Below are 144,179 nucleotides of genomic sequence, written 5' to 3'. Positions count from 1 at the left end.
ACCTCAGCTGAAATCAAGAGTCATATGCTTAACTGACTAAGCCACTCAGGTGCTCCCAAAATAAGTAAATATATATATTTTTAAGTAGGCTCCATGGCCAGTGTGGAGCCCAACACAGGGCTTGAATTCACGACCCTGAGATCAAGACCTGACATCTAGAGCTGACATCTAGAATCAGATGCTGTCTGACTGCGTCACCCAGGTGCTCCCCAAATCAATTTAATTTAACATTGAAAAAAATATAAACAAACCCTGGCATGGGAAAATATCATAAACAAGAAAATTAATATATACACAGACAATAAGGAGAAGTGTGGTACCTATGATAAAGTATAAATACACAAATACCAAAACCCAATCCCCTTCCCAAAGACAGAACCACTAGGTCTCTCTGCCATTTCCAGACCTCTCCCACCTCTCACCCGGCCCTCAGTGATGAAGTTCACCTCTGACGCACAGTCATCACCCTTACTCATGGAGAAATCTATGAACCTCAAAGATGAGCTAGAGGAGAAGGGAGGCAGCAGGACTCCTACCCCTTCAGGGTATTACTAGGCAGAGTTGGGTAGTAAACATTTGGCCAGACTACACAGAGATGTGCCAGGCCCTTGGAAGCCAGATCTCGGATGCTGACATGCAAACCTTGGGTGGGGTCCAGTATTCCCAGTCCATGTATATAGTCTCCCTCCCTCCCTCTCTCCCTCCTTCCTTCCCTCCCTTCCATCCTTCTTTCCTTCCATCTTTTCCTTTCCTCCTTCTGTATAGTAAGTAGAGTATACAGAACATAATTTAATCTAAGTTGATAATAAAAATCCTACTGGAATTTCAGATTCACCATTAGGAATTATTTTCATCATATGACAAATACTGATGTAGAAAGCCTGGAGACTAGTCTAAATTTTCAAAGCCTTGAGAAATGTCCTGAAAGTTGTTTATGAGAAATTCTTAATTTACAGTCACTTTCTGGAGATTTTTCATTCCCCCCTAAAAGTCAAAAGCAGAAGAATTTCTGATTAGCTGGAGTTTCTGGTTGTTTAGTCTCTGGTGGAAGCTTCCCTTGCCACTGTCCTCTTCTTTTCCAGATACATCAGGGTTAAAATATTGGGAAGAACCTAATAAGCGGAAGATCTCTTCTACTTATACAAACCATCCACATAACTGGCTGCAAAATCATCTTCATATACATAATTATCTCTGGTTGAAACATTTAATCTTGATTAATTAAAGCACTTCTGCTGCTCCCAACAGCAGGAAAGAGTTTCTGGAAAGGACTCCAAAGTCACTTTGCCTCCTTAAAAGCTCTGCTGTCCACAAGTCTAGACTGGCAAATGCCTACCACCACTTTAATGACTTCATCTAGTATAACAGAAGTGTGGCAATTACATACTTTAAATTACTTCTGTTATAATTGAACACTACCTACATAATTAAAAACCTTGATTTAAAAAAATGTGCTTTTCTATTTTAAATGTCACATTTTCATTGTAGAAAGTAATACAGAGACAAAGAAGAAAGTAAAAATCACCTAAGTGATAAATACCATTAATATTTTGGTAAATATCCTTTAGTAATTTTTTCTATTCACACAATTTTTAAATATTAAACTGAAAGCTTACATTCTCATAGGGATTTGATTTTTTTTCACTAAAAAATTATATCACACACACACACACACACAAAATTATATCCCACACATTTTGCCCATGCAGTTAAATACTCATAAGCAACAGGACATTTAATTCTGTGTGGTTCTCAGTTGTTAGATGTATCATAATGTATTTAATCTATTGAGAACCTCAGATTGTTGTCATTTTTTCCACTGCTGTATGTAACCTAGACATGGACAGAGTTGTGCATAAATCTTTTCAAGAATCCCTAATCAGGCCTCAGGGGAAAGAGTCAAGATGGCAGAGGAGTAGCAGACTAGATGACATCAGGTTGCAGAAGTTCAGCTAGTTATCAAACCATTCTGAACCCCTACAAACCCAATAGGAGATCGAAGAGAAGAGCAGCAATTCTAGAAACAGAAAATTGGCCACTTTTTGAAAGGTAGGACTTGCAGAGAAGTGAATCTGAAGCGATGGGAAGATAGACTGTAGGGGGAGGGGCCGGCTCCTGGCAAGCGTTGGAGTAATGGAGCACAAAATTTGAACTTTTAAAAGTCTGCTCTACTGAGGGACATTGCTCTAGAGGCTAATCAGGGGTGGAGCTTTCACAGGAACAGTGTGGTGTCAGGTCTCATAGGGTCACAGAAGGATCAGGGGTGTCTGAGTGTAGCAGAGCTCACAGGTGTCAGAGCAGGGAAGCTGGCTATGGAGATGGAGCCGAGGAGTGAGCTCTCAACTCGGGGTTACCTTAAACTGTGGTCTGCAGCACAGTCAGACCACTGCCCTTTGAACAGGGACCCCACAAGTGGCAGATCCAGGGAGCCCACCTTCCTCTGCAGGAAGAGCAGTGTGGTAGGAATCTGCTGGATTTGGAGACTCCAAATGGGCCTGTGAACTAGAGACAGAAACACTCAGTCACAGGCCGGGTGATCTCGGAGCAAGGCCGGGGACCAGGGAGATAGGAGAGATTGATGGCTTTTCTCCTAGAAAACACTGAGGAGTGGGGCCCTGAGCTCTCAGCTCCTCTGGGCTGGAGATTGGGAGGCCGCCATTTTCATTCAAGTCCTCCAGAGCTCTGTGGAAAGCGTTCAGGGAACAAAAGCTCGCAAGAGCGAACCTGAGCAGATTACTTAGCCTGGCCCCTGGCATTGGTGGTACAGGCAAAGACATATGAGAATCACTGCAACAGGCCCCTCACCCAGGAGATCAGCAAGAACAACCAGCCAAAACTGAGCTCACTGACGAAGGAGAACAGTGGAAATCCAGAGAAGGGAAAAAGAAAGCATGGAATTCATGGCTTTCTCCTCATGATTCTTTAGTTTTGCAAAGTTAATTGAAGTTTTTTAATTTTATTTTTTTCTTATTCTGATTTTTTTTAACTTTTCCTCTTTCCTCTTTTAATGTTTTTTTAATAGTTTATCTTAACAATACCTTTTTCTAAAAAATCTTTTTAAACCTTCATTACTATAGTCATATTTTATCATTCATTACATCTAACTTTATTTTTTTGTATACATATAGGGTTTTCTCTTCGAAAAAATTTTGAGATACAATTTCTTCTGATCAAAATATACCCTAAATCTGGCACAGGGCTTTGTTCTAGTCTCCAGCCTGAGCAAATTCTCTCCACTTTCTTTTTCTTTCTTTTTCCAACCAATTTCTCTTATCCATTCCTTTTTTTAGAATTAAAAAAAATTTTTTTTCATCTTTACAGTCATATTCCATCCCTTCATCATTTACCATATATATATATATATATATATTTTTTTTTTTTTTTTTCTTTAAAATTTTGGGAGGTAGTTTCTTCTAAGAGACCAAAATACACCCAAATCAAGTGGGTGGCTCTGTTCTATTCACCAGTGCAAAATATATATAAATATATGTATATATATATGTATACACACACACACACACACACACACACACGGCTTTTTTAAATTAAAAATTAAAAAAAAATTTTTTTTATTTTTACCCACTTTCTTCTCCCCCTGATTTGGGGGTCTCTTCTGATTTGGTTAGTGTACATTTTACTGGGGTCTTTGCCACCCTTTTAGGATTTTATTCTCTTGTTCATATATCCTTACCTGGATAAAATGACAAGGTGGAAAAACTCACCACAAAGAAAAAGAACAAGAGGCAGAACCAAAGGCTAGGGACCTAATCAATACAGACACTGGTAATATGTCAGATCTAGAGTTCAGAATGATGATTCTCAAGGTGCTAGCTGGGCTTGAAAAAGGCACAGAAGATATTAGAGAAAACTTTCTGGAGAAAGAAAAGAATTGAAATCTAACCAAACTGAAATAAAAAAGCTATTAATGAGGTGCAATAAAAAATGGAGGCTTGTATTGCTAGGATAAATGAGGCAGAAGAAAGAATTAGTGATAAAGAAGTCCAAATGATGGAGAATAAAGAAGCTGAGCAGAAGAGAGACATACAACTACTGGACCATGAGGGGAGAACTCAAGAGGTAAGCGATACCATAAGATAAAACAATATTAGAATAATTGGGATTCCAGAAGAAGAAGAAAGAGGAAGGGAGGCAAAAGGTATATTGGAGCAAATTATAGTAGAGAATTTCCCTAATATGGCAAAGAGAACAATCATCAAAATCCAGGACGTACAGAGAACCCCCCTCAAAATTAATAAAAATAAGTCCACACCCCATCATCTAACAATAAAATTTTTAAGTCTTAGTGACAAAGAGAAAATCCTGAAAGCAGCTTGGGACAAAGAAGTCTGTAAAATACAATGGTAAAAATATTAGATTGGCAGCAGGCTTATCCACAGAGACCTGGCAGGTCAGAAAGAACTAGCATAATATATTCAGAGCACTAAATGAGAAAAATATACAGCCAAGAATACTATATCTATCTTCAATTTTTCATTGAAAATAGAGGGAGAGATGAAAATCTTCCAGGACAAATGTAACCTAAAAGAATTTGTAAATACCAAACCAGCCCTACAAGAAGTATTGAAAGGGGTCCTCTAAGCAAAGAGAGAGACTTAAAGTAGTAGAACAGAAAGGAACAAAGACAATATACAGTAACAGTCACCTTATAGGCAATACAATGGCACTAAATTCATAACTTTCAATAGTTACCCTGAATGTAAATGGGCTAAATGCCCCAATAAAAAGACACAGGGTATCAGAATGGATAAAAAAAAAAACCCATCAATATGCTGTTTACAAGAAACTCATTTTAGACCCAAAGACACCTCCAGATTTAAAGTGAGGGGGCGGAAAACAATTTACCATGCGAATGGACACCAAAAGAAAGCTGAGGTGGCAATCCTTATATCAGATCAATTAGATTTTAAGCCAAAGACTATAATAAGAGATGAGTAAGGACACTATATCATACTCAAAGGGTATGAGTAGATCTAACAAGAAGATTTAACAATCTTAAATATCTATGCCCCTAATATGGGAGCAGCCAACTATATAAACCAATTAATAACAAAATGAAAGAAACACATTCACAATAATACAATAATAGTAGGGGACTTTAAGACCCCCTCACTGAAATGGACAGATCATCCAAGCAAAAGATCAACAAGTAAATAAAGGCCTTAAATGACACGCTGGGCCAGATGGACATCAAAGATATATTCAGAACATTCCATCCCAAAGCAACAGAATACACATACTTCTCAAGTGCACATGGAACATTCTCCAGAATAGATCACATTCTGGGTCACAAATCAAGTCTCAACCAGTACCAAAAGATTGGGATCATTCCCTGCATGTTTTCAGACCATGATGCTATGAAGCTAGAACAGAATCACAAGAGGAAAGTTGGAAAGAATTCAAATACATGGAAGCTAAAGAACATTCCACTAAAGAATGAATGGGTTAAACAGGAAATTAAAGAAGAATTTAAAAAATTCATATAAACAAATGATAATGAAAACACAACTGTTCAAAATCTGTGGGACACAGCAAAGGCCATCATGAGAGGAAAGTATATAGCGATACAAACCTTTCTCAAGAAACAAGAAAGGTCTCAAGTACACAACCTAGCCCTACACCTAAAGGAGCTAGAGAAAGAACAGCAACAAAAGCCAGCATGAGAATGAGAAATCCAGTATGAGAAGAGAAATCATAAAGATTAGAGCAGAAATCAATGAAATAGAAACCAAACAAAAACAAAAACACACAGTAGAACAATTCAATGAAACTAGGAGCTAGTTCTTTGAAAGAATTAATAAGATTGATAAACCCCTGGCCAGACTTATCAAAAAGAAAAGAGAAAAGACCCAAATAAAATAAAAACATGAATGAAAGAGGAGAGATCAAAACAAATACTAAGGAAATACAAACAACCCATAAGAATATATTATGAGCAACTATATGCCAGCAAATTTGACAATCTGGAAGAAATGGATGCATTCCTAGAGACATATAAACTGACAAAACTGAACCAGGAAGAAATAGAAAACCTGAACAGACCTATAACCAGTAAAGAAATTGAAACAGTCATCAAAAATCTCCCAACAAACAAGAGTCCAGGGCCAGACAGCTTCCCGGCAGAATTCTACCAAACATTTAAAGAAGAATTGATACCTATTCTCCTGAAACTGTTCCAAAAAATAGAAATGGAAGGAAAACTTCCAAACTCATTTTGTGAGGCCAGCATTACCTTGATCCCAAAACGAGACAAAGACCCATCAGAAAAGAGAATTACAGACCAATATCCTTGATGAACACAGATGTGAAAATTCTCACCAAAATACTAACCAATAGGACCCAACAGTACATTAAAAGGATTATTCACCATGACCAAGTGGGATTTATTCTAGGGCTGGAAGGTTGGTTCAACATCCGCAAATCAATCAATGTGTTACAATACATTAATAAAAGAAAGAACAAGAACAATATGATACTCTCAATAGATGCTGAAAAAGCATTTGACAAAGTACAAAATTCTTTCTTGATTAAAACTCCTCAAAGTGTAGGGATAGAGGGTACATGCCTCAATATCATCAAAGCCTACCAGTGAATATCATTCTCAATGGGGAAAAACTGAGAGCTTTTCTGCTAAGATCAGGAACATGGCAGGGATGTCCACTATCACCACTGCTATTCAACATAGTACTAGAAGTCCTAGCCTCAGTAATCAGACAACAAAAAATAAATTAAAGACATCTGAATCAGCAAAGAAGTCAAACTCTCACTCTTTGCAGATGGTATGATACTTTATGTGGAAAACCCAAAAGACTCCACTCCAAAATTGCTAGAACTTGTACAGGAATTCAGTAAAGTGTCAGGATATAAAATTAATACACAGAAATCAGCTGAATTTCTATATACCAACAACAAGACAGACAAAAGAGAAATTAAGGAGTAGATCCCATTGACTTGCACCCAAAACCATAAGATACCTAGGAATAAACGTAACCAAAGAGGGAAAGAATCTATACTCAGAAAACTATAAAGTACTCATGAAAGAAATTGAGGAAGACACAAAGAAATGAAAAAATGTTCCATGCTCATGGATTGGAAGAACAAATATTGTGAAAATGTCTGTGCTATCTAAAGCAATCTTTTGATGCAGTCCCTATTTGATGCAGTCCCTATCAAAATACGATCCATTTTTTTCAAGGAAATGGAATAATAATCCTAAAATTTATATGGAACCAGAAAAGACCTCCAATAGCCAGAGGAATGTTGAAAAGCAAAGTCAAAGCTGGTGGTATCACAATTCCAGACTTCAAGCTCTATTACAAAGCTGTCATCATCAAGACAGTATGATAGTCGTGCAAAAACAGACACAATGAGAGCCCAGAAATAGACCCTTAACTCTATGGTCAACTAATCTTTGATAAGGCAGGAAAGAATGTCCCATGGAAAAAAGACAGCCTCTTCAACAAATGGTGTTGGGAAAATTGGACAGCTACATGCAGAAAAATGAAACTGGACCATTTCCTTACACTACAAGTGAAAACAGACTCAAAATAGATGAAGGACCTCAATGTGAGAAAGGAATCCATCAAAATCCTTGAGGAGAACACAGGCAGCAACCTCTTTGACCTCAGCCACAGCAACTTCTTCCTAGAAACATCACCAAAGGCAAAGGAAGCAAGGGCAAAAATGAACTATTGGGACTCTATCAAGATCAAAACCTTTTGCACAGCAAAGGAAACAGTTAACAAAACCAAAAGACAATCGACATAATGAGAGAAGATATTTGCAAATGACATATCAGATAAAGGGCTAGTATCCAAAATCTATAAATAATTTATCTAACTCAACACCCAAAGAACAAATAATCCAACCAAGAAATGGCAGAGGACATGAACAGACATTTCTGCAAAGAAGACATTCAGATGGCTAATGGACACATGAAAAAGTGCTCCACATCACTTGGCATCAGAGAAATACAAATCAAAACCTCGATGAGATATCACCTCACACCAGTCAGAATGGCTAAAATTAACAAGTCAGGAAATGACAGATGCTGGCGAGGATGCGGAGAAAGGGGAACCCTCCTACACTGTTGGTAGGAATGCAAGCTGGTGCAGCCACTCTGAAAAACAGCATGGAGTTTCTTCAAAAAGTTGAAAATAGAGCTACCCTACGACTGAGCAATTGCACTACTGGGTATTTACCCTAAAGATACAAATGTAGGGATCCGAAGGGGCACGTGCACCTGAATGTTTCTAACGTTTCTAGCAGCAATGTCCACAATAGCCAAACTATGGAAAGAACCTAGATTTCCATTAACAAATGAATGGATAAAGAAGAGGTGATACACACACACACACACACACACACACACACACTGGAATACTATGCAGCCATCAAAAGAAATGAAATCTTGCCTTTTGCAATGACATGGATGGAACTAGAGAGTATTATGCTGAGCGAAATAATTCAATCAGAGAAAGAAAATTATTATATAATCTCCATGTTATGATGAATTTGAGAGGCAACATGGGGGTTTTGGGTGGTAGGGAAGGGAAAAATGAAACAAGGTGGGATCGAGAGGGAGACAAACCATAAGAGACTCTTAATCTCACAAAACAAATTGAAGGTTGCTGGGGGGAAGGGAGTATGGAGAGGGTGGCGGGGTTATGGACATTGGGGAGGGTATGTGCTATGGTGAATGCTGTGAAGTGTGTAAACCTGATGATTCACAGATCTGTACCCCTGGGACAAATAATACCTTATATGTTAAAAATATATATATATAAATTAAAAAAAAAAAAAAAGAATCCTGAATCACTTCATTATGGCAGATTCCCAGAAACAGAATAGCTGGCTGGCAGGGATTAAACATTTTCAAGTCTTTTGCTAAAAATACTGCCAAACTGGCCTCCAGAATGTATGGATATATACACTTATTCTCTTAAAGACATTTAAGAATGTGCCTCTCCATCTTCAACAACATATGGTCTTCAAAATAAAACTTTCACTAATTTGGTTGTTGAAGATGGGAATCTCACTTTCATTGAAATGACTTTGAATACTACTGAGGTGAACCTTGTTTTATGCATTTAATTGGCCATTTGTATGCAGGCTCTGGGGAATCATCCATTCACGCCGTCTAAACGATATCCTTCTGTGAGGGATATCTTTTACTGATTGGTTTGCAGGTAGCTCATTGGTCTTTTTCACAGACCATTTCCAAAGTTGAATTTTATGGCAATGTTTGTTTTACATGCTTCCTTTGTCGCCTTCTCTAAGAAGGTCATGGAAAGTGAACACATGCTAAAACCGGCCACATTACTTTACTTCCTAATTTACAAGTGATCTTTTTTTTTTTTTCTAAGTGAACTCATGTAATTACTCTGTTTTCAAATTTTGCAGTGACTCCTTTCCACCTTTAGAATAAAAATGAAACTTACCAGAAAAAAGGGTATCTAGCAGCGGACCTCACCTGCCGCTGTGCTGTTCAATACAGTAGCCAGAGCAGCTCTTTCCTTAACTGTTCTTATCATGTGGAGGACAAGAAAAACAAGGCTGTATCCACCTCGAGTCTGGCCCTGACATAAGTACAGCCATCTTGACAAGGCAAAAGCTGGAACCTTGCACCCCCTTCTCCACCTGGTCCCCTCCCCTCGGTAGTATGTGTGAATAAATAGTTAACTTGCAGAAATCACAGTCCTGCAAGACAAGAGTCTCCCTCAGTTTACAAATGTCCCAGTGCTAAGTCTCACTAACAAGGATGCTTGATAGGAGAAATGTGACATTCCATCAGGAAACTCCCAACTGTCTTCATGTTAGTGCCTCATTAAAGGGAAAAACGGCCTTGACTTGATAGTAACCAGGCCTCCAATATCCTGACAGTCCCTTCTTTATCCTGATAGCCCTTCTGAACACCCACTTTGTCCTCACCCACTGCTGAGTCCACTCCTACTCTGCCTTTAAAAACTCTGACTGTAATCTGGTTTGGGGTCCAAGTCCCTACACCACTGTGTTGGGTATATTGGGCCCAAGCTTAAACTTGTTGAATAAACCCTCACATGTTTACATCGGTGTTGGCTTCTTGGTGGTCTCTCAGACACAAAAACTTAAGCATAACAATCACACACATACACACACACACACAAATAATAAATAAAGAGGGCAAGAGCAAATCTTTGGAGGTGATGATTTCCCAGGTGTCTACTTATCTCCAAACTCATCAAGTTGAATACATGGATTCTTCACAGTTTTTTTGTATGTCAGTCATGACATGGAGAATAAAGGCAAAAGGAGATGTAGACAAGATTAAATTTCCTGACAACTTGCAGCCCATTGACAAATACCTGAGACAGACTGCGTATGACATTTCTCCAGGAACTCCCAACTGTCTTAGCGTTAATACTTTGCTAAAGGCAAAAAGCAACCTTGGCTGGATAATAGTCAGACCTCCAGCATCCTCTAAGTCTTCTTTAACATATGGAAATCATTTTTGGAAACTTCTTTGTGTCTTACCACCACCCCCAACTTAAAAGTATAAAACCAAAAGCTCCTTAAAACCCTAGTGCGGGTCTTTCTGCCCATGGCCATGTTCCCATGCTTTAACAAAACCACATTTTTTGCACTGAAAATGCCCCAAGAACCCTTTTTTGACCATCACTCCCAGATCCCACATCAAATCATACTTCAATAAAGTGGTGTTAAAAAAAAAAAAAAGAAAAAAAAAGAAAAACCAGTAGCCCATAGTTGCATGTGGCTATTTAAACTTAAATTTAAAAAAAGAAATAAAATGGAAAATTCAGTTCTTCACTTGCTTGATCACCACACGTAGCTGGTAGCTACCATTTTGGACAGCACAGATATAGAACTTTTTCATCACTGCAGATAGTTCTGGACAGCACTGATCTCCAGATTTCATTTTCTAGTCTCTGGGTCTCCTCCCTTCTACTTCTCCTAGCTTATGCTTGAAATGCCTTTCTCCTTTTCTTTGACTAATTTCCACACATGCTTCAACATACAGCTCAGAAGCCACCTAATCTGGGAAAGTGTCTGCTGACCAGGCATGTCCCTGGTCTGGATGGCAGGCTCTTCTGTGGCGCAGAAAGCTCTGGCCACAGCATGGCTTCTGTGGCCAACCACGGATGTCATTTCACTGGTTCTTGCCCCCTACCAACTCAGTGAGGGAAGAGTACATATCTTCAACTTTGGATTCCACGGGACCAAGCATAGTTCCTGAAAAATGAACAAAACTTGGTGTACATTATGGACTGCCCACCATTTGCCCCACCCTGTGCAAATGCAGTGGCTTATTTTTAAAAAATTCTCAAGAGCTAGGAGCGCCTGGGTGGCACAGTGGTTAAGCCTTCAACTCTTGGTTTCAGCTCTGGGTGTGATCTTAGGATTCTGGATCAAGCCCCATGTTGGGCTCCCTTAGCGAGGAGTCTGCTTGAGTTTCTCTCTGCCCCTCCACGGTGTGCGTTGTGCTCTCTCACTTCTAAATAAAAAAAAACTTTAATAAAATTCTCAAGAAGTAAAATGTATACCAAGCAGTATACCAAATAGTATACCAAATTGGTGTTCAAGGAGCAACACATATTTTAAAGAATAATACAATGATTAACTATAATAAAGTAATAAAATACATGGGTATACTTTACGAGCTGCCTCACAGAATATAGTTACAATGGCACTACTATACCCTTTCTCTTGTGAGAGGTATAGACATAATATCTTCATACTTCAAACATATGTATCATTGGAACAACTACAAACCATATCCTCTTAATAATTTTCACCAAAAATAAAAGACTATGGAAACTTATCTGTTATCATTAGTCTTCTGGAATCTCTCCAGGATCTTCATCTTATTTTTCTTCTAAGTTATAGCATATTACTGGCAGAATATGCATTTTTGAGCAACAGGCCCAAGATACATTTTTCCTTTTAAATTAAAAAAAATCCCAATTAATACATATTTCTTAGAGGAAAAAAATAAAAAATACTGTTACATATAAAGACTAATGGATAACGTACTCTTAATCTTACCACCAAATGACAATTTCTTTTTTTTTTTTTTTTTAAAGATTTTATTTTATTTATTTGAGAGAGAGAGAGACAGTGAGAGAGAGAATGAGCGAGGAGAAGGTCAGAGAGCGAAGCAGACTCCCCATGGAGCTGGGAGCCTGATGTGGGACTCGATCCCGGGACTCCAGGATCACGCCCTGAGCCGGAGGCAGTCGTTTAACCAACTGCGCCACCCAGGCGTCCCCAAATGACAATTTCTGTTTGCATTTGGCAAATAACCCCCCCAACTTAAAAAAATCATAGATATATGTACTTTTATTTCTTGCAAACATGAGATCAGGCTGTACTTTGAATTTTTACAATTGACACATCATGATTAAGTTTTTATGTCAACAAATATGTTTGTAACATAATTTTTGATGTCCATCCAGTGTTTCATTGTAAAAATGTCCCATTTAAAAAAACCACTCTCTGTTTTTTGGAAGTTTAGATTATTTCCATCTCCCTCTTGCCCCCGTTCTTGATACCAGTGCTGGGTTGGATGGCTCTCCTTCTGATTAAATGTTTTCCAGAGATCTGTAGATCTGAACTTTTCTAAGGGAGAAACAAGCAATGCCCTTCTTTTGGGGTTTTAGAGTATGTTGGACAGAGGTGGATATAAACCTGCCCAGGCTGACCCAGGAACAAAGCAACAAATTTACGGGTCCAGAGCATTTTTTTCTGAGATCAGTGGGTTGCTGGTAGTAGATTCCTTAGGAAACAGTCTGGGGGAAAACTTAGCTGCTAATGCTTCTTTGGGAGGTGCAATGGGAGGCTTACAAAAATGAGGAGAAAAGACAATCAAGGCAGAGAAGGGGGAAACTAAATAGTGGTTAATGAGTCGGTCATGGTAAAACACAGCCAGGTTCTTGCTGACTTGGGACAGCTCTAGCAGGGTATACCCAACAGTTGAATTTGGGGATGTTTGGTTGGAGGAGGAAGAGTGTATTTTCCAGCTCCCTGTGGTCTCCTGTCTTTGGTTCAGGTAAATCCCACTGGGCATGATTTGCCCCACTTCCGGGTTGTGTCCTGGTCCCTCTGGACAGCCATGGCCAGAGCAGCTTGACACTCAACTGTGCTGTGCTTCCTTGGTCTCTGAAAATGGTTGGAAGAGGGAGGGGCTCCCTGGGTCTGGGCAGGGAGAACGCAGGTCACAGAGATGCTCCCACTGTGGCAGTGCGAGGTGTGGCAGGTTCCCTGGGGTCCTGCCAGGAACTGAGCCTTACCTTGGGGGAGGCAAGGGAGTGAGAGACACACTGAGAAATGGTACCAGCAGAGGAGGAGGACCATCTGTCGCTTTTCAACTTGTACTTTTCCTTGGAGGCCCATCAAAACCCTTGGTTTTGAGAAAAAAGGGATTCTGTGGAGGCCTCTCCACACGAAACACCAAGTCCCAGCCTCCCCAGGAGGTAGGACAGGAATGCAGCGTTGTAAAGAACGGGAAAAGGAAATGAAGTTCTGTGGGCAGGAAAGCTCCACCTTTCCTCTGGGGACAGAAAAGGAGCAAGAGGTCAAATGGGGACGCTTGGCTGAGTCGAGACACACCTTCCTCCACTTCTCCTGGGCTGGACTATCTAGCCCGCAGGACAAGCAGGCAGCCTGGGCTCACCCAGGAGCAGGCTTCAGAGGGCCTGGGGAGATACAAAGGGTGTACATCCTTGTGTGCCCCGAGATCAACGGCACCTCCACATGATCATCCTGATACCTTGAGGGGCAGGGCAGAGGAAGGAGGAGAGTTAGGTCCTGAGACGTACACTTAGAGTTCAGGTGAATGGAGTGGTTTCCTTTATGACTTTCCAGACTCGAAACAGGGCAAATTTCCCGCAATTAGCTGGGCTATTAAAAATAATAATAATAATAAAAAATGGCAGTAAAGCAAAGGAAGAAACTAGGGTGTGAAAGAAGAGGAAGAGGCAAGGGCAGAGGAGAATGAGTCTGCTGGGTGGTTTCCCTGATGTGTCCTAATGCCAAGGACAAGTTCAAGCAACACTTTGTTTGTGAGTCTCATTATGCACGGCCAAGTTTGCTCTGGGCATTGTCAGTCTGCCGACAACGCTTGGCTTCCCCTCACAGCTTTTGGTTTTCTGCAGGACCAGATGGTGATTTTTTTTCTTTTTGCAAGGCTTTGAAAACAGAGAGGAAGCTCTCAGGCAGACTTTGTAAGATTATCCAGGCTTTGGATGTCACTGAGGATGGGCTTAAATTCTTTCCCATTTCCCACTGCCTGAAGGATGAGCTCAACGGCTCTCTGGCGTGGGTGGCTCCTGCAGGATGCCGGTGAGCCGTGCTTCCACGTCTTCCCCTCCGCACCTTCCATGTCTACATGTAATGGCTCATGATCCTTCCCTGACACCCTGTGGTCTTGCAGGCTTCTGTACCCACACAGAAAGTTCCCCCACAGTGCTCTCACTTCTGCCAGGGAAGGGGGGTCACATGCATCCAGACTCAGCTCAGGTTTGCCTCCAGAAACCCTTCCTGTCTCCAGGGGAATCTGCCACACCCTCCCTTGACCTCCTGTGTCATGTGAGCTCTTATCATTGGTTCTAGCTACTGAATACTTGGCTGTCTTTTCTTATCATATCAAGAACTGCTTAAAAACAGGGATCATATTCATTTTTGATCCTTCAGCGTCTCAAAAACAGTGAAAACGCATTTGGTGGAGAAGGAGCCCGTGTTTCCTGAGTACTGCGGTTCCGTACTGGCTACCCCACTCATCACCCTGCCCACGGGTACTGCCTCCCTGTGACTCTCCTGCCATGCTCCAGCTCCTTGAGGGCACACCTACAAGCTCACTGCCTTTAAGACAATGTCCAGCATATCTAGGCGTTAAATACATGTTGTCTTTAGGAAAATGGACAATACCATAGGCTACTTCCTACATTACCCAGAGCTCTGTTCACAGTCCCCGTGATGCTTGCAAATCTCCTGAGTGCAAGCACTGAGCTAGACACATCATATACATCACACTTGTAACCACCACAACAGCCCTTAAGGCGGGGGTCTCCTTCCTGCTGTCCCTTTTACAGATGAGGAGACCGTGACTCAAGGAGCTAAGGGATTTGTTCCAATACACGCATCTGGACAGTGACAGAGATGAGAGGCCAACTCTGGTTTTAATTCAGAGGTTATGAGGCAGCCAGGCTCTTGACTGTAGCCTTTACCCCTGGAATTCCAACTACCTGTGAACATTTGAACTTCCGGAGAAAAGGGAACAAGTTATCCCTCCCTAACTCCACCCATGTCTCCTCACAGCCCAGTAACAGCTGTGGGACAGAGCAGACCGTATATGTGATTACATTGTCACTTCATTTCACTCTCTTGCTCTCAAACCATGGGTCACACTGTAGAAACCCTGAAAACAGCTATGACTTATGGCTGAGGATACAGGATACAGGTAGAATTTCTAGAGCACAGATTGTCTCTACCTTGATTGGAACCAGGACTGGTGATCCACTATGAAAATAGATCTGTAGTTTAGTTGGGACAGACTTGGAGGTAATCCCAGCATGGGGATACATAACATTTTCGTCCTTCCTGGGAGGGGCAGTATAGGGATGCCTTTCATATAAACAGAGACCAGAGAGTTTACATTAATGGTCTCAAGGTTATATATCAGGTAAATGGATAGTGAGGATCTGAATTAACGTTGGATTCCAGGGCCTGTGTTGGAAATGCAGTTCAGACCTCAATTGTGGTGGGCCTTGAAACACAGGCTAAGATCTACGACTCTATTAAGAACATAGTGAGGGGGCACCTGGGTGGCTTAGTGGGTTAAAGCCTCTGCCTTCGGCTCGGGTCATGATCTCAGGGTCCTGGAATCGAGCCCTGCATCAGGCTCTCTGCTCAGCAGGGAGCCTGCTTCCTCCTCTCTCTCTGCCTGCCTCTCTGCCTACTTGTGATCTCTGTCAAATAAATAAATAAAATTAAAAAAAAAAAAACAGTGAGAAGGTTTTGAGAAAAGGAACAGTAAGTTCAGAATTACACTTTGGAAAACCAGTCAAGCAATAGAGAAGAGGAGAATGCGAGGCTGGAGGGACGAGCAGTTCGTGGGGGAGGCCATCCAGGGGCCTGTTGCCAACAGTCGTGCTTAAATGAGGTTTGCTCTCAGACACGCCAAGCCTGAGACGACAGAACAGGAGGAAATGCTCAGAAGGCAGCAGGAGGGGAGCGGCGGGGCGCTGTGGTGACCAGGGGCGCAGCTCTGGGAGTTGCTATCGAAAGGCAGTCATGAGGTCGCTAAAGGCTCCTGTGAGGACCAAGGGGGACAAAGGGCTGAGGGTGAAACTTGGAGCTTTGGGATATTCAGAGGGAAGGAGAGAGGCAGGGGATTTTGAAGAAGATGGAAGGAGCCATCCAAGGGGCACAGCCTAGAGCAAGGGCTTGTAGCAAACAGGCTGAGAAAATAATCTAATGGCAGACGCCAGCATTCCTCTTACGGAATTGTGCTGAGAGACTCTTTGATAAGTGGCCGGGGTGGAAGAGGTGAGTGAAGAGGTCCATAGCAGAAGGCCATGGAAGACTGGGGAGAGTTAAACTGCCCTCACTGGCCTGAGGCATTGGAGCTGGGGCTGAGTGTGAGAGGATGAGAAAGGGGCTGGGGAAAGGGCGAAGAGGCATGGAGGAGGGGTGGGGAGGGAGGGTGGGGAGGCAGAGGAATAATTCATGGACACGGTGAAGGCTCTAACAAATGGGCTGGAAAGTGGCTTGCATGGCTCTCGTGAATGCTCTGCTCTCTTTCCAAACCTTCACTAGAGTCTCCCTGATGCACCAAATCTTGGTGTGCGTGCGTGCGTGCGTGTGTGTGTGTGTGTGTGTGTGTGTGTGTTGGGGGAAAATCAAGGAACAGGGCAGACTCCTCTTCCAAGTCTCGAAGAGGGATCAAACGTACGGAACCGTGAGGGGATGCATAGAAGACATCCGATAGAAACAGAGGTTCAGAGTCAGTGGCCTGAAACCATACACACACCAAAATTTGTGAAAGTTTGGGGAGCGCTCAGGACTTCCAAAGGGCTTGGGATGGGGGTATAGCCAATGTCATCTAAATCTTTTTTTTTTTAAATTTTTAATTTTTTATAAACATATATTTTTATCCCCAGGGGTACAGGTCTGTGAATCGCCAGGTTTACACAGTTCACAGCACTCACCAAAGCACATACCCTCCCCAATGTCCATAACCCCACCCCCCTTCTCCCAAACCCCCTCCCCGCCAATGTCATCTAAATCTTAAGAGACATTCAGACTCCGGCTGACCTCGGTGGTGCAACCTTATGAGGGAAGACATGCCATTGAATAGTTATTTTTTCCAAATGAACTAAGTATGCTGGTGGATTTTACAAGGGTGAGCATGAGCGAGGGGAGCCCGCAGTGAATGGTTTGAAGATGAGTAGGCCAGAGGGAGGACACCGATCCTGAGGCAGCATGACACAGACTGGGTTCCCATGGGCCCCCACGGGGCACACTGCCCAGCTGCGAGTCATTAGTTTAAACTGTCTGCTGGAGAACCTCTCTGGGACTTCTCTGGTCTCTTTGCTTGTGAGTAATTGTTTCCTAGAAAACTTTTCCTAACCCCAAATCTTCCTTCTGAGCCGAAAGGGCGGGATCTAATAGAGAAGGCTGTAGAGAAGCAGGGGGTGGGCGACTGCCGAGCCCTGCTCCTGTGGGAGGCGGGGGAGGGCAGGGAGCTGGGCACTGGACCACCTCTGGGGCTTGGAGAAGAGCCTGAGCTGAGGGAGCCGGCTGATGGGCCGCTCCAGCTCTCCCCACCTTTCAGTACAGACACTGATGAGACTTTTCCTCCAGTTACTCTAAGTCATAGACCAGGCCTGTGCACGCCCTGTGTCCACATATGTCTCCGAGCCCTGCAGGAAACTCTGGCTGTCCCTGGAGAAACACAAGACAGTTAAATAAAATTTGCGAAAGAACCTCTCACTTAGCCTCTTTGGTTAGGTTTATTCCTAGGTATCTTATGGTTTGGGGTGCAATTGAAAATGGGATTGACTCCTTAATTTCTCTTTCTTCTGTCTTGTTGTTGGTGTAGAGAAATGCAACTGATTTCTGTGCATTTATCTTATATCCTGACACTTTACTGAATTCCTGTATAAGTTCTAGCAGTTTTGGAGTGGAGTCTTTTGGGTTTTCCACATAGAGTATCATATCATCTGCGAAGAGTGATAATTTGACTTCTTCTTTGTCGATTTGGATGCCTTTAATTTCCTTTTGTTGTCTGATTGCTGAGGCTAGGACTTCTAGTACTATGTTGAATAGCAGTGGTGATAATGGACATCCCTGCCGTGTTCCTGACCTAAGGGGAAAAGCTTTCAGTTTTTCTCCATTGAGAATGATATTTGCAGTGAATCTATACTCAGAAAACTATAAAGTACTCATGAAAGAAATTGAGGAAGACACAAAGAAATGGAAAAATGTTCCATGCTCCTGGATTGGAAGAATAAATATTGTGAAAATGTCTATGCTACCTAAAGCAATCTACACATTTAATGCAATTCCTATCAAAGTACCATCCATCTTTTTCAAAGAAATGGAACAAATAATTTTAAAATTTATATGGAACCAGAAAAGACCTCGAATAGCCAAAGGGATATTGAAAAACAAAGCCAAAGTTGGTGGCATCACAATTCCGGACTTCAAGCTTTATTACAAAGCTGTCATCATCAAGACAGCATGGTACTGGCACAAAAACAGACACATAGACCAATGGAACAGAATAGAGAGTCCAGAAATAGACCCTCAACTCTATGGTCAACTAATCTTCGACAAAGCAGGAAAGAATGTCCAATGGAAAAAAGACAGCCTCTTCAATAAATGGTGTTGGGAAAATTGGACAGCCACGTGCAGAAAAATGAAATTGGACCATTTCCTTACACCACACACAAAAATAGATTCAAAATGGATTAAGGACCTCAATGTGAGAAAGGAATCCATCAAAATCCTTGAGGAGAACACAGGCAGCAACCTCTTCGACCTCAGCCGCAGCAACATCTTCCTAGGAACATCGCCAAAGGCAAGGGAAGCAAGGGCAAAAATGAACTTTTGGGATTTCATCAAAATCAAAAGCTTTTGCACAGCAAAGGAAACAGTTAACAAAACCAAAAGACAACTGACAGAATGGGAGAAGATATTTGCAAACGACATATCAGATAAAGGACTAGTGTCCAAAATCTATAAAGAACTTAACAAACTCAACACCCAAAGAACAAATAATCCAATCAAGAAATGGGCAGAGGACATGAACAGACGTTTCTGCAAAGAAGACATCCAGATGGCCAACAGACACATGAAAAAGTGCTCCATATCACTCGGCATCAGGGAAATACAAATCAAAACCACAATGAGATATCACCTCACACCAGTCAGAATGGCTAAAATCAACAAGTCAGGAAATGACAGATGCTGGCGAGGATGCGGAGAAAGGGGAACCCTCCTACACTGTTGGTGGGAATGCAAGCTGGTGCAACCACTCTGGAAAACAGCATGGAGGTTCCTCAAAATGTTGAAAATAGAACTGCCCTATGACCCAGCAATTGCACTACTGGGAATTTACCCTAAAGATACAAACGTAGTGATCCAAAGGGGCACGTGCACCCGAATGTTTATAGCAGCAATGTCCACAATAGCCAAACTATGGAAAGAACCTAGATGTCCATCAACAGATGAATGGATAAAGAAGATGTGGTATATATACACAATGGAATACTATGCAGCCATCAAAAGAAACGAAATCTTGCCATTTGCGACAACATGGATGGAACTAGAGCGTATCATGCTTAGCGAAATAAGTCAAGCGGAGAAAGACAAATATCATATGATCTCCCTGATATGAGGGAGTGGTGATGCAACATGGGGGCTTAAGGGGGTAGGAGAAGAATCCATGAAACAAGATGGGATAGGGAGGGAGACAAACCATAAGTGACTCTTAATCTCACGAAACAAACTGTGGGTTGCTGGGGGGAGGGGGGTTGGGAGAAGGGGGGTAGGGTTATGGACATTGGGGAGGGTATGTGCTTTTGGGTGAATTGGAAGGGGAGATGAACCATGAGAGACTATGGACTCTGAAAAACAATCTGAGGGGTTTGAAGTGGCGGGGGGGTGGGAAGTTGGGGTACCAGGTGGTGGGTATTATAGAGGGCACAGCTTGCATGGAGCACTGGGTGTGGTGAAAAAATAATGAATACTGTTTTTCTGAAAATAAATAAATTGAAAAATGAAAAAAAAAAAAAGAACCTCTCACTTAAACCCTGTCAAAAGGTTAAAGATTTAAAAAAAAATTTTTTTTCAAGCTGTACATTATTTTAGTAAACTCTATCCCCAAACAGGGCTCCAACTCAGGACCCCCAGATCAATAGTTGCATGTTTTGCCGACTGTGCCAGCCAGGTGCCCCCAAAGTTGATGATTTTTTTTTTAAGATTTTATTTATTTATATGACAGAGAGAGATCACAGTAGGCAGAGAGGCAGGCAGAGAGAGGGGAAGGGAAGCAGGCCCCTTGCTGAGCAGAGAGCCCGATGCGGGCCTCGATCCCAGGACCCTGAGATCATGACCTGAGCCGAAGGCAGCGGCTTAACCCACTGAGCCACCCAGGCGCCCCAAAGTTGATGATTTTGAAGACACGATCCAAACACAACAAATTGATCACTCTCTTACAGTTATTCCGTAACAAATTCTGCCAGGCTCTCCTAGCTGGCCCAAAGAAATTAGAAACAAAGGAAAGGGGTGAAGAGAATATTTGTCGGCTCAATTTTCTGGTTTTCTATAATAGTCACTGGATTTGCGGAAGGAGTGTGTCAAATGTCTTAGTGTTAGTGGCCTCCGTGGGTTAGCTACAGTGGCTAGTGGACATTCATCAGGGAGAGGTGCTGCCTCTGACTGAAGACGCTGGTGTGGATGATGGGACACTGTCATTTTCACAGAGGCCACCACAGGATCTCTTGTTCCCCCTATTCTTCCAAGGTGACATTGACACTCTCCCACTGAAAGGTGAGGTCTGTATCCCCTCTCCCCTCCCCTAACTGGGGCCAGATTTACAACTGTTTCAAACGATAGAATATGGCAGAAGTGAGGTCATAAAAGGTGATACAGCATCCTTTGTGCTTTTTAGGATGGTCTCTTAGGAGCCATAATGGTTTACATAAGAACTCTGATTTCCGAGAAGCTGACATGCTGTGTGGAAGCTCAGGCTGAATTGAGAGGCTCAGCTGAGGTTCAGGTCGACAGCCAGAATCAAAGGCCAGAGGTAGGAGTGTTGATGACTGCAGATGATTCTAGCTCCCAGCCATTGAGTCTTCCCAGATGAGGTCCCAGACGCTGTGGAGCAGAAAGAAGCTGTTTTTGCTATGGCCCCCAAAGTCCATATCCACAGAATCTGGGAGTGTGAGAAAGTAAGTCGTTTTTACCTACAAAGTTTTGGGGTGGTTTGTTACATGGCAACAGTAATTGGGATAGATATGAAACCGGGAGCACTATCTGGTCTCTGAGTCCTCCTGAGATACTTTGTTGGAGCATTAGAACTTCTTGGAGCACTATTTGAAAACTCTGAATGAACCAATCTTTAAGGGCCCCAAATCCTATGTTTCTAATAAATCTGGAATGTAATAGTTTTATTAAGAGAAGTTTCTTGCCTAGTGTTACGGATTGAATTGTGTCTCCTGTAGTGGCCAAGGACAGACTGTCCCAAGATGGGCCACGTTGGCATGAAGATTATTTTGAGCTGAAAGACAATTGAGACCTGCAGGCTCAAGAGAAAATTTTTGTCTCTCCCTTAACTGCATAGAAAAATCTAAACTGGGGTCTCTCCCAGAATGAGTGTTTTTAGCAGAGGTAAATTTTATCTGACCTATCTCTATGGCTGGGCCAACATCTAATTACCAAATATCTGATCTTCTTCTTCTTATTTTTTTTTAAGATTTTATTTATTTATTTGACAGACAGAGAACACAAGTAGGCAGAGAGGCAGGCAGAGAGAGAGGAGGAAGCAGGCTCCCTGCTGAGCAAAGAGCCTGATGCTGGGCTCAATCCCAAGACCCTGAGATAGGACCCCAGCAGAAGGCAGAGGCTTAACCCACTGAGCTCCTGTGATCTTTCTCTTATTACTTTGTAATTGCATTCCTTCCCTTCAAAGTCCCAGACCTCAACCCCCCTCTCTTTAGTTCAGGATGATATATAGACCTCCTTTTTCATGTTTTTAGAATTTCCCGTCTGTGTGGATTTCCCCTAGGTATGCTCTTAAAATTTTCTCCTCTTAATCTGTCTCATATCAATTTGATTCTTAGTCCACCTAGAGGGATCTTGAAGAGGACACAAATTCTTGCTCTCCAACACTCTCAAAATGATGAAGTCCTAACCCCCAGTACCTGTGAATGTGGCCTTATTTGAAAAAAGGGTCTCTGCAGATTATCAAATTAAGAGGAAATTATTAGGGTGAGCCCTAATCCAACATGACGGAGTTTTTATAAAAAGGGGGAACTTTCGAGGTGTCTGGGCGGCTCATTTTTGGTTAAGTGTCTGCCTTTGGCTCAGGACATGATTTTGGGGTCCTGGGATCAAGCATGGGGCTCCCTGCTCAGTGGGGAGTGTTTCTCCCTGTCCATCAGCCCCTCCCCCTCTGCTCGTGCTCTCTCTCACAAAGAAATAAATACAATTGGGGTGGGGGCGGTAGTTTGAACACAGAGGACACACAGTGAGGATGCCAAATGAAGATGAAGGCAGAGATTGTGTGACGACGCATCTTTCAGTCAAGGATTCCCAGAGATTGCCGACAAACCACCAAAAGACGGGAGGGGTGTGGAGCAGATTTTTCTCTTACAGCCCTTGGATGCCACCAGCCCTGTGGACACCTTGAGCTAGCACTGTGAGACGATACATTTGTTTGTGGAAGCCACCAGGCGTGTGGTAGTTATGGCAGCCCTAGGACAACAATGCTTCCCAGAAGCAGTTTGGACAGGGATGATGGCCCTCGTAGCCCTAGGGTTATGAGTTAATAGAGTTAGGCTGTCCAAATGTTAGAGTATGATTTTTAACAAAATTACTCCACAAAGACTATATGAAATCATAAAGGAATCCCAAGAACCTTTGCAATTAATATAGAAGAAATACAACTTTTTATATTAAAATCACTGCTGGAAGTTTATTATTTTTTTTTTCGACTATAAAGGAGATATAAAACACAAGGGTTACATGTTGCCTTTTTTGTGTCACTGTTCCCAAGAACTATATTAGTTGAAACTATTACTAAAAAGTGAATAAACACTTTTTAAAATGGTGATGTCTAAATGTAACTTGAATTGAAATAAATTCCTCGAAAGGTAAAAAAAAAAAGCCCATTTTCTACTTGTTTGCAAACTTTCTAACAGGATTCCCTAAATCAAAATAATCAGAATGGCCAGTTCTATTTGGTAATAACATCTTTGCCTAACACTATGTCTTTTATGTAAAATCTTTAAACTAGGAAAATAATCTCCCATCTATGGTATCATATGTTTGTACCTTGCTTTGCTCAAATGTGAAATCTTAAGTATATAGCTTGTATTCAAAGATTTACATACAAAAATAGTACAGCCTCTCACTTTTTTCCTACTTGGGTACTGAGGATAACATTCAAACTTACATTCTGAAATATGCAGGCCTGGGGCCTTGTGAGTACCCCCACTGAGTCTAAAATTGTCTTTAATGACTTCCCTCCTGTGTACTTCTGGACCCAAACAGAAATGCTGCTAGCTCACTAGCCTGAGCAATGGACTTGATTCATTCAAAATCAGTGTTTATCTCAATATTGCATATAAATGAAAGGACTGGAAGATGGGACATTGGAAGGTACCAGGAGACAGTCTTCTCCATATCGCAATTGCAACAAATCATCAGCTGTCTCCATTCTATTGCATTTCTCAGCTAACGTCTCCAAAATTTCTCCAGCTGCCACACAATCCTGCGCTTCTTTTTTCAAAAAAACTTAAAAAAAAAAAAAGATTTTATTTGTCAGAGAGAGAGAGAGAGAGCACTCACAGCAGGGGAAGCAGCAGGCAGAGGGAGAAGCAGGCTCCCCACTGAGCAAGGAGCCCACGGGACCTGAGCCAAAGCCAGACTCGGTACCCCCTGAGTCACCCAGGGGCCCGCCTGTGTGTTTCTCATGCACAAATTTGCAGGGCCTCTTGCCACTCTCAGAATCCTTCCTTGTCTCCTGTAGACTTTCTCCCAAGGGCTATCAGTTGATAATCAGTAAAACAGTGGGGTCACAAAGGACTACAGAAAAATATAAGTGACAATTTAGCTTCAAAAGTCACCCATCACAATTTTCTTATGCATAAGTGGTATATGGGATTTTCTTTAAAAAGGCATCTGTAAGTCCGGAGTGTGTGTGATAAACGATTCCTAGCTGAGCAGAACCATTCTGATTCCTTTAAGTAAGCACAGTCATTACGGTAACAGTGTTTGGTGAAAGCCACGTGGGACAGCAATCGCATAATCGGATCTGGCAAAGGCAGCGCCATTGCCCTCCAGACTACATATTCGAGCGCTAATTACTCAAACGGAACTCCAGGGGCACCTGAGGTAGATGCTGCAGTTCACCGAATTAAGGGAGGAAATAATTAGTCATGGTTGCAGAAACTAGCTCGCCATGAAGTGAAAGAAGGCACGTGGGCTAGTTTCCTGCGCAGCCCAGAGAGCCTTCGCAAGGGCAGATGCAAACGCCTGGGAGAAATACAAAGGATAAACATGACTTCTGTAACCCAAGAAGGGACGAATCTCAACTTTAAATTACAAAAATGACTTTATTTAAGTTATTTTCTGTTCCTGTGTACTACATAACCAAATAACATGAAGACATTTTATTGGGAATTTGCACTACAATGAATCAACTTTCAAGCATTTTCTGGACAGTCTTAGAGGTTTTAAGAGCATTTGACACAGTCTGAACGCAGTGGGAGAAAACAAGTGGCAGGAAGACCGACGAAGGGAGCACATAAGGCATTGCGTTTCAACCCAGTAAAAACATTCATTCAAGAGGCAGAATCAGGTGGGAGAGGGACTTGTATTCAGGAGAGAGCAAATGTATAACTACATTAAAAACCATGCATAGGAACTGTTACTTCACATGGCCAACAAGCTGTTCAAAGAACCCCTTTTCACAGTCTTCTGATAAAGAAAAAATTCCCTGGGGTGGCAGGATATTCTTCCCTCTCCCCAGAATGAACCTCAGGATGTTACCTTTGTCGTGCATGGCTCTGGGAAGACGCAATGAGCGGGAACACCTCGTTTGAAAGGCTGCCGTGAAATTGTATCCAAAGCATGTCACTGAGGCCGAAATCTGAAAAATCAAGGGCAGGTCTGGTCGAGACTGTCCAAGTTTTCTTACAATGTGTCTGATTTGACAAGAAAGGATGAGAATCTCTTACAGACCCTTGAGGCATTCCCTCACTCATAACTGTGCTGTTTTGTTTACTTGTTTTACTAACTTAAGGTTACCGTGGGGCCCTACTATGAGTTACTGAGATCCTACCAAAAATGTCAACTGCTTGACGAGCATTATGACATTCAGAATTAACGGGAGAACACAAATTGAAATTATATGAAAATTTATCTAATCTAGTCACTACTAAGTAATGCTGACCATTTTCATCACGATGGATCATGGATGTCCACTGTTTAAGTATAGCATTACTATTGATCAGGTATTTGGTAGGAAATTAGAGAGTAGAATAAACTACTTAAAAATGGACTTTTTTTTTTTTTTTTAGATGATAGACTTGGAAAAATAACAGCAAAAATCCTCTTGGGGGAGATAGTAAGAAGAGATATAAAGAATCTCTCTTCTTTTTTCTTAATATCAGAAATCATAAGACAGCATATTGCAAGAACTTGGACCTTCCTCATCCCAAGTAGCCTGAGAAAGATGCTAGCTTGTTTCAGACCCTCTCTAAGAAGATGGCTTGAGAGGCAGATACGGGGGCACCTCTGAATGGACGAAATACTCCTAGAAGGTGACTTTCCAGGCCTTCCTGCCAAACAGGATGCCGTGTAAGTTGTTGGAACTCTTTACAGCAGCTTCGGGGGAAATGTAATGGCAGGGAAAAGGTGGGTGAACAAAGAAAAATCTACAATTGTTTCATTGTATCAAGAACACTTATGTTAAGAGTGTTAAAAGAACAAAAAACAATGAAACAAGAACCTATCACATAACTAGTTTTCTGAGGTGTGATCTTCTTAGGGGAGTTCCACTGGGATATACTTCTATGTTCTGCTTCAAGCAGACCCTCATCAGACAGATACCTGTTCTGTGCTTAACCATGAAAACCGACCAGAAAGCGCGCCCATCATGGGCTTCCAGCAGCCATAGGCGTGGTGAGCACCTATGGTGCTTTTCCACTGACAGAAGCAGTTTCTCATGAATCCTATAGAGGTTGGAGAAATAGAGCTAGTTGTTCCTTTTTAGCAAGAGCACTTGTAAAATACAGAAAGGGATTAGGTAAATACCCCTTTTACACTGAGTTGATCCATTAAAGGACTTTAGAAAAGTCATCAGTTCATTTACCTGAGTTTCCCATTTAAAGGCTAAATGCAATTGAATACTTTTTGCTTATAAATGTGAACCAAAACTCATGACATTAAAAAGGGCCAGAGTCAGAAAACTGAGACTCCAGATGAAGTTTGAGACTTTGGAATTTTTATAAAATCCAATAGAAACATCTATGAATTTTCCTTCTTCATTAAAGCATAAAGTCACAGAACAATACTGATTTATGGACTGTTATTTAGAATTTAGGTTAGGGGTCAGCCTGTGACATCATTAAGCAAGCAAATCAGAGTCTTTTAGAATTGGGAGCAAATTATTACAAGTGATAAAACTACTTACTAGTCCCTTACTTCAGTTGTGAAGCCCATGTGAGATTATGAATTAACACCAGATAAAGATGTCAGCACGAATGATTTTTAACCTGAATAGATCCCTTTTGAAGGGTGATATAGAAAACAACTATAAATTTTATCCAGAAAAGTAGTGCACCCAGTGTTTTACCAGTAGTTATTTAAGCTTACCTTTCAAGAGGGTGTTTTTGTCATACTCAGTCATGGAGAATCTTCCAAGTCTTTAGTTTGTTTGCTTAAAACAAAGAGGTCTGTGTTTGTAAATACAACACATTGTTCATAATCAGGATCCTAACTATGTTTTGGAATCAAATATTCTCTCCCACAAGAAATACAGCCATGTACTCTCTTCAACATATCATTTCAATTCTAGGTGGGAAATAAGTTATACAAAATCACTGTTCTGGTACTTGGACAAGAGCAGAAGTCATAAAGCATCCCGGACTTCTTGATTTCATTATTAAACAAATGAAAAGCATCTCTTTCCCAAATCTTCCCTCCATAACAACTCTTTACATCTCAAACACGACTGAGGTACGTGTGTCTGCTGTGTGGTTCCTAGAAGTTGTGTTCTGTATGTGACTTGGAGCAGCACTGTGCAAAGTCACTGGGATCAAGGCATAAAATTTAAAAGCAGTTAGTTTGAAACCCCAAATCATCTTCCTAGTTCCTTTCATTGTTAAGTCACAAAACTCTCTTAGGTGAGACTAGAGTTCTGAAAACAGTCAAGTGTGAATTTATTACATAAAACAAAATTCCCACAATCAGCGATACCAGTCTTGGATTGAGGGCACAAAAAGTGTTTTCATTTTCCTGTTCTACACAGCAGAAAAATCAGGAACAGATTTTGCCCAAGATGCATCTACTAGGTTGGATTAAATACAAAGATAAGGAAAAGCCCTGTTGACCATCAAGCAAAAATTATTTTCTAAGTGACATCCACTTAGCAATTTGTTCACCCCTTAAAAAAAAAATAACAGGACCATTTTAGATGAGATGCTTATTTTAAGCCAAAAAGCAGAAGGAGTTCCTGTGTCTGCATCACTCGCATCCACAGCATGGGCAGGGTTACGGGAGCTCAGTTTATGGGGATGTGGGTTATTGGTGGAGCAGGCAGAATGGGAAGCGGTGGCCGGCCCCACCGCCGCCTGGGGCCACCAGCACACCTGGCTACAGGGCCCCAGTTCTATCAAAGAGTGCTTCAGCGGGGAATATTTTTTCCATCTGATGTACCCACATATCAAGATATCAAAGATTATTACATTACTTAAAAACCAGGCTTCTGATTCTGATTTTTAAATTTAATTACCTATTTTAATTAAAATAAATTTAGCTTCTCTAAGGTGGTTCACCAGTACTACATAGCAATATTCAGATGGAGGGCAGGGGTGAGATGGGGGGAGGAGAGCCCCTGTACTTTGTTTTTAAACGATATTTTTGAAATGTTGGTGAGAACGCAAATCAGTTATAAGATGGGAAATGACCAATTCAGATCAGCTCAGCATGGAAGAGATTACTGTCTTCACTCATGTAACAAAATCCTAGCCTAACGATCACATGGATCGTCAAGTAGAGGAAATAACACAAGTGGGGTTCTGCTGGAGATGAGGAGAAATTTTGAAAACAATGGTCTGTGGCAATGCACTTCTGTGAATTTACCCTCCAGAGGAGAGAGAATTCTGTAGGACGGAGGACTTGGCCAGTGCAGAAGGCAGTCAGTAGGACGATGACTAGTACAGACTCCTTGGTACATACACAAGGAAAACAAATATAAGGACCCTGGACAGGTGTAAACAAACAAAATAATCACCTTGGCAAAATATGTTTTTAAAAAAGACCAAAAAGCATGCAACTTAAAATTCCCTCCCTTTCACGAGAATGAAATGAAACACACAAAAAAAAACCCCCAGTTGGAACCACCTGTTTCTGTCAGTAGAAAACAATAATAGATACATTAGGACAAATAAAACTTTAAAATATTAATATTGAAAAAATACAATTAAATTTTTATTAAAAAATACAGACTCCTTACTCAATCTCTGTGTACATTTTGTGTTGTGTGAAAAAGAAAAAAAAAATAAAATAGGAAAGGCATTAAGACTACCTAATTATTTATACTGTATTTGGTAGAAGCACGGTTCAGTGAAGCTTTAAAGAAAAAGAAGTTATTCCGCTTTCATTTGCTCCCGGACGTCCGAAGGCAGAGTTTCAAACAGAGCGTCTTCCACAACCAACCCGGCTCTCTTCAGGGCTCGGCAGTCTCCCAGTTCCGGAGGGAGGATTTCAAAGTGATTGCCTTTAACGTCTAAGTAGGAAAGAAATAACAAATTCCCGATTTTCGGTGAAAGTACCGAGAGGCTATTTTTCCCTATCTTCAGGGTTTTCAGTTTCTTGCAGAAGTAGAGTTCGTCGGGAAGGCTCTCTACTTTGTTACACGTGATGGAGAAGTACTGTAAACTCTGCAGAACTCCGATTTCGGGCGGGATGAACCGGATGTCATTGTAGGACAAGTCCAAATACCGGATTTTGTTACACAGGAAGAGGTGGGAAGGCAGCACCTCTATTTTGTTGTGACTGAAGGCCAGGCGCTCCAGGCTGGTGAGCTTCTTGATGTGCTCTGGGATGTACGTGATGCTGTTGTGCCACAGTTTGAGCACCGTCAGCTTTCTCAAGTGCTGGAAGCTAACGATTTCCTCTATGGACTTCAGATTATTCTCTTTGAGGTCCAGTTCCTGGAGGCTGAGCAGACTGAACACGGCATGGGGAATGCGCTCCAGGTCACAGTGGACCAGCTCCAGCTCCGTCAGGTTGGTCATCTTCTTCAAGTTGTTGAGCATCACCAGCTTGCTGCCGTCGTTATGGATGCACATCTTCTGGAGATGGCTGGCCACGTCCACCACGGCCTGCGGGATCTTGGAAACGTTGCTTTTGATAGAGAGAATTTTAAGGCTTTTGAGATCCCGCAGAGACTCAAGGGTGACGTTTTTGGAGATATCGTGACTTAGAGAGCCGACCAGGTAGAGCTCTTCCAGATTCCGGAGCCCGTACATCCAGGGGGGCAGCTCCCTCATGTCATCAAACTTGACGCTCAGGACCTTGAGGTTCTCCTTCAGGAAGGAGAGCGCTGCACTGTGGATTTTGACTGAGCACTGGTGGAGTGAGAGCTCCTGGAGATTGTCGAGCTGCGCGATGGTGGCTGGGATCATCACATTCTTGATGATTTCAAGTTTTAGAGACTGCAGCTCTGTGATCTCAAAGACCGTGTCCGGAAGGCCAGAGAGCATGATGAGAGGCAGTTCCAGCCGGTTATGGGCATTCATCTGCAGCTTCTGCCTCAATTTATCAGGAGTCCACTCGTTATTTAAGTTCAGCTGCTTTAATTTGTTCTCGCTCACTTCAGACAGGAACACGGCAAATCTCTTGGAATACAGTGGGTCATACTGGTCTATCATATGAAGCATGAAAGCAAAGTCATTTTTCACATCCGGAATGTCATCAATGCCGGTCTCCTGGCGGACATACTCGAAAGAGTATTCCCGTAGAGAACGGTAGAACAGCCAGTATAAGGTGTAAAGGCACGTCAGTCCGTAGATGCTTACAAAACACAGGTAGCAAAAGGACAGTTTTGAGAACAAGTGGGCCATGGTGTGATTACAAGAAAAATTTTTATATCCGGTCATGTCCTGAATGTCAACATTGCAGTCCACGGTAAACTGAACTTTCGAAACCAGGGCGCTGTTGTACGCGATGATGATGAGGAATTTTATGACCTTCAGCACCGTCTGGCGAACATACATGGCATAGAGTATATCGCCTTCTTCGACATGCAGCCTGAACTTCTTTACCTTCTCAAACAAGGCCTTCGCTTGCTCACCTTCCTTCTTATCCAGGGCCCCCGCTGTGGACTTGTCAACCACGAACTTCTCAGGGATGGACTTTAATGACTGAGAGTTGACCAAGCTGCCTTCCGGACCAGACTGGATGGTGTTGGACCTGCTCATGTTGTTCTTCCTGTTGTCCTTTTCCTCTGAATCCTCCCCAGACACTTCTGATAAAGCCCGTGTGGTCCAAGGGGAGTCAAAACACTTCCCCAGGATCGAGATGAAATGCTCTATTTTGGAGCTGGAGCCGGGGAACTTGAACCAAAAGTTGCTGCAGAGCATGAAGACCAGGGTATGGATGAGGACTAGGTAAGGGAAATACTTGGCATACCAGTGGAGGGCTCGCTCGTAACACATCTGGTTTATAAAACTGTACTGCTGGAGGTCCAGGTCTGTCTTGAGTCCTTTCATCTCCACGGTGGCGGGGTTGGTAGGCGACGGCTTAGGGGGAGGCAGCGGGGTGGTGCTGGCAACTGCTTGAGAGACATTGGACACAGAAGAGTGATTCTGAGAAGGCTGGACTCTTTTCGGAAGGCAGATGATCTTGTCTTGCATGACCTGAAACACACAAGTAATATTTTCGAATTATATTATTCAAAGAGCTCTGATAATGTCATTAGTGTGAAGACAGCAGCCATAACATCCAATAAACGTCCATTTCCTTTGCCTGGAGAATACAATGTTCGATTCCGGCACCAGGATTTCATTCCCTGCCCACGTGCCGGGAAAATGAATTATTTGACTTTGCTCGTCAGGTCTAAGTTATGACACAGAACACAGTGGTTTTCTGAGGCCACAGAAGAACTTACAACAAAGTATTTAGAGAACATTTGTGTGTTTTAAAATTTTGCATTTCTTCTCTCCCTGGAGCCTGGGAGAATCAGTCATTGGTGTGGGAAGTATATCCCCTTATCAGACTGGATGGCTCCCCGGATTAGATGGGGTTGTGTATGGGAATTAACAGGATTGGCAGGAGGAAATGTGGAAGAAATTCCTGTCTTGATCCTCTCCCCTTTACTTTCTACCCATATCCTGGATTGCATGCATAGATGGATGCAAATGGTCTTCATAATTCACTAAGCTTTTATAAAGACCATTTCATCTCTCCGAAGAGAGGTATGAAAGAATACAGAAGCACTCCATAGTAAAACAATTAGGTTTAAACTTGCTGGCTTTTCACACAAGACATTACATTGAAAACTTTAATCTGTCTACCAATACCATAATTTGTTGGGGAAAAAAAACAAAACAAAACCAGCAAGCCCTGAGAATGTCCAGGAGTCTCCTACCATTGCGATTTGGGTAAGAGAGAGGGCATCTTCTTGCAGATGAGGGAGCAGGAGGCAAAATACTGTTTGAATCAACTGGTAGGAACATTCTCACCACTGAGGAGATCAAGGCACAGAGAAGTTAAGTCACTTGCTACTGTCATCGTACTCAGGCCACCTGGACCCAGAGCCCACATTTTTATTTTATTGTACCACATTTCTAAAATTAAACCAAAAAGATGCCAATTTGACTTTATCATAATAAATTAGCATGTGCAAATTATGTTACAGGAAAAGAGTTTACTTCTTCAAGACCCTATGCAGATAAAAATGAAAGAATGAGGTTAAGGGGAAGAGAAGAAGTCTCACTACAAGAGTTACAAAAGCTCTGTCCAAGAAGATAAAGTGGGGAGCAATTATTTACTATGTCAGTCAGGAGATGTAAGGAAGAAATCACACATGTGACTGCATTTCTAGAATCTGGTGGCCACAGAGGTATGCGAACTGAACAGTGATCTTCAAGCATTTTTGTAAAAAAAAAAAAAAAAAATTATTTATTTAACAGAGAGAGAGAGAGAGATCACAAGCAGGCAGGGAGGCAGGTAGAGAGAGAGGGGGAAGCAGGCTCCCTGCTGAGCAGAGAGCCCGACTTGGGGCTCCATCCCAGGATCCTGAGACCATGACCTGAGCCAAAGGCAGAGGATTAACCACTGAGCCATCCAGGTGCTCCGGTCTTCAAGCATTTTTATTACTTACCTATGTCAGAGAAAAAATTGTGCGTGCCCACTCAGTATATGTATGTCTATTCATATATCCATAAAGCACTGTTGAGCCATATGTGAAATATTAGAAAACCTAATCCCTTTCCCTTGAAACTTAAAATAAATACAGGTATACCTTGAAGATCCTGCAGGTTCGGTTCCAGACTACCACAATAAAGCAAATACTGCAACACATTGAGTCAAATGAATTTTTTGGTTTTCCAGGGCATAAAAGAGTTACATTTACACTATACTATAGTCTATTTTTTTTAAAGATTTTATTTATTTATTTGACAAACAGAGATCACAAGCAGGCAGAGAGGCAGGCAGAGAGAGAAGGGAGGGGAAGCAGGCTCCCTGCTGAGCAGAGAGCCCGATGCGGGGCTCGATTCCAGAACCCTGGGATCATGACCCAAGCTGGAGGCAGAGGCTTTAACCTGCTAAGCCACTCAGACACCTCTACTATAGTCTCTTAAGAGGGCAAAGAAGTGTCATGTTAAAAAAATGTCCACCATCATCTGAGCTTTCAGCAACTTATAATCACTGGTCATGGATCATCACAGCAAATAGAATAATAATGAAGAAGTTTAAAACATTGGAAGAATTACCAAAACGTGACACTGAGACAGGAAGCGAGTAAATGCTGTTGGAAAAATGGGGCCAACAGACCTGCTCCATACAGGGTTGCTACAACTCTTCCATTTGTGAAAAACACAGTATCTGCAAAGTGTGATAAAATGAGGTGTGCCTGAATAAGAGTTTCCATTTTTATCTCACATCTCAATGCACACCCTTTGCATTTCTGGGGGTTGAAGCACTCTACCTTGGAAACCCCTGGAACAGAAAATAGCAGGAGGACATCTAGACAAATGGCAGACTACCCTTAAGGACTGTAAAAGAGAGACAAGCAATTCGGCCTTTGGGGTCATGTTCTGGATGCATTCCTGCTCGTGGTCTCATTTAATGCTCCTACAGTCTGTGTAGTAAGCAGAAGGTAGGGGTGAGAGATGAGCAGGGAAAGGGAGTGTTTCCCTGAGCACTTTCCCCAAGAGTGACACCTTCAAGCTACTGTATTCATATGGCATTGTTAGCGTTGTGAGAAGACTTGGTTTGTGGAAGTGAGATCAGAAGGTAAAAAGGCAGGCACCTTCTTAAAGTGCTAACTCCCTGCCAAGCAACCAGGCAGACCCCGTTCCTGGCCCCTTGCCCAGCACTTCCCCAGGCTGTTCCTAATGGAGGAAGATGATAGACCTGTGGAGATTGCTTGCATAGGCTTTCAGGATAGGCATTGCACCAGGGTGTTAAGCAAATGGGGCAGACAAGGGTGGGCTGGACTCCTGCTGGGCTCCCCTCAGCGGGATGGAAGCCCCATCCTCTTGGGGCTATCTATGGTTACACAGTGGGGCTACTTTTTAATATTCTGCATAAAGGCACCCGATTGGCTAGCATCTGCCATGCTAAGGAGGGAAGCAGGTCATACTCTCGCCATTCTACAGAAGAAAAAACCAGCTAAGGTTCAGAGAATGTCAGTAAGTTGTCCACGTTCACATAGCAGGAATTTAAACCTGTCTTCTGTTTACAGCCTAGTGTTCTTGATCCCTCCACACGTCTTCTCATCTCACCGAGAGGGCTTCACAGAGAACAGCCCAGAGTAGGGGAGGGAGACCGAGCTGACCTCCCCAAGTTCCTCTCAGTCTTCATGAAGACAATTTTTAAAATGTGCCTACTTCAGTTGCAGGAGGGGAAGGACGGTAATCTGCTTTCCAGCAGCTGCTAACTGTTCTGAAGTGAGCACAGGGTAGGAAAAAATGCTGGAATTCAGTTGCTAAGGACAAGAGCTGCTCCTGCGGTTGAGAGAACATCTCATCGGAAGCCTCCAGCAGAGACGCAGCTCAGAGTAGAACTCCCCAAAAATGTGACAGTAGGTTGCCTAATCCAGGACTACAAGAAGGAACAGGGCGGGTTCAGCGTGAGGATTTAAACAGTAAAATGGCCACAGGATGGAGAAAGGAAGTTGCCTCCTCCATGTTAAAGAGACACAGTATTTCTGAACATGGTAGCATTGAGAACTGGGTGAAGGATCTGTGTTTTTGAAGGCACGGTAAAAGAGGGAAAGACAGACAAAAGTTAGGCAGCCAGGCTTCCTGAAACAGCAGCCGCAACCACAACAACAAAAGGCACAGGGTGCTTTGTGGTATCTTTGTAAAAAAGAGTATCTTGCAAGAACTTGAAATTCTTTGTTTCCTCTTTTCTGCTTTTTGGAGAAATTTGTTAATTAAACCTATATACCTCACTTCTCTGTACACTTATCAGTCCTTTAAAGATTAGAGCACCAAACAAACCTTACGGAAAGGCAGCAACATGGATCCTCAGGGTTCTAGGCTGCTGGTGCAGGACTGAGGGAGAGCGTCTGGGGGGTGGTTAGGGACAAGCCACGCCCCCCCACCCCTCGCTCATCATCAGATCATACACACACACACATCACAAGGCAGAGGAATTCCACCATTTTCATCCAGAGGAAACCCTCAGAATGCCTTTGGAGGAAAAGGGCTTGAGACCAGTAGCTACAATGTGTGTTTGTGAAGGGAGACTGGAGGGGCAAGGAAAATGGGGTTGGGGGGAGAGAAAAAAATGGAAAAATAGGATAAGCCAGAGAATCCAATCCAAAAATACAGCAAGGTGAGAAAGTTATTATCCTAAAGGCAAATATAAGAATAATTCTTGAATAAAAATCATCTGTGTTAAGGAAAATACCCGAGTTGGTTTGGGAACTGGGAAGGGAGGTATCCAGAATAAGGTGAGTCACTGAGAGCAAAGGTCCGATGCACCATGGCAACAAAGAGAGCCAACCCTATACTATATGGGGTTGAACAGGCTTGGAGGTGGGAGGAGGTGAGTCAGCAGAGCAGAGAGGGGCTGGAATCAAAGAAAATGGGTCAGGCAACATGGTGGGAGGCTGGAGTGTATACTCATTATTTCTATTTTGAGCTATAAATACATTTCAGTCTTGCCCAAAACTTTGGTAAAATCTGCTACACAGACACAGACACACATGCACACACACACAGAGCTTTTGGGAGTTAATTTTATAAGAATCACAACAAAAAGAAACAAACTTTCATGCTTGGGTTAAATCTGTACAGACAGGGAGAATTTGCCTGCGATGGTAAAAATCTATGATCTAAACTCTTTCCATGGCAGCAGGAAGGAGGACCAACAGAACCAAATCCTTCCAGGAGTCTGTAGAACTTGGAGAGGGTCATGGGTCCGGGGGCTGGAATTTGATCCATCACGGTCTAGATCATAAGGAGCAGCTAATGTCTAGGTGACAAACATGTATAAAATGCTCTTTCAAGCCTTACAACGAAAGGCCTGGAGGGATAAAAATATACAGGTAAAATTGTTCCATCACTGTGCTAATATCCAGGTAATGTTTCTGGAAAAGGAACCCAAGGGTTTCAGGGTTTGCAGAAATGGGCTTAGTAGAATTTGGATTCATAAATTCTCATTTGTAAATTATTTTGAGTAACATAACAGCTGCGTTTAGGGGGGAAACATGAAACTTGATGTGTTTTCGAGAGAGAGCAAAAATTCAAGCTGCCTTAAAAAAGGAAAACGGCCCTTCCAAACCATGCTTGAAATGCTTCTCAGATCTAGGAAAAGAAATAAAATATTCAGATCATAATTATCAAATTTATACCAGCAAAGAGATGAATTTTTAAGCGGAATATGGGTGTACTACATCACCTATTGAAATGCCTCACACGGTCAAGCCTTTGGGTGGTAGCTGTCACTATTTTAACCCACTGAGCCACCCAGGTGCCCCTGTCACTATTTTAAAACATTAGTGATCATGCCTCCATCTTAGATTGTTTGAGGCAGTTTTGATGACAGTTATTTGAGTCTCAGTACTTTGTTAGAATTATAACAACCACTATGATAATGTAAAAACAAGATCTGCTTAATTTAGACAATTTCCAGAAACCACAGTGCTCAGTGCAGTGAAAAGCAGAACCCACCTGTGGTAACAAAGAAGTATCACATTTGCATGAATGAGACACCAAAGAGCAGAGGTTAAAACAAAACAGAACAAAACCAAACCACTTAGCTTCAGAGAAGCTGCTTGAAATAACAAAGACAGAGCAACAGAAATAAGTGCCAGCTAATCTCTAACACTCCAGAGATAGAGAGGACATTGATGGGAAGGGCAGAACAGGAGAGTTGGAGTAGTTCTGCGTGTGCCCTCCGGAGAAGGCAAGCATTTTGGCCTCTCTGCTCTTTGTCAGATAGTATGTTAGGGTAACCAAGAGCAATAAGGTCTTCAAGGTCAAGCACGTGAGAAAGACAACTAATCAGCAATCAGTGTGATAACTGCTCAAACCCCTGCTCATCTTTCACCATGAACTTTATAATCAACTTGCCTAGACCCAGAAGGGGAAAAAAAAACCCTTGGTGGTATTTTTATTGGAATTAAATTACTTATAAATTAGTTTAGGAAGAACTAACATCTTTATGGCATTGATTCTTCTTCTCCACGGTGTGTTTCCATTTGTTCCTATTCAATTTTAAGACTTCCAAGAGTGTTCTATAGCTTTCCTTACATAGATTTAGGACACTTAATGTTATGCCTAAATATTTTTATTATTTGCTATCATGAACCTTTTTTTTTTTTTTTTTTAAACACAGATGGTAGAGTCCTTCTTTCCTCCTTTCCTACCTTTGTGCCGTTCCTTAGAAAGCCTGGTGAGTCTGGTGGACACTCTTCCAGATCTCTATCTGTGCATTTGCATATATATGACATATAAATGCATGGAATCTCACTATATGAACTGTTCCTCCACCTTGAGCTTTTATGTCCTGAAGACCCTAATGCGTTGGCACACAGGGCTGTATTTCATTTTGAGGACCAAAGAATTCCTAGTGTGGGGATTAATTTACTAAAAACATTTCAAAGATGACATTTCAATGATGACATGCATTTAGGTAATTTTTCTACTGAAACCAATGTCAATGTCAAAAAATGACACTCCGTCTCACTTTATATGGAATTCTACAAAATGGGACAGAGAACGATGGGCAGTCACCAGAGGTTCTCAGCAAAGTTTTGGCACCAGAATGTCTTGGCGATTGAGATCTTCTGTATCCTGTTTGTGGTGGTGGTTACAACTTTTATGCATGTTTTAAAACTCAGATGTAGACCTTGTTTTGTAGACCTTCAAGAGTACATTCTTGAAGATGGCAGGGTTAAATGAGATCTCATATTAACAATACCCCACCAGCTTTAAAAAAAAAAATTGTTCTTTCAGACTTTGCACCTGTCTGTGATTTTGTTTTATTTTTTAGGTGTCTCTCTTATGGATCTTAAAGAAAAATCCAAAATAATCGCCCTTTTTATAATGAATTTAACTCATTACATTATTTTGTTCACTCATATTTGGATATTTACTAGTATTTGGACTTATTTCTGTATTTTTTTAATTTTTTATATATCCCTTTCCTTCTTCCTGCCTTCTGCTGTACTGATCATACCACTAGCTAGTTCCCATCCTGCCCCACCTGGTTAGAAAGGTGTAGACTGCATTTCTAGGAAGAAGCTACCTATAATTTCTTAAAACATACATATTTTAAGTTCTCAGTATTGCAACCCTGTCCCCAAGCATGTTTGAACTATCCAGTGAACTACCCCATTGCGCTCTTGGGCTTTGTTTCAGTTTTCTCCTGAAACATACATTTTTTAAAAAATGACCTATAGTTGGTTGAGGTTATTTGTAGGTTTATGAAATCATGAGCTCATCAGTTTTCTTAGTTCCTGCATCTTCTCTAAGTAAATTCCTTAATAATTCTTTTAATAAGGGTCTGTGGACTGAAAGTTCATATGCCCTGGGTATCTGAATGTGTGTCTGTTGCTTTCATTCTATAAAATTCTCTCTTGACAGTAGTTTCCCTTCTGCACTTTAGAATACTAGTCCATCTTCTTCTGGCTTCTATTTTCACTGCTGGGAAGCCTGCTGTCTGATCGAGTTTGTTCTTTAGTGGGCAATCTAGCTTTCTCTATGGTAGCTTTTAAGATCTTGCCTTTAATCCCTGATCCTCTACAATTTCACTTTAATTTTGAATATACATGGATTAATCCTGCTCAATATCTGTAGCTTAGGACTCAACTTTCTTCAGTTTTGGAAAACTTCACCAAAATTCCCTTAAATATTGCTTACAAACTTGCTTTATCATTTCTTCCATTTTTTCCCACCATCATTCCTATTAGATGGATGTTAGAACCTCTCAGGGATCACCCATGGGTGTGGGTGCTTTTTAATTTAATTTTAATCTGGGTAAACTCCAGAATCTTAGCGAATTCATAGTCTTATTTTTCATATTTTTAAATTCAGTGACTTTTTAAAAAATTTCTAAATGTTTTCTATCCATTTGCTCTTCCATCACAGCTCCCCAATTTTTAATGGTATATCTTTATCTCTCTGACCACTGTAAGTATATTTACGTGAACTTCATTATTTGGTTCAAAATGTAGTTTGGTCTCAAGTAAATTAATGGACCAACGGCTAATTTTGCTGAGAGCCTTCTCTGAGAGTAGTTTTCTTCCTGTGCCCTCAGTGGGAGGCTGGTTCTGAGGTAGAGATTGTCTCCCACCATCTCCTGTGTGCTCCTTTGTGGTTTCCTGCACCCAACCCCCAGCCCCCCAACCCACCATTGGCTCTTATCATGGCGTTCTGGTTGTTCTGCTCCCGTGTCAGGGTCTCACAGATCCGGTTGGGAAACAGCAGGCAGGCTGGCTTCGCTCCTGGTTGGGAGGCTCGGTTTCCTCAGAAGCACCAGTCCACAACCCAGTTACTTGTCATTCTTTTCAGCTTCCTTTTGGGGAGCGGGGGCCTTTGGCTTCAAACAGTGACCAGGCTCTGGTCTCTTATCTTGTTTCATGCATTTTTAGCTCCCCTTGCTGGCGGGAGCGCAACCCCTGGCTGCTACTGCCTGTCCTTGGCTCACAGCCCGGCAGTCACTTCAGCTCAGCCCCACTCAGTAGTCCGTTCCTGCTCCACAGAAATGCTCTCTTGTTTTCAGTCCATGTAGGCATTTTTAAAAAATCTCCTCTTACACTTTATCGTGGCTACCTACATTGAACAGAGCAAGGGCTTTCAAGTACAACACTTACTCTAGGATCTTTTCCAGAAGAAAAATCTGCACGTGTGTGTGTGTGTGTGTGTATGTGTGTGTGTTAATATGAAAATTTAGTCTCAAGACTATGAAGAATCAGCATTACTTGGGCAGTGCCAGACAAGGTACACCTGTCATGCCGAATCCCTCTCCCTATCACACAAAGGCTGAATTTCTTTATGCGTCTCCCAACAACAGCACGAGAGTACGTATTGTCCTACACCCTTAACAATTAAGTCCATTACTCTTTTTCTGTACATTAGAACCCCAAGATTATTTCTCTCATCTAGACTTTAAGTCACAGTTATGACTATATTACCACTAAAAGAAGTGAGAACTTCTTTGCTGCGTATGATTAAATGGCAGGTGTCATTTCAACATGCTAAGTTGTGATCCAGGCATATTCTTTAGATTGGGGTTGATTCTTTAAAGAGGTAGTGGTTTATTTTTTTATTTTTTTGAAGATTTTATTTACTTGTCAGAGTGAGAGCTAGAGCAAGAGAGCAGCAGGCAGCAGGAGAAGTAGGCTCCCTGCTGAGCAAGGAGCCTGAGGCGGGACTTGGACCAGAGCCAAAGGCAGATGCTTAACTGACTGAGCCACCCAGATAATTTGGTTATGGTCTACTTACAATCAGGTAGATGACAGCCACAAAGAGGCAGATGGGTCAGTATGAAAGTGATAAACCCTGTCCTTTTCCCACCCCATGGATTCAAATACAGCTGATTCCAAAGGGTTCTATCCCACAGCTAATCATCTAGATTTGCCCCCAATCTGACATTAAAAACAACAACAACAAAACCCCTCTCCTAACCCAGCAATGACCTAGCAAGAAACAGATCCTAAAGACCTCTTTCCCAGGACTTGTTCAGAGATATTAAGGATAGAGTAGTTTCAGCTTTATCAGCTAGAACTTCTTCTTCTTCTTCTTTTTTTTTTTTTAAAGATTTTATTTATTTACTTGACAGAGATCACAGGTAGGCAGAGAGGCAGGCAGAGAGAGAGGGGAGGAAGCAGGCTCCCCACTGAGCAGAAAGCCCGATGCGGGGCATGATCCCAGGACCCTGGGATCATGACCTGAACCAAAGGTAGAGGCTTAACCTACTGAGCCACCCAGGCGCCCCTCAGCTAGAACTTCTTGAATATCCACTCTATGTTAAGCATCATAGCAAAATCAAGGAGGCATAACCAAGGTTTACTCTTCTAAAAGCACTTCGGCTCTATTGGAGAGACATAAAGAGTCACATGAAAAGTCACACAAGGGTGCAAACGAGGCATGTATACACCAAGTGAATGGTGTGGTAAGTACAATGAGCACTCAGGCTTGGAGTGAGGGGGGTAGGCTTCATGGGGTTGGAGCACCTTCTCCTGGACCTTGAAGCTACTGGACTTGGATAGGTTATGGGAGGGTTAAGGTCAGAACCTCGTGGGTCCAGAGGCAGGAACAAAGAGTTGCATGGGAAGAGCCAGAGAAAAGAAGGAAAAGATGGAGTGTGGCTCTTTTTGAGGCAGACTCAATTCTCCCGGGAGAAGGGAGAGATACAAGGGAAGGAAGTTAACATTCATGTCTCCAGGTTATCAGTTAATGTACAAATTTAACTCTCCCAGAAACAAGGTGCTAGAAGATAAAGAAAGCACCTATTCTCAAGAGACAATATTTGCCTCCATCAGTGACAGGATTCACTCTGAAAATGCAGATTTCACTTCAGGGCTAACCGGTGGAAATATTTTAGGCACAAACACATCTTGGTGTGAAAGAGAAGGAACTGAAAAGGTAGGAAAGGTGGTTTTAGAGTGGTGAACACCAAAATGGGTTCATTCTCAGCAAATGTCTGATTCACATGTCTTCCTACTCTCCAAGGCTGGTGTGTGTACATTTGTGTGTACATTTGGGGGTAGTCACTGCGGAAGCACAGACACAGACATCTCCAAGCACCACACCCGGCATCCCTCTCACCAGCACAAACCAGCACCTGTCTCCAGGGGAAATGGGAACACATAACTGCGAGGTGTGCGGTTCACTGTTGTGCCGTGTGCATTGCATCTGCCTTCTCTTTAAGGATGGCGCTTAAATCTTATGGATGGACAGGTAATAAGACACTGTACGGAGGAAGTCTACCTATAGCCAGAGAGTAACAAGGAAGAGAGAGAAGAAAACACCAGTCTTAAGCAAACTGCCCAATTTTAAGGTGTTTATTAACAAACACAAAGGCTGAGTAAAATGTCTGTTTTTATTGGTTGCTCATTTCCTCGACAGCAACGGGAAAAGGAGAAGAAGAAACAAAAGTCATACCCTGGCACTTCTGATGTGCAGAGTCAATGTCCTTGAAGCCAAATTCAAGGGAATGGAGAGATGAACTGATTAAAATGTGTATTTTTGAATTCATGAGTTCTCTCAGTAGTAAGGTATAGCAATAGTTCAATTGCTATAGGGTTTATCTGTACTGACTAAAACCTAGGCATCAAGCACTTCTTCTCGGTCCTGTATTATCAGAAATTTCTGTGCTTGAGGGACTTGAATGCCATTAGTCTGGGAGAAGAATTAAACACTGAAAAAGTTATAGTTTCTGGAGTTATTACCATATAGAATAAGGACATATAGTTAAACAGAACAGGAAGAGGGAGCCTGGGTGGCTCAGTTGGTTAAATGGTTAGGCAGCTGCCTTCAGCTCAGGTCATGATCCCAGGGTTCTGGGATTGAGCCCCCCAGTAGTCGGGCTCCCTGCTCCGTCAGGAGTCTGCTTCTGCCTCTCCCTTTGTCCCTCCCACTGCTAGTTTGTTCATCCACGCTCTCTTTCAAATAAAATCTTAAAAAGAAAAACAAAAACTGAACAGTCTTTCAAGCCCTGGTTTGCCCCCTATCATAGCAGATAAGGAAGCAGCATGATTGTTCATCATTTTACCTCCTAGACCAGCAAGCTCTCTAAACGTTGACTCCATCTTTAACTAACACTGCCTGGTACAAATTAGGTATGCAATAAATGAAAGGTGAATAAGCAAACACATTTTCCCACCAAAGGGAAACAAACCACAATGGTAAGCACGCACACTTATAAAATCGGATGCCAGTGAACATCTGGAAATATATGTGTTCAATCTACCTTCCTCTGAGATGAAACAATTCATTTCACACATCTTCCAAATTGCCAAATGATGTCTGCCTTGTGATTCCTAAAGCTGGAGCTGAGTGGTTACTCATTTAGGATACATGAAGAGGGGGCCAGAATTGGAAAGCAACATCCATTTATTCCTCAGTCAGAAAGAAACCATCACATCTGCCTTAGAATCACATCTACATTTGATACTTCCCTTAATAAAGGTGATTCTCCTACCCCTGTAAATACACTGACTTTTCAAGGGTGAGGACGACTACACATTATAAATGTTATTTTAATTGACTATTTTTAGAGAGAGCACGGGTACGATTTTGTGAGTGTGGTGGGGGACGGGGAGAAGGAGAGTGAGAATCCTAAGCAGACTCTGTGCCCAGCGCAGAGCCCCAACGCAGAGCTTGATCACGACCCTGAGCCAAAATCCAGAGTTGGTCACTTAACCGACTGAGCCACCCAGTGCCCCAAATATTAATTTTTTAAACCTTTGGTGAGTCTGAGACTTTCCAGTCATCAAGGATGCTCTCATTTCCTGTATCTTAGTGGTATCTACATTGTGTTTTCTTCTCTGTTTGAGGTTGGCTGCACCAGGAGCAAAAGGAATTAGGGGAAAAAAAATTAAAAAATGAGGGAGTGGATCAGATTCAAAACTGTTTTTGCTTCATGGCATTTTTCCATAAGCCAAGTGGACTAGTGAATTATTTGATTCATGGCAATTTAAGATTTAAGTGGAAAGCATTTCAAAGTCAAAACCACATGAGAGAATTTAGAGGATTTAAAAGAAACTATGGGTAAACATTAGGAAACTACAGTAAATGGTTCACAATAGCGAGAGTTTGTTTCAGTTGCCTGTGGAATTTAAAATATTTATAGTTATGCTCTTGAAATAATGAAGGAAAAGATCTTTTTGAAGCAATCTCCAGGAACTGAAATCCTAGTTCTGCAATCAACTGACTTATCCCTGGACACCCTGTAGTTCACAGATAAATGTGTGAACAGGACTAAGATGAAAGAAATTGGAAGAGTCCAAAGAGAAACATAAATCCTCTGGGCTATCCAGACAATAGTGCTGTAAACCACCACAAAAAATGCATAATTCTAAACAATGCAAGCATACAAACAAAAAAATTATACTGAGGGATTTTTTAAAGAAATGGTCATTTATTTTAGAAATTTACTCTAATAATCCAAGAAAAATTGCTACAGTACTCAGCAAGTGAATGATGTCAAGGCTGTGGTCAATCTTATGTGAAGGAACAGAGGTTATCATTTATGAGAGAATTCCTGTACCTTGTTATGACGTCACGGAAGACTAGCAGGTAAAGCAAGAGACGGCAATTCTTAGTCATTAGGTTTGTTGGATGGTAGGAAATCATCATGCTTTTTGGAAGCTAACCTATCTGGACTCCAGAAATATCATTAACTTGGATAAGAAAGATGCCACACCTTCCAGGTAAATAGATCTTTTACCATGCAGGGTGAATTTCAGTTACCGATATTTTTCTGACTTATCTAGATAGTTGACCTCTGGGAAGAATGCAAGACTCTTCTTTGTTCCTCCCTGTTTCTAGGAGAAATGGGGCTAGTAGTGACAGTAGCATTAAAGGAAAAGTAGGGAAGCTTGGTGCTCTTAAGACTGGCATGGTCTTAAGATTAGTTCATTTGGATTCTTTCTTTAGAGCTTCCCTTGGGAGTCACTTTTTAAAAAAAAATTATTTTTATTTTTTTAAATTTTTTTAAAAGATTTTATTTATTTGACAGAGAGAGAGAAATCACAAATAGGCAGAGAGGCAGGCAGAGAGAGAGAGAGAGAGGAAGAAGCAGGCTCCCCGCGGAGCAGAGAGCTGACGCGGGGCTCGATCCCAGGACCCTGGGATCATGACCTGAGCCGAAGGCAGAGGCTTTAACCTACTGAGCCACTTTTTTTTTTTTTTTTAAAGATTTTATTTATTTGACAGAGAAACATGGCGAGAGAGGGAACACAAGCAGGGGCAGAGGGAGAAGCAGGCTTCCCGCTGAGCAGGGAGCCTGGTGCAGGGCTGGATCCCAGGACCCTGAGACCATGACCTGAACCTAAGGCAGACACTTAATGACTGAGCCACCCAGGTGCCCCTGGGGGTCACCACTCTGAAGTCTCTTTTCTTCCTTGAAGGTGGTGTGATATGATGGGTCTGGATCTCCCTCTCTCTTGGAAGCAGACCGTATCCAAGGAGCGCCTGGGGAAGGTCGACCAGAGAAGCTCTCCCCTTGGCTTTAGAGTGAATCAGCAATCTCTTCCCCTCTCCTACACCTCCATTCTCCCCTCAGTCTCTTCCTTGCCCGAGTGTCCCCTTTCTTGCTCTGGGCAGGCAGAGATTAAAGTGCAGGGAAAGAGGATAATGAGGCTTTCTGAGCTGCCCCTCAGCCCCTCTTCATCCAGATCACATAGCCTTCAGTGCTTAGGCAAATGAAGGCCTTGTGACTTATCTGAGGTCTGCCTTAGCTCAGCAAAAGATGGATATAGTGACTTTCTGGGGGGCATAGCTGGGCTTTCATCAAATGTTCTTTTGACTGGTCCTGTCCTTTGTCTACCAAGCTCCTGTGTGGTGCTCTGGGAGAGAAAGGAATTGAGCATCTGGCCTTTATCTTAGACCTTTCTCAATCTGCTTCACAGAGAACCCAACTAATCACACTTTGGGCAATAAGGAAATGCACCAGATGAAGGCATTTGAAGTATATAGTTAAAGAGACTAAAAATAATACATTTCTATTTTATCACCACTTTTTCACAATAAATTGTGAAATGAAGATGATGACTATCCTGCTCATTTAATAACACTGAGGTTCAGAAAAGCCATGTGTTTTACCTAAAAACCCATCTATGGGAGAATTCATATTTTCTGTTTGAAATCTGGGAGAAAGACTTTACTTTTCTCTTTAAATTTACTTGATGTAGCTGAAATTATAAAAATCAACTCAGGCTTTGCATTTCCAGTGAGCATGAGGCTTCTTACAAGGTAAATGATGATGTAATTGATGGTCTGTTTAATAGACAAAAGCCTTGTGGTTGATGGTGTAGAATTTCTAAAAATATAAAATTAAGTGACTAACCAATATCATCATACACAAAAGTGATCCAGAAGGAGGTATCTCTACATTTTCTCATCATGCATTAAGCATTTCTGAGTCCAATATGTAGCACCTACATTTTATTTTCTTCTTTTTTTAAATTATTTTTTATTTTTTATTTTATTTTTTTTTTAAAGAATTTTATTTATTTGACAGAGAGACATCACAAGTAGGCAGAGAGGCAGGCAGAGAGAGAGGAGGAAGCAGGCTCCCCGCTGAGCAGAGAGCCCGATGTGGGGCTCGATCCCAGGACCCTGGGATCACGACCCGAGCCGAAGGCAGAGGCTTTAACCCACTGAGCCACCCAGGCGCCCCAAGTTTTTATTTTTTAAAGATTTATTTATTTGAGAGAGCACACACAAGCAGGGGAGGGGCCAAGCGAGAGGAGAGAGAGAATCCCAAGCAGACTCCATGCTGACCGCGGAGGCTGATGCAGGGCTTGATCCCACGACCCTGAAATCATGACCTGAGCTGACACCAAAAGCCATCCCTCACCCAACTAGTCACCCAGGCCCCTTTAAATTTTTATTTTAATTTCAGTTAATGTAAAGTGTTCTATATAGCACCTATATTGTAAAAGTTAACATCATTATCCCAAAACATAAGCTAACATGTTTGAACTTAAAGCTACAGAGCCTTAGCTTTAAGTATCAGTGCAAAGACTCTCACCAGGCTGAAGGACTAATATGCTTGGAGCTCAATTTTAAAATAGCTGACCCTAATATTGTCAGTTAGCATAATTTACTTCTTAGGAAAGCTAATGTTTAGGACTTGCTATTATATGATGAAAAGTCACTATGCATTTTAAGAGCCTTTATTTCTTTATTATTTAGGGAGAAGATACCCTGTTAACATAAAAAGAAAAAAGAAAAAAACCCTGAGTCTTCTTTTGCTATAGAATCTTCCAAGTGAACATATATTAAATTTTACTTTGCCTCACAAATCGTATTCCTTGTAACACACCATAACCCTTTCTTCCCCAGGAATGTAATTTAAAAATCATCGAATAATGAGTATTGACAAACTTGATTTCCCCAGGTAGACTTAACTGTTCTCCATCTTTTGTAGTCATTGCAAACAATGGTCATTGAAACATGACCACATGTGAGCATGAATGTACACACATGCTACAATTATCTTACACTTTAGATGGATGTATATGAATGTTTATCTTTGTAACAGTGCAAACAGCTTCAGAGCCAAGACCAAGTTTTGTGTTGTTAGAACTTAGCATGTAACAGAGCGTGTAAAATAAAATGGTATAATGAATGAAAGAATATGTTATTTTGCCTTTCTAACTATTCCTTAAGCTCCCTGGAGCAGAGATGGACCCTTAATTATTTTGTTTTCCCCACAAAGCCAGCCAAACATAGTCCTCGGCACCTAGTCACCATTCAATAAATACATACTGATTTTGTTGAAATTTGCAAAAATTTCATTGAATAGAATACTTCTCCCTATCACCACATATACTCAAATAGAAACTATATATTAATCTGTCAAGGATGTTATAGAAGAGATTTGTCTATTGGATGGGAACCTATAGTAAATCACCTCAATTCCATGCCAATTCTGAAATTCTGCCATGTTTATTTTTTAAGGAAATTTAATTAGTTCAGGACTACAAACTTTAGATAATAAAATAACCAAGTATTATGAAAGAATGACCATTACTCAAGAACCACTAAATTTTAAGTTAATTTTTAAAAATCCCTGAAAGACTAAAGTATACTAAGGAGTTAATGAACATTAAAAAAAAAAAAAATCCCTCAAAAGTCCATTTGAAAAACTGGTTGCTTAGAATGAAGAAATCATTTTCCCACAAAACAATATGGAGGTTTTCAGACTTCTAGGGAAGCTCATAAAATCCCATCTCTGGGTACAAGATCAAGTATTAATACTGTTCTAGAACTTAATCAGTACCCACAATATGGTTTACTTCAGGATGTTGGCAGTATACTTCTCTGCACAACATCTGAATAAATGGGCAACTGTCTGGATAAGAAAAACCTGGTTTTCACCACAGCAGTCAACTACGATTTTATTATAAAATAACCACATATGGTCAAAACATAACAAATTTGGGCGCCTGGGTGGCTCAGTGGGTTGGGCCGCTGCCTTCGGCTCAGGTCATGATCTCAGGGTCCTGGGATCGAGGCCCGCATCGGGCTCTCTGCTCAGCAGGGAGCCTGCTTCCTCCTCTCTCTCTGCCTGCCTCCCTGCCTGCTTGTGATCTCTCTCTGTCAAATAAATAAATAAAATCTTTAAAAAAACAAAAAAACAAATTCTCAGTTCTGTCAAATATATCCCACTGGTCTCGCAGAGCTGACTTTATAACTTTTGTGTAGGTACCTCAATTTCTGGAAGTTTCTTTGCTAAAAGAGCATGATTTTTTCCTATGCAAATTTTGGCTGTACTTTTCTAGCATACGAGGGCCTATAACCACATATAAGTCAGGCTGTGTTGATCTGTAGCACATTACTATAATACATCTTCAAACAACTTGTTTTTCCAAGTCTGTTGCTCAAACATAGGGTCTATCTCACTTCTTTGTCACTAGGCTTATGCTGATTTTTTTTTTTTCCAAAGATTTTATTTGTTTATTTGACAGAGAGAGAGGGAGATCACAAGTAGGCGGAGAGGCAGGCAGAGAGAGAGGGAGAAGCAGGCTCCCTGCCAAGGAGAGAGCCCAATGCAGGGCTCGATTCCAGGACCCTGGGATCATGACCTGAGCTGAAGGCAGAGGCTTAACCCACTGAGCCACCCAGGCGCCCCATGCTGATTATTTTAAGAATGATGCTTCCTCCGTGCTTACCCAGTTCTAGAAGGCTGCATTTAATCTCTGATATTTCTAAAGGAAGATTACTTGCTACTGGTTGCTTTTTCTACTTTTGGGGGAAGATCTGATTTTTATTACCTCCTCATTAATTACCCCACACAAGTTTTCCTCTGTCAGTTTATGATTCAGTTTTAAGCTGTACATTCATATAATTGTTTTTATTAAGACAGTCACTGAATTCTTGGGGCTGCTGAAGCATATTAATGCATCTACCCCACACATTTCTTGAGTCCGTGGCAAGTCTGAGACAAGCAGGTGGGCACAAAGATGAATCAGACACACATCCTGCCATTTTGCAACTTCAGGTCTTGTAGGAACAATGAGGTATGCTTTTGACATTTTCTGCCACATACTCCGGCTAAAGTGTCGACCAAGGGTCATGCTAATTGCTTTGGCAATTCATAAGGTCCTAGGTCCCAAAAGCTGTAGGATTAAGTTCTTTGTCCTAAATCTCACGAGTCAGACTTAAATCTGAAAGCTTCACTCTAAGACCTCTGATATTTGTGGAAGCGCAGTGCTCCCAAGTACTGGTGGTGATGCTCAAGGTAGGTTAATGCTGATGTCAAACCCAATGAAAAGGATGCAAATAAGAAAAATTGCAAGGGGCGGCACTCCCTTATGCTCCCTCTGGACCTGGCACACTGGCCTCTTCTGTTTTATTGTTAGCATTCTCTTCCTCTAGATACCCACAGCCCTCCCTCTCTCAGTTCCTTTAATTCTGCTCAGATGTCACCTTTTCAGAGAGGACTTCCTTGACCACCCTCTTTACAGTAGAAGGTTTGTCACTCTCTCTTTATTTATTTATTTTTTTAATTTTTGGAATTTGTAAAATTTATTTTTATTTTTTTAATAAGATTTTTATTTATTTGGTAGACAGAGATCATAAGTAGGCAGAGGCAAGCAGGGGGTGGGGAGGTGGAAGCAGGCTTCCCTGCTGAGCAGAGAGCCCAATGTGGGGCTTGATCCCAGGGCCCCGGGGATCATGACCTGAGCCAAAGGCAGAGGCTTTAACCCGCTGAGCCACCCAGGCACCTCTGGGCTTTACTTTTCACAAAGCACTTCTATCTAATGTATTTTAAGTTGATTATTTTTTTTTACCAGAGACTTGTCATTTTTTATCACTGCCTGACCTCACTGCTTAGCACTATTTATTACAGAGAACAAAGGAACATTGTTTGCATGACACACAGATTCTTGGGCCATGTGGAAGGTCATCTCCAAGGAAAGAAAACTCAGTATTTTACATGACATTTTCAGAAAGTTCTAGACTTTTTGAGAGTCTGGGTTGGTACTGAGCCAAAATCTTTCTTCCTCAAACTTGTTATTAGTTCTATTTGGTGTTCTAGGACACAGCGCATAAGTTTAAGACATTTCAACTTTCCACACATATTTGCTGTCTATTCTCATGTTCCCATCAATCTTCTCAACTTTAGGCCAAGCATACCTTCCACCAGTCCTCAGGGGGTGTGGGTTTCTCTCTTGCATTGGTCACAGTCTCTGAAGTTATGGTGTGAGATACCCACAAATGGATATACCTATCTTTGTGATTCAAAGGTCTCAGCCCCTTTCTACAGCTGTTAGAGTCTCACTGCACCTTACCACTTGTCAAAAACTGTGTTGTCTACTCTTCCTTGTTCACTCATCCCTTCATTTTACAGAATGGTTTCTAGTGGGTACTTACACTGGGGCTAGAGGATAAACTTGACATGAGGCATGACCTTATGGAGTTTAGGTCACTTAGAGGTATTTCTTCCAGCAGATTTTTGCCTTTGAAACAAAAGTATGATGAATCGTATAGCTAATGGCTCTTCTACTTGTGGAATTTGGAGTTAAGAAATTTCCAGCTTGGAAAAGAAAAAAGAAATTTCCAGCTTGTAAAATACAACAGAAATATTTGCACAGAGATTTAGAAGTTTATAACTGAAAAAAAGGATAAGATTTAAATGGAGCACTTGACTCTATAAAGAATATTTAAATAAATTAGTTCATATTGTTGGGGTGGTGTGTGTGGAAGGGGACAGGGAGAGGGGAGGCTCAAGGATAGAGGGCTGAATTATCCATATTCCTCAGTGCATAGTAATTATCATTCTTACAGTGCCTCTTCCTTCCTCTATCTCCTCCTCTCTTTCTTTCTTTTTCTCCCTTTAAGCCATTCTATTCCCCATCACTGCTATTAAGTGAGCACTTGTTTTATAAACTTTGGTATAAATTTATCAAGTGTCTAAAAAAAATCAAATTAGAATTTTATTAATATTGCTTTAAATTTATAAAATAATTTGTGGGGACTGGACTCTTTGCAATATCAGTTCTGTACTATCTGAGCACATATAATATTTCTCCATTAATTTGAATTGTCTTATATGTCATTCACTAGACATTTTAAAGTTTTCTGTGAAGTTCCTGTGCATTCTTGGCTAGCTTAATTCCTCTACATGTTATAGTGGCTATTTTGAATGGTATCTTATTTTTTGTTAAATCTTCTAGTTGGTATGTATCTTCTAGTTGGTAGTGTTTTATTACATATTTTAAAAAATGAATACAAAACAATACTGGGTTAATTTTTTTTAAAACTATACTAAGACTAGATGTTCCAAAACAACAAAAATTATAAATATAACAAAAATGCAAGTGTTTATACAGACAAAAAGGAGGAAGAAAGAACAGCACTCTTTATATTAAGCAGAAGACTCCAGATATAACCTAGAAATTTACTAACCTTACAATTAAAATGTAGTCCCTGTGTTAGCCAAATGTTTACCTCAGAGTCCCTGTGTGGATGAGAGGACCCATATGCTGCCAGTGTCCTCAGTGAAATGGGAAGGAGGGGACTTCGAGAGAAACCAAGTGAAAACAAAGGAGGACTAGTGGGTCTATCTGGCTGATAGGATTAAAGGACAGGAGAGGGTTTCCAAGTGCAGTGCCCTGATTAGAAACACAAGATCATGCCCTTCATATCAGCGCAAACCTACTTGACAGAGGCCTTTAAATACAGGTCTGGGTGACTTATAACTCAGGATGAACAACTGAGACTAAATATATGGTAAATCTCATTTGCTTCTTATAGAAACACACACACACACACACACACACACACCCCTAAAGTCTATCAGTGCTATGTTATTTGAGGGAAAAGATGCATTATTAAACAATCAATAGGTAACATGATCATAACAATCCATAATAGTAAGATAAAAGGAAATGTTCTTCATTCATTAACTGGCATTGGACGGCACCAGATGATCTAAGAAAAGCATTTAAATTCATGCCCATGTTAAACCCAAGAGGATGAGGTGAAAGGCACTCATATATTATTCTCATGGCCAGGAATTCACTGCACATTAAATTGTCAAGGTGATAGATGACGAGAGTTAAGTTCTAGGGAAGACCAAAAGTATCAGTTTGAATAAACCAGCGTTAACAAGGAAGTCCTAACTAAGGCATATTTTAGTTACTTAGATGCAACAAGGACTTTGAAAGAGTGTTTCCCTTACAGCACCCACCACCATCCTAGAGAGGTGGGAAAGGTTGCTCTTTAAAATTATTTTCATCATCAGATGATTTGTTTTACATTCCTCAAAGACCTAAAGTAGGATGGTGATATGAGGGTACACAGAAACTTTATAAAACAGATCTTAGATCAGGGCTTCATTTTCAGCCTCCCCACTGGGGCCATCTGCTCTTTCATCAGAATTCTGAGTTTCACCTAAAACATGAGGTTAATCTAAGTAGGAATTTCTGACTCTCCATCTCTAAATTCAAATTTGACGGAAGACATGGGGTGCCTGGGTGGCTCAGTGGGTTAAGCCTCTGCCTTTGGCTCAGGTCATGATCTCAGGGTCCTGGGATCAAGTCCTGTGTCGGGCTCTCTGCTCAGCAGGGAGCCTGCTTCCCTGGCTCTCTCCGCCTGCCTCTCCGTCTACTTGTGCTCGCTCTCTCTCTGTCAAATAAATAAAATCTTTAAAAAAAAATGATGAAAGACAAAGATCTACTAGAATCCAGGCAGGATGGGGCAGAGGGTGGGGAAGGAGACAGAAGCTGGAATTCAGGGCATGTGATCAAAATGAACTCCTCCAGAATCGTTCTGGAGTCTCTCATTTTTTCACCTCTACTTTCCAGGGAACCGTCTTTGAGTCTCTTCACCTGCAGGCCATTTGCTGTGAAGCTAACACTGATGGCTCTCAGAGAAGCAGAAGTTACCTTCAATAAGCACCAAAAATCAAGGTGGGGATCGACTCTGACCAACAATCTCTGATGTCCCAAACTCTTCTCCAGGGTGACCCTGCTGGCCAGACTAAGCCTGAGTATTGGATTACATCCCCAAGGAGTTTTTGGTAGGTGCTCTCAAGTCACTGAAATCATTCTCTTGGCTTTCTTTCCTAATTCAGAAAGCAGGAAATGTCTTTCTTGTGTAACAGTCACAATGCAGTCCCTTTGGACTTCCAGGGGGCTTGTTTCGTCCAGTTCCTGTTTCTGGTTTCTAACTACTAACTCTATATTTGGTAACAGCCTGCCTGTGGGCTGTTTTGGATTTGGTCATAATAAGATAACCTGGAGTCACGGAGCAGAGATCTAAAGCAATCTTATTTTTCCAGGAAGCAATGTGTTGACCTTTCAGGATTTGTTCCATTTTATTGAGTGTGTTGAGTCTTGAATAGTGTTGTTTATAGCACAAAATTGGGTGTTTACACCATTGGTCCTCAAGGGTGTGTGACTGTGCAGGAATAGGATATGTACAGTCTCCTGGTTTACAATGAGTTTACATTTGCTTCTAATGTGCACTGATGTAATCTAAGGAATGCTTTTTATACGTGCTCTTATTGCATGGCAGTCTTGAAAATAGCTACTTGCTTGGAAATGGACAAATATTTGTCCAAAGAGTAAGACCCGCATGTTGACTGTAACCCTTTACACCAGGGCAAAAAAAAAAAAAAAAAAAAAAAGGACACTGATAACAAAAGATTCATAAGTAACAACTTTGTCCTTTCCCCAGTATTCTCAGAATGCAAAGTGTTAAACCTCTATGAACACAATGTATTTTTTAAAGATTTTATTTATTTATTTATTTTAATGAGAGAGAGAGAGTATACATGCACAGGGAAGAGGCAGGTTGGGAGAGGAAGAGACAGAATCCCAAGCATATTCCATGCTGAGCTCCCAGCTGAGTGCGGCTTGATCCCATGACTGATCTTGAGATCAAGACCTGAGCTGAAACCAAGGGCCAGACCCACAACCAACTGAGCCACCCAGGCACCGCTGAACACAATATTTTAGGAATAAACAATCAAGTTTTACTTGCTATTGGAAGAAGCCATTTCAAAAAGTCAAAAAGCTATCAGACTGCTGTTTTATCACCAGAGTGTTCTTGTAACCCTACCTTAGATTTGCTTTGTTATGTGTTTGAACAATAGGAATAACTTGTTTTGTAAATAAGATCAGAAAGAAAGATCACATTTTCATTTTACAAAGGGAAACCCAAGGCATAAAAACCCATTTTATGATATGATTTTAATGATTAAGTATTTATTTATTTTTTAAGATTTTATTTATTTATTTGACAGAGAGAGAGACAGCAAAAAAGGAAACAAGCAGGAGGAGTAGCAGAGGGATTCTCACTTAGCAGGCTTCCCACGGAGCAGGGAGCCTGATGCGGGGCTCGATCCCAGAAACCCGGGATCATGACCTGAGCCGAAAGCAGACAAGGACTGAGCCACCCAAGCACCCCTATTTAAGTATTTAAACTATTGCCTTGGAATTGGGAAAGGAATTTTAGTTTCACAGAGAAGCTTTTGTTTATGAAATTACCAGTCATTAAGCCAATTTCAGAGGATTATAGGAGAACTAAATAAGAGCTCAAATTCTTCCCCTAAGGAACATGACTTTCTTTTGTAATGCAGCTATATGGGATGTTTTTACTTTCTTAGGTAATTTATACCATATTTTATTTTTTTCTTTCTTCAATGTTTACTATAGATTGAAAGTTATTCTTTTTTTTATGGCGGGTGTACAGTGAATAATCTTTTAGAAAATCTAAGACGGAATTGGGGAAATTCATTCTTTCTATTTTCCCTTTTAGTTGATTTGTACTTGTTTTTATACTGAAGATCCTGTTTTACAAGTAGTATTTGGCCCTATGATTTGTGCAAGTGCACAGGGGTGAATCAGCAGGAGATCTGAATGTCCGTTGCATTCCTTTTGGCTTTGGGACAGATTACCTAACCTTTCAGATGAAAATTCTCATCCGAAAAATGGGACTAATCCACCTCTACAGTTTCCCTCTAAAGAGCCGAAGTACATAGATATTCTCTGGTCTCTAGATTCTTAGCACTGAGGGCAGGGGCTGTTCTGTAGTTCTCTTCCAATGTCTAGCACCCCACACCATGCTTGGCATATTGTGGGTATGTAGGGATGTTTGTTGGATCGAGTGGTCCACTCTGTCTGGATCTGCAGCCTGGAAGCCTTCGTATTCTGATGCAATCTTCCTTTGAGGCATTTCCCAATGTTTAGAGCCTTGACATCTCAGACTATACTCCCTGGATCTAGTTAACTGAGGTCTGTTTTCTTTTGAAGGCTGTGAGGAAGAAACAGGCTTGTGAGTGAAGGGCCAAGGGTAGGTCACTCTCTGAGGCGTGGTGGTGGTGCTGGGTGGGGTGCTCCTTGGGGAGCACCAAGAGCCACTGCACAATAGTGAGACATGACAGGGCTGTGCTCCAGGAAGATGACTATGATTGCGGCACAGGAAGAGATGACCAAGTCATGCTTGAACTCGCTTGAACTGCTTCGCTTGTCCCTTCTGAGCCCACTATGGGCACACTTATTTATTTTTTTTTTATTTTTTGAAGATTTATTTGACACAGAGAGGGAGAGAGAGAGTAAGGGAGAGAATACAAGCAGGGGGAGTGGGAGAGGGAGAAGCAGGCTTCCTGCTGAGCAGGGAGCCCGATGTGGGGCTCGATGTGGGGCTCGATCCCAGGATGCTGGGATCATGACCTGAGCCAAAGGCAGATGCTTAACAACTAAGCCACCCAGGTGCCCTATGGGCACGCTTCTTAAATGATGTTCACTATAGACATTTTCATAGGTTCATGCTCTTGTTTTCATGTTGTTCCAAGTAAACTAATAGTTTTTTTTTTTTTTTTTAAGATTTTATTTATTTGAGAGAGCACAAGCAGGGGGAGTGGGAGAGAAAGAAGCAGGCTTCCCACTGAGCAGGGGGCCCGATGTGGGGCTGGATCCCAGGACCGTGGTGGGATCATGACCTGAACCAAAGGCAGACACTTAACCAACTGAGCCACCCAGGTGCCCCAAACTACTAGTTTTATAGACCCTCTGTGTGATTTCTCTTTCCTGCATTTCATCCTGCCATGGGGACACAAATGAGAGAAACGATTCCTGCACTCTGTAAGTAGGTCTTGTGGCCGGGCCAGCGTAGTGACATAGTAATAAAGTAAAACAGATGGGAGTCCTCCTGGCCATGTCACCTCCCTCTCAATTTCCTAAACCGGCCACTTGAAATATTTGCCCTTCTCCTGGAGGACCCTACTCCATGGCTTCCTTGTTGCCACATGCCTCCACCCCCCTGACCTCACCAGGTCCCTGCAGATGTGTCACTTTCTACCTCACAGAAGCTATGAGGCATAGACTTTCATTTTCCTAAGCCTCTCTCTCACTCTCCCCCCACAAAACGCATCTGTAGCCGTCCATTCCTCATAGATCGGGTGGAAGACAGCCCCTCTCCCCAAATCAAGGGTTATCCTGCCACCTGGACCAGAATCCATCACCTCCTTCTTTGTGAAGAGGACCATCCTTCTTCACCCACCCTGAACTCCTTGGTCTTATAGGATATCTAGTTATGGATATCTAGTTATGCTCAAAAACAAACTTTTCTCAGATGCTCAGGCCTAAAAACCCTTACAGTCATGATTTTTTTTCTCTCTCATATATCACATTCCACCTTCCATCAAATCTTAGTGCTTATCCTTCAAAATGTATCCAGAACCACAGCTTCAATCCTTGTACAAGCCATCGGATTCTTGTCCTGCCTGAATTACTGCTCTGGCCTTCTAAATAATCCCCTGGCTTCCACCCTTGCCCCTTATACTGTATTCTTTTTTTTTTTTTTTTAAGATTTTATTTATTTATTTGACAGAGAGAAATCACAAATAGATGGAGAGGCAGGCAGAGAGAGAGAGAGGGAAGCAGGCTCCCTGCTGAGCAGAGAGCCCAATGCAGGACTCGATCCCAGGACCCTGAGATCATGACCTGAGCCGAAGGCAGTGGCTTAACCCACTGAGCCACCCAGGCGCCCCCTTATACTGTACTCTTAATAGCTAGAGTGGTCTTATTGAAACACAAGGCAGAATCTGACAACCTTCTGCTTGAACCTCCAAACATATCCCATCTCACTCCGAGCAAGGCCTACCCCTTCATAGGGGACAACAAGGTCCTACATGAACCACAGCTGGGGCCTCTCAGGCCTTATTCTTCTACCCTGCCCCTCCCTCCCTCTGCTCCAGACCCTGGCCTCATGGCTCCTCCTCCAGCATTCCACAGACACCCCTACTTCAGGCGTGGACGTCAGCAGGGGTCTTTCTAGGTTCATCTCAACATTCAGACTCTAAGATGAGCCTAACACTCATCTGGCTGTGGAATCACCTAGCAAGATCCAGGATGAAAGTCACAGCTTGCCGGCAAAGCAACATCAGGCTTCCTACCTTTGGAAGAACCTTCATATCTGTGTATGGTCCACACCCTGCCCAGGACCTCACTGCAAGCCCCTCCTCCCCAGATCACCTCAGGCATAAGGAAAAGAGATCCGCTGGAGGTGGGGTCTGCCTTTACCCTGTTTTAAAAGCCTTATGCTCCAAAGGGACTGATAATCTGTTGTAACTCAATAGATACCCTTTCCGTGCATCAAGGGATGTGCCTGCCCAGTTATAGGTGTCCCCACAGTCACAGAAGTCCCGTGGTGTGGCTTCCTCCCAGGCATCTGTCATTCTTCCAGCCAAGCCGCAATTGACCAAACAGCAGTCATTTCTACCATCAGCACCGTTGCCTAGTAACACGGCTAACATTCTACTTTTATCAGGTCTCCAGGGAAACAGAGCTAGAAAGTTGAGAAAGTCAAATGTCAAATTCTCCTGGAGAAGGGGAAGGGATCTGTGAACACTTTCTCCACGCGTCTCTTGTTTTTGCTCTTCCCTCTTCTGGGGAGGCTCCTCCCTGGACGTTGGCCCGGCTTCCTCCTTCACTTCCTCCAGTTCCTTTATCAGACGTTACCTTCCCAATGAAGGCTTCCTGCTTGAGAAATGCAACTCCTAACATCACCTGCTGAGACCATCCTCATATGCTCTCATTTCTTTTCCACTGTCCTTATTACCTTCTAATATATAATATTATAATAATATGATATGATATGATATGATATGATATGATATTCTAATATATAATCCACTCACTAACTGGTTTTTCTTATTGGCTTTCCCACAGAATTTAAACTCCATAAGGCAGGGATATTTGTCCTTGACTTTTTCCTCCTGCCTTGGTAATTCTGAGCACCTAGGACAGGGCCTGGGACACCGTGGTTTCTTCAACAACCATTTATTTACTAGTGAACATATGTTCTTTCTCTCTTTCAAGTTCTAGTTATTCACTGGCATCCTTTTTGCGGGGCAGAGGAAGGGCAAAATGTTTTCAGGCTTCAAATAAAAAGCAGCATGGGCTTAGAGATTAAAAGCAGAGACTTTGGGGCTAAACTGCCTGGGTTTTTGCCATTTACCTTGGAGGTTTCCCTAAGCTCTCTGAGCCTTTGTTATCTCACCGGAAATGAGGATAATAATAGTACCTACATCTTACAGTTGCCATGAGGATGAAATGAGTTAAAATATGTATGAAGTATTCAGAAACTCTGACACTTGGGAAACACTATGTGGTAACTATTATTGAAATCAACTTTTTTAAAAAAGAGGTTGGCGGAGGAGGGGGCGGGGCAGAAGGAAAGGGAGAGAAAGAATGCTAAGCAGGCTCCACACCTAGCACAGAGCCTGATGAGGGCTTTAGTTCATGACCCTGAGATCATGACCTGAGTTGAAATCAAGAGCTGGTTTCTTAACCAACTGAGTCACCCAGACACCTCTTAAGTCAACACTTAAAAGGCCTTTATTTCTATTCTGCACCACTTCTAGTTATTTTCCTTTCTTCCGAGTTTATCTTCTCAGCTAATCTACTTGAAAGTCACATCTACCCCACAGTCTTTAATTTCCATTCACTTTTCCAACCACTCAAACTATGATTTAGAATGACCTATGTGCCACTTTTCTCTCCTTAGTCCATGAGTTAGCTGTATGCCTACCATCATGATCTTCCTGACTTTTGAGCCCCTCCTCTCTCCTGGCTTCCACGTATCTGTGTGGCTGCCCCTTCTCAGTCTCCAGCAGGGGCACCCCTTTTTCCTTCACTCTTGCTTTGATACTTCTGACGTCATGTCACCTGCCACATTCTCCTTGGTGATTCCAAGGCATAGATAGCTTCAACTCTCACACTCCTGACACCCAACAGGTGTCAGTCCTACTGACAATTTCCCAAAGAAATCACGTTCTTCCCCACATCCATGACTTAGAACTTTCTTTGTCCTTCTTGGCACCTTTTTCCACCCCTAGTTCCCTCCCCCTGACTACTGCTGATTCTCCAAGGTTTTTTTTAAAGATTTTATTCATTTACTTGAGAGTGAGCAAGAAAGAGCAGGAAAGAGAGGGAGAAGCAGACTACCTGCTGAGCAGGGAGCCCAGTGTGGGGCTCGACCCCAGGACTCTGGGATCAAGACCTGAGCTGAAGGCAGATGCTTTCCTGACTGAGCCATCCATTCTCCCTGGTTTTCCAAGTTTTAATATAATCATCCCCTTTTCTCTTTTCTCCAAGCCCAGTGCCCCATCTCTGTAATCTCTTACTGCTTTATATCCCTCTACCATAGTATAACACTTAACTGCTGGTTTATTTTTACCTGAGACATTAACTGTGTGTGTGTATGTATATATATGTGTGTGCATCTTCTTAAAGTACAGCGCCTGGCACATAACAGGTAAGCAAAAGCATCTAGATTCAATATTTGAATATATAGCATCTACACAGAATAAATTTTGATTGGGTTACATTTTAATTCAGAAATAAATCTGGGGGGTGGTGCCTGGGTGGCTCAGTCAGTTAAGCATCTGCCTTGATTTTGGCTCAGATCATGATCTCAGGGTCATGAGATCGAGCCCCACATCAGGCTCTGCACTGAGCGTGGAGCCTGTTTGGGATTCTCTCCCTCTCCCTCTCTCCTTCCCCTGACCACACATGCACAGATGTGCACATCCTCTCTCTTCTCTCTAAAATACGTAAGTAAACACATATTTTGAAAATAATTAAACATTAGGTGAAATAATTTTATCTTCTCAAAATGCTAGTTCTTTCAGAAAATCCTATCAGGAATTAGTATAAGAGGTAAAGAAAAAGCTTCCATTCGGGCAATATAAATGACACTGTGGCTGTACATACTATATTTTCCTATAAAGCCAAGTCTGAAAGACAAGGGATTCCCTTTGATGTCAGTGGCATCAAGTATTACTTGACCACAGGCAATGGCTATCTGGGCTCAGTGAAATCTTACAAGTACCCTATTCACCTTATTAGGAACACTTAGTAAATACGTGTTTTGGACTTCCTGCTGTGACTACAAACACCATACACAGGTAGAGAAGAACAACTAGTACTTACATGGCTCAAAATCACACTGCCAGCTCTTTTTAGAGGTTTCGATAGCTGAGCGTCTTGCTCTGGCTTCCGCTGGGACCCAAGTCTAGGCACCTACCTGGAGAGTACATCCGAACACACCGATCATCAGCATAGCCACCGAAAGGTAGTCGGTAAACACGTCCCACCATGGTTTCAGCACCCGGAAGGCAGGCTGCTGCTCAGAGAACTGCCGGAACTCTGTCACCGGAATCATGTTTCTGAGAAAGGAGAGGTTGTGGGTTAGTTCATCTTCGTGCACAACACCCTGCACTGACAGCCTTGGAGATAGATGCCGCTTCAACCATGAGAAACAGTCTGCATCTGTCCAGGAGCTGTGATGGCGTCTGAGTGTTTTATTAAGCCAACAAACAAACCACTGGTAGCGTGGTTTCCTCATGGAAATGGCAAGTCCTTGAGTGACTATTATCCCATAAGTGGGTTCCCATTGGCTGCATGTGGATTGGAGAGACCATGGCCAGGGCAGAGCATTATTTCCTGGACTCTCCTTCCCCCTAAACAAAAAGGGAAGGTTAGAGGGAAAAGAGCCCCACCTTTGAAATGTTTCTGTTATTTACCTTACCATCCTGGGTTGCTGATTAAACTCTTACGTGCAATCTCAGCACTGGTTTGTGTTATTTACTGATCTCTCCTTGTAAAAGAAAAGCGCTTGCTCCCTGGGAAGGCTAAGCACTTTGCCACATGGTCCTTGTCATGTATGAGGGAAGATCTCCCTGGCGGTGGTTGCTGTAGGGGGAGGAGATACTTTGGAAAGGACTTCATTTTTTCTTGCCTCCCATTTTTGTCCCTGTGCTTTTGACTTCTTTTCTCTATTTTCTGTATTCTCATCTTTCACCATGAACCTCAAATTCATCCTGATTTTCTCCTATGAGAAATCAGTTGTTCCCAGAAATACCTGTCTCTAGCGAAATAACAGAAGATAAAAGAATAAGAGCACCTGAGGCTCTGGGGGAGAAGGGGAAAGACGCCCATCCTCTTCTAGTCTGTGTTGTACTTTTTCACGGCTCAGCCCCACTGCCTTTACCGTGATCCGGGACTCGAAGTTAATCATCCTGCTACTGTGAGAAGGAATGTTCTTTTCTTACGGTAACAAATAAGGGTAGCCAATGAGAGACAAAAAGAACATTTCTCTCCCGTTTGGCACCTATGGAACCAATAATCTAGCTCTCTGCATCTGTCCTTGTTACTCAGTCCTCATTAAAGAGCAAGGGCAAGGCTACATTGGCAGCCGATTTCCCAAGCTTTGCTTGTGTTTTGGATCTTTCCTTCCTGAATACTGAATTAACAGCTATACAGTAAACAGTCCCAAGCCAAGCCAAGCCAAGCCTCTTGGAGTTCATAGGTGGTTTATCTTTGGAAACTACTATGTTACCCATTCTATCTTGTTGCTTTAGCTGACTTCCTTAAGCAGAGATAAATAATCTTTTTGGATTTGTGCCTTAACACAAGGTTGAAAATTTCAACTGCCCAGTGCCACTCTCACCTACGACCTACCTGCTTGACATCTGTGTAGCATCTGATTTGACTTTTTTTTTTTTAAGATTTTATTTATTCATTTGACAGACAGAGATCACAGGTAGGCAGAGAGGCAGACGGGGGGGGGGGGGAGGGAAGCAGGCTCCCTGCTGAGCAGAGAGCCCGATGCGGGGCTTGATCCCAGGATCCTGGGATCATGACCTGAGCTGAAGGCAGAGGCTTTAACCCACTGAGCCACCCAGGCATCCCTTGACTTTTTTTTTTTAATGATTTTCTCATTTTATCGAAACCCAACTTGCCTAACTCCATTCTGTTACTAACACTAGACTGCAAGCTTCTTGAAGGGAGATCCTATAAATCATGCATGTGTGTTCCCAAAACATATGTTGCCGGCAAGCCGCACAAGCTAAATAAAGAACTTTGCAGATTCCTCGAGTCTTTAACATTTCAGACTAGTCCAAAGTTTGATATCACGACACTTCATGACCTCTTTGCTTCTCAGTGAATCATTACAACCTTACTGCACCAAATGTTTCCTAGTCCTGAAGGTTTCAGGGGCAGTCACAGAGGCTCTCACTCATCTTAGCTTCTGAGTTCTGCTTCAGAAGCTGCTGTCTTATTTTAATTTTCTTTCCCATCACTTACCACAGTACCTGGCAAACAGGAGGAGGCCCTAAACCAGTATTGTCGAATACGTGAATTCTGATGCTTGTGCGTGGAGCAGTGCTCTTCCAAATCAGTTCTGGGGTGAGCCGATCCAGCCGCTGTGGCAACCCTAACAAGGACAGCACTGGTGCTCTGGTCTACATTCTCAGATGGATTTTTTGGTTGTTCCCTTCACAGTAAGTGCCTGTATACTTAGGGGGACCTGGGCTTATCTTGTCTTTATTTTCCATATTAAGAGACTAATGCCTATGAAGGCAACTTGGCCAAGGACTCAAAGAAACTCGCTTATTTTGAATGCCCAGGGTTTGCTTTTTTAATGAGGGCTGCAGATAGAGAAAATAACAGTAAGCCTCTACCTCAAAGCTTCTCGAAGTGTGGTTCATGGTTTAGTGGCCTAAACCCTTTTAGGGAGTCCACACGGTCAAAACTATTTAATGTTAAGTTTTGTTTTTGTTTTTGTTTTCATTTTTGCCTCTTTTAACTCGTGGTGCAAAAGCAATGGTGGGTAAGGCACCTTAGCATGAATCAAGGTAGAGATTTCAGACTATACTGTGGTGATTGTATTCTTCATTGGCATATACTTACAACTTTGAAAAAAATACCAGTTTCATTTAATGTCCTTATTGACCTAATAAAAATTATTTTAATAACTCACAACCCATAACTACATATTGTATTAATGCACTATATGATGGAGTAGAATACATAAAGCATTTCTCCTGCATTCCACAGTACAATGGTTGTCTCAAAGAAAAGTCCTTATTTGAATTGAAAGCTGAATTAGCTACTTTATCATAGTAGGTCACTTTTATTTGAATAAAATAACTGTTTTTTCAGACTTTAGTATGTCTGAAGATAATTTATCGAAATGAATAAAGTGAGCCTAATACTTCAAGAAAAGCCACTGATACTATTTGCTGCCTGAAATGAAATTCAAACTTTCCAGTGGTGATTAGACAAACTAAGGATTCTAAGAAACCTAAGTATTATGCACTGCCTCCTAATACTGACACAGCCTAATTAAGATGGGTCGTTAGAAAGAAAATATAACACATGGCCAACAGCACATGAAAAAATGTTCCACATCACTCGGCATCAGGGAAAAACAAATCAAAACCACAGTGAGGTTCCACCTCACACTAGTCAGAATGGCTAAAATTAACAAGTCAGGAAACAACAGGTGTTGGTGAGGATGCGGAGAAAGGGGAGCCCTCCTACACTGTTGGTGGGAATGCAAGCTGGTGCAGCCACTCTGGAAAACAGCATGGAGGTTCCTCAAAAAGTTGAAAATAGAGCTACCCTATGACCCAGCAGTTGCACTAGTGGGTATTTACCCAAAGATACAAATGTAGTGATCGGAAGGGGCACCTGCATCCCAGTTTTTATAAACAGCAATGTCCAAAATAGTCAAACTATGGAAAGAGCCCAGACTTCCAACAACAGATGAATGGTTAAAGAACATGTAGGGTGTGTGTGTGTGTGTGTGTGTGTGTGTATAACGGGATATTACTCAGCCATCAAAAATTTAAAAAAAAAAAAAAAAAAGAGGGGTGCCTGGATGGCTCAGTGGGTTAAAGCCTCTGCCTTTGGCTCAGGTCATGATCCCAGGGTCCTGGGATCAAGCCCCGAGTTGGGCTCTCTGCCTGGTGGGGAGCCTGCTTCCCTACCTCTCTCTCTGCCTGGCTCTCTGCCTACTTGTGATCTCTGTCTGTCAAATAAATAAATAAAATCTTAAAAAAAAAAAAGAAATCTTGCCATTTGCAAAGTTGTGGATGGAACTAGAGGGTATTATGCTGAGCGAAATAAATCGATCAGAGAAAGACAATTATCACAGGATCTCACTCAGATGTGGAATTTAAGAAACAAAACAGAGGAGCATAGGGTAAGGGAGGGAAAAATAAAACAAGGTGAGATCAGAGAGGGAGACAAACCATAAGAGACTCTTAATCTCAGGAAACAAACTGAGGGCTGCTGGGGGGTGTTGGGGGAGGGATGAGGTGGCTGGGTGATGGACATTATGGAGGGCATGTGATGTAGTAAGCACCAGGTGTTATATGCAACTGGTGCATCACTGACTTCACCTCTGAAACTAATATACTGTATGTTAATTAACTGAATTTAAATAATTTTTTTAAAAAGGTGGATTATTAGAGAAATAGCTGGCCAAAATGTCACAGCCTTTTAGTGTTCGAGTCCCCAACACGCTTCACCTCTTTTGGGTAAGTGTATGTATATGGTCATGCTTATGTACATACATGTGTGCACGTATATACTACATATGAATGTATGTAGACAGATGTATAATACATACATGCACATAGACTTTATAATTTTAACATATCATAATCTCACTCAAAGGTGATATCCAGCACAGCAATAATCCTTGGAATTATTTCTGATGCAAAAAAAGGGTAGGAAAAAAGAAGTTGATTATTGGGGCGCCTGGGTGGCTCAGTGGGTTAAGCCGCTGCCTTCGGCTCGGGTCATGATCTCAGGGTCCTGGGATCGAGTCCCACATTGGGCTCTCTGCTCAGCAGGGGGCCTGCTTCCCTCTCTCTCTCTCTGCCTGCCTCTCCATCTACTTGTGATTTCTGTCTGTCAAGTACATAAATAAAATCTTTGAAAAAAAAAAAAAGTTCCAATAATTAAAGACAGGACAGATGGACCTTATGCTCACTGGTTGAAAAATTTTTTTTCTATTCTTTCACAAATGTCAGCATCTCTGATGACACACATGCGTAACCCGGACTACACTTGATTTCTCTTTCATTATTATTTTAGCTTCCAATTGATTTGTTACCATTTCAAGAGTTAGTGTTTCAAGCTGAAGGAGTCACTTCTGAAAATAAACTGCTTGGGTTTAAATGTTTTTTTCCCCCTAAGCATCAATCAGCATAATTTTATTTCTTTTTTTTCTATTTCAGAAATGTAAATGATTATCTCTATATTTCTTCCAACGTGGATTTCCAACATATTATGTAAGAGTTTAGTTTACCTAATTAAATAATGTCTTTGGAAATACAGCTTTCAATTCAGTCATGAGATTCTGGTGTCTTAATTAAAATTATATAATTTTTACATTATGTTAAATATCTGCCCCATGTCCCTTTGGAGAAATCCAAGGGCATTTCCTTATTAAAAATAATTATTTCCAAAAGTCCTTTTAATGGCTCTACAAAATTTACTTCTCCAAAAGATTGTATCATATAATCCTTTGGTAAAGAGTATCGGTAAGGTTAGTTGCAAACCTAGAGTTTCTTATTTCTTTCATTTATTTGGCTATTCCTGAACAATCCGTCTTCTTCCCTCTCAGGAGAATCTTCGTATCATCTTCTCCAGAATTAATTAAACAGAACAAATTCTGCTCTATTAATCCTTAACTTTAAGAATATGAAACTTATTCTACTTTGATTCAAGCCTGATTGCTAACATTGTTCTCCAATGCCTACTGGCAGGTACAGCCAGCACTTGCTTTGTTCCACATTTTCCTGGCAGCTGGAAAGTGGCATCAGCTTTAGACAGTTCAACCATATACCACTCAAAGGAACAAGAGCCAATTCCAAATGAAAACGGGTATTAAAAATGAATGTAAGCATACAGAATATGAATTCTACAGAAAAGAAATCCACACACATTGTTCATCTATGTTACTAAATCAAATGGTCAATTCTCAGTCCCCTCCTATTCACTCTTTCAGGATATCAGCAGAAAGGCATAATTTGAGTGAAATAAAGATTTCACTCTCAGGATGCCACAGCCTTTAGGTTTTCCTCCTCTTTCCTTGGTTGCCCATTTTTTAACTCCTTTGCTGTTTCCTCCTCTTCTTCCTGACCTCTGACTCTGGAGTGCTCAGTGCTCAGTCTTTGGTCCTCTTCTCTTCCCAAAGTCATTTATCACCTGGTGATTGCATCTAGTCACATTGCTTTAAAGAGGATCCATACCAAACACAAATTTCTCTCTTCATCCAGAGTCATGGACGCAACTGTCTACTTGACATCTCCCTGTGGATATTCACCAGACACATTAAATGCAAACCCACTCCAGTTCTATCCCCTTATTCCTACCTCCTCCGAACTCCAACAAAGTCTTGTTTCTCTTGTAACTCTCTTATCTCAGTTGATAGAACTCCCTTTCCAGTTGCTTAGGCTAAAATCCTTGGGGTCATCCCTGACTGTTCTTTGTCTCTTACATCACACATCCAATCTACCAAAATATATTGTGTTCCTTAATTTTTTGTCTGTCTCCTGCAAGAATGTAAGTTTTATGAACTTATATTCATGAAATGTTGGTACTTTTCAATTCTATTTTGTACATTGATGTATCCCAATTACCCAGAAAATAATGCTTGACATGTAGGAGACACTCAATATTTGCTGAATAAATTAGTGGATATGTAGTCATTTTAATGAGGAACAGGGGTGCAGTTGACTTTAGCTTTAGAAATAATCATTATAAAGGCAAAGCATGTCTCTGAGTAATGTCATGGGAGGAAGATTCCCAGTGCAGGGCCAGAACATCAGCTGGTGTCCTGATGCTCGTGTGGAGAAGGAGTGCAAGTGAGGAAGAACACAGAGATACCATGATTTATTTAGGGGTTCTTTCCAGCTGTACCCAAAGGCTCCATAAATCCAAACAAAGTCATCAGGATATGCTCAAAACATCAATTACAAAAATAAAACAAACTGCTTTTCTTCTGGCAGTGCAACGATGGAGATAAAAAACAGGATAAAATGCCAAATTTTCCAGTTCCTAAAATGATAACTTTCTCTCTTGGGAGAACATGACTCTAGATTGTGTTTTACTCTGTAGTTGTGGTACACATGACAAAATAGCTCTAGAAAAATCCACCAAAGAAGATCATAATTCTACGGTTCTATATGCCATTAAAAGAAAACCATAAACGAGTTATAAAATTTTAGAACCCGAATGGCACTTCAGAGATGATCTCGTCAAGAACTCTCCTTTTATGAGTGAAGAACTTGACCGGAGAGATTAGGTGACTTGCCCAAAAATTTTAGAACCCGAATGGCACTTCAGAGATGATCTCGTCAAGAACTCTCCTTTTATGAGTGAAGAACTTGACCGGAGAGATTAGGTGACTTGCCCAAGGAACACAGCCAGTGGTGAACCGTAACTTCTAACCAAATCTCACCCTTTATAGCTCTTAGTGACTACTGCATCGAGATGATTCAATTGTAAAGAGTTTTAAATATCCTAAGAAACAAAGAGTTTAAGCAGAATTTCTTCTGCATTCAGTTTTTCTTTTCATATCCCTATTTGATGGTATGAAATTTTAAAAAGCTATTATTAGTACATTTAAATGATTCTTGAGCTCTCCTGGCCTTACAGTCCCAAAAAGCAAGAATTTGACTAAGGCAGAGTGAGGAGAGGCAAGTGAAAGTTGCAAGCCAATGGATACATCTGTGTTATTATCTCCTTGCATATTTCCATGACGCCATATGTTAAATTAATGTTCCAGTTACGTCATTTGGAAAATATTCAAATTGAATTTCACCTGTTTTTCTGAGAGTGGTAGTGGTGGTGGGAAGCAAAAATTACTCCTACTTAGCAGCTCTCTTTCTTAAAAAAAGATAAACCTCTTCCTCATTATACATTTCACATACCTAAAGAAAAATCCCTTTCATAATTCTTCTTCAGGTCCTACATCTCAAGGACTTGACTTTACATGGTGGTTCCACAGTTATCTCTATTGTAGTCAGAAGCTTTTGAATCCACTAAAAATTTATATATGATGATCCACAGCTGAACTTTTTTTTCTCACAAGCATGGGCTCATGTACTTGCTATAGAATCATGAGTGTGTAAGCTAGGTCAGGTATTGAGCTAGGTGCTAGGGGAATGGAAGTGAGCAAAACAGAAGACAAGGTGCCTGTCCTCACCCCCGTGTTAAAGAAATTTTTATGAAAGCATGAATTGTAATTGGTCTGCTTTGTAAATGTGACTGATTAGTGTTTCCTATGCCAATGTTGCATTTAAAAAGGTTATTTTTATTTCACTGAAGATAGGATTTAAATCTTGTTTATCTCTGTGTCTTCTAGAAAACAATACAATGTCTTAGAATGGACCTCGATTCACATTTGTTAAATCAAAGTAGGCCTCCATATACACACACACTCACACACAGATTCGCACAGCCATTGGAGCATTTTGTAGTAAGGACCAAGCTCTCGTTTCTGTTATTATCCTCTGTTATAAAGTATAGAGTGACTATTACCATATAGCTTCACACTGTAAATAATGATTATTCAAAGAGCATGCACTACTGGAGACAGTGAGAAGAAGAAAAGAGTCAGGAATAATTTATAATTTCAAAGTTAAGGATCACTGAAATTTTAATGCACAATGTTCTGTCATGAATGCTAAAGGGGATTTGTAGATCAATAATGACTTCTGAGGTCCAGCGTGTACCCAAGGGCCAACTTCTGTAACTCCCTTATCAGAACATTGCTCTATTAAGAAACAAGAGACAGAAAACAGATCCATACGTAACAGTCTTGTTTATGATAATAATGGTTTGGAACAATGCGCTTCTAAATCTTGGTGAGATCTTAAAAGAAGGCTTTGCTTTCTTTAGAATTTTCGTCAAAGAGCTTCAGTTCCATCTGTATGACACTAGTTACTATTTAATGTTTATGGGTGTACAGGTCAAGTAAATGAATTCACAATTTTTTTCTAAAATGAGGCTACATTGTGATCTAATAGTCTTAAAAAGTGATCATAAAGGATTATCATCAAATGTTACTCACTGCCTTCCCCTGTCATTGCAAATTTATGGAAAGTCTCTCCGAGAAAATATGGCTTTGGCTCTCAGGCATCCCAATGGCCTTCCTGGTCGCCTCTTCGTTTCCTGCTGTTTCTCTTTCCTTTAAAGCAGGAACAGTCTTGCAGGAGGCACCGTGTATGCACACACCTCCACCCCTTCCCTAATGGGATTCAAAACCCTTGAAAAGATTGTGTGTTTCCCTTCCAACCCCTGATATCATTTAAATATGATTGAGATTTCAGTTCATCTTATCAGTCTTGACTTCTAAAACCTAAGTCTAGGGTTCATTTGAGTAGATGCGTAATGACTGCTTTGAAGACTATCTCTTCCTTTAATGGACAAAGAGAAACATTAATCGCCAGTTTTGCCTGCCTGAGCAAAGAAAACATAGCAGTCCTAAGTGGCAGATGCACCGTGAGCATTCTGAGCGGGCCAGAAAATGCAGACAAAACAAGCCTGGCCAAGAGGTCAGTCCACCTGGGAGTCTGCTTCCTTTCTGACAGAAGGACAGCCAGCAGAGGATGGTGGGGAGACACGGAGACCCCGTCCTTCAGAACATCAACACTGAAAGTTCTTACTCATTTTTTAGATTTTTGGAGTTTAAAGTGGTCTGAAGCCTTTGGTTTCATATTGTTAGCTCCAGGGCCTACCATGCTCCATTGTTTAAGTTGAATTCCTAATGAGTCTGGGGAGGGGGGGTAGTTGTCTCATCTGTTCCAGTAGGCAGTTTGCCATGTTTTATAAATACTTCTGACAACCATGGATAGACTAATACCTAAAAAAACAGAGTCAACCGAAAGTGTGACAGGCAGCTAAAGTAACTCATTACTAAGAACTTTCCAGCTAAGCTTTTTTTTTTTTTTTTTAAGTCTGGTAAGATTTAAAAATTTCTAGCTATGTTCAATATAACAACTAGGAAACAAAGTCACACTACTCAGGAAACCAGAGATTGGCATTTAAAGTGAGAGGCTGGAAGACTAATGGATTTATAGTATAACCTTTTGATTGCCCTTTTTATTAAACTCTTTACAGGGAGCTACACTGAAGGTTTGATAATAGCAGGAAAACATTAACTGCTAAATAATCCTCTTTGGAGCTTTTCAAAAAGGTTGTTTTCAAGATCAGCTCTTGGTTTGTCTTTCCTGCTGGATGTGCTCAGTAAAATCCCTGATCAAAGGAAGTCCAGGTCCTCCAGGCCCCAGGAAGACAGGACTCTTTGTAAGAAAATTAATAACCACCATATTTGACTGTCAGAATATTAAAATGGATGTGGATGCACCTAAAAACTAGAATATTAGTTTTTGTTCATCCAACTAATAAATATTTAATGCAAGGCTTCTCGCCTACAGGAAAAATATTTGTTGGGTTTGGCTCTAAATTTAACATATTGATTGAATGGCCCATCTTCTCTGAGTTAGATATTATATGAGTTCCCTCTTCTCTTATTTTCTCACAGCAAAGCTAAATGAATTCTAACATGATGATATCTGATACTCCTAGAGGCTTGCATTCTAGAAGCTGAGAGAGGGAATTAACAGTTTCTTTGGACGAAGGTTCTAGGAGAATATGGTCAAAGGCTCCTTGCCTCTCAGACCTAGAATGTGCCAAAAATCTAAATGAAAGAAAAACTTGGAAGATATGAATCAACTAGTTAAAGTACATCTGTTTCTGAAGATAATAGATTCTTTTGTGTTAAAAAAACACAAAAACAAAAAAACTACTCTCATCCCCAAAAGAAATAGTGAAAGGAGGTGATACACATGACATGACTGCAAAGGTCAAGTGATTGTGTGAAAAGTCACTATGAGGGAGATTGAAGCCATAATAGCAGGGCCTTGTGGTTCATCCTAGGACTGAAATAAATGTCCTTGCAATCCCCACCCCCTAGCACCCCCTTGCTCTGCAGATTCCTATGCAGCCTGCAGACCTTGGCTCTACCACCACTTGCCCAGGCAAACCATCCCTAATCTCCCCAGCAGGGTCCAACCCAGCCCTCAGGCTGGGCAGCACCCTGGACTCCCAAGGTGGCCCCTCTGTCACAGACCCCATTGTCCACTCATTTATGTGGCTCTTGGATGAATGCTGCTCTCCATTCTGTTCTCATTACCTAAGTCTTTGGCATGTAACAGGTGCTTGACATATATTTGTCAAATAAATGAATAATTAAAACAGAGCTACAAGACCATTTAAGAGTGAAATCTCAGGCTTATTCATTGAAATACTTTGTCAGCAAAGAGAAAATAGAGGAAAAAACATAGAACCCACCAGTTAACATGGAATAAGACCCAAAGTAGTGCCATCTTTATAGACAAACTGTATCGTATTATGAAATTGTTTACTTGCAGTTGCTATTATTAGTAAGAAAGATGACTTAGGGCCAGTGGAGTCCCTTCCTGAGAAAACTATCTCAAAGACATGGAGGACTCTGCTAAATATATATATTTTTAAATGGTTGAAAGACCTAGAAAACAAGATACTGAAGCTCTGTAATCTATCAACTTGCATGGTGCTTTTTGGTATCTAAAGCTATTTTGATCCACAACTTCATCAGTATGATGAAAAAGTAGGTTAGAGAGGCTTGAAAGGAGCACAACTAGTTCAATAGTTGTTAAATTGGGAGGGTTTTTTTTTTTTTTTAAAAGATTTTTATTTATTTTTTGGAGAGAGGGAGAGCACAAACAGGGGAGTTGCAGGCAGAGGCAGAGGGAGAAGCAGGCTACCCATTGAGCAGGGACCCCAATGTGGGACTCCATCCCAGGACCCTGGGATCATGACCTGAGCTGAAGGCAGAGGCATAACCAACTAAGCCACCCAGGCATCCCAAATTGGGAGGTTTTATTTATTAATCAAAATACTGAAAAATGTAAAATTGTGTAGAAAGGTCACAGGAATTTATCTAAAACCTTAGATTTAGTTGGAAAAAGTAAGGAAGAAACAAACAAACAAACAAACAAATCCCTAACTTTTTTTTTTTTTTAAGATTTTATTTATTTGACAGAGAGAGGTCACAAGTAGGCAGAGAGGCAGGCAGAGAGAGAGGAGGAAGCAGGCTCCCTGCTGAGCAGAGAGCCCGATGTGGGACTCGATCCCAGGACCTGAGCCGAAGGCAGCGGCTCTACCCACTGAGCCACCCAGGCGCCCCACAAATCCCTAACTTTTTAAAGTCAAACGTTTCAAAGCTAAGAGACTCTGGAAGTTCTGAAGTAAAATGGGATTTAGGAATGTGTGGATGATCTTTTGAGTGGCTCAGGTCCAAGGGAAAAATCAAGGTTTACGGAACAACTGTGGGGATTTGTTTGTTTTTATTTGTTCTGTAATGTTTGATTCTATTTTTAGATGACCCATGTTAATAGACTAATGTTTTAAGGACCAAAAAAATATCTCTCTAGACATAAATTTAAAGTGTTCTGGCAAAACCAAAATAAATATCCACTTAACAAAGAACCAGATATTGATGGAAAGATAGGACGGTTCATTTCTATTCCATGTCCTTAAATACAAAGAGTCCATGTTGGGATTCTTGTGGGAAAGAAGTTGGATTTGGGAAGATGAGGTGGAGAAAGCCATGCCATCATGATTCACCCTTGCTCTCTGCCCTCTGGAAGCTGAGAAAGGGATAAATTATCTTTGGAGATACTGACTTCAGGAGCACAGTTTCTCAAGGATAGACACAGTGTCTTTAAGAGCTTTGTATCCCTAGCACCTACCACAGCGCCTGGCAGCTTTATTTGTTCATCTCCCCCCACCACAAAGATTTACTTAATTTTGGTGCAGGGCAGAGGGAAGGGGAGCAGGCAGAGGGAAAGCGAGAGAGAATCTCAAGCAGACTCCCTGCTAAGAGTAGAGCCCAAAGCAGGGATTGATCCCAGAACCCCACGATCATGACCTGAGCCAAAATCAAGAGTTGGACACTTAACCAAATGAGCCATCCAGGTGCCCCTTATTCCTTCTTTCTACAAGCCCTAGAGTAGCTTTAAACTGCCAGGTATTGAGCTCACTCATGTGGATATACCAGTGAGTAAGCCAGACATAACGCTTGTCCATATGAACCTTACATTATGGTGGAGAGACAGTAAATAATGACAACCATCTACTCACAGTTGTCATAGGTATGATGAAGTAGAAGTTTAGGGCACTGACACATAGATACCTGAGCTACTGGGGGCTCAAGAAGTGATGTCTGCATAGGAGCAGAGGTAGGAATAGTTATCTAAGTAAAGCTGGAAGCCAGGACCAGGAGAACATTGTAGGCAAAATGAAAAGTCTGTAATATGATGACTCTTTTTTTCCCCTTTAAGATGTATCATTTTGCCCTCCATCACTCTGCCATAACTCTTTCATTTCTGTGTACTTTGAATAAGGTTATAGCTGATATTTTCTATCTCTGGAGACATAGGGTAGCCCAAGCTGGTCCAGATTGTGAGACAAAGAGAGCAACAAGTTACTCGTTCTTAGACAGAAATGCCAAAGGCACCAAGACTCACCAAGAGTCTTTTTCTAGTTTTCTAAAAATTTATGCAAAGCAACCTTTTTGTAGAAGTATAGAGACCTTATCAGCTTCACCTTGTACTTTGTTGGTGAACTTCCTTCTAAAACACATGAGCCAACCTCCACCGGATCTCCAGAATTATCCCCCACATAGTGCCTTCACTCTCTTGTTAATTGGCTAAAGATGCACCAAAGTTCTGGGTGGGGAGGCCATGTTTGGTACTGAATTCACGAAATGCTCACCACAAACAGTGAACATTGTTTGGAATCTCAGCAGATCAGTACGTCCAGGGAGGTGCTGTTCAGTAACTTCCTGGGACTGAACACAGGTGGTTTATTATTATTATTTTTAAATTTTCTCCTTTTCTTAATTCCTTTGAATATATTCCTCTTCCTTCCTTTACTTTCTCCCCCCTGCCTTCCATCTTTCCTCCTTCTCTCCCTCTTTCAACATTTGTTATCCAACTACTGTATGTCAAGAACTGGGGATAAAAGATAAATAAGAAGCTATAGTCAAAGAGGTGGGCCACAGAGCTGTTAAACTTTTCTCTTTGCTCCTCAGTTTTTTGCATAAATTCAAACTCAAAAGGTTTATTAGCCAGACCAGCACTGGGAAAGATGCACGCCAGCTAGCCATTTAACTCCTGCAGGTATAGTGTGCCAAGAGACGTGCCACAGGAGGACAGAGATATAAAGTCAAACAGAAGATTGCCCTGGTATGAAGGAAAAACAAAAGCAGAAGTGAACAGAGGCCTTAACATTTCACAATTTGAACTTAGAAGAGAGTGGGACAGATTTTTTTATGAATCCCTTGCTATACAAACTCTTGCAACTTGCTATTCAAAACCGAAGACCCAAATAAATTTGGAAAATGAAAAATAATATTTGTTCCATATTTTTATGTCTTTTTAAAAAGATTTATTTATTTTGGAGAGAGCACGTGCACGTGTGCATAAGAGTAGGGGTAGAGGGGGAGGGAGATAAGCAGATTCCCCACTGAGTGGGAAGCCTTGATGCAGGGCTTGAGCCCAGGGCCTTGAGATCATGACCTCAAGTGAAATCAAGAGTCAGATACTCAACTGACTCAGCCACATAGACACCTCATCATGTCTTTTTTAGATCAAGGTATAATTGACATATAATACTGTATTACTGTAGGTATAGACTATGGTGTGATATATGTGTATATATTGTTAAATGATTACTCAGGTCAGTTTAGTTAATATACACCAGCCACCTATAGTTAAAACTTTTCTCCTACGATGAGGACTTTTAAGATGGATTCTTTTAGCAAGTTTCAAATATATAATACAGTATTGTTAACTATAGTTTCCATGCTGTCCATTACATCCTCAAGACTTACTTATTTTGTAACTGGAAGTTCATTTCTTTTGATCCCCTTCTCCCATTTTGCCTACCCTTGCCTCTGGTAACCACCTGTCTCTACAAATTTTGTTTTATTTTTTAAGATTTCTCATTTAAGTGAGATCACATAGTACTTGTCTTTCTCTGTCTTCCTAATTTCACATTACATAATGCCCTCAAGGTCCATGCATGTTCATAAATGGCAGAATTTTCTTCTTTTTATGGCTGAATAATATTCTACTGTACATAAATACACACGCCACATTTGCTTTATGCACTGACCCATCGACAGATGCTTAGGTTCTTTCCATGTTTTGACTATTGTAAACAATGCTGCAATGCACATGGGGGTACTGCTATCTTTTCAAGTTAGTTTTTTTTGTTTGTTTCTTTCAGATAAATGCCCAGAAGTGGAACTGCTGGATTATACAGTAGTTCTATTTTAATTTTTTCTGGAACCTTGTACTGTTTTCTCATACTGTTTTCATTGATGTCTACACTAATTTACATTTCTATCAATAGTGTACAAGGGTTCCCTTTTCTCTACATCTTCCCAACACTTGTTATTTCTTGTTGTTTTGATAGTAACTATTCTAACAAGTAAGTGGTTGATAGATAACAAGAGGTGATATCTCATTGTGGTTTTGGTTTGCATTTCCCTGATGCATTTCCCTGATGTTGAGCACTCTTCATATACTTGTTGCCCATTTGTATGTTTTCTTTGGAAAAAGAACTATTCAGATCCTCTGCCCATTTTTAATAGAACTGCTTTTTTCCCACCTATTGAATTATATGAGTTCTTCACATATTTTGGATATTAACCCCTTATCAGAAATATGATTTGTAAGTATTTTCTCCTATTCCCTAGGTTGTCTTTTCATTTCATCTATGGTTTCCTTTCTCACATAAAAGCTTTTTAGTTTGACGTAGTCTCCACTTATTTATTTTTACTTTTGGTGTCAAATAAAAAAAAAAATCATTGCCAAGACTGATGTCAAGGAACATATCCCCTATGTTTCTTCTAGGAGTTTCATGGCTTTAGCCTTACATTCAAGTCTTTAATCCATTTTGAGTTTACTTTTTTGTGGGGTATAAGGTAGTGGTCCAGTTTCATTCTTTTGCAGGTAACTATACAGTTTTCCCAACACCATTTATTGAAGAGTCTATCTTTTCCCCATTGTATATTCACCCATTATTTCTTAATCTGGCATTTATTTTTTCCTCTGCTGAGAAGGTCCATAGCCCTTTTCAAATCCTCATAGGATTTGTAATTCCTCCATATACTTAACTCCTATACCAACACTACCTCAGCCATTGTGGCTACAGAAAAGCAGAAAACATCTGTGTAAAGAAAGTAGCAGTGGGAATTAAACTAGAAAAGAAGTAAGAACATGAATGAGTCAGCATGAGGGTATAACAGCTTTAAAGGCATCAACTTCAAAGAGAAAATGAAATTATTTGGGTTGCCCTAGTAACACCAAGATAAAATGTGGAAGTGAAAATGCAAGATTTAACATTAAGAAAACCTCCTTTAGCACTAAGGTTTCTCACTCATGGAATGAGCTTTACCATGGCAACAGGCAAAAAACATGTAAACAGATTAAAGAAAGAGAATATCCAAGGGAGTAGAACCATAGTAATAAGGACTAAGCTAATCTAATAAACATTCTGTACCTTTCTTTTAACTCCCTGAATTAAACGGGAGGAAGGCAAAGGGTCTACAGGGATCAGATGAGACTTTCTTCAGTAATGTGTGATCTTAAACGACTTTAGAAGTTCAGCTTTATGTATTATTTCCAACCCACTCCTTTTTCCCCGAATGGCATGGCACCTCAACACCTTCTAGGGTGCTGGCTTTAGGAAGAGACAAAAGAAAGAAACAAACCTAAGGAACAGGTTACATTTTCCAAACCCAAGCTCTGCATTTTGGGAGGTGATATGTCCCTAGTGATGAAGGCAAGAATAGGCAGTCATTATTAACGTAGCACAAGGGTTTTAACATATTCCTCTAGCATTACAGTGATGGGGGGGCACAGCACGCAAGTCAAAGCACCTGAGTGTGAATCTTGGTTCTGCCTGCTTGTGAGATGGGTGACCATGAGCAGGTTTTACTTAATCTGTTTCTTCTTTAAATGGAGAAAAGGATAGAATCTTTCTTCACAGGACTACTGGGAGAACTGTGGCAAACACTAATTGCAATACTATAACTCTCAACATATGACAGCTACTAATACTATCAATAAAGCTAGCAATCAAATTTGGTAAGTGTGATAGGGTGTTTACTAGCAAGAATAAGAGTTCCTTGGTGTTTGGAGCCTTCAGTTCTAACCTGGGGTATCACACTCCAGAGCAATTCTTTAAAAAACAGAAGAAACAAACTTTGAATCATTTTTGTCAGATGGAAAAGGAAAGCATAATAGTAATGACTGTTTAATATTATTGTGTCTCCTAACTGCCAGGCGTTAAGCACGCTTTCTGTGGGGCTTCCACATTAAACCCATGAGGTAGTATTATCTTTGCTCTACAGAAGAGGAAGTGTGCAAAGAGAGATTAAATAATTTCTCCAAAGTTTCAAAGACTGTTAATGGCATAGCAAAGCTTCCCACTTGGGTCTGTCAAATTCCAATGCCCAAGCTCATTGCAGTTCATTAGAGAAATTACTTCAGTCTCTAACAACTTCCTTTACGGGAAATTCAGCCTTGTCATCCATGGGCAACAACACCTATTTGACGAGTTAGTATCTGAGGACTGAATTCAGGGCAATCATATTTGCAATTTGTTCACTCTAGTCTAAATTCTGGCACTGAGAAATAAATCCAGTCTGAGGGAAGATCTTCTTAAAGGTTATAAAGGGCTCAGCTTCTCTCTGGAAAGGAGGAACTGGTATGAGACTTATTATTCTATCATAAATAGCTAGAAAAACAGAATTTTACAAGAGGCACAGAGAGTCCTTAATATTATACTTTTGGTTATACCTATTTTTCATTTGATACTAAACCCTTGGTTGGAGAAGGCCATGCTCAAATTTTATACTGTTCCAATATCTTTTGGGGGGATTCCCCATGTGATTTCCAGGAACTCAGAGTAGCAAAACAGCAAGAACCTTCTGTACTGAAAACTTGAATACTGGGAAATGTATACCAAATTAAAATAGAAGGACAGCGACTACTTACTTCCTTTTCATTGTTCTTTTTCAAATTAATTTGGCCAACACACTTAACTATTAACCATCTCTTGCCCCTAGAAAATTACCAGAATTTCCCTTCCCTGATGCCCCAGCAAAGTGTTTTGCTTTAGTACAGATATGCCCACAAAGGGCACTGGTTTTTCTACAAAATGGTTCTAATGTTCACCGTCTTTTTAAAATTATGACTCTGCATTTTTGGCTTCCCCATACAGGTCTACAAAGTTTCCAGAGGCAGGGAATAGAAAAATATTTCAGTTGGGGGTGACTGGGTGGTGCAGTCGGTTGAAAGTCCAACTCTTGGTTTGGGCTTAGGGTCGTGATCTCAGGGTCATGAGATCGAGCCCAGTGTAGGATTCCCCGCTCAGTGTGGAGCTGGCTTAAGACTCTGTCTCTCTCACCCCCCTTCCACGTCTCCCCTCCCTGGCTCTCTCTCAAATAAATAAACTTTACAAAAATACTTCAGGTGAATTTCATGTGAATACTCTCATGGGTACCTAAAGTCTCCTTCCAATCCCTGGGGCTATAGCCTTAGTTGTGCCAGCTAATTTTTGATGTTAACATATATCCAAATATAGTGGACCACTCCGAAGTTGTAGCTCTTTTAAGGACACATCTGGCTTATGACATAGCTTCACATCAACTGAGTTCCAGGGCGCACATTCCCTTAGCTTCAGTTTTCTTCACACCATCAAATAGTGCCCTGCAGATCCTTCCATTACTGCTAAGCTTTCTGCTTTATCTCACTTGCTTTGTCCCAGCTCTCCAAGTTTCCACCTTTTCCAGTTTTCCCCAATATAAGTAATTCTGATCAACCTGATGCAAGAGATGTGGGGTTTCAGAGAGGGAGATGACACCAAGATTTTTGACTTGCAAAAGAGAAAGGACAGGATTGCCAGCTGCTAAGAGGAGAGGGATGCCTCAGCAAGAGCGGGTTTGGGGATGGAGTTATAAGCTTGGTTAGAGACCTGTTAAGTCTGAGCCACCTATCAGGGGCTCCACTCACAACTGGATCCAGTAGGCTGGAGCTAGGAAGATCTGGGCAGGAGATACACAAATGTGGGAGTCATCATCCTACAGGAAGTAGGTAAAGCCATGGGGCAGGATGAAGTCACTTAGGAAGTGCATAGTGAGAGGAAAGCTGTCTAAGGACTTCCTGTAGCAAGGAGCATTTTCCCACCAGATGCGGGACTGAGTCACTCTCATTTCCTTAGGTTTCTGTGCAAATGTCGTATTATCTGATGCCTTCTCTGGTCATGCTATTTTATTTTATTTTAAGATTTATTTGAGAGAGCGAAAGAGAGAGAGAGAGCACAAGTGAGTGCAAGTGGGATGGGCAGAGAGAGAGAATCTCAAGCAGACTCCCCACTGAACACAGAACTGCATGCGGGGCTCGATTCCATGACCCTGAGATCATGATCTGAGCTGAAATCAAGAGATACATGCTTAACCAGCTGAGCCACCCAGGTCCCTCTCTGGTCACCCTATTTAAAATATGAATACCAACTTGCTAGGGCCAGTAGCACACCGGTCCAGCATTCCCTTTTTCATTCTAAGCGACTTTTCTCAACAGCATTATCTTTGACAGATGCCCTACATATGCACTCCCTTGTTTACTTGTGTTGTCTGTCTCCTGAGTTATAAGCTCAGTTGTATAAGAAACAAGAACTTTATTTTGTTTATTCCTATCTCCCAGTGTGCAAAACAGTGCCTGGCACATAGAAAGTACTCAATAAATAGTTGTGGAATGAAAGACAAACATATACTTATTTTGAAATTCTCCCAGTGGTTAAAAATGTGTAACAGATAATATTTCTGGGAATACCAGGATTTAGAATTAAGTGCACTTAGTCTTGGGGAGGAGAACCACCAGATGGCTTACAACACACTGCATTTCTCATGCAAACTGCACTCCACATAGAGGCAAAGGGGATGCAAAGAATGAATCCAAAGCCCCCTGAGAGATTTATGAAGAGGCTGAAAAGGAGACTTTGTGTGTGTGTGTGTGTGTGTGTGTGTGTGTGGTCTTGTTCAAGGAGTTGGGAGAAGGAAGATGGGAGTGGGAAAAGAGGTGTTCTCAGCCTGGTTTATTCTGAACCCAAGGTTCCTTTATAAAAATATTAGTAGGATTATGTTCTTTCCTCTATTCCCATTGCCTGCCTAAGCCACCTTCCAGGGACCTACCACGGAATCAGGTAAAGGCCACAAGAAAGGAAGAACAGGTGTTTACTAGGCAACAGCAATGCAACAGTGATCACTGATTATTTGTGTCAATATAGTCTGCCGGCAACAGAGCAGTAATGCCCGAGAGCAGAAAAAGGTGAGAAGTTAAGGTGGATCAGAAGTAGAACAAATCAGCAATACTGCTGCTCTTTAAAAAAACAACAACAGGATACTGAATTTGGGGTATTCAAGAGCCAGAAAGTTAATCTTTTCCTATAACTGCAATGATTTGTGTCTGTTACTAGAGTTTGAGACTCTTTTAAGAGGAATGTGGAAAAACATCAGACACTTAAGAGCAACAAATTCTACAAATTCTATCCAGATCCAACTGTTTCTGACTCATCTCTGTTGCTATTATCCTGGTTCAAGCCATCATTATCTCTCAACTAGATTATTGCTATTAGAACAGATCTCCCTGCTTCTACCACTGACCCATGCAGATTAAGTCTCAACAGAGCAGCCAGATGATCGTATTAAAATATTGGGCCAGACACTCTCCTAGACATCTCCTCTGCTCATCTCACTTAGAGAAAAAAAAGCCATAAGCTTTACCAAAATTCTGTAAGACCCCATGCAGTCTACACCACTCCCCCCTCCAATATCAGTATCCTAGCTCTGTCCTTCACTCTCACTTTGTACCAGGGCACTGGTCCTTCTTGCAGGTTCTTAAACACTCCAGGTTCACTCCTGCCTCAGGACATTTGCAGTACCTTCTGCCTGGAATTCTCCCTTTCATGATATCTGTCTGGTGCAATCCCTTACTTTCTGAAGGCCTCGCTGAAACATACACAGATTCTGACCAGTTTTCACCATCTCTGTCACCAATGCTCTGGTCCAAGACTTCACCAGCTCTTGCTTGGATAACATGGCAAAGCCAATTTCATACCACAACTCACCCTGAGCCCCAGCACTCTGTGCCTCCTGCCCTGCCTTATTTTTTTTTACAGTATTTAGCACCTTGAACATACCCCATATTTTACCTATATATTCCTCTTCTGTTCCCTCTCACTTGAATGTAAGTCCCACAAGGGCAGGAATTTTTGCCTGCTTTGGACATTCTTTTGTCTGTAACATTTAGGAGAGGGTCTGGCTCATATTTGTCATTCAATAGATATTTGCTAAAAGAAAAGGTAGTAGAAACAGAACCCATACAGGAATGTCACGTACACTGAGATCAACAAAGGAATATAGACGTATAGCAGGTGAGTCAAGAACCTTCAAGTTCATGGACAGACTAAGGCACCAGATACAAAATGCTTCAACTTTGGGTACAAAAACAGACTTCAAACCACTAGGTAAGAAGTTTAAGGTAGACAGGAAAAACCCGTTATTAAATGACTGAATAGAAGGCTCTAGAACAAAACCTGTCAGTTGGTCATGCCTTGGAAATGTGAAAAAAATAGGCAAGACTCTCTCTGGAGGCAGAATGCCAGCAGAGAAAAGCCCCCTGCCGCTCCACTCAGAGCCTAAGATAAATCTTTCCCTGGGAGCCAGCGTCACTTACGAAACGGCAGAAAGTGGCATGTGTTTCCAAAGGGAAAACACGTGACCTGATAGGAAATTACGAACTGTCAATTGGAAAACCTGCTGACAGAATCTGGGCTGAGCCGGTCTTCTCAAGCTTATTAGAACATCTTGGGGAAAACAAAACCCAGGGTCGATAGAACTACCCAGGGTGGCTCTCACTGATGGCTGCACACTGGGATGAGCTAGAAAGCTCTAAAAATACTGATGCTTGGGTCCAGTAAGTCAGAAGAGCTGGGGTGGCCCCTGGGCAAGAAGTTTCTCAGGTGGTTCTCAGCACGCAGCTGAGGTTGAGACCTATTTCCCTACAAACACCTTAATTCCTCTTCCTGTGATAAAACATTAGATGAAATCTGAAGGAAAAACCAGAGCTTCATCTGGGCCTATCAAAGCAGAACTCGCTTATTTAGAAGGACTTCAGCACTCTATACATGTATATTTTATAGCTATAAGGAATAGGTTAATCATGCCTTCAGTTCCTGTGTACCTCCAACCCTCTCTTTCCCCAGAACAGCACTTCAAGACAGGTTCTCCCTGGGGCCCCCTGGAAATGCATGCCGCTGGAGGACGTCTGGGAGGGTCTTTGACCATAAGGGCAGAGTCCTATTTTGGAAGCCTGTGGCTGAGTCTTTTCATATGCAGCCCAGGATCAACACTTTCCCCTACCTGCTCTGTTCATCCTTCACTCCCCTCCCTGGGTTATTTACACACCATCAATTCCCCCTCCTCCCACACGGGAACTCCGTGTGTTGGCTGTGTACCTAGTCAGGGTCTGGACCTTGGCATGTAACATAGGACTTCATCCCCAAACGCTCTGCAAGGGCAGAGCATTGCTCACGTTGGCACTTTGAGCCTCTGCCCTAGTTTGAGCAGTCATGGTCGGACATAGACAAGAAGCTCCACGCGGGTAGCAATGATTTTTACCCTTCCAGAACATTCTCGAAATGCAGACGATGCTTGTCAATGTTAGAACTGCAATCCATTTTAATTTTACAGTCATTTTATTTTAGAATGACAGTGAGTATTGAGCTTACCTAGCAAAGATCTCTTCATGTATAAAGGAAAATGCATTTCCAACACAACGTGAGCTAAGGTTAGCTGTGTACCTGGTTAGGGTCTGGACCTTGGCATGTAACATATTACTTCATCCCCAAACATCCCCAGGCTCCAGGTACCGTGAGCCCATGCTTACAGAAGAGATCACGTCTGTGGAACGTTTAAATGTCCTGCCCAGAGGTACACAGTGGTAAGCAGAGAAGCCTGACTACAGCGAGGGAATCTGTTTTTACAGCCAGCTGTTCTCAGTCACTAAACCTAACATTCCACAGATAATAGAAACAATAGAATTGAAGACTGAATTCCTTTGAGATTTAATTTAGGAAACAGTTAACAAGAAAGGGTGTTTTCCCTACAGAATTTCTTTAAAAACGGGAGTGGTGCTACTTAAAATTTCGTATTAGTTTACATTATCATATTGGAGATGCTTTCTTTTAAATTTATATTATACTCAGGGGATAATACCTACTCTCTGTGTGTGTATTACACTAGTGTGTGTTTTCTTTTAAATTTCTGTTTGCTTTTCCATTGGCAGTGGCTCCTAACACTCTGGCATTAAACCTCTTAGCTCTTCAGTCTCTTGGTCAAACACTTAATAACTGTAAAGAATTTAAAGGGTAGAATCTACTTCATCCAATAGCTAAATGAGAGTATGAAGAGTCCACTTTCCTGTGAGAAAACTGTCCATTTTCAGCATATTGAGCATCCATATTATTAATAAACATAGTTTATCACTTGATAATGAAGAATAAGATACAGGCTCAGTTTTATACAAATTGCTTAGTTTTAGAAAGACAATGAAGGGGTGCCTGCATGGCTCAGTCGGTTAAGCATTTGACTCTTGATTTCAGCTCAGGTCATGGTCTCAAAGTCCTGAGATGGAGCCCTGCCTCAGGCTCCACGCTCAGTGTGGAGTCTACTTGAGATTCTCTCTTTCCCTCTGCCTCTGCCCCTGCTCCTCACCCCACTCACGTTCTCTCTAAGTAAATAAGTAAATAAATAAATAACATCTTAAAAAAAAGGCGAGGAAGATTTCTTCAATCCTGTTCAGAGGTGATTCTAATATAAAAACAGTGATGGTGCTTAGGTAAAATCTTTTTTAAAGTGAGGACATAGTGGTCTATTTTTAAAATATTGTGTTTCTCTACCTTCCCCACTTCCACAAAATAAATGTCTTAGTTGGAGTACAAGATGTTGAGAGAGGGGGAAGGACTATTTTATTTTAATTTTTTAAAAGATTTTATTTATCTATTTGCAAAAGAGAGAGCAAGCACAAGCAGGCAGAAGGGCAGAGGAAGAGGGAGAAGCAGACTTCCCACTGAGCAGGGAACCCAATGCTGGGGCTCCATCCCAGGACCCCAGGGATCATGACCTGAGCCAACGGCAGCTGCTTAACTGACTGAGCTACCCAGGCTCCCAGGAATGACTATTTTAAAATGTTATGGAGGTTACAAACTTTCTCTTTTTCAGATTATATTCTAAAAACAAATATATTTTTACAACAGGCTTTGCTCCAGGTTTCCAAGCAAACACACCCAAAATGATTAATTAATCTATCAAAGCCTTAGGCTGTTTTCAGATGCTATACTTACACTACTTATGATGTCATGCAAATAATTTTGATTCAGTTTGTATATATCAACAGGAAGTGGTCTGGCAGAAACATAAAAATTTTAAGCAAACTAATTTTGAGACTTAAGCAATTCCATTACCAGAAATGTTAGTTAAGCCAAACAGTAGTGTGGCCAAAGCACATCAAGGAACACCACTGTTTTCAAGATTTGTGGTTTCTTCATATAAGGGACCTATTCTGCTCGTATTTGGATGTGGCATAGGGGGGCTTTGAAAAGCACAGTGGTGTATTTCGATTACAAAAAAAATCTCAATACAGCTGAGTCAGTGTAAAGATGCTCAAAGTCACACACTCACATTCTGAGGTTCTCTATAAATATGTTTGCTGCTTGACACTGAGAACACACCTCGCCTTCCTTACACCATTTTTGGGTATGTATATAAAATATTCTAACGTGACATGGTCCTTTGTGTGTGCCTCCAGTTTGGGTCTAACTTTTTTTTTTCTCTTCTATGGCAGAACAAATCCCCTGAAAATTTCTGCAGAGGCACATTCTCATCAAATTCAGCAGCCTTCTTCTAATCCCAGGGGCCACTGCTTACTGAGCCCACGACCATCCTTAGGTGAATCTACAAAGAAAGGATGTGCTCCTACTTAGAACACTGGCATGAATTTCAGAGCATCTTAATATAAAATGTAAAGGTAGTTTGTGCAAAGTTCCTTCTCTGTGAAGTGATTACAGCTGTTGTGTGTAGGGTGATCTAAAGTCCTTAGTCCCAAACAACTATATGCCCACAATAAAACTAATAAATAACACCCCTGTTATTACCTCGTATGTATATATTACATCACTGAACATCGACATTCCCAGAACACGAAGTTTAGTCATGAACAGCCACATTCATCTACAAAAATAAAAAGTCATCCCCACTCACCATTTTGTTCAACCTAATGTAGTGGTTACAACGCAAATTTTACAGCCAGAAGACCTGGATTTAAAATTTAGCTCTGTGTCAACATCTTTAAATTATGCACAGTTTGAAAAGTGCCTGGCAGTAAATATGACAATTATCAACCTCATTATTTAATTAAGAAAATATGAGCTAGGCTTCTCTCTTGGGAAGATTTTGGGTCCTCAACAATCCTATTTACTGTATGTTTCTCTATATTTACTGCTTATGGAGAGGTTCCAAAAAGTACCCCAAAATTGTGGTGTCCTTCTTAAAATGTTTGTGAATTTTTTTCAAGATGGGCCAGTTTCCTCCAATCAACCATCCCAATTCCAAGTGTTACCTGTCTTTGTTGCATGGGTATATTGAAACAAACCCCATGAAAATGCCACCCTGCCTCAATTCTTGAACCAGGTGTCTGCAAACCCAGAGGCCTCAGATGTGCAAATCTGCCAGGTCCCCCACAGCTTATTGGCTCCTGGAGCTTACTCACTCAGCACCAAGCATGTCTAGGGTATGACCTGGAGTTTTAGGAATCTCTTGAGTAGAAGGAAATCTTAAAGATAATGATAAAGTGATGGTAAGGTTAACCAAGCAGTTGACCTAAGGACAAATCCTTTCCCACTGCACACCATCAGGTGGGTAGACCTGCTTCTGTGAAGAACACACAACTTCAGAAAGGCTGTTCCTCTGACTGCTGCCATCTACCAACACAGCTGTCTTTCTGGGGCCTATGGGATGGTCAACAATGTGTGCGCCTATGCTTTTTGTGCCTTCAGTTATAAGATAGCAATATCACGGTGGGAGAGAAGATCACTTATTGTCTCCCAACATCCAGTCTCTCCTTTTTACATGATAATAGGTAAGTACATGTGCCAGCCCTCCAGGGGTGACCATGTGACTTAGTCCTGGCCAGTGAAATAGAAAGAGAAAAAAATATAATCAACTCTGAGTTGTGCCCTTCAAGGCAAGGAGTATACCCTCAAAGTATCTTCCTCCCCACTTGCGAGTTGGGATGAAGGCTTAGTATTCATCATCTTCAATCAGACCAGTGAGGGATACATGATACCAATGCTAGAATGTCAAGACAAGGAGGCTGAACCTTGACATCATATATCCAGAAGATTATGTTCCCACTGGTGTGAGAGAGAAAGAAAGAATGTCCTTTCTTATTTCAGTCACTGTTAGGGATGGAGAAAGCAGAGACTCTAAGAGTATTTGCAATAATATCCTAACTCTCTAGTCGCATGGGCCAGTGCTCACGGTGGAGGAGGTGTATGCACACCACATGGGGAGGATGAGAAGCCACGGGATACACATGGCAGATTTTATAGAAACACTGACATTATTCAAAGATTTTGGATTAAAAGAAATTATTATATTGAAACCAACAAGGGTGTAGTTAAATGTGCTTTTTAAAATTAAAATACAAGATAGTAAATGAAAATTGGTCCTTCAACAGAATGCTTCTAGCTCTACTCTAGATTTCTGAAACAAGCTGAAGTTCTGAAAGTCTGATTTCTGAAAATCTCTTCTATCCTGTGGAAGGCTCTGATGGAAAGTGTGAAGAGCATTAGTTGTAGAAAGAACAGTAGGCTGGAAGTTCAAGTTTCGAGACCAAACTCCACCTCTGACCACACTATATTAGACAAGTCCTACAGGCCTGGTATTTTCACATCAATAAAAAGAGTCTCACCCCTATGTGTCCAGTCAATATACACTGGACAATACACAATACACACACACACACACACACACACACTCACTACTGGGTTGTGTGTGGGATAAAGATGATGTAGACATGACCCTGAAAGGCAATAAGATGCTAGGTTGTAATCCTGGAACAATGTTGTCTAAGTGGAAGCCTTCCCCAAAAGGCTGCTTACCATCTCAAAAACCACTGGGAAGCTCTTCGGTAGATAAATTCTACAATTCACACAATACTCCTAAACAGCTTTCTATACTTCATTATTAAATGTGAAAACACTATTATAGATTACCAGCCATTTGGGGAATGCTTCCAACCTGAAATTCAGATATAAACACATAATCAAGAGTGAGTGAATGCACAGAAAAACTAAAAGCAGGAGAAACACACAAACAGACCCTATTTAAATTAATAACTAATATTCTCAGGGTACTAGCAGAAGATACTGTGTTCATAAAACAAACATCAGAAAAAACTTGGAAATTAAAAATAAGATAATAAAAAAGTCAATATATGGTTTAGATTATAATGCTGAGGAAATTCATCTTAAAGTCATATAAAAAGGCAAAGGGGAGGAACAAATAGATATATAGATTCCAGATCTGACAGCTGAAAGACAGAAAGTTCATAGAGTAAAAAGATAAAATGAATGCAGAACCTACCAGGGAAACATTGCAAAATTTTCCCAAACTGCAGGATATGAGACTCAATATTAAAAAAGGCTGACCAACGTGTCCAGCACAATGAATGGATATAAATACCTGTGCCATGATGAGGTTTCAGAACTCAGGGATAAAGAGGTGAATCCTAAAAGCCTCTGTGGGAGAGAAGTTAGAAGATTCACACAAAGAAACAAAACCCAGACCAGCATGAGACTTTTCAATGACAATACTACATACCAAAATATAATGGTAAAAAAGAAAACCTTTAGAATTCTTAGTGAAAGTAATTGTTAATTTAGAGTTCAATATCCAGCCAAACTAACTTTCAAGGCTAAGAGTAAAATAAATAATAGATTTTCGACACTGAAAGGCTCAGAACTTACTTTTTTTTTTTTTTAAGATTTTATCTATTTTTTTTTTTGACAGAGAGAAATCACAAGTAGATGGAGAGGCAGGCAGAGAGAGAGAGAGGGAAGCAGGCTCCCTGCTGAGCAGAGAGCCCAATGCGGGACTCAATCCCAGGACCCTGAGATCATGACCTGAGCCGAAGGCAGCGGCTCAACCCACTGAGCCACCCAGGCACCCTCAGAACTTACTTTTATGCATTCTTTCTTTAAAAGGTACTGAGGGCAAAAACATACACATAGATCAATGGAATAGAATAGAGAACCCAGAAATGGACCCTCAGTGCTATGGTCAACTAATATTTGACAATGCAGGAAAGAATGAACAATGGAAAAAAGTCTTCAACAAATGGTGTTGGGAAAATTGGACAGCCACATGCAGAAAAATGAAACTGGACCATTTCCTTACACGACACACAAAAATAGACTCAAAATGGATGAAGGACCTCAATGTGAGAAAGGAACCCATCATAATCCTTGAGAAGAACACAGCTAGCAACCTCCGTGACCTCATCCACAGCCAACTTCTTCCTAGAAACATCACCAAAGGCAAGGGAAGCAAGGGCAAAAATGAACTATTGGGACTTCATCAAGATCAAAAGCTTTTGCACAGCAAAGGGAACAGTCAACAAAACCAAAAGACAACTGACAGAATGAGAGAAGATATTTGCAAATGACATATCAGATAAAGTGCTAGTATCCAAAAATCTATAAAGACCTTATCAAACTCAACACCCAAAGAACAAATAATCCAATCAAGAAATGGGCAGAGGACATGAACAGACATTTCTGCAAAGATGACATCCAGATGGCCAACAGACACATGAAAAAGTGCTCCAAATCAGTCAACATCAAGGAAATACAAATCAAAACCACAATGAGATACCACCTCACGCCAGTCAGAATGGTAGTTAGGAAATGACAGATGCTGGCGAGGATGCAGAGAAAGGGAAACCCATTGTTGGTGGAAATGCAAGCTGGTGCAGCCAATCTGGAAAACAGCATGGAGGTTCCTCAGAAAGTTGAAAAGCAAGCTACCCTATGACCCAGCTATTGCACTACTGGGTATTTACCCTAAAGATACAAATGTAGGGATTCAAAGGGGCATGTGCACCTGAATGGTTATAGCAGCAATGTCCACAAGAGCCAAACTATGGGAAGAACCTAAATGTCCATCAACAGATGAATGGGTAGAGAAGAGATGGTGTATATATACAATGGAATACTATGCAGCCATCAAAAGAAAGGACATCTTGCCATTTGCAACAATGTGGATGGAACTAGAGGGTATTATATTGAGCAAAATAAGTCAATCAGAGAAAGACAATTATCTTAAGATCTCCCTGATATGAGGAATTTGAGAGGCAACATGGGGAGTTTAAGGAGTAGGGAAGGAAAAAATGAAACAAGATGGGATCAGGAGGGAGAGAAACCAGAACAGACTCTTAATCTCACAAAAACAAACTGAGGGTTGCTGTGGGAGGGGGGTATAGAGAGGGTGGTTGTGTTATAGACATTGTGAAGGGTATGTGCTATGATGAGTGCTGTGTAAGCCTGATGATACCCCTGAGGCAAATAATAAATTATATGTTAATAAAAATAAATAAATAGATAGATAGATAAATAAAAATAAATAAAAAGTACTGAGGGATCTAAAGGCAATTTAAAAAAATCCTTCTAAATCCCAGCTTTAAATATCCAGCTGCAGACTTGATATTTATAATTGGATGTTTAACAGGTACTTCAAAATTATTAAGTCCAAATCAAGAGTTCATTTCACCCCCTAATCTGCTCTTCCCACAATGTTCCATATTTCAGTTCTTCTGGTTTGAAACCTGGAATTTTGACTTTATTTTCTCACAATCAGGTCCATTCTGTCCACAAAACCTACAGGGGTCAACCTTTGCATTATCTCCAGAACAGGACTATTTCTCACCACATTGACTGCTACAACCCAAGCCACCGGTGGATCTCTCGTGGTTTATTGCAACAGCTTTCTAACTAGTCTCCGCTTCCATACTTGCCTCTCATAGTATGGTCCCTTCTCCGCCTCTTTTTCTCAAAAGGTGCCTTCTCAGGGGACCAGTAAGGTGAATACTACACATTATTTGCCTTTTTATTCTCATTTTCTCCTGAGTATACAGTGGAGTTTTCTAGAAGCTACATGACATCTGACAGTGAACAGGCTGAACAGACCCTGATGAGACTATAAAAATGTAAACAATGTTGTTATCTCTTTTTTGGAAGAGGATACAGTTATTTTCATTAAAATACATTATCTGGGTTAACTTTTGGTGGCTTCATTATTGTCATTTTAAAATAAATACTTAGTTTTAAATTCCTAATATGGTAAAATATCTACAGATATAAGACACACAAAGCTCTTTTGGGGTCTTCAATAATTTTGTAAGAGTGAAGGGCCCCAAGACCAAAAAAAATTGGCTAAGGGCTTCTCTACACTGCAGCCAGAATGATCTTTTAAAAAGTTAAGTTCGATTTTCCCCCTCATTTGTTCGCAATCCTCTAACAGCTCCTCAGTTCACTCAGATTGGAAGTGGACAAAAATAAAATCTTTTAAAAAGGGTAGGGGGGTACCTGGCTGCCTCAATCAGTAGAGCATTTGACTTTTGATCTCTGGGTTGTGAGTTTGAGGCTCACAATGAGTGCTGAGATTACCTAAAAATAAACTCTTAAAAAAAAAAAAAGAAAAAAAAAAAAAGAAGTGGTCAAGACACTCCATGAGCCTACAATATCCTCTCTCTCTCTCTCTTTTTTCTTTTAACAATATCCTCTCTTAATTACAGCTATTCTCCCCCTCAGTGCCCTTCCCTCACCCTGACCCTCTTACTGTTCCTCATCATGCCAAGGATACACCTTTAGATTCACTATTCCCTCTGCCTGGATTGCTCTTTCTTCTGACAGGGAAGGCTCTCTCCCTGAGTTCAGGTCTTTGCCTTCTAAGCCATATTTTTCATTGGTTCCCTTTCCAGATATTTAAAATACTTGCAAATATTTCCTTGTCCCCTGTGGTAGTGCTACCCTTTACCTTTGCCAGTCATATATTTGTTTACCTTACCCTCTCCAGCACAGAGTAAGTCCTCAGGAACAATGCTGGTTTTAATCTCCTCAAAGGATAGCAGACTTGATGACTTGTATCCAGTATGGTCTTAAATGAAAAATACATGAATTCAAGGGGTTATCTGACTAAGCCTTCAGGCAAGACCATATTCGATCCATGGCAGAGAGCCCCAACTCTACTCTATTTTTTTTTAAGACTTTTTATTATTTATTCACTTGACAGACAGACATCACAAGTAGGCAGAGAGGCAGGCAGAGAGAGAGAGAGAGAGGAAGGGAAGCAGGCTCCCTGCCAAGCAAAGAGCCCAATGCGGGGCTCGATCCCAGGACCCTGGGACCATGACCTGAGCCGAAGGCAGAGGCTTTAACCCATTGAGCCACCCAGGCGCCCCTTCTACTCTATTTTTAAAGTGTCTTAAGGACCCAGGCTCTATGAAAATTTGTGTAAAGGATGATGTCTTGATGTCATCTTCATGCTGCAAGTTAATTTTTTTAACCTCTTTTCTTTTTTTGTATTTTAAGATTTATTTGTTTTAGAAAGAGAGAGCATGAGTGAGAAGTGCAGAAAGAATGGGAGAGAGAATCTCCAGTAGACTCCATGCTCAGCATGGAGCTCAATGTAGGGCTCAATCTCACAACCTGATATCATAACTCAAGCTGAAACCAAGAATCAGATGCTTAACTGACTGTGCCACCCATGTGCCCGAAATTTTTAACTCTTTTGAGAAGAGATGTATAATTGCTCTTCATGTTCAGTTGGAGTCCCCTTTATACCCATGGAAGTAATTGTAAGATTTCTCCTTGTCATCCTCATCTTAGCTGGAACATCCAATTCCTTTCATTTTTTCCACATAGATTCAGTTTTTCAATGCTTTAATCCTCTTTGTGATGGTCTTCTGACTCCCAAATTTTTCATCTTCCTATTTATTAGTGTAGTCCTAAATTAAACTGTAAGAGTTAGTGTGGTATCAAAGGTTCCTAGAGTCTACTTTTCTTTTACTGCATCCCAGTGTATGCTTTTAAAATACACAATACATTGCCTTGTTAAAGAAAAACTGTTTCTAATCTGTTTCTATGATATAAGTTGCCCTCTTCCCAGAAAGAAATGTGCTCTCAATACAACCTCAAGTAACTGATTCTCATGAACTTTAATGACATTAAGACTTGTTCTGGGAAGTTAGTTACCACCCACACAGTTGACCAACTGTCAACCAAGTTTAGTGCCCTTTAACAAATATTATTTTCTTTTGATGTCAAATCTAATGCTTTTCTAACCATTCTGTTTTCCCACAAAATGTCCCTATCAAGAGCAAATCTTTAAATTAGCCAATGAGAAAGCTTTTCTTTTACAGGAAGTTGGTTATAGAACTTTGATACATACTAACAACAAAGTTGTCTTTTTTTTAAAGTGCCGGGGTAAGTATCTTGTTCTAACAAGGGAGAGATAGTAAATATTTAGGATTTACAGGTCACATATAGTCTATGTTCCATATTCTTTAAAAAAAAAAATTTAAACAACCCTTCACAAATGTAAAAACCAATTTCAGCAAGTGGGCCAGATAAAAAACAGGTTGCAGGCCCAAACTACATGGGTCACAGTTTGCCAATGCCTAATGTAATGGTTCTTGAAGGTTCAATGGAGACTCACTCAGCTCAGAAGAGGCAGAGCTGCGAGTAGCCTCTGGATTAAGAGACTTCATGACATGCATGCTATTGACATGCTTTGTGTTTCTCTTCCTGGGCCTTGGAGTTTTTGCTGGTTTATGGCAATTTGAGCACTTAAATGCCCGAGTCTACTGGCCATCTGAATGGATTCTCATTCTACTGGGCTTAGGTGACTTGCCATCCAAGTTGAAAGCTTGGAGAGCAGTCTAGGCCCTACGAAGTGGTTGAACATGGGGTTGAAGTTCAAATAGAACTCCTTCCCAGAATGAGGCTAAAGAGGTACACGGACATCTGAGAGACATAAAGGACTTCCAAGGAGTCAAGTGTAGAACCCAAAGTTTCTGTCCCATGTTTTAAGGAATTCCATGGCCAGTGTTTTGTATTTGACACATTCTATGGCTAAATGTCTGTTACTTTGCTAAGAAACAGTCAAAGCCCTTAAAAAGAAAATTTAGGGTGAGCAAAAGTATGCATTATTAAGAAAAAAGTACCCAAGACTTGGAAATGAGGCAAAGGGAAGGCAGTACACCATTTTGATGTAATACTAAAGACCTGTTTGACAGGTTCACCCAAAGATTTAGAGAAATATAACTTTCTTGGACTTGCTAAATATTGCTGATTAAATTCCAGACTTGTAGATTTTTTTCCAGTATAAAAGAAAATCCCAAATATTGTTTATTTTTCATGGCCCTGAAGGACATTACCTAGTTTTTCTATCTCATCTAGCAATGTTATTCTAACATTCTTTTTTCAGATAGTTCCTTGAATGCTCTTTGAACCAGCTGGATTCTTTATTAAGAGCTTGAATAAATCCTTAACATGTTCATTCTACATTAAGAGTCACATTCAATTTTTTGAAAATTATCCTTTGACAACATTCATAGAAGTCTTAAGTTTTCTGTGTTTTGCTTGCAGTCGGAATGTGTATATATTTGTATCTAACAGTGAAAATTGTACATAGGAATTTTTTTCAGAGGTTTTCTGTTCATTCGCCTGTGTTTGGAAGCGGTTATTTATAGTCTTCTGTTTTTATGGTGAGTGAGTCCCTTGGGCCCCTACTAGACCTTTAGCTTCCCACTTGCTTAGGACACCTCTAAGAATGAAGATTAAGTGGTTGCAGGAGTTTGTCTCTTGTGTGTTAGGAGAATACTTCCTTAAACAAACAGATTCACTTTGAAAAGAAGGGAAAAGGGAAATCTGTCTAGGTGATTTTGCAAGGGTGTGGGGAGAAAGGGTTAAGGGAAATTTCTGCCAGGTCTTGGTCTGACAGTGAATTAGAAGAATAGTGTGAAATATACTGAAACAGATCCAATCTATCAAGACAGCCTCTATCACCATCCCAGGCAAAAGAGCAGTACCTGAAAAAAATGTTAACCAATAAGAGATATTTTAATTTTATAGGTGACTTTACCCCTTTCCAGAGGGAAACTAACAAGACAGTAGACTTTTAAATGAATGGGGTTCACATTTTCTAGGCAGAAGCTAATAAACACTTATTTCTAGAGTAAGGGGTATGAAAAATATCCCTCCTCCACTGTACAACAAAAAGGGGGAAAATGCACAGAAGTTTGGCATTAACCGGAGGTGTTCAGTTCCTAAGGATCAGGGATCCAAAAATATAAAAATAGCTATAGAGTTAGCCCTCAGTAGTGCTTTCTGTATTTCTTTTTTCTTTCCTAAGATTTTATTTATTTTAGAGAAAGATGGAGAAGATGAGCAGGGGGAGGGGGAGAGAGAATCCCAAGCAGACTCTCTTCTGAGCACAGAGCCCAATGTGGGGCTTGATCCCAGGACCCAGACTGTGATCTGAGCTGGAATCAAGAGCTGGATGCTCAACCAGCTGAGCCACATAGGTGCCTCCTTTTCTATAGTTCTTAACCAGAATTTTTAATCCAAAATTTAAAGAGATTTAGCGGTGCTTTAATAGTACTTTGCAAACTGTGGTTGAAGTATACTAAAATTCAAAGTTCAATGGATATTCCTAAAGATGAATACTTGGACAAGTTAAACTATTTTTTAATGAAAATTAATGAGTTTAATATCTCAGCCCTAATTTTATTCTAGTTTGGGACATGATGCAAAAATTATACCTCATTTCATCAAACTCACCTCAAAATTTGAAACACAAAGTTATACCTGACCCAGCAATTCCATTTCTATGTAAATCTATCCAACAGAGAAATGAAAACATATGTCCACCCAAAAACTTGCATTCAAACATTCATGAGACCATTATTCCTTATAACAACCTAAACATTCATCAACTGATAAATGGATAAAGAAAATATGGTATACCCATACAATAAAATATTATTTGGCAAAAAAAATCATGGAGTACTGATATATACCACAACATGGATAAACCTCAAATGTATGCCAAGTGAAATAAGCCAGTCACAAAAGGCCATGTACTGTAGGATACCATTCACATGAAATGTCTGGAATAGGCAAACCTATAGATACAGAAAACAGACTGGTGGCTGCCTAGAGCTTGGGAGGAGGGAGAGTGGGGGGGGCATGGTGGGAAGGGACAGCTAATGGGTACAGGTTTCTTTTTGGGGTGACAAAAACATAAAATTAGATTATGGTGAGGAATTCTATAATTATACTAACAGACACTGAATTGTATCCTTTAAACTAAGTGTTATAGTATGGAAATTATATCTCAGTAAAGCGGTTAAAATGTATTTTAGCTTATGCATGACTGATCTGTTCTCTGATAAGATGCATATTTAATTGGAAGTTACTAAATTTCTTGTATTTATATCATAGGTCAGATCATTATTTACACTAAAAATTTAAGTGTTTGTAGATATGTTCAACAAAATTGAATTACAGCTAGTATGTTTTTTTAATGGTGGTTATAAATTTTAGGCAATGCTGCAGTAAAGTGAAACTGTGGAATGTCATGTCTATTTGATAGATTTTTAATATGAATAGGAACCATACTATTCTTAAAGATTTTATCTATCTATCTATTTATTTATTTTTAAAGATTTTATCTATTTATTTGACAGACAGAGATCACAAGTAGGCAGAGAGGCAGGCAGAGAGAGAGGAAGGGAAGCAGGCTCCCTGCTAAGCAGAGAGCCCGATGTGGGGCTTGATCCCAGGACCCTGAGATTATGACTTGAGCCGAGGGCAGAGGCTTTAACCCACTGAGCCACCCAGGTGCCCCTATCTCTTTATTTAAAGAGAGAGAGCCTATACACACATGGGGGGGATGGGCAAAGGGAGAGAGAGAGAGACTCTCAAGCAGACTCTGGGCTGAGAATGGAGCCCCACTTAGGGCTTGATCTCACAACCCCAAGATCATGACCTGAGCTGAAATCAAGAGTTGGATGCTTAACTGACTGAGCCACCCAGATACCCTTATACTATTTTTAAATGGCAGTGTAAATTGTAATTGAAGATAATTTTAAAGCTTGGGACTAATATTAAAATTAGATAATGAATGAATAATCTTTGACAAAATACTATCAAGGGATAGTTTAAGTTTACATATCATAATTACAAACATTATTTGTTCTTTATAACACTCAAAGAAGGTCATGATCATTTTATAACATGCTCTATAAAATTAATTTTATCTTAAAAAGTAAAGTCTAACATTTTAATTACTGTCATCCACCATGGTTTAGCTTAGCTTATGTGATTTATCTGAAAAATAACACATACTGAGATAAAATTACTTTTTAAAGTATCTTAATAGAATAAATAACTAATAAAATAAATAACTTAATAGAATAAATAACTCAAAATAACTTTTGAGATGGACTTTTATCAATATGAGGCTGTAAAATTATTTACTTATATATCCTACCCAGGTAGCAAAAGTTATTTTTGTCTTTACCCAACCCAATGTGTTCTTCCAAAGAGGCAATTAGGTTTCGTGCTTTTTAAAATAAATTTTATTTATTTGAGAGAGGGAGAAAGCAAGAGAGCACAAGCAGGGGGAACAACAGAGGGCAAGGGAGAAGCAGGCTCCCCGCTGAGCAGGGAGCCCCATGTGGGACTCCATCCCAGGACGACCTGAGCCAAAGGCAGATGCGTAACTGACTGAGCCACCCAGATGCCCCAGCTTTTTTGCTTTTATACTGTTTTTCGGAATTGAAATTGTAAATATATGAAAGTCAACAAGCAGAATAATTAGAGATTCCTGACCTCTAGTGAAATTAGAATTCTGACTTTTTAAAATAGACTTATTTAAGTGGTTAGTAGTTTAAGTGGTTTATTTAAGTGGTTAGTAATTTAAGTGGTTAGTAGTTAATGCAACAACCAACAAAATGGCCTTATCTCATCACTGGACATCTATATTTTTCTCTGACAACATTTTAGAATGTTGTCTTAAGATTATGTTCCAAATTTGGAGCAATAAGGACAGGTGATTTTTTTATACTCAGAATATATCTGATATACACTAGACAGTTTCTAGGTAGCATCAAAGGTTTCCTCCCTCTCCTACAATCCAGAACATGGCATGCATAAGTAAAAGAGATGCTGGAGATCATTAGTTTCAATTGATTTGCTCCTTAATTCCTTAATTAGGTCAATAGTAGGCTGCTCTGTTTATTGTAATCACATTATGGGGAAAGCTTTCATGTGGGGGGAAAAAAGCTAATAGACAAAATGTTATTAATGTGATTACATTTTTAGGATACACTCTTGGGACAAGTAAAATCTTCTGCATGTTTATGTACAAGGATTGACTGAAATAATGACTGTCAACATATTTACTTCTAAGATTTTGGGGTAAATTTTAAATACTTGCAGGTCAGTTAGAGATTAGTGAGGCAATTATTATTAACTGCTGCTTTGTAGATTTCTTAGTATATGAAATCCTAATTTCTTTTTTTTTTTTTAAGATTTTATTTATTTATTTGACAGACAGAGACCACAAGTAGGCAGAGAGGCAGGCAGAGAGAGAGAGGAGAAAGCAGGCTCCCCAAGGAGTGGAGAGCCTGATGTGGGGCTTGATCCCAGGACCCTGGGATCATGACCTGAGCCGAAGGCAGAGGATTTAACCCACTGAGCCACCCAGGTGCCCCTGAAATCCTAATTTCTAATCACAAAGTTTATAAGGAGAGACACTTTTACTTTACCCTTTCTCATCTTTAGGTCTTAATTTTTTCATTCTTACTGCACAGGCTAGCCTTCTGTACAATGTGAAATGGGGATTAGGCTTGTCCTTGGAAACCAGCTACCAAGCCACCCAGTTAACTGCCAACTGTTACTCCATAGTCTAATAACCTTCAACCCACATTCTTTATCTAGTCTCATATTGATGTCTAACCATCCATTACTTTTATATAAGATGTCCCTAGTAAGAATGAATTTTCAAACTATCTTACCAGAAACCTTTTCTCTCATATGTCAGACTGGAATAGAACTTTAACGTATGCTCATAAATAAATGATTTGTCTAGAAAGTTTTTCTAACAGTCTATTCAGTCTACTAGTCATCCGGTACCATTTCCTTAGGAATAAATTTGCTTTTGCCCTCATGGCATATGGTTAGTCTTTCTCCATCTTGGATTTCATTCATTTACTCATTCAACAAATATTTATTGATCCTTTGCTACATGTGAGGCACTATTCTAAATACTAGTGATACAGAAATGAACATATTCAAACAAACTAGAAAGTTGTGTGTGCGGACAGTATTTCCCAACTTTGCTGATAAGAACATTATCCTAGAGCTAATGTCAAGGGAGATAATACAAATTAGCCTGGGAGTGTTTTTCTAATGAAGCTATTTTCATAGTTATTTAGAAAAATCAAGGTGTTATTAGCTTAAGAATCTTCTATAATACTTTTCTGGAAGTGGGATTTATTGGTTATATTTCCCATTTAAAAAAAAAAAGACAGTTGAATCTTAAAAAAAAAAAAACACAACTATTAAATAGTTTTATTTCAGAGAGAGAGAGAGAGAGAGAGCGAGCATGAGTAGGGAATAGGGCAGAAAGAGAAGGAGAAGCAGTTTCCTTACCAAGCAGGGAGCCTGATGCGGTGCTCAATCCCAGGACCCTGAGAGCACCCCCTGAACCTTTTCCTAATTTTCATAAACCTCAACAATATTTGAGAAAGAGTATTTAATAATTTTTGTTGGTTTGATAAGTTCTTCAAATACACAGAATGAAGTCACAGGACTCCTGAGTTTTCAATCATTTAGCTTATTTAGTGACTTTTGCCTCAGATATATTTTATGTAATGCTAGCCCCTAATTTCCAATCACATATAGAAATATTTCCCTGTACATATTTCATAACCCTATTAAGAAGGGTAACTTCTAGTTACACTCTCAAATTTCCTAATCAGAATTTAAAATAACAGAAAGGGAGAAGGATACACTCCAAACTGGTAGCTTAGAAATGTTACTGTAACATCTACCAGTAAATATTTATCCCACAACTGTCTTGAGTAGCTATGTCCAGACTCCGTGTAGGTGCTGTGGGTACAGAACTGAACAAGACAGATACAGTCTCTGCCCTCAGGGAGGTTTCAGTGCAGCTCCAAAGGTGATAAAGAAAAGATGTTGAAAAACAATTACTGGAGATTTGACAGTGAAGGAAAGGAAAAAGAGCAATACAGTTAAAACAAAAGCTGGAGGAGACGAGGATGAGCTATTTGCAGGAAAGGGACTGTGCCAGGGCTGATGGGCTCCAAATGCTGAAAGAAGTCAATATACAAAAAAACCAAGCTCTTCTAAGGCTTGCAGTTTCTGAGACTGGACACCAGAAGCCCAGCCTTATGCGCCCTAGGGAACTGGAGTAAGGAACAGAACATGAAAAAGCAAAGAATGACATCACAGCCCCACTCCCCTGCAAATATCTACTTGATACGAACTGAAATCTCTTTGGAAGGGAACGCAGTATTTCATAAGTATAAATAAATGACTTAAAATACAAATGCTCTATTAGAGACAAACTAATTTATGCTCATGTATAATTGACCGGTTACGAGAATGAATAGTTAATAGCAGAGCCTTCCCAGCATAACATAAGTAAATAAAGGGTATTGAGCATTTAAAGTCTGGGAAGGGCTTCCTATCCAGGAAAGAAAAGAGTGTAGGTAGAGGGGGCTTTGGAAGATAACTTTATAAATTTAATAATTTTGCCAAGGGAGAACTGGGACAAATAGAAGTCTTATATTTTTTTACAAGTATATTTCAGCTTAAGAGCTGATAGAGTATGCTTCTCTTTATAAAGGCAAAAAAAGAAAAGAACAATCTAATACCAGAGAATTTGTGAATTAAGGTACCATACACATTCATACAAATACATGTATTGACTTTTCTTTATGTTTTTAGTTCTGGCCCTTTTATGATTTTCGGGCATAATATAGAACCATGCCACTCCATGTGTTCTCAACTGGGGGGCAATCTAGTCGCTGTCAAAAATCAGTTTTGAAAGGCAGGGTAAAAAAAAAAAAAAAATCTTAAATAACTGTCTGTAGCCTGTCAAAAGGCCACAGTTCATGAACAGATATACAGCGTATCTGCAATATAACAATTTATCTAAAAAAAAACTCGTGGAGGGAGAGTAATAATGAAAAAAAAAAAAAAGGTTGGAAACACTTTTCTACGAGCTCCATTATGTTTTCCCTAGTGTTTCAAGCATTCAGGTAGTTTTAGGACTTAGCCAAAATAGCTCCCCTTTGCTCTACCTTCCGGCCCTTCTCCAACAGAATAGCTCTGGTTCTTCCCAGTTCTTAGAAGAGTTCTTCAAACAACATATATTTCTGGATTCCTTTGACTCAAAATACTTCAGTCATCTGAAACATCTTCAGTTACTTCCCTAAGCTTTAAGGCATCTTTCTTAAAAATGATTTCTGAATTTTGCCAGTTGCCCCTTTTCTAAATCCTATTCATTTTCTGAATCCACATTACCATTTTTCTACCAGCTGCCATTCACAATTTGATATACCACAGACTATAGAACCATATTTTATTTTATTCTATTTATTTGATTTTTTTAAAGATTTTTTTATTTTTATTCATGTGAGAGAGAGAAAAAGCACATGAGTAGGAGCACAAGAGCAGAGGAAGAGGGAGAAGCAGACTCCCCACTGAGCAGAGAGCCTGATGCAGGACCCTGGGATCATGACCTGAGCTGAAGGCAGATGCCTAATCAACTGAGCCACCCAGGAGCCCCTATAGAACCATATTTTAGAGGAATACCCATCCAATACCATAGTGATCCTAAATTCACTCCCAGAATTTGTGAGTGTGTTACACTTCTAAGCAGATAGCCCAGATTCTCTATTGAAGAGTTCAGTCATTCTCTATTCCTTATAATTAGGAAACTTTCAAGATGTTCCTGCCAAACTATCTACTGTAAGCAAACCTCTGAGATTATCCTCTTGTCTTTCTGGTCCAGCCCAGGCAGCAAATGAGAATATATTAAGGTACTGGGCGTTTGAGGCCACCCTAGTTCCTCTCCTCTCCTGCCTATCTTGCTTCACAGTGTCTTTCCTATTTCTACACTCCAGGAATACCATTTATCTAGCAGGCCTCAGTCATATACTGTTGTAGTTAAGCTTCATTTCTGTTACCACTTCCATTTTTCCCACCTCTCATATTTGTGGGAAATGGTCTGCGTCTTCTCCCTGTGCTGATTCTCTCAACCAGAAGGTCACTTCTGGTTGCAGTCTCGGCACTGTGCCATGGTTAGTCCTATTACCATCCAAAAGGATTTGAAATCCTCCTTGCTCATTACCTCAACCTTCTCTCAAGATAGGTATTCCTTTCCCTCAGGTAAATCCTATTCCTAATTAAAGAAATCCATCTGGACCACTGGAAATACCAAACTACTCAAATACTATTGATGGGCTCAGTACTTGCAAAGTTAATGAGTTTTCTATACTACCACAGGAGCCATTTATTAATGAAACATAGCTCTCTTATCTGGTCCCAAATGGCCAAGGCTTTAAGAAGTATGGTCTTCCAGGGATGTCTGAGTTGCTCAGTCAGTTAAGCACAGACTCTTGATTTCAGCTCAGGTCATGATCTCAGGGTTGTGAGACGGAGTCCGAGGTCAGGCTCTGCACTGGGCATACAGCCTGCTTGGGATTCTCTCTTCCCTCTCTCTCTGTGCCCCACCCACCTTCTCTTTAAAAAAAAAAAAGAAAGAACTAAAGAAAAAGAAAAAGAAAAAAAGGCCTTCCAGTAAATGTAATACCAATTAAACTGGTGGAGAAGGGTGGGACAAACAAGTCTCAAAATAAAGGGGAAGGTGTCACTAATAATCTTGTGACAGGGACAAATAATTTAGGCCCCTTTCCTAATTACTATAAGGCTCTCCCTCAGTATATCTGACTCATCTTTCATTCAGAAATTAGAAACTATTTGTATTTTATACTAAGCAAGAAATATAAAGAAACAGAAAAATTCCCTTGCCCTCAAAGAGTGTACAGACTTTCATAGAATATTATCTAGTCAAATAACTAAAAAAGTAAAATATATACTTATATATATTTTTAAATTATTAGGAGTATATGGTATCTGAATTATAAGTGTACTGAGAAAGGATTTAAAATAGAAGGTATGTGCACTCAGGAAGGAGGTAGCATTTAGGCTGGTCCTTGAAGGACATGCAGAGTTTTAGCTAGCGGTGATCTGGTCAGGGGTGAGGTATGTGGTGGGAAGACAGTGGGATTGTCATGGTGCCTTGGGTGATAAGCAAGGCTGTGAAATCAGAAGACACAGAAAACAGGAAAGTGTGTTTGCCAAAAATTACAAATTCCAACTCACTGAAGTAGGGCTAATAAAGTTCTAAAAAAAAATGCAGAGTGGAGCAAATGAAAAACTATGGAAGGTGAGTAAATGTTTTTAAGTCAGGACTACAAAAAAAGGATGTGATTCAAAAGTTAAAGATGCTAGAGACCAGATTAGACCTTTGTCTAGCCATATGAAGAATGAATCACTGATAGCAATGACTAATCACTATATGCAAGTAAAATATAGATGGAGCAAAATCCAGCAGCAATTTCCTTCAGTACTGGGATACAGGGGTGCTAATCCCTACCATTTACAGAACACCTTGTAGGTGACAGGAGCTGTCCTTTATATGGATTGTTACCTTTAATCTGGATAATACTCCAACTAAGTAGGTTTTATTAACTCCATTATATGTCAGGAAATGGGCTCAGGAAAATTCCACAGCAGAAATTAGTTTACACTCCTACTGGACAGTAAAGCTAAAATCTGATACCAGCTTTTCCCATCTTGAGACCATGCTCTTTCCCCCATGCCAACATAGCCTGATTTACATTTTAAGAGAAATGAAGTCCATTCAAAGATACCTTTATAGTCAGGTCACCCTCATTGGTTGCAAATATGCTTTTATCAGAGATCTCGGGCTGGAGATACAGCCAGCACTCCAGGGAATGAGTATAAAACCTTGCGAGTGCATTGGAGCCTATGAGACCGCCACTGTCATGTGGATGAGAACAGTTGATGAAAAAAAGTGAAATGTCCATTAGGTTAAGTTCTTAATCTGTCATTTAATGGAGATCAGTGGCAAGAACAGGGGTTTAGGAAATAGATGGCCCTGATTCCAGATGTGAATTCTGTTATATACTAGTTCCATGGAAAACTCTGGACAGGTGATTCTACTTCTTCAATCTCAGCTTCTTCACAGAGTCATTACAGCAAGCTAACAATACATTTTTGTAGAAAAAAAGATAGGCAGCTTTGGATAACAAAAGATACATCAATAAGGCTAAAGAGGCTTGGCCTCATTCAGGCATTAAGCTAGCTATCTTGTCTTGAGTAAGTCACAAACTTTGACCCTCTTTCTTCTGTAAAAAGTTGATGGCACCATCTACTTTAAGGATTTGTTTTATGGGGGCACCTGGGTGGCTCAGTGGGTTAAAGCCTCTGCCTTCAGCTCAGGTCATGATCTCAGGGTCCTGGGATGGGAGCCTCGCATGCATCGGCATTCTGCTCAGCAGGGAGCCTGTTTCCCTCTCACTCTCTGCCTAGTTGTGATCTCTCTGTCAAATAAATAAATAAAATCTTTAAAAAAAATTTGTTTTATGAATCTAAGTGTAATGTATGTTAGGTACCTACAGTGCTCGACTATATAATAACAATGTACCCACCATATTAAATCATTAACACAATGCTTGGCAAAATTTGTATAACTTTCCACCCCATTTGTTTTACACTTGGGCTCTATTATAATGTTCCTGGTGACTATAACTTAAAAATACTACAGACTATTGGAAAATCATAACAGCAATTTGGTAAAAATTAGACACCTTAGGCATTTTAAAAATTGCTAACCCTGTATTGTTTTTAAAAGTTAAAATTTACATAAATGGAAAATTATTCATTCTTTTATACTCCCTCATATTTTTTTTCACTAAAAGCATTTTCTTCTAAAAGCATTCCATTAAACAAAGTGCTTAGTCAATCTGAGAAATAAAAGATTAGTACCATTAACAAAGACTTTGATAATTTTATTACTAAGAAAATTGTTAAACATGCTTGCTGTCTCTGATAGCACTGTTGAAGTGGTAGGAACCATCTGTGGTCAATCCATTATGTGAACCATGAAAAGGAGCCGTCCTTGCAAAGCTGGTTCCCAACTGCCCCTCAAAAAGCAAACAAACTGATCTCAACACTGTATTTAAATTAATCACTCCAAAGTAAAGTAAGTCAGGATTACACCCCTGGTCTTTCCTAATTAAGCAATTCAGAAGAAATACAAATATCATAGATTAGAGCTGTATACACCTAATGGGTTATCTATAACCACACGCCCAACACACGGTTTATGAATCTGAGCAAATCTGGGGAAGTTAAATCTACATTTTGGGTTTACACAAATCGTTAAAAAATTTAAAAACGTACACACGTATAAAGTTCCTTGGTTCTAGCGATTTTGCAGTGTTGGCCCAAGCAAGGGGGTTACCATCACTTTGCCTCCTTTCCCATCTAGATGGCATCTTATTGACTTGTCCATGAAGAAGCCTCACAGATGCCTCAGGTAAGCACTCCATACCTCTCCGTAAATGTGCCCATGGGTCGAACCTCCATTTCTTACATTATAAGAAGTATGTGAATAAAATAAGACTGCCATTTCTTTTATCTATTCTTCCCCCATAAAGCTACAATAAATAGGGCCACTCAACCCTCCCTTGGCCCAACACCAGCACTCCCACAAATATGACTGGTTCTTATTTTTTACTTTAAGGAGGATGGGGACTTGCAAGTGTTTACCTAACGGGTTTGCTGAGTTTCAAATGTTTAAAAAGAATTTGAAACCAAGTGAAGTTTGATCTTCACACTCTGAAATACCCGTCCTGGGATGTGAGCTAAGTGTCTGTGGTTATTCAGAGCTAGGTACCGTGCGAGCTTTTGAAGGAACTGTAATCTGATGTACACCGGCAGGCGTGGGGTGGGGGAGGGAAGAACTGGCTGGGGAGAAAGGAATGGAATTAGCGTCTACAGGAGCACATCCCAAGGTTCCGGAGTTGCTAACTCCATCCCTAGCCACCTCGCTGCTTGGAACCAGCTGGAAAGGGAAAGACCGGCGACCCTGGGTTTGGGTTGAAGGCGGCAGCCCTGGTCTCAACCGCCGGCCTAGACACCTGGCTTCTGGGCCCATCCCGACCCGGCTAAACCCTCTCTCCCCTCGGGTCCTGCAAAGGGGCAGGCAGGGCGCTCTGGTTCCCGTCGGAGACCATCAAATTCCTCTCCCCCCGAAAGTGCTAACTTCAGAGGCTCGGGGGTACAAAGGGAGAGCAGACCAGGAGGGACAGGCCGTGGGGTCTCACCGGGTTATCAGGTAGGGAAGAAGGACGAGCGCCCAGGCAGTGGCCGCCTTTTCTCCTCGTCCTCCACCCCCAGACCCCCCCACCCCCCACCAAGTCCGCAGAACCTGCGGCTGCCGCGCGGTGCTCCGCCCCAGCCTGGGGTCCCCGGCCCCGACGCTGGGGCTGGCTTGGGATGGGTGGGGTAGGCGCTGGCGGGTCCCAAAGCCCCAATAGCGGGTGGCTGCAAGGACTAAACACCGGGCAGGCGACCACCTTCCGCCCGCCCGAGAGCGGGAACAGGCAGGGCGCGAGCGAGGCGGGGAGAGCAGTGGCTCCCGCGCACCTAGCGGACCCAGCCTAGCGATCCTCGGCGGGCCACCCCTCTCCATCCTTCGGCGGTCCCCGCCCTTACCTCTGGGCGCGAGGGTGCCGACGGGGAGGGTGCTGGGGAGCGGCGAGCTGTCTCCAGGTCCGGCTCAGCGGCGGCCAGCGACAGCGGGGTCGTCGGCGGGGCCGCTGCTCATGGCGTGTGATTCCCGGAGCACTGCGGCCGCGGCCACGGCGGCGTCTTCCTCCTCGTCCTTTTCGCGGGCTCCGAGCCGGGACGCAGCTACCGCCCCAGCCCCGCAGCCCTCCTCCCCTCCGCCTCCCCGGCCGCGGACGGAGCCGCCTCCAGCGCCGCCCCGCGCGCAGCCGGGCCAGCGGCAGCCAGCGCCGCCCAGCGCCCAGCCCCGGGGTCGTCGCCGCCGCCGCCGCCGCCCGCCCGCCCCGCGGTCCCAGCCCCGCTGTGACGCAGGCCGCCGTGCCCGGGAACTTCCTCCTCTGCGGAGACCACCCCGCGCCCGGACTGGCCGGCGAGGCTGCCGCTGGCCGCCGGACGCTTTCCCCTGGATGTGGAAAACGAACCCTCCCGCGCTTCCCGGCGGGGCCGCCCGGGCCTCTGAGGCGGCCACCTGGCTGCCTCTGCCTGGGGAACCGGCTGCGCCTAATACCTCCCCCATCCCTAACAGGACACGGAAAACCGAGCCTTCTCTGCGCTCTGCGGCCGCTCCACTGCCGCAGCTCCTCCCCTGGGTGTTAGAGGGGAGCAGCTACCACTAAAAATAGCCCTTCTGGCAACTCCCCTGCAGGACTGGGGTCAGGATGGAGATCATCCCTCCTCCTCATCTCCCGCTCCTCAGGAGAACAGAAGGACCCCAGAAGAACACAAAAATGAGGCGGGGCGGGGGTGGGGTGGTAAGTCATTGAGGGAGACGGGTTAAAACCAATCTCTCCGCACACTCCATCTCCTCTCCAGCAGGAAACCTCATGTTCCCGGACACTGAGCGCTGGGCTCCCTCGTCTCTCAGCAACAGGTTCAGAGACGCTGAAATTGAACGCTCCGCCTACAATTGTGAACTGTGCCTAAAGGAGTTGACCGTCCTCATCAAAACCACCTGTTATTAAGAGTATGGGGGAGGGGTTGTCCCTATTGATTGAGCTGAAGCATGATTTTCTTCACAGTCTCCTACCCAATTTCAGGATGAAAAAGCAAACTATATTCCTGAAAGCTGACAGCGATTCCTATGGAAAATCTTCCCAGTGAAAAATGTGCAGACAACATTACTAGGTTGTATAAAGTCTCCTGGGATGCCTTCTCAATGTTAGTTATTCGAAGAGTACTGAAAATGGACCTACTGCTCTGTCCTGGCAGTCAGGAAAAGGCTGGTATTCCTAATCGTCTTTCACTAGTTGACTGGTGCTTACAAGCAAGCCTTAACAAAGCAGGCACCTCCTTTAACCCCATTTCTAGTTCCAAGTCAAAATGAAAAAACAATTTGTCTAGACGTTGTTCTCTTAAGCTTTCAACTGTTTTTCTGTTTTGTTGGGGTTTTTTCCCCCCCTGCTCGCTGGGCACACTACCACACTTTTTTCCAATCCAGTATGTTGTGGAAGTCAACCTTAAATCCTCTGACTCTAACACCACCAGCCTTAATTTCCGTAGATCCTTACAAAAATCTAGGGTGGAGCTTTCCTCCTAGATAGCAGGAGGAAAAATTCGTGGAGAGTTGCTGGGGAAAGGGAGAGATTGGCTTCAGCAATGTGCTAAAATTGCAAGCACCTTGCAAGCTACCAGATACTATCTGAGGTAGCTCCCGCTCTTAAGTAGCCCCCTCCCCACCCCATCCCCCCGTGGGTTTAAACGCTCTAATGAGACAAATACTAAGGGTACAAACCTCCTGTCAGTGGCTTTGTTCTGCAAGCGCTTTCCGAGCATCTCCAGCCTTCTGTACCATCCCATCCTGACTTCAAGCTTACACATCCCTGAAATGCTTCCTCATTACCCAGTGACAAGCAACTATTAGACTAGACTTTGGACTCGGGTGAATCAGGAATAAATCCTTACTCTTCCTGTGTAAATGTAAGGGAGTTACTGCTAATTTTATTTTTTTCCCCATCATCAGCAATATAAAGATAGTACTCTAGGATGCTGTGTGAATTAGATAACATACTTAAAGCAGCAAGGACAATGCCAAGTGCTTTGTAAGTACGCAATAAATGGTAGCTGTTATGGACGTAATCTACTCTTCATAGACCTGAAAGCAAAAGGACGAGGAATGGCAACAAGGTTTGGAAATGGGATATGAACCCTGAAAATTGAGTCTCCTGCCTCCGTCTCATGTTTAATTGCAATAGTTTTGTCTGGACATGACCTTTCTTCCTTCCTTCCTTCCTTCCTTCCTTTCTTTTTAAATAGGGTGTATTGGGTAGGGCTACATGTAGTCATGAGATTCACATGCACTCTGAAGTCTGAGAGGCATTAGTCTGAAAACCACTGTTATACTGCTTAGATCATGTCTTCTTATTTTAGAGCATGTACACCCAAAGTCTAGTCACCTCACCCCAGTCAATCTAACTTAAATCAACATCCACACTTATCAAGCCCTTGGAAAACCATCAGGTGAATCCACAGCCGACTCCTGTGAGTGCTGAGCTCTGAGGGCCTCAAAGAAGCACCACAGAGGCCCTGATCTGTGGGAAAGAAGCACCAATACACCAGTGGATGGCTGAATCTGCAGATAGTACCAAACCTTATAGATGCTCTTTTTTTGCCTGTACATACCTACCTATAATAAAGTTTTATTTATTAATTAGACATAGTAAGAAGTCAACAGTAATAAAATAAAAACAATTATAACAATATACTTTAATAAAGTTATGTAAATATGGCCTTTCTCTCAAAATGTATTGTATTGTACTCCCCCTTCTTCCTCTTGTGATGATGTGAGGCGATAAAATACCTATGTGATGAGATAAAGTGATGTGAGTGACGTAAGCGTTATGATGTAATGTTAGCCTTCTGACACTTTGTCAGAGAAAGGATCATCTCCTTCTGGACCACAGTTGACTGGGGATCTGAAAAAATTTCAGATAAGGGGGGACTGCTGTATGAGGCTTATTCCCTGACTTCAGGGTATTCACAGAGCTTGAGAGACAGAATCTGGCAGCCCATGAGTCAGAGTAAACAGTTTTGAACTAAATGTGATTGCTTTTCAGAATAAGGAGAGGGCACTATACCTTGGTGAACTATGTATATAGACCCACCATCTTCACCTTTCACTCACCCAATTTTTTAGATCAAAATTTGACATTCTCAATGGGCTTTCAAGAGTGAGTTCCCACATTGAGATACCACCTTACACCAGTTAGAATGGCCAAAATTAGCAAGACAGGAAACAATGTGTGTTGGAGAGGATGTGGAGAAAGGGGAACCCTCTTACACTGTTGGTGGGAATGCAAGTTGGTGCAGCCACTTTGGAGAACAGTGTGGAGATTCCTTAAGAAATCAAAAATAGAGCTTCCCTATGTCCCTGCCATTGCACTACTGGGTATTTACCCCAAAGATACAGATGTAGTGAAAAGAAGGGCCATCTGTACCCCAATGTTTATAGCAGCAATGGCCACGGTCACCAAACTGTGGAAAGAACCAAGATGCCCTTCAGCGGACGAATGGATAAGGAAGATGTGGTCCAGGGGCGCCTGGGTGGCTCAGTGGGTTAAAGCCTCTGCCTTTGGCTGGGGTCATGATCCCAGGATCTTGGGATCGAGCCCCACATCGGGCTCTCTGCTCAGCAGGGAGCCTGCTTCCCCTCCTCTCTCTCTGCCTGCCTCTCTGCCTACTTGTGATCTCTGTCAATTAAATAAATAAAATCTTAAAAAAAAAAAAAAAAGGAAGATGTGGTCCATATACACTATGGAGTCTTATGCCTCCATCAGAAAGGACAAATACCCAACTTTTGTAGCAACATGGACGGGACTGGAAGAGATTATGCTGAGTGAAATAAGTCAAGCAGAGAGAATCAATTACCATATGGTTTCACTTATTTGCAGAGCATAACAGATAACACGGAGGACATGGGGAGATGGAGAGGAGAAGGGAGTTGAGGGAAATCGGAGGGAGAGATGAACCATGAGAGACTATGGATTCTGAAAAACAACATGAGGGTTTTGAAGGGGCGGGGGGTGGGAGGTTGGGGGAGCCAGGTGGTGGGTATTATGAAGGGTAGGCATTGCATGGAGCACTGGGTGTGGTGCAAAAACAATAAATTCTGTTACACTGAAAAGAAATTAAAAAAAACAAAAAAGTGAGTTCCCACACCAAAACCACACAGCTACAAGTTCACCATGCACTGGTTGGCAGTAGGGAGCTGAAGTGGATCTTTCTGGGCAGTGTGAGGGAGTGGTAACAGATTTGGGGTAAAATGGATCTGGGCTCAAGTCCTCAGTCCACTCTTACTATGTGGCCCTAACCTTCTTAATCTTTGAACCCCAGTTTCTCCATCTGTCTATTCGAACATCAGTACCTACTTTTTTTAAGGTTCTGGTGAGACTTAGAAAGAGTACGGAAGTGGTAATTATATTGTTTTGCTGTTAGCTACAGTAAAATGCAGGCTGGGTTATAGCATTCCATGAAGGCATATTTCAAAAGTCGTTTTCTCTGTGAAGCTTCTATAGGCTCCACGCAAGTGTAATTCTCCATTCTTTGTGTTCCCCTAGCACTTACCATGATGTGGTACTATTTATCTCTTTGCATTTTTGTTTCACTACTGTACTTTTTTTTTTTTTTTCTCCAATCTCTATGTCAACACCTAGCACAGAGCTTGGAATTAAATGTTGAAAGAATGCATTTTTTAAATTTTCAGAAATTTTTTTACTGGTTCTGACTTTCAGTATACAATAATTTGTATTAAACATCAGGCTCTAGAATGCGAAATCCTCTAGCTCATAGAATTTATACTAACATTACGTATTATGTATATGCATGTGCTTAAACCTTGCTTTTTCAGTGCTGGGCCTGTTCTTGAAGACCAACCTGCTATGCTTGTTTTGTTTTATATTTGATGTCAGTTGATCCTGCCTAGTAATAGTGAAAGTGAAATCTAAATTCTAAACCAAAACCACCAGCAGGGTTTAACCCAGCGTTCTCTACCCACCCTATGCACATCTGTTCCCCAGAGCAGTTCTGAGCTTTTGTGGGGAAGTCCTGAGCTAACAGAAAGCATCATTGTTTTAAGTTTCATCTCTTGTAGCACTGTTGCAACAATTAGCAGTTTCTGAATTAATGGTTGCCAGTTAAAATCCACCTTTAGCAACAGTTTTGAAATCCTTGACTCTGTGCCATTAAAAATGCAAAGAACGGGAGAATAAAACATCCCCTAGAAAATGTCGTGTGAGCAGGAAGTTGCCCAAGAGGTAATGTGGTCAAATGTGGTCTTGACCCTAAAATGGCAGTTGAATGTGTGCCAGAGGAGAGGCTGTTGGTGCTGAGGATTTAAAAATAAAATGCTACAAAATTATGGGCCAAATTCTTCTAAAATCAGCCTTGTTTATTTACCATCACTCCCCCAACCCCCACCCACCGCCAACACACGCAGACACAGAAGATTGAAGTGGTCAGTCCCACTAATCTGTGATATAGTTTGGAAATAATAATAATAAACACTTGCTAGGTACATATTGTGTGCTAGGTACTATCTTCATATGTGTTTTCTGATTTATTTACCCTTGCTATCCAAGCAGTGTTATTTCCTCCTACTGACAGAGGGGGAAACTGAGGCACATTATAAGCAAGTCACTAATCAGAGGTCAGATGACCACTGAGTAGAAGAATTGGGATTTGGGCCCAGGCAAGTCCAATTTCAGAGTTCTTCTGCTTAACCACTGCCCAATCAGATGGAAAATGAATATTTTAAAATTGAGTACATCAAGTATACTCGATAAGGTAGTTTTCAAGGAATTTTTGAAATGGCATTAGTTTGTGCTTTTCCCAATAGCCTACTCACATCCCAAATGTATCTTCACGAGATTTTTTCAGCTTACTCTAACTGAAAAGCATTTCATGACTGAAAATAAACTTCTTAATGAAAGATCATAAAGTGTCTGTGACTTTGAGTTTAGGCAATATGAAATATACCAGGTAGAGAAACTCATTCTTACAATTATTATTCATATTGATGAAGTCCCAGAACCTAGGTCAGGTTTGGTGAGGTGAGGTTCGGAGCTGACGGCTAAAGAAAGAATTCTTAAGACGTCTCTGGTGCAAAAAGGTGGTTTATTAGAGCACGGGGACAGAAGCCGTGGGCAGGTGGAGATGCAGCTGTCCTGGGTTTTGAGGGAAGGCAGGTTATATACCTTGCCATTGGGGGGGTGTGAAGGGAAGGGAGATTCTTGGTGGGGTGTTATGATCCTGCTATCATTTACATTCCCTTCTACCTCAGCCTCCTCCAGTTTATGGTGGGGAGGGAGACATTAGGGCTTCAGGAACTGAGAGTTATTTGCCTCTGGAAATTTGTGCTATTGATAAGGTAACCTCCCTGTTTGTAGATCTCTAGAACATCTGTAGAGCAAGGGAGATTCCTGTTCTGCAGGATTGTGATCTCTGCAAGTTAACTATTTATCATTTTATGGCAGTCAGGGGTGCCTGAGGAATGCTACACATATTACGGAGGGGAGCGGGTGGAGAGGGGGGTGCAAGGCGCCAGCTTTTGCTCTGTCCTCAGTCAGCCTCCTGCTCCCTCATCATTCCCCCCTGAACAATTTTGACCCTTAAATCTTTAAGGTGGTTGAAAGTGGAAGGTCTCATCTTCTGTAACTTCTTCCTGCTGAATAGGGGTGTAGAGTTGTCCCTGCCTGCTCAGGTCAGTATGGATCAGTGTAGGAAAGCTTAAGGGAGTTACGAAAGGTGGAGGCAGCTGAATCCAGCACTGACAGTGAAGAGGCGTCCTCGTGCGTGATAAGGATCATCTGCCGTGGTGAAGTCATTGCAGCGATGGAGTCTCATGGAGTCTCGACACCAAGTAGAGAAACATCGAACAAAGCAACATATTAAGGTTAATAAGGCAATAAGAATGAGAAGCCCGAAAAGGAGATTTGGCCATAGCCCTCCTCCAAACCAGGAACTTAACCAATCACTGAGAGAGAGAGAAGGATCTGTCCTCAGTCAGCCTCCTGCTCCCTCATCAATATTGGCCAGTGATAAGTAAGTAACTTTCATGTAATACATATATGATAAAAGCTTACAGTAAAAAATGAGTTTGAAATTCTCAATGGTGGCTTTTATTTTTTGCACCTGAATCTCACTGCTATAATTCTAATATTAAATAATACCTTCCTGCTACTATTTATGAAGCACGTGCAGCCACTGCTCGAAGAACTTTACATGTCTGAACTCATTAATTAAATCTGAAATGACTATCTGTAGCCATGCAGTGAATTATTCTGAAGGTAATGAAACATCCTTAAGGGGTTTGGAACATCCTTATTTATTAAAACAGAATAAAACACTAAGCTGTACCTCTTAAGGGAGGTAACTCAATTTTCCCAGAACTCCACATTTCTAGTCTTTTTTTTTTTTTTTAAGACTTTTTATTTATTTATTTGACAGACAGAGATCACAGGTAGGCAGAGAGGTAGGCAGAGAGAGAGGAGGAAGCAGGCCCCCTGCTAAGCAGAGAGCCCGATGCGGGGCTCAATTCCAGGACCCCGAGATCATGTCCTGAGCCGAAGGCAGAGGCTTAACCCACTGAGCCACCCAGGCGCCCCATTTCTAGTCTTTTAACTCCATATCTTATTATGCATATAGAATGTACCATAGAACATCTCAGATCACAGTTTAACACTGACTTGCTTCAAATTTCAGTGACATCAGCCCTGACAAAGCGCCTAATTTCAAGCCTAAGGAATTGCTTCTTCCCTTTCACTAAGAAGCTGCTTGCTCTCTGAGGCATGGCTATCGATGGCTCAAGAAACCTTACCAGGGTAGTGAAATTGAAGATGCTCTTGTTACTCACATAAACATGACTCTCTTTGGAAAATTATCATGGGACATCCAGGGTGACTCAATTAATCACTCCACACATGATTTTCGCTCAGGTCATGATCTCAGGGTTGTGAGATCAAGCTGTGTCGGGCTCTGTGCTGACTTTGGAGTCTGCTTGAAATTCTCTCCCTCCCTCTCCCTTTGCTCCTCCCCCCACTTATGGGCTCTCCCTCCCTTTCACTCTCTAAAATAAATAAATAAATAAATAAAATCTTAAAAAAAGGACAACAATATGAAAGGTGCTTTGTATATTTAGAAAATGTTAAAAACCACACCCAGATGATCTCTTCTTAAAGCCATCTCCCATACTGATATATGATGCATTTTCCCGAGTTTATTTAATAATTTCCTGAATTTACCCATGTTGTTTACCTCTCTGGGAAAAAAAGAAAACAAAATCAAAACAAAAAACTAAGAAAGCCTGGTTTTCCTTCTCAGTGTCAATGGTAGTGGTCATTAATGGTCATTTTTATCGCTATTAGTGAAGAGAGCGTAAATTGGGATTAATGAGACCTAGATTCCAGGTGTGGTTCTGCCATTAACTAGCTCTGGGACTTGGGACAGGTCTCTTAATGTCTTTGCCTCCTCAGTGTCCTTATTTGCACTGAAGGGGTTGGAATAGGTAATTTCTTAGGGCTTATTCAGTGCCAAAACTTTTCAGATCTATCTTTAAATGATACATATTTATCCTCCCTAGATTTCGGTCAGTAATGGATATAATCACCAACATTTGATCAAGGAAAGGGGAAGGCCCCCCATTGCTCTAATCCATAGGAAATCTGCCTGGAGCATGGCAGAGCCATCAGGCAACATCTTCCCAAAGCACTGTTGTCACTCACCGTCCATGGCCAGTGAGCTAGAGCCATTCCTCTGCTGAGGCATTTCCAAGCAGCTCTCCTTAGAACTCTCTCCTTTGAGCTTCTGGAGAAATAGGGGGTCCATGGTCAAATTCCCTTGGAAGACACTATCTTCCTTTTGGAGATTCACAATGTGTGTTAACACACTTAGCACTCTTGAGTAGTCCTGAGTTAAAAATACTTGTTTAATTTTGCTGACCCTAGCATTTCTCTAGCTTTATTTGGTTATGGAGCTGTTTCCTTTGTCACAACTACCAACATTCCAGGAAGAACAAAATCTCTCAGAATAGAACATTTGAACTGTTATTCCAGAGTTGAAGATTGCAGAACCTTTGTGTGACCTTTTTTCTTTGGAAAGCACAGGAAATTATCAGCCCTATTAATTCATTTAATGAATGCTTACCAATATAGGCCCTCTGGGTAGATGTTTTCCATAGCTACTTTCCTTCCAAATAGCCCTAAATAGAGTGCCTTTCATCTCTAATAGGACAAAGAGCACCCATTCTCACCAGTAAGTGTGGCCTTCCTCCTTTACATCGAGGAATATTTCCTTGCCTTTACATATTCTTATTAGTCCCTGGGTTCTTTGACACCTTTTAGAAACCTGAAACTGGTATAAGACAAACACAAACATTCTGAGTACCTAAAGGGCTGGCATGGAATAGTTGTTTTTTTTTTTTTTTTTTTTTAAGTTTTATCTAGTTGTTGTTGTTGTTTTTTTTTAAATTTCTTTTCAGCGTAACAGTATTCATTGTTTTTGCACCACACCCAGTGCTCCATGCAATACATGCCCCCCTTAATACCCACCACCTGGCTCCACCAACCTCCCACCCCCCTCACCCCCTCACCCCCTTCAAAACCCTCAGATTGTTTTTCAGAGTCCGTAGTCTCTCATGGTTCACCTCCCCTTCCAATTTCCCTCAACTCCCTTCTCTCCATCTCACCATGTCCTCCATACACTATGGAGTGTTATGCCTCCATCAGAAAGGACGAATACCCAACTTTCGTAGCAACATGGACGGGACTGGAAGAGATTATGCTGAGTGAAATAAGTCAAGCAGAGAGAGTCAATTATCATATGGTTTCACTTATTTGTGGAGCATAACAAACAACATGGTGTGGAATAGTTTATCTATTAATGTCTTGGAAGACAGTTCTCCATCGGTTTCTAGTATTTTCACACATCTTATTAAGAAGGCACTGCCCGTCTTTCTTCCAGAGTGTAAAATTCAGGGATACTTATAGAGTGAATAGCCTTAGAAGATAAAGAAAATGTCTCCCTCTGGTGCAAAAGGCAATCAAACCTACTATCCAGTATAATAATGTTTCTCTTCAGAGGAAGAGGCAAGCATACTCACACTTGTTATAAAACATTCACATTCCCTAAGCTCATAGTTCCTTTCCTAGAACACAACCTATTACTGTGTTGGGACCCAAGTAACCAACACAAAAATACTAATACTCCTATAGCACAACCTATTACTGTACTGGGACTCCAGTAACCAACACAAAAATGCTAATACTCTGGCTTGGGCTTTTGCTGAGTAGTGAACTTTCATCTGATCCAGGAGTTTCCTGTCTTCTATCACCGTCCAAGAAACTGTGGTGCCCTCCCCCCCCCCTTTTTTTTTAGCTTGCAAGGGATAAAGTCTCAGATTCTCCACAGTTCTGACAATAACTGGCTTTTCCCTCCCTCTATGAATTGGACATTGGTAGAATAAGTTTATATCCTCAGGTGTTCTCCCTCCCCGAATCATCCCCAGTCTTGTGACTATTCTCTTCTCTGACTGCCTCTCTAGGCCTGTTGTAGCATTTATGGTTGTCTCTCCTTGTTTCTGAGGTCCTTTCAGTAGAGGGCTATTAGAAGTGATGTGATCTGATCATGGAATTTCAAAGAAAGACACAGGAATTCTGCTCAGCATGATAACATTTCATTAAAATGATTAGAAATTATTTAAATGTGATCTCGTTTTTCAAAAGAAATTGAAAAATTAATCCTCAATGAAAAGGAAGTACCATCTTATAGTAAAGAATGGACGTGTGTGTGTGTGTGTGTGTGTGTGTGTGTGTGTATGCACAGGGTGGGGTGGGGGTAGGGGGTGCCAGGGAAACATCTGAGTTAATTGCACTGATTGCTTCCAAAAACAATGTAGAAAAAGACTTGAGTTCAGATAAGATAAATTGCTTCATGTGACCAAAGGAAGGATCATTTTACCACAACATAAAAACAATCATAGCCTTATTTAGGAGACTGAAAACGTCCAGATTTTCTTGAACGTCCTCAATATTCTTCAGCTTATAAAATGCTCCTGACAACAGTCTGATCTGATGTCATTTCACATTAACTGTTGAGTTCATTGGCTAAACCAGAAGTCAAAATTGTGCTTTCTATAACAACGCTTCCTATCAGCTGCTTTGAAACAATCAGAAAATGTTTGCAGGGACTTAAGAAATTGGTTTGGAAACCCAGTCTGGAAATCATAAGTGGTAGTCTGATAACGTCCTACAGTGATCTGAATGCCACAGATAGGGTGTAAAGTAAGCTTTGTTTAATACTCTATGGTGCCAGGCACCATTTAAGCATTTCACATGTATTATTTCACTCAACCCATGTAATAATACCATAAAATAGGTACTGTCACTGTCCCCATTTCACAGATGGAAAGGATGGGGCACAGATGGGTAATGTCATTTGCCTAAGGTCACGCGGCTAGTAAGTGGCAGAGCCAAAAACAGAATCCAGGCAACCTGACTCCAAAGCCTATACTCTTATGATTCCCTTTTTACTTTATAACATCACAATATTTTAAACTGCTGGAAAAGTGATTTTTCCCCCTTAGAATGCTTAAAAGAAATCAACATCAATTTTCTTACTTTTTCTGATTTTTATCTCTAGATGATTATCTTCTCAGATATAATGCCTCATTTTTCTATGAGGAATACACCTCAGGACCACTAAGGGTGAATTATGTCTGTCATCAGCCCATGTGGACAGAGAAAGGAGATATTATGTAGCCCACTTGAGTGGGGATTTCAAGCCACCTTGAAATCTTCCATGTAAGATTTTGATTTATCTTGAATTCCTAACATGAAAAATCTTTTAACAATCTAAAAGACTATAGATTTAATAATCTAAAAGAGAGTTTTCTCTTTAAGTCTGTATTGAGAGAAGAAAAAGGCAACAATATATTAAAGGTTATTAGTTCTTTACTTGGCAAGCTTTAATCTTTCATGATCAGGAATGGTAGGTAATACCAAATCAACCACAACTGCCACAGTCCCCAGATGGGCACATTGTGACTCTGTCTAGACCAGCAATAGCATCACAATGCTTTTCCTCAAATCAGACTGGTCCCTTATCCCCTCCAATCTCCCAAGGAGCATGGAGGTGGGAATACTAGGGGACTTTGGCATGCTTGAAGGGGAACAGAATTTTCAAAATCTTGGAGGACCGCTTCTGAGAATGGTGAGGACAGCCTTTATAGATTGCTGCCCAGCCTCTGAAATTCCAAAATATTTCTGAAAACTAGTGATAGCAAAGTTAGGCAGAACTTTCTGCATGATTAGATCTGTTCAGCGTTCTGAAGACAAATGGCATGGTACAAATTTCAAATGTGAGAGGGAGATGCACTTCTGTGTGCCCTGCCAACATTTTCAGAGGAAAATGAGGGAGTCAGCATGGTCTTTGCAAAACAACTTTTGTGGAGATTTTTCCCTCTTCCTGTCAAGGTTTTGAAAAGCCAAGAGTTGAGTGGAGATTCCTGCCTGTCTGCTTGCTTCTGATAAATAGAGTGAAGCTAGAGGTTCAAGAGAAGCACAGATTAATCCATCTTCCAATCTTTCTGGGACCTCAAGCAGCTGCACAGAAGTATTGTAATTCCTTAACTAAAAGGATTTGGATTTATCTTGATTTTAACTAGAACTGCTTAAATTAAAAACAAAAAACAAAAAACAAACAAAAATACTATAGAACTGAATTCTTACAAACCCAATTTTTTTTTGGCAAAAAAATTCCCAAAGGCTACAGTTGGATTACTCTGAGGGAACCCCGCCATCAAATTTGCATGTGCCTTCAGTGGCTTCACAGCTCTTCACCACCTCCTTGATTTTGTAAGTATCTTTATCCCCCTTCTAATTTCTCTCACTTTTCTTCTCTCCTCTTTCTCCTCCCCTCCCAACTGTATTGGTCTTTATTTATTTATTTATTTAAAGATTTTATTTATTTATTTGACAGAGAGAGATCACAAGTAGGCAGAGAGGCAGGCAGAGAGAGAGAGGAGGAAGCAGGCTCCCCGCTGAGCAGAGAGCCTGATGCGGGACTCGATCCCAGGACCCTGAGACCATGACCTGAGCCCAAGGCAGTGGCTTAACCCACTGAGCCACCCAGGCGCCCCTGTATTGGTCTTTAAATGCTCTATCCAAATCCTCGCTCCGTGAAGTGTTTCTAACACTTTATTTTCTGGAAACTCTTACAGTAATTAATCATTTTTTAGCTTCCACAGCTGTGAAAACTTAGATAAGTTGCTTAGCTTCTCTGAGCCTCAGTGTCTCCATAGGTAAATGGGGATAATTACAGTACTTTACAGTGTGTTGAGAGGATGAGGTGATTTAATATGTGCACCTGATCCTAAATATGCAATGTGTCAATTTTTATTAATATTCAACAGTTAATTATATATTCTCTTTTTTGACACTTTATATTTTTTTCGTTTCCCACATAGTTGAGGTTCAAAACTTATTTGTTGACTTAATTATTTTAAGATTGAGTCAAAGGGTGAGTATTTCCTTCACATTTAAAAAATAAATTCACAGGGCACCTGGGTGGCTCAGGGGGTTAAAGCCTCTGCCTTCTGCTCAGGTCATGATCCCGGGGTCCTGGGATCGAGCCCTATGTCGGGCTGTCTGCTCCACACAGAGCTTGCTTCCTCTTCTCTCTCTCTCTGCCTGCCTCTCTGCCTACTTGTGATCTCTGTCTGTCAAATAAATAAATAAAATCTTTAAAAAATAATAAAAAATTCACATTAAAAAATAAATTTAAAAAATAAAAAAATATTTAAAACAATAAATCACATATTTTTTAAAAATTTTAAAAAGAAAATAAAAAATAAATAAATTGCTCTGTTGAGCAGTGTCTGACTCTTGATCTCAGCTCAGTTCTCTGTCTGAGGGTCGTGAGTTCAAGCCCCATGTTGGGCTTTATGTTGGGTGTGGAGTCTTCTTAAAAAAAAATTATGGGGACGCCTGGGTGGCTCGGTTGGTTAGGCAGCTGCCTTCGGCTCAGGTCATGATCCCAGCGTCCTGGGATCGAGTCCCGCATCGGGCTCCTTGCTCGGCGGGGAGCCTGCTTCTGCCTCTGCCTGCCTCTCTGTCTGCCTGTGCTCGCTCTCTCCCCCTCTCTCTCTGACAAATAAATAAATAAAATCTTTAAAAAAAAAAATTATGAACTGATAAACATGAAGAACTGCCACTTGCCAGTTTTCTTAAAAGCCAAAATCTTGATTCTTGATATAAATTTTTTTTAAAAAGTAAACATAATAAAGTATTTTTTTATACTTTTGTTTCTATTTCAACATATCACCCATGGTATATAAAATAATCATTAGTTCTCTTCCCCCAAATGAAACCCATGAAATTATTTTTTTGAGAAATTCTTGTGTAAAATATCATGTTGCAGAACTTCTGTGAATATAAGTGATTCAGTGTCTTTTGTTAATGTTATGGGAAAAAAAGAGTATTCACTGAACATTTTGAAATATTGCTTTTATTGTTTACCGAAATCTGCATGTAGGAAGAAATAGCCAGTTTTAACATATCAATGTTGCAGGTTCTTGTTGTACCTGATTTCCACAGGGGTGCATTCCAACATTCCCCCAGCCACTTCAGGAATTTGTGATCTGCAGGGAGAGGGAGGGTCTTGCGCTCCAAAGAGAACACATTTCAAAAGTCCGTTTGAAGGGTAAAAATTGACCATGTTGGGGGTGCCTGGGTGGCTCAGTGGGTTAAAGCCTCTGCCTTCAGCTCAGGTCATTGATCCCAGGGTCCTAGGATCGAGCCCCACATCGGGCTCTCTGCTCAGCAGGGAGCCTGCTTCCTCCTCTCTCTGCCTGCTTCTCTGCCTACTTGTGATCTCTGTCAAGTAAATAAATAAAATATTTTAAAAAATTGACCATGTTAATTTTAAAACAGAAATAGTTCAGCCATTTGAAGACTAGAGAAGTCAACATTTTTGTTCAGAAGAATAATGGAAATACGGCATTAAAAACCAGGACAGAGGTGCTGAAGGTTGCTCAGGAGCTAAAATACTAAGATCTTTTCTGCTAGTTGAATTTTTTTGTTTTGTTTTGTTTTAATTTTTGTTTATTTTTGTGCTAGTTGAATTTTCAATGTTTAGAACACAAAGCTCTGTGAATCACAAAGGAACTAGTTTATCAGTATTACTTGGATTTCTTTAGAAAGTAGTTTAACCCTTTAACTAGTCTTCTCTAGTCTTCACACAGTAGTTTGTAATGGAGACAAAACTTTGAATTGGGGGGCGAGCTGGCAGGAAGATGAGATTGGCTGGGGCAGTTTCCACATTCTGCCCTCTTGCAACAAGGATTTGCTTTTGGCTTGCACTGGTCTGAAGTACCCAGATGGAATTATCTGAGAAGGGGAAAACTTGATGGCTGAGGGAGAGGCACCAGGGACCAGAGATTGGGTTTTAAGTCAAGATCCTGGACTCCTCTGGTCAAGATAGAGAGCTCTGTGCATGTTAAAAGTAAAAATGGCATAATCTGTGTTAACATCCCATAGTTTGGAGGCGTGATGATGAAGGAACACACATGGATTTGTGGCACATGGAAAATGTGTGCAGAGGAAAAGGAGACCTATGATTTTCTAAACTTAGGAGGACATTCATTCTTTGCCACCAAAATGGCTACATTCTGCTTGGTTATCAAATCTGAAAATTTCTAAGGAGAAGACTGTGTTCCTGGAGTCCCATCAGAGCCCTTAGGGATATAGCAACACATTCTACCATGGCCATGATTGACCCTGCATTGTGGTCCTGGCCTTTGCATATCACTGGAGGAAGTGTGACTTTATTTCATCATGTTGATGAATTATAAATTATAAAATTCTTTTTAATTACTCCAGTGCTATGTTTATGGGTCCTGGGTTTGTCCCTTTGGGGTGGAAACCACAAAATTCTCAGGATAGTAAAGCCCGCCAAGCATATAAGGCACTATGATTGCGTCACTGCAGAAGATCTAAGAGGTGTGTGATAAAGATGTACCATTGGTCTCCTTGGATGAACAACTGCTATGGTTCCCAAAATCATGCTTCCTCCACACTGTTTCTCCTTGAGAACCCCTGGGTTGTACTCATGCTGCCTTCATCTTTGTTATGACTATGTTTACACAGCTTTATATTTGGCTCTCGTTTGGGAGAAATATGCTGAAGATTGATATGAATGCGGCTTGGAGAGATCCTCTCCAAGGATCCTCTCCAATTATTCCCTTCAAGTTAGCAGCATTTGCGGTCACCTTGTTTGCCTAGAGATTAACTTTAGGAACAACCATCGCTGTTGGGATGTTATTTTGTAACCAGATGAAAACAATTTTCACAAATAAAACTTCTGTTGAATCCTAGGTTGAAGAAAAGGCTAAAGATCAATTTCAATATTAGCAACGAGATGAGGTTTTACCTTACGATATGGAAGTAGATGCAAGAACTTTAAATGGGTATTTACATGGTCAGGGTCCCTGAAGGAGATGCGCTAGAGTGGCCAGTTACAGAAGGCTGTCACCAGTAGAACTTAACAGTAGAACAACTGAGACAAAAAACAGATAAAAGAGTCAGAATTGGGGGAGCCTGTGTGGCTCAGCTGGTTGAGCATCAGACCTGTGATTTCCACCCAGGTCATGATCTCAGGGTCATGAGATTGAGCCCCAAGTTGGATTCTGCATAGGGTGTGGAGCCTGATTAAGATTCCTTTTCCTTCCCTGCTCCCCACCATGGACTCTAGGGGGAAAAAAAAAAGGGAAGAAGAAGAAGCATTCAGTATAAAGCAATAGAAGATTCAAGTGGTACTTGCTATCCTTTGACTAAAGGAATCAAAAGGAATGAAAACCTTCTTCACAAGCCCCTTTACTGAAGAGCTTCAAGTAAAGATATAGAAAAGGGAGTTCCTTTTTTTTTTTTAATTTTAATTTTTTATTTAAAAAACTTTTTTTTCAATTTGTTTATTTTCAGGAAAACAGTATTCATTATTTTTTCACCACACCCAGTGCTCCATGCAATCCGTGCCCTCGATAATACCCACCACCTGGTACCCCGACCTCCCACCCCCCACCCCCCGCCACTTCAAACCCCTCAGATTGTTTTTCAGAGTCCATAGTCTCTCGTGATTCACCTCCCCTTCCAATTTACCCCAACTATTTTTATCTCCAGGGGTACAGGTCTGTGAATCGCCAGGTTTACACACTTCACAGCACTCACCAAAGCACATACCCTCCCCAATGTCCATAACCCCACCCCCCTTCTCCCAACCCCCCTCCCCTCTAGAAAAGGGAGTTCTTTTCAGCCATGAGATGGTTATGATACTGATTGCTTAGAGGTAAAATTCTTGATGATTCCTTTGATAGAAGGTGTTTCAAGAGTAAGAGTCTGCTTTTCTAGAAAGTGTATGGAGAAGTAGCTGTGTGATGCTGAAATAGATCAAGCCCCAGAGAGTGAGAAGAAAAGTAGATAGCACATAGTTAAAGTAAAATTGTTCTTTAAGCCCTCTCCATTACACAAATATTATAGATATTACTAAAGAATTATGCAATGAGCCTACTCTGATCAAGGTGTGGTTTTTTTTTTTCCTCAAAGGTGCCCTAGTGCCATGATCTAAATATTTTTATTACCATTTTGAAATGGGAGAAGCCATTCTGCTTATGCCTTTGATTTCCTGCTCCTCTTTGCCACCCTTCTTCACCCCAAAAGGAAAAACACGTTACAAAATGTAAGTCGTTGCGTTGTCCCTGGGATTATTTTTACGTGGTTGCTCACTATGGACAACACCTGCAGATATAGTGATGCTTTTGCCTGTTTCCCCAGCTGACATTTCTTATGTATTATTCTAAATACTACAGAACTTAGTATGTTAGGTTCAACATAAGCTTAAATTTTATTACCTGTCTTTTAATAATGCAGATTTTTATCCAATCTAACAAAGATTGATGGATGTTCTATAGAAACAAAAACAAAAAAAGATTGCGAGTTGAAATCTTCCTTCAAAACCTCTCTCAAATGCCTCCAAAATTTTCCGTTTGCACTTGTACCCCCTAGGTTAGCTCTCATCGCTTTATGGGTACACGGGGGCTACTGGCTCTTCCTAGTCTCTTGTCTTCACTTTATATAGACCACCCTCCATGCAATCATCTATCTTCCAAAAGTATAGCTCTCAGCATGTATATTATGAGCAGCCCATAGTAGCTGCTCAGTAAATCACTTGCTTTAAGTGATTCCACATTGCCCAAAGGAAAAAGCTTAAACTCAAAGCCCTAATGTTTTGTAAATAATAATAAGAGACTATGATATAATAAAGAATATATTTGGCCTTTGTCCCCAGTTCCTGGTAAAAGAGCTCCTAAAACTCTTGGAATTTCCCGAATGATAGAAGTGTCTTTGTTAAGCTAATGAGATGACTCATCAGCCTGGGCCTTCAGATAGCTTCAGGATGGGGGTTGGAATCAGAAAGCCCAGCCATGTGATTAGAGTGTTGCAGTTTTGGCCCAGCCTCACATGGGGTGACGGAAAGTTGTAGGGACGGGGAGTTGGAGAGGGGTGAGTTTGAGATCAGTCATGTCTTCATAACACTATGGAGTATTATGCCTCCATCAGAAAGGATGAATACCCAACTTTTTGTAGCAACATGGACGGGACTGGAAGAGATTATGCTAAGTGAAATAAGTCAAGCATGGGGCGCCTGGGTGGCTCAGTGGGTTAAAGCCTCTGCCTTCGGCTCAGGTCATGATCTCGGAGTACTGGGATCGAGCCCCACATTGGGCTTTCTGCACAGCGGGGAGCCTGCTTCCTCCTCTCTCTCTGCCTGCCTCTCTGCCTACTTGTGATCTCTCTCTGTCAAATAAATAAATAAAAATCTTTAAAAAAAAATTCCTACAAATCAAAAAGAAATGGACAAAATTAAAAAAAAAAAAAGAAATAAGTCAAGCAGAGAGAGTCAATTATCATATGGTTTCACTTATTTGTGGAGCATAACAAATAGCATGGAGGACAAGGGGCATTAGAGAGCAGTAGGGAATTTGGGTAAATTGGAAGGGGAGGTGAACCATGAGAGACTATGGACTCTGAAAAACAATCTGAGGGGTTTGAAGTGGCGGGGGGGTGGGAGGTTGGGGTACCAGGTGGTGGGTATTATAGAGGGCACGGATTGCATGGAGCACTGGGTGTGGTGAAAAAATAATGAATAATGTTTTTCTGAAAATAAATAAATTGAAAAAAAAAAAACCAAAAAAAAACTCTGACATCAAGGCTCATTGGAGCTTCCCCATTGGTGAACTCACAGAAGTGCCTGGAGGGTGACACATTCTCTCTCAGTCCATGGGGAGAGGGCACATAAGCTGTGATCTGTCCCAGGCTCTCCTCATTTGGCTCTTCTTGAGTTGTAACCTTTCAAATACAACTGTAATAAGTATAGCATTTTCATGAGTTCTATGAGTCATTCTGGTGAATGATCAAACCTGAAGGAGTCACGGAACCCTCACATTGGGCAGTTGGGCAGAAGTTTTGGTGGCCCGGGGACTCCCTGAAACTTGTGACTATCATCTAATGGGAGGGCAGTCCTGTGGAGGGCTCTGCCCTGAACTTGTGGAGCCTGCACCAACTCCAGATAGTCGGTGTCAGAACTGGGTTGGGTAGAAACAAAATCCAGTATTAAGTAGCTATTACTGGAATCTACAGAAATAGACCATGGCAGCAGAGCATGACTTTGGATATCATAGCTGTAGAGGAAAGATTGATTTACTAAAAGACTCCTGGGACCATAAAATGATAATACCACTTCCTGTGCTCTGGGTTAAGCAGAATCCGGAAGTTAGGTTGGCCTCATGCTAAGGAACCATGCCTGTGAGTCATTTGAAGAAAGAAGAATCAAAATATTTTGACTAGCCTAGGGGAAGGCATTTGAAACGCATTATGATCTACGGTCTTGATTCCATGGGATGGGTCCTACCAATGGCTTATTTTGACAAAGACAACATAAGTGTCCTTTTCCACTTAGTTTCTCTGAGGAACATTCCACTTTGGCAAGACAACTGAGCCTGGCTGACAAGTTATAAGTCAATGGGTAGTTCTGTGTGAAGATCTGGAGTCTTCTGGGCTGTCTATATCCTAGTAGCACTTCTGAGAAGAATCAAGCTGCTGGTGCTGGTGAGAGTGGTTATGGCAAGAGAGAGGCCACTGTCTATTTGTTGCTCGCCAAGGTATCTGTTTCCAATTTTGGCAGTAAAACATGGCGGCAGAGGGAAAGAAAAGAGAAGGTCCATTGCACTGCACCTCTCTTGCCTACCAGATTCCATATGAGTGCTTTGACTTGAATTAGCTGATTTTATCCTTATAACCTCCCTGGGGAGGAGGAGGAGGCTTGACCATCCCACCTCACAGAGACCCAAACTGTGTGAGTTTCTGGAGGTCTCCCAGCTCATAAGTTAGAGAAGAAGCAGGAGAATTCAACACTGTCTGAATCCAAATCTAAACCCCCCATTCTCAGTTACAGATGACGGGTCAGCTTTGGGCCACACCCTGGCAGGCTTGACTTACACTCTGGGTGTAAGTAGAGAAATGTTACCTTTTCCCTTTCAGCTTAGTCTAGAGTATGCTCCTGAACCAATTTCCCCCAGACAAGCCAGAGATCGCCACTGGCAAAACAATACTGAAATCTTTTGCAGTCTTTTCTCTCAGCATTCTCTCACTGAGGTAAATTGGTGCTAATTCTGGGCAGGTGGGAATGAGTCCTCCTCACAGCCTCCTGGAGACATTGCTGGCACAGCCTCCCAGGGCATACTTGGCCGTGTTTCCAGAGTGCTCCCCCCATTCTCCTGAATTAGCTCCATCTACTTGCAAGTAGCAAACAGTGACTTTTCCAGCAAGAATCCTTGATGGTGCATCCCTCTGACTGGCAGAAGATTCTCTAGAAGGCTCAAAACATGCTGAAACTACCCTGGGAGGTTGAGGCTAGAGGACCTACATTATCAAGAGTCTATGAGTCATTAGCAGGTGCCTTTGTGGCGTGGTTGGCCAGGCCCTGACACTTGGGGGCCTGGAGTGTAGTGCCAGACACTGGTAGTGGATGCTCAAAGGACACTTTGAGACACACAAGACATGCTGACCTTCTCAGTGTTAGTTGGCCACCAGCACAGCAGTAGCCTAGGACAGTGTCTTGCCTGTCCAAAATTTTGAACAGACCGGAGGGCTGGAGCCTGGGTTGCAGGCAGAGGGTCACCACTCACCAGAGAATGAACACCTTGAACTGAACAAATTCTCCCTCCCATTTCCTAAGGTTCCCCAGCAGTTGATTTCCCATGGAAACAAGCAGAAATCTGTTTTAGTCATCTGGCATTTTTTTAGTTCCCTAATTTGTATGAGAACCTGGAGATATCGACATATGGTACATTCATTACCCCAGAAAGCTACAGTTGAAAGAAAAATAGTTAAAGCCAGTCTTAAAACTGGAAAGCTTTGGCATATGCCTTCAAATGACTTTCTCTAATCTCAGAGATTGTCCAAAATGCTTCCAGAATCATTGTTTCTATTGCAGCTCCATGCTTCCATCAAGATACACATTTGAACCTTGGTGTGTGCCTCTCCCCCAGAGCAGCTGCCCCCTTTACCTCCTGACCCAGATGGAGAGAGTGGAAGGTGCCCCAGCTGAGTCCCCGGTGTGATCCTTGCACTCACGAGTCCTGTGACCTTGGGTTAAAACAGAGCTCACGGGCCTCATTGTCCCCATGGTGAAAATGTCATTCAGTCACCTACCAAATATTTACTGAACATCTATTTCATGGCAGGCACTGTTCTAAGCACTGGGAAGGAAACAATGAATAAAATAGCATCCCCACCTTTGTGCAGTTTAAATTCCTTGTGGGGGAGAGACGCAAATGAGTAAAAGGCATAATATATTAGCTGGCAATAGGGGTCATGGAGTAACACAGAACAGGGCAAGGGAGTGTTTGTGCAGGGTGATTGCAAATGAGAAATACACTGGGGTAGGAAGGCACCCTGAGAGAGGAGGCTGCTGATGAGAGGCCGGAAGCCGGTATGAGGTACACCGGGTAGGTGGCAGAGGAAGAGCATTTTGCGGGGGAGGCCCTCAAGTCGGGGACTACCTTTGTTTTTGAGAAATGGCAAGAAGTCCAAAATGGCTAGAATCTGTGAGTATGGGGCTTCAGAGGCCACCGACGAGGGTTTGCCTGTGGTTGCTCTCTGAGGGTTCTGAGCAGGGAAGCTATGCTCTAAGTTGTGTCAAGGTAACTGTGGCTGTCCCTCTTCAGTGATGGAATCGGGCTGCCATCGCCACAACTGAAGGGAGGCCGCGCGATGGGCGGGACCTGGGGACTTGGCATCTGGTGGTGAGAAGCACTTGAACTGTAGCCTATATGTTAGTTCGTAGGCAGAGCTGCTGGGGCTGCCAGAGGAGAGATGAGTGGGAAAGAAATAAGGGAGGGAAGGCCAACTCCATGGTTTTTAGCCTGGTTACCAGGAAGAATGGAGTGTTCATTTTCTGCAACTGACAGTAGTTTAGGGGGACAAGTGGGGAGGCATGGCACATCTGGAATTCAGCTGGAGGCATGGGAAGTGTGAACGGCCAATTGGTAATCCAAATGGATACAATGAAAACATGTTGCTCAACAAACAGTAAAACTTAATCAAATGAATTAGATCTGAAAGAATGACTGCTTTTGTCTTCAAGGAAAAAAAAAAGAGCAACCTCTTCTCACTGTGTGGTGAGAAGCCAAGATGCCTGAGAAGTAGGTCATTTTGAGAAATGAAGCTTCTGTGCTTTCCTAGCATGGTCACTATTATCATTATCTCCTTGTAGTTAATTATCTAAAGGAATTCCAAAGGTTCACAAATTTAAAGGTAAAGGAAGCTTTTGTCATGGAAACATACAATAAAGAAAGCACACATCCAGGGTGCCTGCGTGGCTCAGTGGGTTAAACATCTGACTCATGATTTTAGCTCAGGTCATGATCTCAGGGTCGTGAGATCAAGCCCCACATCAGGTTCTATGCTGGGTGTGGAGCCTGTTTGAGAGTCTCTCTCTCCCATGTCCTCTGTCCTTCCCTCTCTCTCTAATAAAAAAAGAGAGAGAGAGAGAGAAAGCACCCATCCACCCACCTGTTCATTTGGTTTCTTTATGAAAGTTACATGGTGCTATATAGTCTGAATGTTTGTATCCTCACTCCCCCTCCCTCCACACACACCCTGGCCAAACGGATATGTTGAAATCCTAACTCCCAATGTGATGGTATTAGGAGGTGGAGCCTTTGGAAGTTGATTAAGTCATAAGGGGGGAGCCCTCATACATGGAATTAGTGCCCTTATAAAAGAGCTCCCACAAAAGGACTTACCAAACTCAACACCTAAAGAACAAATAATCCAGTCAAGAAATGGGCAGAGGACACAAACAGACATTTCTGCAAAGAAGACATCCAGATGGCCAACAGACACATGAAAAAGGGCTCCACATCATTCAGCATCAGGGAAATACAAATCAAATCCCCAATAAGATACCACCTCACAACAGTCAGAATGCCTAAAATTAACAAGTCAGGAAATGACAGATGTTGGTGAGGATGTGGAGAAGGGGGAACCCTCCTACACTATTGGTGGGAATGCAAGCTGGTGCAGCCATTCTGGAAAATAGTATGAAGGTTCCTTAGAAAGTTAAAAATAGAGCTACCATACGACCCAGCAATTGCACTACTGGGTATTTACCCTAAAGATACAAATGTAGTGATCCAAAGGGGTCTGTGTACCCCAATGTTTATAGAAGCAATGTCCACAATGGTCGAACTATGGAAAGAACCTAGATGTCCATCTACAGATGAATAGATAAAGAAGATGTGGCGTATATGTACAATGGAATATTATGCAGCCATCAAAAAAATCTAAAACAAAAAATATTGCCATTCGCAGCGACATGGATAGAACTAGAGGGTATTATGCTAAGTGAAATAAGTCAATCAGAGAAAGATAATTATCATATGATTTCACTGCTAAGAGGAATTTGAGAAACAAGACAGAGGATCATAGGGAAAGGGAGGGAAAAATGAAATAAGATGAAACCAGAGAGGGAGAAAAACCATAAGGGACTTTTAATCTCAGGAAACAAATGAAGGGTTGCTGGAGGGGAGGGGGTTGGGAGGGATGGGGAAGCTGAGTGATGGATATTGGGGAGAGTATGTGCTATGGCGAGTGCTGCGAATTGTGCAAGACTGATGAATCACAGACCTGTACCCCTGAAACAAATAATATGTGTTAATAAAAAATATATATTTTAATAAATAAATATATATATGTGTATGTGTATATATATATGTATATATATATATTTTTTAAAGAGCTCCCACAGAGTTTCCTGCACCTTCCACCATGTGAGGACACAGCAAGAAGTCAGCAGTCTACATTCTAGGAGAGGACCCTCACTTGAACCCAACCATGCGGCGCCAGATGTTAAGTTTCCCAGCCTCCAGAACTACGAAAAATAAATGTGTAGAAGCTACGCAGGTTGTGGGATTTTGTTATAGTATCCCAAATGACTAAGACATATAGGCCAGAGTTGGAAGGAGGGTATTTATGACTTTCTGGCCCCCAAATAAAGAGGACTGGGAAACTGGAGTTAAGCTGTATAGTGAAAATCACAATTATAATATCTTGTTTGCAAGGTTGCCCAGGGCCTGGGTCATAGCAGGACTCAATGAATCTTAGTTCACTTCTTCTTAAGGACAAGAACTCTGTGTTATTAGTCTTTATACTCTTAGTAGGTACATAACAAATGTACTTATTTCCAGATATGAATGTAGTCACTTTATATATTAATACATTTATATTTTTATATTGTATACTAATTTTATATTAGATACTAATAGATATTAGTTATTAGTTATATATACTAATATATATTAGTATATATATTAGTTTTATATATATATGTGTGTGTGTGTGTGTGTGTGTGTGTGTATGTGTGTGTGTGTGTGTGTGTATATATATATATATGTTTCTAAGGTCCTAGAGACTTAAGGATCAGGTAGAGGCAAAGTTGAGACTTCATTTTAGAGCAGTGCTACCACGGAGAAATATTGCAAACTACGTAGATAATTTTATGATTTCTAGTATACACATTTAAAACAACAAGTAATAAAATTGATTTTTGATATTACTAAACCTGAAGTATTATCCTTTCAACATGTAATCCATATGAAAATATCGATATATGTTATTCTGTTTTTAACTAATTCTTTGAAATCCAGTGTGTATTTTATACCTACAGAACATCTCAATTAAAACTAGCCACATTTCAAGAACTTAATAGCCACATATGGCTAGGGACTATCACACTGGAGAGCATGTTTCTGATGGCAATAGGCAGGTTTTTTTTTTTTTTTCCTTGATTTATATTTTTTGGCTCTGACATTCAACTCTGGAAACCTGGTATATTTTCAGTCAGTCAGATTCAGATATTACTTGTTCCTTTGTTTTAAATAGTAAGCAGCTATGTGGTCATGATTTTTATACACATTGGAAACAGAGGATCTCAGACTGTCTTTATGTATAACCACTAGAAATGGAAAATTGCCTTGCAGGTCTCCTGTTTCACCTGTTCTTATCTCTCACAGGTAGAATCAAAATTAAAAAAACAAAACAAAACAAAAACCATGAAGGAAAGATCCAAGAGCAAAATTTCTGCTTGTGTGGATTGTCATCCTGATGCTGCACTTGAAAATGTTATCTTCCAGGGCACCTGGGTGGCTCAGTCATTAAGCATCTGCCTTCGGCTCAGGTCCTGATCCTAGGGTCCTGGGATGGAGTCCCGCAGCAGGCTCCCTGCTCAGTGGGAAGTCTGCTTTTCCCTCTGCCCCATCCCAGCTCATGCTCTCTCTTACTCATTCTCTCTCTCTCAAATAACTAAATAAAATCTTTAAAAAAAAAAAGCATTATTTTCCTCTGATTTTATGTTAAAAATCTCTATGGTGAAAAAGCATTAAAATGGTGGTGAGGGAGGTGGAACAAAAGACTTGGAATTGGTTGCAGGAGGTCTTCTGAGAAATGGCACTCAGAGGAAATAAAAACAAGGGAAAAACTATCTTGAAAAATGTAGCGCTCTTAGTCACTGAATATATGGGACTTCTAACTTACATTTCAGTTCATCAAAATAACTTCATGTACTTTTGCAGACTCAATCATATCTCTAGCTTACAAAATTCCTCCCTGAACTCCAGATTCTAGAGAGTTACTGAAAGCAATACTGTTCTAAGCACTTTTAATGTTCTAAGCACATTAATGCATTAAATCACTTTAATCTTTGCAACAGTCCTATGCTCCTTATAATAAACCTGTAACAGGTTTGAATCTCAGCTCTGTCATTTGCTAGTTAGGAAACTTTCCGAGATTCCATTTTCTAATATATAACCATTTACCTCATAAGGTTGTAGTGAAAATTAACTTGAAATGTGTGAAATGTACATAGATCAGTGCTTGACACATAGTAGGATCTCCATAAACATTACTGTTCTTACTAGTGACAAATGGTTACTTTACAAATCTCAAGGAAAGAGGTTACAAATATTCTATGACAAGGAGGCCACAGGATTAGAATCTCTTTTTTGGCTATTAATAGGCTATTAATAGACAGTGGTTTTTAGCTTCAAGAGCCACAGTTTCCCTTGTCCATATTATTAGAAAGCTTTAGGGGATATACTCCAAGACATGGGAGAATTATTTCTAGATTATGTAACTCAAGAACACATTTCAACATCATTGACTTTTTAAAAAAAAGATTTTATCTATTTTTATTTTTTAAAATATTTATTTATTTGAGAGAGAAAAGTACAAGCAGGGGGAGGGGGAAGAAGGGAGGGAATCTCTCAAGCAGACCCTGTACTGAGCTCCGAGCCTGATGCCCAGCCAGGGCTTGCAATCACGACCTTGAGGTCATGACCTCAGCTGAAAGCAAGAATTGGATGCTTAACTGACTGAGCCACCTGGGCAACTCTAAAGATTTTATTTTTAAGTAATTTCTACACCTAATGTGGGGTTTGAACTCACAAGCCCAAGCCCAAGAATTGCCTGTGTCACCAACTGTGCCAGCTAGGTGACCCCCAACGTCACTAACGTTTTTAAAGTAATTTCTGAATAGGTAAAACTTGCACATGACACAAAATTAAAAGAAAATACACAAAGATACATGGAGAAAATGGTATCCAAGATGTCAACTGAGAAAAGAGGCTGAGCTACACACCACAAAACATTTATTTGGGGTCTCAGAATTGCAATTTGGGGAACACAGATTTGGGCAGGAATCCAAAATGTACCCCCCTCCCAGTAAGGGCTCAAAAGTCAAGGGTTTTTAAAGAAAAAAAGGGAATACCTGTATATGTTGTTTACAAAAATTATGATTGGTATGGGTGGCAAAAAAAACAATCTTGGCTGAATATAATTGATCACTAAAGCTGTCATCAGGCAAAGTCTCTCACTGTAGGAAGTTGCAGGTGTTCAGGCTAAGTTCCTGGAATATTTGCTGTTTGGCCCAGTTCAAAGTTCATGGTTCTACCAGGTTAGGATGTGCATAAGGCTCATCTCCTTAACGGCCTCTTGGCTCCATTTAAAAGTCTCTTGACATAAGTAACCCTAATTAATTTCACCTTTCACATGGCCTCTATTGATCATGAACTTTGTCAGAAAGCATTGCTGATCAACCATAGAGGACTTAGTCCCTTGTTGCTGGAATAGACCTGTCCTAGGAAGTCATATCTGGCATTGGGGAGCATTTTTAGTCATTGATAGTTGTTTTGAGGCATCACTGTTATGGGGTCAGGCCGCATGTGAGCAATAAGGGGGCTGTCAGGAAGTGGTTGTTAGGCAGTTCACTCACATGCGGCTTTATGAGGTCACCTGGAGTTTCAGATGAATTAATTTATGGAATGACCATAAGCAGATGCTTATAGAGTTTTTAGCAAGGTGACAAGCATAAAAAGAACAATTAGCAAAGAACAAATTATAAGCCTCAGGGATATTAGGCATTAATCTAATAAATTGTTACAAATGTTGTATTATTAAGTATCTAAGGTTTCAGTAAACTTCAGTGTGATAGAGCAGATCTAAGGAAGTAAAACCTTCCATTAAATTTGGCAAATCAGCAGGGACAGCAGAGTGTCATTTTTTAAACAAGATTTGATAACAATGTATAAAAATGGAGTCACTGTTGGCAACTTTTTTTTTTTTGAAGATTTTATTTATTTATTTGACAGAAGGAGACACAATGAGAGAGGGAACACAAGCAGGGGGAGTGGGAAAGGGAGAAGTAATCTTCCTGCTGAGCAGGAAGCCCAAAGCGGGGCTCGATCCCAGGACTCTTGTGATCAGGACCTGAGTTGAAGGCAGACGCTTAATGACTGAGCCACCCAGGTGCCCAGCAATTCTTTTTATAAGGTGTTTAGTTGAGCTAGTACGGATATGCCTGGGGAAAAGCTAAAGCAGGTAGGGGAATACTTGGTGGTAATAATGTAACCTGGGGGGTAACATCTATAGCCTTGTGGGTATAATCAACAGTAGCATTTGGGACTAAAGAGAAATTAGTTATGGGGAAGACTGAGGGGTCTCTGACATTGTGAACAGAGTTTTTTGGTGACTGATCTAGCAGGTTTCTTCCTTTTGCAGTAGACTGAGAAATGTGGGTAAGAGCATTGTCTCTCCAGGAGAAAGAGGGGAAAGTAAATACAAAAACAAAAACCAAGGCAGAAGCAACAGAAAATGGTATATAGGCAGGTCATCCTGGGAAAACTGTCTCTTTTAGCTTTCATTGGCTTCAATTCCTGGGAATCTTTGTTTTTAGGTCACCAGTTAGTGTGTCGGTCTGGTCAGGATTTGGCATTTTGTTTTGGTTTGTTTTTGAGATATGACCTGTGAATCCAAGCGTCTTTTTCTTGGAGTTTGCTTGGAGTTTGCTGACACAGGGATTGGTTCATTATACCTGATGGGAGTCTTGCCAATGGGGCTGAAGGGAGTCTTTCTGGTGATGTCTTCTCCAACAGACAACATCTCCAGGTTGTAAGGTGTGATGTTTAAGATTTCTCTCCCCAAGAACACACTGTGAGAAGATGGCTCTACCAAAGCATAGTTATTTATTTTTTTAAAAAAAGATTTTAATTTTTTTATTTGATAGAGGTCACAAGTAGGCAGGCAGAGAGAGAGGGGGAAGCAGGCTCCCTGCTGAGCCAGAGAGCCTGATGTGGGGCTCTATCCCAGGACCCTGAGATCGAGACCTGAGCCAAAGGCAAAGGCTTAACCCAGTGAGCCACCCAGGTGCCCCAAGCATGGTTATTTTTAATAGAAGCAATTAGGCCCTTAAAACATTGAAATAGGTTGTCTTTTGTCAACTGTGGGTCAAAGAAGCAGAGCCTATGAGTATTGGGTGTCCTTTTATAATAACAGATTTCTATTAAACTTGTGCAAATACATACACTTGTCATGAAAAATAAGAATATTTAACAAGGGTTTCAGAACTCTGGATGAAGGGAGAAAAAGATAAATGTTTTGACCTTTGTTGTAAAGACAATGTATCAACTCATGGTAAGTTACAGATAGCTGAAGGGGGGGGGTTCCTTTAAGCCTGGGAAACATAACACCAAGAAATCAGGTTTTCATTAGAGTTTTAGGAATTTTGTGTAATTTCTACAACATTTATAATATACATTTATGCAAATACAACATAAAAAGCTTAGCATTACATTTATTTGACATTGCTTCCCATTAATTGGGCATATCAATCCTAATTAGTGTAGTCTCTTTTTATAAGGAGAGGGAACAAATCTTTGAGAAATTCTAGAGACCCTCTAGGAATTCTTTGTTAGCTTTAGCTTAGAAAGATTTTATTTAGAATGTGATTGGGGGAAGTTTGTCAAAAATACCAAAAGGTTTTGAACATTTGATGAAATAGGACCATAGATTATTAAAAAGCAATATTTAAGTATTTATTTGACCAAAGCAATGATAAAAAATTTCAAAGGCAAACACAAAGGGCCACATAGTTAGATGCAAAACAGCTGTTTTAACACCAGAAGACTTGGTTTATTTGACTAATGAAAGATTGATGAAGACAAAACAGACAAATCTGTGTTTTCTAGGTAGATGATATTAGAGGTAAGGAAAAAGTCTTTGCTTACAATTTTCTATTAAAGGCAGGGAAGCAGGGCTTGATCCCAGGATTCTGAGATCACAACCTGAGCCAAAGACAGACACTTAATGGACTGAGCCACCCAGATACCTCTCAAGTGGTAGTTTTTCAATTTAAAAAATTTATCTAGAAGTGATGTATGACAGTTGCTACAGAATAATTATAGACTTACTCTTAGAGGGTAGTATAGTTGCTTATGCATGGCATTAAATGAATATAAATTCCTTCTATATAATAAATTAAAATAAACCATGTACTTCTAGGAAAATTATAGTGTAAGAGTTATTTGTCTCCACACTCATCCTGACATCGCTCTGCTAGAATGGAAATGATAGAACAGGCAAGGGCACTAGGATTGCCATATTATTGCTGAGAAGGGTTGTCCTGAACTGAGTGAGGCAGAAAAAGGATGAGAAAGATGGAACAGCTCCTAAACTGATGGCAGAGCCATGTATATATCAGGGGAAAACCACCACCAGAATTCCCAGCCTTGCTGGTAGTTACATGACATGTGGGAAGTTCTTTTAAACAAAGATTGTTGCCTGGTTGTAAATTGGAAAAGACAAGGCAACAAAGTATGAAGTTATCAAGGAGTGATGACAGCTTGGCCTTGAGCAGTTAGCACTGTGTCTGCAGGACAGAAAGTGTGGGTGGTTGGGGATTGGCCTTTTCAGATGGCCACAAACACGTTCTGTTGCTCAGTTTACTGTGGTTTCATGAAGAGCAGTGGCTTTTAAATATGTTGGATTAATTTCACAGCAGGAAAGACAGTGTGTGTTATGTTCTGGCACATATTGAAATAAGAGTTTAATAAACTGACACATATTTTCTGTTTTCAGTCTACCCTCATGCGTGCATTTTATTTTTCATTTTATGAAATTATTCTTTCTCATAATATTTTTTATTTAAATTAAAAAGCCAGAAAAGGGATGCCTGGGTAGCTCAGTCAGTTAAGTTAGTCAGTCTGCCTTGGGCTCAGGGCATGATCCTATGGTCCCAGGATCAAGTCCCTCATAGGGCTCCTTGCTCAGCGGGGAGCCTGCTTCTCCCTCTGCCTGCTGCTCCCTCTGCTTGTGCTCTCTCTGACAAATAAGTAAAATCTTTTAAAAAATAAAAAACAAACAAAAAGGTCAAAAAGTAGATAAATTTATGTTTAGCATTTGATGTTTGTCTTATTTTGAAAGATGATTTAGACATTCAATGAATACCCATTATTTAGTTTTACTCAGTATAAACTTTGATCTTATTTATATTTATTTAAATTACTTGGTTTTTAGTAATTATGCTTGGATTAGCCATTATACAATTGATTATCATTTTAAGTTATTTTTTGCTGTTGTTGACAAATTTTGTATCTCAGAGATCATATGAGCTAATTTGATTAGTAAACCTGCATTAAAAAAAGTGGTTGATCTCATTATATTTAATGCTAATAATTCTGAAGACAGGATTAAACCAACAAACTTGAATTAGCTTTTATTTATCAAAGATTATTTTAGATTATATGAACTTGAAAAAATTTGGGGTTAGTTTTTATTATACTTCTGAGAACTTCACAAATACTTAATTCATAAGCACTTGATTTTCCTTAAGCCAATTAAATAGAACTCTTTTCTGAACTTACACCATCCAGAGGTGGAAGATCACATACCTATAACATACTCATATACACATACAAATGCGGAGACCTTATAGTTTTTATTTTTACTTATTTATTTATTTTTGTTTTGAATTTCAGCCATGCCTCAGGTATGAAATGCAAAAAGAATAGCTGGATTCAAATGATGGTTCTAGGACATGGACAAAGTTAGGGTTACTGGATTAGATGGCCAAAGTCTTTTACACTATTTGTATGTTATAAGGATCCTTTTGGAACTGTTTCTGAGGTTATTTTTTTTTTAGAAGCTTCTGTACATCAATCAAAGGGCATATTCTATTGTCCCCCAGAAGTTTGGATTCCTCTCCTCTAACGGTGCACCTTTAAGGTGGATTGACCTAAGTGAAAGCTTCCCCAGCATGGCTTTCACTTACAAGCATATGAATAAGTTGGTAGAGATCAGAATAACCAGGTGTATAAGTTTGAGTGACCAAATTATTTGTTTTGTTTTTTTTTTAGCAGACTCTAGAGGGTCTTTTTTTTTAAGTTTTTAAATTTTTTTAAATAAACATATAATGTATTATTAGCTCCAGGGGTACAGGTCTGTGAATCACCAGGTTTACACACTTCACAGCACTCACCATAGCACATACCCTCCCCAATGTCCATAACCCCACCACCCTCTCCCTACATCCCTTCCCCTGGCCCCCCTCATTTGTTTTGTGACATTAAGAGTCTCTTTTGGTTTGTTTCCCTCCTGATCCGATGTTGTTTCATTTATTCTTTTCCTACCCCCAAACACCCCCATCCCCCATTGCGTCTCCACTTCTTCATATCAGGGAGATCATATGATAGTTGTCTTTCTCTGATTTACTTATTTTGCTAAGCATAATACCCTCTAGTTCCATCCACGTCATCGCAAATGGCAAGATTTCATTTCTTTTGATGGCTGCATAGTATTCCATTGTATATATATATATATACCACCTCTTCTTTATCCATTCATCTGTTGATGGACATCTAGGTTCTTTCCATAGTTTGGCTATTGTGGACTTCGCTGCTATAAACTTTTGGGTACATGTGCACCTTTGGACCACTACGTTTGTATCTTTAGGGTAAATACCCAGGAGTGCAATTGCTGGGTCATAGGGTAGCTTGCTTTTCAACTTTTTGAGGAACCTCCATGCTATTTTCCAGAGTGGCTGCACCAGCTTGCATTCCCACCAACAGTGTTGGGAGGAGGGTTCCCCTTTCTCCGCATCCTTGCCAGCATCTGTCATTTCCTGACTTGTTCATTTTAGCCATTCTGACAGGTGTGAGGTGGTATCTCATTGTGGTTTTGATTTGTATTTCCCTGATGCCCAGTGATATGGAGTACTTTTTCATGTGTCTGTTGGCCATCTGGATGTCTTCTTTGCAGAAATGTCTGTTCATGTCCTCTGCCCGTTTCTTGATTGGATTATTTGTTCTTTGGGTATTGAGTTTGCTAAGCTCTTTATAGATTTTGGATATAAGCCTTTTATCTGATATGTTGTTTGTAAATATCTTCTCCCATTCTGTCAGTTCTCTTTTGGTTTGTTGACTGTTTTCTTTGCTGTGCAAAAGATTTTGATCTTGATGAAATCCCAATAGTTCATTTTTGCCCTCACTTCCCTTGCCTTTGGCGTTGTTCCTAGGAAGAGGTTGCTGTGGATGAGGTTGAAGAGGTTGCTGCCTGTGTTCTCCTCAAGGATTTTGATGGATTCCTTTCTTATATTGAGGTCCTTCATCCATTTTTAGTCTATTATCATATGTAGTGTAAGGAAATGGCCCAGTTTCATTTTTCTGCATGTGGCTGTCCAATTTTCCCAACACTATTTGTTGAAGAGGCTGTCTTTTTTCCATGGGACATTCTTTCCTGCTTTGTCGAAGATTAGTTGACCATAGAGTTGAGGGTCTATTTCTGGGCTCTCTATTCTGTTCCATTGATCTATGTGTCTGTTTTTGTGCCAGTACCATACTGTCTTGATGATGACAGCTTTGTAATAGAGCTTGAAGTTGGAATTGTGATGCCACCAACTTTGGCTTTGTTTTTTAACATTCCTCTGGCTATTCGAGGTCTTTTCTGGTTTCATATAAATTTTAGGATTATTTGTTCCATTTCTTTGAAAAAAATGAATGGGATTTTGATAGGGATTGCATTAAATGTGTAGATAGCTTTAGGTAGCATAGACATTTTCACAATATTTGTTATTCCAATCCATGATCATGGAACATTTTTCCTTTTTTTTTTTTTTTTTTTGTCTTCCTCAATCTCGTTCATGAGCACTTTATAGTTTTCTGAGTATAGATTCTTTGCCTCTTTGGTTAGGCTTATTTCTAGGTATCTTATGGTTTTGGGTGCAATTGTAAATGGGATTGACTCCTTAATTCCTCTTTCTTCTGTTTTGTTGTTGGTGTAAAGAAATGCAACTGATTTCTGTGCATTGATTTTATATCCTGACACTTTATTGAATTCCTGTACATGTTCTAGCAGATTTGGAGTGGAGTCTTTTGGGTTTTCCACATATAGTATCATATCATCTGCAAAGAGTGATAGTTTGACTTATTCTTTACTGATTTGGATGTCTTTTATTTCTTTTTGTTTTCTGATTGCTGAAGCTAGGACTTCCAGTACTATGTTGAATAGCAGTGGTGATATTGGACCTCCCTGCCATGTTCCTGACCATAGTGGAAAAGTTCTCAGTTTTTCTCTATTGAGAATGATATTTGCAGTGGGTTTTTCATAGATGGCTTTGATAATATTGAGGTATGTGCCCTCTATCCCTACACTTTGGAGAGTTTTGATCAGGAAGGGATGTTGTAGTTTGTCAAATGCTTTTTCAGCATCTATTGAGAGTACCATATGGTTCTTGTTCTTTTTTTTTTATTAATGTATTGTATCATACTGATTGATTTGCGGATGTTGAACCAACCTTGCAGCCATGGAATAAATCTCACTTGGTCGTGGTGAATAATCCTTTTAATGTACTGTTGGATCTTATTGGATAGTATTTTGGTGAGAATTTCTGCATCTGTGTTCATCACGGATATTGGTTTGTAATTCTCCTTTTTGATGGGATCCCCCTTGTCTGGTTTTGGGATCAAGGCGATGCTGGCCTCATAAAATGAGTTTGGAAGTTTTCCTTCCATTTCTATTTTTTGGAACAGTTTCAGAATAGGAATTAATTCTTCTTTAAATGTTTGGTAGAATTCCCCTGGGAAGCCATCTGGCCCTGGACTCTTGTTTCTTGGGAGATTTTCGATGACTGTTTCAATCTCCTTACTGGTTATGGGTCTGTTCAGGTTTTCTATTTCTTCCTGGTTCAGTTGTGTTAGTTTATATGTCCCTAGGAATACACCCATTTCTTCCAGATTGTCGAATTTGTTGGCATAGTGTTGCTCATAGTATGTTCTTATAATTGTTTGCATTTCTTTGGTGTTAGTTGTGATCTCTCCTCTTTCATTCATGATTTTATTTATTTGAGTCCTTTCTCTTTTCTTTTTGATAAGTCTGGCCAGGGGTTTATCAATTTTATTAATTCTTTCAAAGAACCAGCTCCTAGTTTCTTTGATTTGCTCTGTTTTTTTAGTTTCTATTTCATTGATTTCTGCTCCGTTCTTTATGATTTCTCTTCTCCTGCTGGGTTTAGGCTTTCTTTGTTGTTCTTTCTCCAGCTCCTTTAGGTGTAGGGTTAGGTTGTGTACCTGAGACCTTTCTTGTTTCTTGAGAAAGGCTTGTACCGCTATATATTTTCCTCTCAGGACTGCCTTTGTTGTGTCCCACAGATTTTGAACCGTTGAGTTTTCATTATCATTTGTTTCCATAAATTTTTTAAATTCTTCTTTAATTTCCTGGTTGACCCATTCATTTTTTTAGAAGGATGCTGTTTAATCTCCATGTATTTGTGTTCTTTCCAAATTTCCTCTTGTGATTGAGTTCTAGCTTCAGAGCATTGTGGTCTGAAAATATGCAGGGAATGATCCCAATCTTTTGATACCGGTTGAGACCTGATTTATGACCCAGGATGTGGTCTATTCTGGAGAATGTTCCATGTGTACTAGAGAAGAATGTATTCTGTTGCTTTGGGGTGGAATGCTCTGAATATATCTGTGATGTCCATCTGGTCCAATGTGTCATTTAAGACCTTTATTTCCTTGTTGATCCTTTGCTTGGGTGATCTGTCTATTTCAGTGAGGGGAGTGTTAAAGTCCCCTACTATTATTGTATTGTTGTTGATGTGTTTCTTTGATTTTGTTATTAATTGGCTGCTCCCAAGTTAGGGGCATAGATATTTAAGATTGTTACATCTTGTTGGACAGACCCTTTGAGTATGATATAGTGTCCTTCCTCATCTCTTATTATAGTTTTTGGCTTAAAATCTAATTGATCTGATATAAGGATTGCCACCCCAGCTTTCTTCTGATGTCCATTAACAAGGTAAATTGTTTTCCACCCCGTCACTTTAAATCTGGAGGTGTCTTTGGGTCTAAAATGAGTTTCTTTTAGGCAGCATATTGATGTTTTTTTTTTTTTTAATCCATTCTGATACCCTGTGTCTTTTTTTTTTTAAGATTATTTATTTATTTGACAGAGAGAAATCACAAGTAGACGGAGAGGCAGGCAGAGAGAGAGAGAGGGAAGCAGGCTCCCTGCTGCGCAGAGAGCCCAATGCGGGACTTGATCCCAGGACCCTGAGATCATGACCTGAGCCGAAGGCAGCGGCCTAACCCACCGAGCCACCCAGGCGCCCCCCCCTTTGTCTTTTGATTGAGGCATTTAGCCCATTTACATTCAGGGTAACTATTGAGAGATGAATTTAGTGTCATTGTATTGCCTGAAAGGTGACTGTTACTGTATATTATCTCTGGTCCTTTCTGATCTACTTTTAGGCTCTCTCTTTGCTTAGAGGACCCCTTTCAATATTTCCTGAGGAGCTGGTTTGGTGTTTGCAAATTCTTTCAGTTTTTGTTTATCCTGGAAGTTTTTATCTCTCCTTCTATTTTCAATGATAACCTAACTGGATATAGTATTTTTGGCTGCATGTTTTTCTCGTTTAGTGCTCTGAATATATCATGCCAGTTCTTTCTGGCCTGCCAAGTCTTTGTGGATAAGTCTGCTTCTAATCTAATATTTTTACCATTGTATGTTACAGACTACTTTTCCTGGGCTGCTTTCAGGATTTTCTCTTTGTCGCTAAGACTTGTAAATTTTACTATTAGATGACGGGGTGTGGACCTATTCTTATTGATTTTGTGGGGGGTTCTCTGTACCTCCTGGATTTTGATGGTTGTTTCCTTTGCCATATTAGGGAAATTCTCTCCAATAAACCTTCTGCTCCCCTTCTTCCAGAAGAAGAAGAAAGAGAGATCTGAATTATTCTAATGTTGTTTCATCTTATGGTATCACTTATCTCTCAAATTCTCCCCTTGTGATCCAGTAGTTGTCTCTTTTTTGCTCCGCTTCTTTATTCT

The 144,179-nt window shown here is 41.0% G+C and overlaps 1 protein-coding gene and 1 pseudogene across 1 annotated transcript; one reads left to right on the top strand and one right to left on the bottom strand.

Moving 5' to 3' along the window:
* Positions 1-24,837: 24,837 nt before the first annotated feature.
* Positions 24,838-107,013, bottom strand: LRRC8C (leucine rich repeat containing 8 VRAC subunit C). Its single transcript, XM_044238650.1, has 3 exons — positions 106,847-107,013; positions 60,927-61,068; positions 24,838-31,388 (listed from the first exon to the last, which is right to left on the bottom strand). Exons 2-3 carry the CDS (start codon positions 61,062-61,064, stop codon positions 29,115-29,117), a joined length of 2,412 nt encoding a protein of 803 aa, XP_044094585.1. The 5' UTR covers positions 61,065-61,068; positions 106,847-107,013; the 3' UTR covers positions 24,838-29,114.
* Positions 107,014-107,742: 729 nt separating this feature from the next.
* Positions 107,743-124,381, top strand: LOC122899143 (annotated as a pseudogene).
* The last annotated feature ends 19,798 nt before the right edge of the window (positions 124,382-144,179 follow it).

The sequence above is a fragment of the Neovison vison genome, chromosome 2, assembly GCF_020171115.1.
Source record: "Neovison vison isolate M4711 chromosome 2, ASM_NN_V1, whole genome shotgun sequence".
NCBI lineage: Eukaryota > Metazoa > Chordata > Mammalia > Carnivora > Mustelidae > Neogale > Neogale vison.
The sequence above is the reverse complement of the archived record's forward strand: the minus strand, read 5'-3'. Positions and strand labels throughout refer to the sequence as shown.

Excerpts from the sequence above, each read along its gene's own strand:
- LRRC8C (XM_044238650.1), bottom strand. The coding sequence starts at position 61,064 with ATGATTCCGGTGACAGAGTTCCGGCAGTTCTCTGAGCAGCAGCCTGCC. Across the intron at positions 31,389-60,926 it reads TGTTCGGATGTACTCTCCAG|GTCATGCAAGACAAGATCAT; the intron begins GTAGGTGCCTAG and ends TGTGTGTTTCAG.